This window comes from Oryx dammah, unplaced genomic scaffold (assembly GCF_014754425.2).
Source record: "Oryx dammah isolate SB20612 unplaced genomic scaffold, SCBI_Odam_1.1 HiC_scaffold_2, whole genome shotgun sequence".
Lineage (NCBI taxonomy): Eukaryota > Metazoa > Chordata > Mammalia > Artiodactyla > Bovidae > Oryx > Oryx dammah.
The window spans coordinates 166,522,441-166,665,321 of record NW_024070186.1 but is presented as its reverse complement, the minus strand read 5'-3'; the positions used below and the strand labels follow the sequence as shown (position 1 = coordinate 166,665,321).

Sequence of the window (142,881 nt, the reverse complement as noted above, 5' to 3'; positions counted from 1 at the left end):
GGGTATATTTCTCATTCATTCTCTCAGTGTTTAATCCTTTGGGGTTCAGCTCTCTTATGAATCTACTGTAAAATTCTCAATTGAGGGGTCCCCTAGACTATGTCTTGCCCTTTTACCCACTGCAACCTTTAAAGGTGAAGCTCAGGTTCTCTAGAGTTTGAAACAAACCCTCAGGAAAAAACTGGTCTTTAATGGATGCTCACCACCCAGTATCCCTAACTTCATGTCTCTGGGGACTTTGTGGATTTCTTACCTTAATGCTAGATCAGAAAAATGTTTAAAAGATGCATTCAAGCGTTTTATGCAGCATTTTAGCTATTTCCGTGGGTGGAATATTGGGGAATCTACTTCTTCATAGAGCCAGAATTAGGCGTCTCTCTATTAGTTTTTTTTTTTTTTTTTTTAATAATGACCTTTTACTATGAACTGAATGGTGTTCTTGATCCATAACACTTCAAAATATTTTTGCTGTTGTTTCTGGCCAGGCTGTGTGGCTTGTGGGATTTTTTTAGTTCCCTGACCCAGGAATGAACCCGGACCCTCAGCAGTGAGAGTAGAGAGTCCTAACCACTGGACCACCAGGGAATTCCCTCTGTTACTTCTAATACAAATGACTTCAAGACGTGTGAAGTTCCCTAGAATTTTTGTTCTCAGTCCTCTGCTTCTTTGAACAAAGTCTGTTGTTCTTCAAACTATAAACGTTTGGCATAACTTCTAGTGGTTGATAGAGCTACCATGGCTGCTCTAGTTCTTTATGGAACAAGTTATGACAAACTCGCATTAAATAAAAGCATTCCTGACACAGAGATAAAACTTCTTAACTAGGAGAGGGCACCTCGTCTTTCTACCCATGCTCAAAACCAAACCCACTGACTCTGAACTAAAAAACCGCTCTTCTGCCTTTGTCCCTGAGTCAGTGAACGATGCTCGCCCAACCCAGGCAGCCAGGTCCAAGACCTGGAGTCCACGTTCCTCCTGAACCACGTCCTTCCCTTACCTGCAGTCTGTTTCCGGGCCATTGGATGACAAGGCCAGTGTATTTCTGGAGTTTCTCATCTACCTTCATCCTTCATTTCTTGTTGTTGTTGTTCAGTTGCTAAGTCGCGTCCGATTCTTTGCGACCCATAGACTACAGCACACCAGACTTCCCTGTCCTCCACTGTCTCGTGGACTTTGCTCAAGTTCATGTCCTTCATCTCTATCCAGCCTAAATTATAACACTTAATATAACCATCATCTCTCATCATCTAGCCTCCAGTGTGGTCCTTATCTGATAGCAGATTCAGTTCAGTTCAGTTCAGTTCAGTCGCTCAGTCGTGTCTGACTCTTTGAGACCCCATGAATCACAGCACGCCAGGCCTCCCTGTCCATCACCAACTCCCGGAGTTCGCTCAGATTCACGTTCATCGAGTCAGTGATGCCATCCAGCCATCTCATCCTCTGTTGTCCCCTTCTCCTCCTGCCCCCAATCCCTCCCAGCATCAGAGTCTTTTCCAATGAGTCAACTCTTCGCATGAGGTGGCCAAAGTATTGGAGTTTCAGCTTCAGCATCAGTCCTTCCAAAGAAATCCCAGGGCTGATCTCCTTCAGAATGGACTGGTTGGATTTCCTTGCAGTCCAAGGGACTCTCAAGAGTCTTCTCCAACACCACAGTTCTAAAGCATCAATTCTTTGGCGCTCAGCTTTCTTCACAGTCCAACTCTCACATCCATACATGACTACTGGAAACACCATAGCCTTTACTGGACAGGCCTTTGTTGGCAAAGTACTGTCTCTGCTTTTGAATATGCTGTCTAGGTTGGTCATAACTTTTATTTGGCAATTAATCTTTCTGATAATCCTATGAGATGGGGACTGTTATATTTCCATTATACAGATGAAGAAGCTGAGGCTGGTAATGGTTAAGGAAGGATCCCAGGCTAGTCAGGGGTGGAGCCTGACTCTACACAGTGGCCTAATCTAGACCCATGTCTTAGCCACCACTCTCTAAATTTGTTTTCCTGGCCTAGTGCTTAGGACTCTGAACTTTCACTGCTGAGGGCCTGGGTTTAGTCCCTGGTCCGGGAACAAAGATCCTACAAGCCCCATGGTGTGGCCAAAAAAAAACCAAAAATTGCTTTCCTACCTTTAGCCTCACCACCACTAATTCACAACGGCAAGGGAGCCTTCTAAATTGCAACACTGATCATGTTCTGCCTCAGCTCAAAGCCCTCCAGTGGTTTCCCCACTTCCTTGGCATTAAGCATCAGCTCTTCAATAAGGCTCAGGAGTGCTGCCTCCTATGACGAAGAACAGTCCCGACCCCATCCCAGTCTGCAGCAGTCACATAGTGGCCCACTCACAGTATTTGAAGGGAAGCCATGCTCCTGCATCCTTCACTGACTTCTACTCACTCTATTCTCTAACTATACACACTTTCTACTCTTCTTCACTTGGTGAACTCCTACACACCCTTCAACACCCATCCCAAAAGTTACTTAGTGGAAGAACTTCCTGACCACTGCCAGGAAGAAACAGTCACTGTGTCCTTTGCCCTTTAGTAACTTCTCGGGAAACTTTTCACTTTTGAGGATCATTTGTACCATAAAAAGTAAAGTAAAAGCAAATTTAGTTAGAATGAAACTAAACTGTCATGGTAAATGTCAAGAGAAAAAGAAGAATTTGATTGAAATTCCACCTTTAGAAATGAAAACTAAATGAAACTAAAATTTACAGGCATTATTCTATCTTTAGTCAACAAAATTACAATTGTAATTCTGTACTAATTCTTAGACTAAATAGATGAAGTCAGGGCTGATATTTCTTTTTTCTTTTAGACATAATTTCCTGAAAAAAATCTTTTTGAAAGTGTGATATGACATCCTTTACTACAAGTTTCACACTGGATCATACAGAGAGTCATATTTGCAAAAATATTATTAGATGCTCTGAGTTTCCCAGAAGGCCTTTCTTAGTCTTTTCATAATGAAGTTGTTCTCTTTTCAAGCACCTGTTCTGTTTTCTTCTCATCATTTCCCCTTAAATCTTTAGTGGTGTCTTGGTCTAGGAATCTCATTGGCCAGATGCTCATTTGTCAATATCTTTGGCAATGCTTTGAATGGTTCTCTAGTGTCATTTAGATCAACTTCAGGAATTTTGTAACTTCGCAAGATGGGAATTTGATTTTGCCAGCAGTGGCAAACACTCAGACAGACTGACCAACACCCAAGAAAGAGGGTTATGGGCATGGCCAGTTGCTGCATTCAGTGGGCAGGGGGTCTGTAGTGAGGCTAATTCTATCAAGCCAATGTCAGTTTCCCGGGTCTGCTAATGCACTTTAGTTATGTGAGATGTTGCCCATGAGGGAAGCTGGGTGCAGGATACATCACACTGCTTAATATTATTTTTGCAACAATTTATGAATCTATAATTATTTCAGAATAAAAAGTTACTAATAGAAAAATAATTCACAGCCAAGAGGAAGCTTAAGGAAACACAGAGACTAAATGCATGAGAACTAAACTTATCAATTAAACTTATAAAGGACCAGGCACTTCATTAAAATTTTCTTGTGATGACTGCTTCTGTTTTCCTGAGCATCACCAGTTGGGGAGTAGGGATTTTCACTAAATACTTGGGTTTTCACTAACTTCTTTCATAAAATTATAATTATTTACTTAACTGTCTACCTTCTCCCATTGGTCTGTGAGCTCCTTCAAGGCTGAGAATGGATCTCAGTCATCTTTTTATTTCCAGGGTCCATCATAAGGGCTAGTATAAATTAAGCCTTTGATAAAAACCTAGTGAGTGAATTAATGACTGAAGACATGAACAAGGAGATTGGAAGACTGCGTTTCTAATTTGGTCCTGACATAGCTAAGCCCTGGGAAGGGCAGTGACATGTTGGTTTCTTCTAGAGGTGGTGCTTATTTAACTTATACGCAGAGTATATCATGTGAAATGCCAGGCTGGATGAAGCACAAACTGGAATCAAGATTGTCAGGAGAAATATCAATAACCTTGGATATGCAGATGCCACCACCCTTACGGCAGAAAGTGAAGAACTAAAGAGCCTCTAGATGAAAGTGAAAGAGGAGAGTTTAAAAGCTGGCTTAAAATTCAACATTCAGAAAACAAAAGTCATGGCATCCGGTCCCATCACTTTATGGCAAATAGATGGGGAAACAATGGAAACAGTGAGAGACTTTATTTTGGGGGGCTCCAAAATCACTGCAGATTGTGACTGCAGTCATGAAATTAAAAGATGCTTGCTCCTTGGAAGAAAAGTTATGACCAACCTAGACAGCATATTAAAAAGCAGAGACATTACTTTGCTGACAAAGGTCTGTCTAGTCAAAGCTATGGTTTTTCCAGTAGTCATGTTTGGAGAGAGTCATGTGAGAGTTGGACCATAAAGAAAGCTGAGCACTGAAGAACTGATGCTTTTGAACTATGATGTTGGAGAAGACTCTTGAGAGTCCCTTGGACTGCAAGGAGATCCAACGAGTCCATCCTAAAGGAAAGCAGTCCTGAATATTCATTGGAAGGACTGATGCTGAAGCTGAAGCTCTAATACTTTGGCCACCTAATGAGAAAAACTGACTCTGGAAAAGACCCTGATGCTGGGAAAGATTGAGGGCAGGAGGAGAAGGGGATGACAGAGGATGAGATGGTTGGATGGCATCACTGACTTAACGGATGTGAGTTTGAGTAAACTCCGAGAGTTGGTGATGGACAAGGAGGCCTGGCATCCTGCAGTCAATGGGGTCGCAAAGAGTCAGACACGACTGAATGACTGAACTGAACTGAGAAGTGGTTTGGTTGGAGTTTCGGATGTAACTATAGTTGCCACAGGTGATGGGAAGCCTGTTTGTAGGATTTACTCTGCTTGCTCTTAGTGATGCAAGCAGATGGTATTTGCTCACACACCTCTCCCACTGCCCTGATTAGTAAGGAGGGCTGGGGGAATTTCAGAAGTGGTATGTTTGGGAAAGGCTAGTTTGGGTAAAGCCATCTTCATTGCCCCTTGGAAAGTGCACTGTAGCTAAGAATCACCTCTTTCCCACACAGCTCAACCTCAGGTTTGGTAAGGAGGGGTGGTTAGGAATTTGTGTACTAGGATTTGTGTACTCCTGCAATGCAGGAGACCTGGGTTCAAACCCTGGGTACTAACCACTCCACCTGCAAAGTCAAGGATCAATTCCTACACTGTCTTTACTCCTTTCTTTTTCCTGCTCAGTTGCTCAGTCGTGTCCGACTCTTTGTGACACTCGGACTATAGCTCACCAGGCTCCTTTGTTCATGGAACTTTCCAGGCAAGAGTATCGGAGTGGGTTGCAAGGAGATCCAACCAGTATCTTCTGAAGGAGATCAACCCTGGGGTTTCTTTGGAAGGAATGATGCTAAAGCTGAAACTCCAGTACTTTGGCCACCTCATGCGAAGAGTTGACTCATTGGAAAAGACTTTGATGCTGGGAGGGATTGGGGGCAGGAGAAGAAGGGGACGACAGAGGATGAGATGGCTGGATGGCATCACTGACTCAATGGACGTGAGTCTGAATGAACTCCGGGAGTTGGTGGTGGACAGGGAGGCCTGGCTTGCTGTGATTCATGGGGTCGCAAAGAGTCGGACACGACTGAGCGACTGAACTGAACTGAACTGAACTGATCCATTTCCTCCTCCAGGGGATCTTCCCTTCCAAGGAATCAAACCTGAGTCTCTCATCTCCTGCACTGACAGGTGGATTCTTTACCACTGCACCACCTGGGAAGCCCTTTCTTTTCTCCGAAATGATAAAAAATAAATCCTGCTAGCCAGGCTTGTCCTTCTCCCAAGAGACAACAAGGGAGGTTTTCTAATATTACACCACACATACTGTTAAGCAGCTAGATTTTCAAAGTTTTCATTTAATGTATTTTGGATATTTTTCAATTTCCCTGCCTGCAAATCTCCTTCCTTTTTTTTTTTTTTTAAAAGATTTATCTTTATTTATTTATGGCTGTGCTGCATCTTTGTTGCTGATTTTCGTGAGCTTTTCTCTAGTTGCGGTGAGTGGGAGCTACTCTAGTTGCAGCGCGCAGGCGTCTCATTACAGCGGCTTCTCTTGTTGCAGAGCACGGGCTCTAGGCATGTAGGTTTCAGCAGTTGGTGGCTGACAGGCTTTAGAGCACTGGGTCACTAGTTGTGGGCATGGGCTTAGTTGCTCCTCAGCATGTGGGATCCTCTCCTATCAGGGATTTAACCCATGTCCCCTGCACTGGCAGGTGGATTCTTTACCACTGAGCCAGCAGGGAAGCCCTCTTTCCTTGTTTTTGATAGCGCTATAATATTGTACAAAACGGGTACATTGTTTCATTGTTGACCTAACCAGCTCTTCTTAAGAATGGAGAATGATGTAACTTTGATTTTCTTTACGTCCACACTGCAACACTCATAACACCTCTAAGTGCCTAGACACTGCTGGCAAGTGTCCATCTATCCTCCCAAAGGTTGAGCCTGCATTCACACTCTGTTACAGGGCAAGACCATAAAGCCGAGTCTTTTAAGAGAAAGAGGAAATCCTATTTTCTGTGATGATGATGCTTCCCATCCAGGTAAGAATGAACCTGACTTCACCAGGAGATCTCGTAGCTATTTTTGTCCTACTTTCCGTCTCCTAACAACCTCAATGATGTCTGGCATAGCTACTATAATTGTTATTGATTGTACAAAGGTTTAGTTAGTGCCAAGCCTGGGTGGGAGGCCGAGGCGCGGTGGGGCGGGGAGAGCACACTGGCTGGGAGAAGAGGTGGATTGTCGGAGTGGCGTCCCTGTTCTGCGCAGACCCTCCAGCTGAGCTATCTAGGAAGCCCTGGGCACTCAGGAAATGCTGTAGAATGCGTGAATGAGTGAAGCGTACCCAGGGCATGCCTGAAGAGGATGGGGGACCAGGAAGCCGCAGGTACGGAATGTTTCTAGGCTTATAAGAGTTGGACACCTATTCCTGGTAAAGAGTCTGCCTGCAATTCAGGAGACCCTGGTTTGATTCCTGGGCCAGGAAGATCCCCTAGAGAAGGGACAGGCTACCTACTCCAGTATTCTCGGGCTTCCCTGGTAGCTCAGACAGTAAAGAATCTGCCTGCAATGCATGAGACCTGGGTTCAATCCATGAGTTGAGAAGATCCCCTGGAGGAGGGCATGGCAACCCACTCCAGTATTCTTGCCTGGAGAACCCCCATGGACAGAAGAGCCTGGCAGGCTATATAGTCCATGGGGTCACAAAGAGTCAGACACAACTGAGTGACTTTCACTTCACTACTTCACACTTCTTTCATATAATCCTCATAACAGCCCTGAGAGATAGACAACTATTTAACCTGTTTTCAGATGATAAAACTGAAGTTTAGAGCTAAATGCTGGTCAGTGTACCCAGTACCTAGCAAGCCTTTGAGTAATACTAACACAGTTGCGGTTATAACATAATTAAAATGTCCTTCCATGTACTGTTTTAACCACACTCAATTCATCTCAGCCCTCTTGTTAGTAATCTCCAGTCAGAGACAATCTTCTTTCTCACCCATGCACAGGGCTGAGTAATTCCCCCTCCCTGCCTTTGCCCCTGCCAATCCACCCACCTGGAATTCCCTCACCCTTCTCTCTGCTTGTCAATAGTCATAATCTACTTCAAGACCTGATCATATCTGCTTCCTCCAGGAAGACCTCTCAGATTACCCCACTCACTACTCACCATTTCTGTGTTCTCTTCACCTCCACTCCCTGTCCCCTTGCAATCAGTGACAACATTGTTGCTGTTCAGTCACTCAGTGGTGTCCAACTCCTTGCGACCCCATGCGCTGCAGCCCGCCAGGCTCCTCTGTCCAGGGGATTTCCCAGGCAAGGATACTGGAGTGGGTTGCCATTTCCTTCTCCAGAGGATATTCCCAACCCAGGGATCCTCTCCTGCGTTGGTAGGTGGATTCTTTGCCACTGTGCCACCAGGGAAGCCAGGAAGCTATAGCATCAGTTCAGTTCAGTTCAGTCGCTCAGTAGTGTCTGACTCTTTGTGACCCCATGAATCGACAACATTGTAGCTTTGTTCAAAGCTTGACATTTTACAAGCATTTTCACACATTGACTAGCACACTGTTGGGGAGCCTGGTGAACCTCTCCCAAGCTGTGTGACTCTGGGCAAGGTGATTGACTTCTCTGAGATTCATCTGTTAATAGAAGTCAAAGTAAGTCCCTACCACTTGGAGCTGCCATGAGGCATGGTGAAAGAGACACCTGAGCCCAGCCCGGGGTGAGGGTCCAGCCCAGGTTAGGATTATTAGGATCTCAAAATGGCCCCAAATGTAGACACTTGGATCTCCATTTTACAGAAAAGGAAACCCAGGAGCACAGGGGTGGATGATCTGTGTAACTCCCAATAATGAACTGAAACCCAGCTTCCTGCCTTTCTGCTCCACCCCACCACATCTTTTTAGGGATGCGTTTCTGATACTTCACTTGATGCTCACTGGCATGTGTCTCATTCCGACTTTGAGTTTCCCCCAATAGAGATGACAATGCTCCAGTCTTCCTGGGCCTTCCTGACTTTTGAAGGTGCACTCACCTAGGCTTTCTCATTTCAGTCCCCCAGCAACCCCACAAGGCGGGTAAGGCACAACACTGAGGGCAGGAAAACAGGCTCAGAGAGGCAAAGCCCCTTGCTCGTGATCTCACAGCAAAAAGTGAAAAAGTCTTCATTGGAACTAGCCCAGAATTTGCCTTTCACATACATTGTCTCCCTTCTCCCCATCACCAAAATATTCTGCATTCACGGGCACTCAGTGTTTATCTGAAGCTTCCACCTTCGGAATGGGTGTTAATAAATGTACGTGATGGCCAGCTATGGAGACTCTGAGAAGGGCGGATGGGTGAGCTGCTGCTTAAACTCACACAACACTGGAAATTGCTCGTCCCCAAGCCAGGCTCAGTGGTGACCCTCCAGGCATCATCAGGGAAGGGAGTGGTAATTCTAAGTATCCAACATGTTTTTGGAGAAAGTGTTTCAAAAACAAGTTTTCGTTTGTTTTCATGGAACTTCCTCCCAAGATGGAGAAACCACAGGCGTGAGTTCTCCTTTCCAAATAAATGCATGATTCTGCTTCTTCAAATCTGACAGTGCAGTGGACAATGATCATCCCAATTTCAGCAACGTCTGGTTGCTCCCATCTAGGAAGAAATGTCCACCATTCTTCAATCAACAAGCATGTTGAATCATTCAGTATTTGTCTTTTTGTGACTGGCTTATTTCACTTAGCATCATGCTGCTAAAATTCATCCATGTTCTAGCATGGGTCAGAATTTCCTTCCTCTTTAAGACTGAATAATATTCTGTTGTAGGTATGTATCACATTTTGCTCATTTACTCACTCACTGGACACAGGTTGCCTCCAAGCTTCAGCTATTGTAAATAATGCTGCTATGAATCTGGGTGTACAAATGTCACTTTGAGACTTTGCTTTCTGTTCTTTTGGATGTATAACCAGAAGTGGGGTTGCTGGATCATGTGGTAGCTCTATTTTTAATTTTTAGAGGAACTGCTTTACCATTTTCCACAGTGGCTGTACCTCTTTGCATTCCTACCAACAGTTCACAAGGGTTCTAATTTCTCCACATCCTCAGCAACCATTTTTTTTTCTTTTTAAATAGTAGCCATCCAGTGAGTATAAAGCGACACTTTATTGTAGTCTTTTTTTCTTAAAGGATTTTTTTTGATGTGGACCATTTAAAAAATCTTAATTGAATTTGTTACAATATTACTTCTGTTTTATGTTTGTTTGTTTTGGCTGCGAGACATCTGGCATCTTACCTCCCCAAACATGGACTGAAGCCACCCACACCCCTTGCATCGGAAGGCAAGGTCTTAACCACTGGACCACCAGGGAGGTCCCTCTCACAGTCTTGATTTGCATTTCCTTAATGATCACTAATGCTGAGCTCCCTTTCATGCATTTATTGGCCTATACTCTTCGGAGAAATGACTGAGTTCTTTGCCCAGTTTGGATTGGGTTGTTTGGGTTTTTGGTTGTTGCGTTTTAGCAATTTTCTAAATAATCTGGATATTAATCCTTTATCAGTTACATGATTTGCCAATAATCTGGTTATTAATCCCTTATCAGATACGTGATTTGCAAATTGTCTTTCATTCTGTGGATTGCTTTCTACTCTGTTGATAGTGGCCTTTGGAGGCACAATTTACACTTTTCTCATTCGGATCAGTTTGTCTATCGTTTGGTGGTCATTGCCTGTGCCTTTGGTGTCATATCCAAGAAATGATTGCCAAATCCAGTGTTGTAAACCTTTGCCCTATGTTTTCTTCCAAGAGTTAAACCTTGTTCCAGGTCTTTGATACATTTTGAGTTAATTTATATAGAGTGTTAGGTAGAGGTCCAACTTTATTCTTTGGCAGGTGAACATTCAGGTTTTTCTTAGCACCCTTTGTGGAAAACACCGACTTTCCCCCATTGAATGGTCTTGGCACCCCTGTTGAAAACCTTTGACCAAATACGTGTGTGCGCGCTTAGTTGCTCAGTCATGTCTGACTCCTTGCGAGCCCATGGACTGTAGCCCGCCAGGCTCCTCTGTCCATGGGATTTCCCAGGCAAGGATGTTGAAGTGGGTTCCCATTTCCTTCTCCAGGGGCTCTTTCTGACCCAGGGATAGAACCTGGGTCTCCTGAGTTGCAGGTGGATTCTTGACTGTTGGAGCTACCAGGGAAGACCATATATGAGGGTTCAATTCTAGGTGCTTTATTCTATTCTATTGGTGTACATGTCTGTTTATGTCAGTAGCACACTTTTGATTACTGTAGCTTTGTAGGAAGTTTTGGAATCAGGATGTGTGAGTCCTCCAGCTTTGTTCTTTTTGAAGATTATCTTAGCTATTTGGGATCACTTGAGATTCCATATGTATGGATTTTTCTAATTCTGCAAAAAGGTCATGGAGGTTTTGATAGGGATTGCATTGACTCTGTGGATTAATTTGGGAAATAGTGACAGCTTAACAATATTGTCTTCCTGTCAATGAATATAGGATACATTGTATTTCCATTTATTTATGTCTTCTCTGATTTCTTTCAGCAACGTTTTGAAGTTTTGCTTGTACGAGTCTTTCACCTCCTTGGTCAAATTAATTCCCAAGTATTTTATTCCTTTTGATGCTATTGTATTCTTAATTCCCTTTCTGGATCATTCATTGTTAGTATATGGAAATGCAACTGACTTCCGTGTTGTTTTTATGTCCTGCTACTTTGCTAAGTTCATTTAATTCTAACAATTATTAGAATTATTGTTATTATTAAAATTATTGTTGTTCAATCACAAGTATTTAGAGTTTTCTAAGGACATGGCAACCCACTCCAGTACTCCTGCCTGGAAAATTCCATGGATGAGGAGTCTAGTATGCTACAGTCCATGGTGTTGTCACAAAGAGTCAGACACGACTTAGTGACTTCACTTTCACTTTCACATATCAGATCATATCATTTGTGAACAGAGATAATTTTACTTCTGCCTTTCCGATTTCTTTTCTTGCCTGATTGGTCTGGCTAGCACTCCATTTCTATTTTGCTGAGGTGGGAATCACCATCTATTATAGTTTTAACCCTCCAAAAATGCATGGATTTCTCGCACCCACTTTTACCTCCTCTTCCATGTCTTCCTTCCACTATTCTCTTCTTTAAAAAAATCCATTCCTGTATAAATTATACTGATGAAGCCTGTTCACAGAGACCTCTCTACAGAGAGAACAAGTAAAACGCCCATCTCTCTTATTTACCTGCTCAGGTTTCTCCTCCAGACAAACATCCGTTAACAAATTCAGGTGACCTAATTCCATGGACAAAGCCCTTCGCATCCTACAGTATCCTTCTTCCTTATTACAAGAGCATTGCTGAATAAAACTCATCCTCACCGCTTTAACTCGTGTCCCACTTTGTTGATTTTTGATGGAGGGAGCTCGGTCTCTCCATCTTCTGATCTCCCGCTGGGGTCCCGGATTGACCAGTGGAAGCTGGGGGGCTCAGAGCCTGCCTGCTGACACGGTCCTTCAGGGTCAGAGCCCTGTGCCGAGAGCAAGTGTGGGAGGTGATGAAGGCAGAAGGGTCCATGCAGAGGGCAACAGCAGGCACAGTCTGCCTGCTCTGGGGTCCTCTCACTGCAGCCTATCAGCAGTCATGTCATGGCTCTGCTTCAGCAACACTTGTCTTGAAACGACCCCCCTCCACCCCATTAACCTGCCCCAGCTCCTGGAGACTGTGCTCCAGGTAACAGACCCCCCTCCCATCCGCTGTGTGTCTCAGCCAGGCTAAGCCATCCCGGCTTTCCAGGGTGTCAAACAGAGGAAGATGCTCCATCCCTGCCCTCGGGCCACACGAGTTCTGGCTTTGAAGTTCCTGTGTCTGGCTTGCATCCAAATCCCGGAGGAGAAGTCACAGCTCAGAGCAGCCGCAGCTTTCGCAGCTTTCGGTTTCAGGCTGCGTGTGGTAAGTCGAAGCCAAGCTGAGATCAAGGAAACGTCTTCTGGTTCTGCAACTTTCAGGAAATCCCCTAAAAGTCCCAGAGGGCAGTTACCTTGGGGCTGGGGGTAGGGTGAGGGGAGAGGCCTGGGAGCTGCATGAATCCCCACTGCTAGCCTCCCTTGCTCCAGATTTGGGGGGATGTTAGCAGCCTGAGGTCACCAGCCTCCTTCCTGGGCTTTCTTGCCTCCTCTTGCAAGACCTGGAAACAGAATAAAGGATTCCTGAGAGTGAGGCACTCTGCTTCCTTCTCAAAGCTTATCTGGCTCTTCTCTGATGTACAGAGAAGGCAGTGATCTTACCTGGTGGGAGGGAGAGCAGGGAGAGAAGAGGACTCCTCTGTGCTGGAGGGAGTCAGGGAGTCCTGGTTATAAAGATGGGTCACCAGGGTGGAGGATATTTTACATCCAGAAGGGAACATGAACTTGTGCTATGAGAAGGCAAAACAGCGGTTCCCCTTGAGGGAGGGCACTGGGGGCTGGAAACAGCATGCATCTTGATTCTGGGCGCTGGTGGCATGGGCCTGCTCTGCTTGTGAAAACGCATGAAGTCGTACACTTATGATTTTGCACTTTTCTGTATGTATGTTATGTTCGACTTCCATTAAAAATTTTTTAATTAGTTTTTTTGGCCACGCCGTGAGGCATGTGGGTTCTTAATTCTGTGACCAAGGATCGAACCCACGCCCCCTGCATTGGAAGTGTGGACCACCAGAGAAGCCCCTTAAAAAAATTTTTTTTTAAATTCAATACGGCCTTGGAGAACAATCTGGTAGTTTCTCGAAAGATATCGAAAGATATATAAACCTAGAATTCCCACTCCTAGGTATGTAACCAATAGAATTGAAAAAAAAAAAGTCTATCCACACTAAAACGTATATAGAAATGTTCATATCAGCTTATTCAGAAGAGCCAAAAACTGGAAACCACCCAAATGGCTAAATCAAGTGTGATCTACCCACACAACAACAACAACAACTCCCATATAATGGAATATTATTTGCCCTTCAAAAGGAGTGAAGCATTGATATATGCTACAACATGAACAAACCTTGGAAACACCATGCTGAGTGAAAGTAGCCAGACAGGAAGGACAAAGCCAGACACCACATATTGTATGATTCCATTTTTATGAAATGTTCAAATAGGCAAATTCACAGAGACAAAATAGATTAGCAGGTATCTTGGGCTGGGGAGGAAGAAGATTTGGGGAGATAGTGAATTGTGTATATAGTGTAACTTGGACCACTGAAAATGTTCTAAGGTTGACTATGGTGATGGTTAGACATCTCAGTTCACATACTAAGAGCCGTTGAATTGTATATTTTCAGTAAATAAATAATACAGTATAGGAATAACATCTCAGTAAGTCTGGTCTAATAATTCAGCAGGGCATAGCATTAGAAAGAGTACCAGGCCATCAGAATGAACACCAGACAGGCACACCCACAGGGCTACACTGGTGCCTACCAGACGACCCCAGCTGTTGGGTGAACAGGAGTGTCTGTTGGTTTCTCAGGCCCTGGAAGACTTCAGATCACAAACTGGTTCCACTATCTTGAATGCAGGAAATGGAAACCAAAAGGGGCCCAACCAGTATGCTCCCCAGAAAGGAACCATGAAAAAAGGATATGGGTGGGAATGTTAATTTGGGAAGCTATCCCAGGGAGGAAAGGAAGTCCCACCTCATGGCGAGGGAACTGGGGTGTTTACCCTCCACCGCAGGGCTGCTCCTGGGGCAGGAGGAAGTCAGGAAAGGCCTGGTTGTTCCCAGCAGACATGATTATCTATTTCTTGTTGTTGCTGTTCAATCACTCAGTTGTGTCTGACTCTGCAACCCCATGGACTGCAACATGCCAGGCTTCCCTGTCCTTCACCATCTCCCGGAGTTTGCTCAAACTCATGTCCATTGAGTCAGTGATGCCATCTAGCCATCCCATCCTCTGTCGTCCCCTTCTCCTCCTGCCCTCAGTCTTTGCTACCATCAGGGTCTTTTCCAATGAGTCAGTTCTTTGCATCATGTGGCCAAAGTATTGAGCTTCAGCTTCAGCATCAGTCCTTCCAATGAATATTTAGTGTTGATTTCCTTTAGGATTGACTGATTTGATATCCTTGCAGTCCAAGGGACTCTCAAGAGTCTTCAACACCACAATTCAAAAGCATCAATTCTTTGGTGCTCAACTTTCTTTATAGTCCAACTCTCACATCTATACATGATCACTGGAATAGCCATAGCTTTGACTAGACAGACCTTTGTCGGCAAAGTGCTGTCTCTGCTTTTTAATCTGTCTCCCACAGGTCTTTATTCATGCAACCTCTGTTTACTGAGCATCTACTATGTTTCAGGCCCTAGTAGGGGACCCCAAGGAGGAAACAAATCCAACTTGACCCCAAGACTCTCACAATGAGTCTGCAGTGCCCACAAACCACATGGGAAAGTCCTTCTGTTAGAATCCTTACCAGAAAATGCTTCTGTTAGAATTGTGCCTGCCTAGGGGTGTGTGGGGCTGCCTATCTGTCATCAGCATGGGCTGCGTGAGCCCCAGGCTCCTGCTCTCCCCCCACACTGTCCAGCCGTGGCCCTGCCCCTCTCTTCTGACGTCCTTGTGGCTTGAGCAGACACCCATGGGCTTCTGTTCTCGATGGTAATGATTCCTTCCTCTAAGAGCAACAGGATGAGGTGTGGCTGGCTGGTGTGGAATATCATTCATGGTTCTTGGGGAACACTTAGACCAACTCATCCTGCTTGGGGCTGCAAGTGCTGCCTTCCTGGAACTCCCTCCATCCAGGAAAACTGGGGTGGGAGTATCACCTGAGAGCTCTGACCCTAGCTTGTTTCTCCACCACCTGCCCCCAACTAAACCAGTGCTTCTTAACCTTGGCTTCCCATTGGCATCACCTGGAGGACTTTTTAAAAAACGGCTGCTGGACTTCCCTGGTGGCTCAGTGGTAAAGAATCTGCCTGCCGATATGTGGGAGACATGGGTTCGATCCCTGATCTGGGAAGATCCCACATGGCGTGAAGCAAAGAAACCCATGCAGCCCAACTACTGAGCCTGTGCTCTGGAGCCCAGGAGCCACAATTCCTGAGCCCGTGTGCTGCAGCTCCAGAGCCTGTGCTCAGCAATAGGAGAAGCTGCGGCAGTGAGAAGCCCGCACGCCACAACTGGAGAGGAGCCCCCACTCACCGCAACTAGAGAAAAGCCCAGACATCAGTGAAGACCCGGTGCAACCAAAAATAAATAAAGAAAAAAGAAAAACAAAAAAAAAGACTAAGACAACGAGCTCATTTTTTAAAGAAAAATGCTGCTGGTCCTACTTCGGACCAGTCCATTCAGAGTCTCAGGGATGGGAGTGGGCCAGGGTCTTGTGAAAAAATCTCCAGGGGACTCTAAACATGCTGCTGGATTGAGAGCTCCAGGCCCTGAGAGGATGAGGCCAAGTTTAGCTGGGGATGGATACTGGTCTTCTAGATCAGGTGGGAGCTGAGAAGGAGTGAACAAGGGCCTGGCCAAGGTCGCTGACTCGTCCATTCATTCACCAGTTCTGGACTGAGGGCCTATTGTGGGTCAGGCTGAGATACAGGGTGGGGCAAAAAGGACAGTTAGGACGTGCTTTCATTCCAGAGGGGAACACAGAGAGTAAGCAGAGAGGTGACCTGAGTACTTTCTGATGACAATGTTCAATTGAGTGATGCGTTGATTACTGGGGTCTGTGGGGTGTGGAGCTACTCAGATATTGTCTTAGTTTCCTGGGCCTGCTGTAACAAGACCACCAATCTGTTGTTCAATAGCTAAGTTGTGTGGTATTCTTTGTGACCCCATAGATTGCAACACGCCAGGCTTCCCTGTCCTTCACTATCTCCTGGAGTTTGCTCAAAGTCATATCCGTTGAGTCGGTGATGCCATCCAATCATCTCATCCTTTGCGCCCCCTTCTCCTCCTGCCCTCAATCTTTCCAGCATCAGAAACCACCAATGGGTGGCTTAAAACAACAGGAATACATTCTCTCACAGTTCCAGAGGCCAGAAGTCTGAGATCAGGGTGTTGGCAGAATTGATTCCCTCTGGAGGGTCTAGGGAAGTGGTCCTCAACCTTTTAGGCATCAGGCACCGATTTCATGGAAGACAATTTTTTCCACGGACCGGGGTGGGGGGTTGGGAGGATGGTTTCGGGATGATTTGAGCCCTTTACGTTTTTTGTGCACTTTACTTGTAATCTAATGCTGTCACTGATCTGACAGGAGGTACTGGTACATGGTCTGGAGTCTGGAGACCCCTGCTCTAGGGGGTAATCTGCCCACACCTCTGTCCTAAGTTCTGGGGCTACTGATGTTCCTTGGCTTCCAGAGGCATCTTCCAGTCTCTGCCTCCATCCGCGCATGGCCTTCTCTGTGTCTGTGTTTGACACGGCTTTCTTCTCTGTGTGTGTGTGTTCTCGCCTCTTCTTCTAAGGACACCTGTCGCTGGATTTAGCACCTCCCGCCCCAGTGGTCCCCCATGGGTAATCCAGGAAAATGATCTGATTTCCAGATCCTTAATTACATCTGCAAAGACACTTATTCCAGATAAAGTCACATTCTTAGATTCCAGGGGTTAGAATATGGACAGATCTTTTCTGGGGCTGCAAGCCAACTTCCTACAGATATGATGGGCAAGGAAGGCCTTTGAGGGTGTGTCTGGGTGTGAAGTGTTCCAGAACCTGACCCCAAGGTGTGGGGGGAGTGGGGTGGGGTGGCAGGAAACGCTGCTGGGAGGCAGGGAAGAGAGACCTTGAGCAGCGGGAACCTGGGGCTCCATCCCACTGGGAACCCCAGGATGCCGCACCGAACGGAGTGTCAGAGACACCCATCCACCCAGGTAAGAGGGCACTGGGGCATTTAGACACCAGCTTCTGAAAGCCATTGGTGCTGGGAGCTCCTGAGGGTTCACTGCCCTACTGCTGGGCCTGGCAGCTTCTGGAAGACAGAGAAAGCTCCCAACAAAGAATGGAGGTGTTTGCAGGCATGGGAACCACGAGTGCCCAGAGGTGCAGGGTTGAGGGGGGCACCAACTGTGGCTGTTCCAGGAGGTGACATTTGAGGAGCCACCTGAAGGATGTGACATTGTTGGTCTGTGATGAGCAGGTCAGGACATGTTGGGGACATGTCAGGCATAGAAGAAAGAGCAACCCCCCCCCCCACCCCGAGGCAGAGCTGAGCTCCCTGAGCCCAGAGAGCAGCAAGGGTGGAAGTACAGCTGATGGAAGCTGCCTGGGGAGGGGGTGGGGGGCGGCAGGAGCCGGGTGGAGGCATCTCCTGGGGGCATCATGCAGAACCCAGAGCTGACATCGGATTATGTGGACGGGAAGCCTTCGGAGAGTCTGAAGCGGGAGTCCCACAAGATCCAGTTACAGTTTGACAACAGTCTCACCTTGAGTGAGGGCCAGAGGGTGCGTTGCAGGAGGGGCAGCACGAGAGGAAGTGGAGAGACTGAGCGGATCAGGGTCCGGCTCTTCCTTGCCCAGCAGCGAGGCCCACGCCAACGCCTTCTCTTCCCCGGGTGTGAGCTTCCCATCAGAAAAGTGAGGGCCACAAGCTGAGTCCCATTGGTTGCAGGATGTCTGGGGATGCGGTTGAGGTCCCGGGAGCAGAAGTGTCCTGAGCACAGCTGGGTGAGGACCTCCTGGCAGTGCTGGGGACAGAAGGGAGGCCTTGACACAGCCCCTCATGCAGAAGTGGTCAATCAGGTTCAAGGTGGGGCCTTTCTCAAGGTCTCTGCCCAGTAAAGGACACTGTGTCTTAGAGGCACGAAGACCAAGTGAGTCTGAGAAGTGAAGATTGCATCTTTGAGGTCCCTTGGCCACGTCCAGCCAGCCTGGGAGTTGGCCGCTCACCTCGTTCAGGGCTCTGAAAGGCACGAGCTAATACTGATTATTCTCTGAAACTGGCAATATGATGCTTATTCAATGTTTACACCTGAACGTGAGAAGTGTTGCGTTGAATTCTGAGGGAAGGTGAGTAATTTTAGACATTTGGGTTTCCCCAGAGGGAGTCCAAGTGTAGTCGTGTTGTAGTTAAAATCTCAATATGCCTGACCTCTCCTGCCTACCAGGAGGTCCAGCCTTGTCTAGCGTTTCTCTTCCCCAGTATGTCCAAGAACCTCAGTGGCCGCTACAGGTACCTGGTAATGCTGGATGCTCATTTATCAGGGGTTTACCCCAGGCACAGTGCTAAGCACTTTTGAGGGAGGGCTGTCATTTTCATTTTTCAGTCAAGAAGATGGGACCCCAGAGGCATTAACTCAACTTGGGGAAGATGCTGATAGATATCCATCAAAAGCTGTCTTCTCAATTCTCTATAAACATAGGATTCAAGAGGGAGAGGACATATGTACACTTCTGGCTAATTCATGTTGATGTATGGCAGAAATGTAAAGCAATTATCCTTCAATTAAAAAGAAATATCTTAAAAAACTTGATAACTTGAATTGAAAAAGAAAAAAGGAAGATTGTAGCCAAGCACACAGCTGGACCACATTTCCCAGCCTCCCTTGCATTTGTGTGTGGTCATGTGACCAAGTTCACGCCAGTGGCATCTCTGCCTCTTCTGGGTCCTTTAAGAGAGTGGGTTCTCTCCCCCATGTTCTCTTTCCCCTTCCATTTTTCTGGGTACGGAAGACAACGAGGTCCAAGGGCAATGGAGCCATGGGATAGAAAGAGCCTGTGTGTGTGCTGGTTGCTCAATCGTATCTGACTCTTTGCAACCCCATGGACTGTAGCCCGCCAGGCTCCTCTGTCCATGGAATCCTCCAGGAAAGAATATTAGAGTGGGTTGCCATTCCCTTCTGCAGGGGATCTTCCCCACCCAGGGATCGAACCTGGTTCTCCTGCATTGCAGGCAGATTCTTTACCATCTGAGCCACCAGGGGAGCCCAGAAATAGCTTGGATTTTTCGAAGTGGAGAACTATCCTGCCAGCCTGAACATCAACTCAGGGCTATTAAGTGAGCAAGAGAGAATTTCTATCATGTTAAGGCTCAGAAAAGGTAAGGTCTATTTGTTCAAACAGCCCAGCCCAGGCTAAGTTGCAATGCTCAGAGCTGTGGCGGAGCTGGGACAGGAACCAGAATGTCAGACTCCAGGGGTGTCAGCTGTGATGTGCTCTGGTGTGTGTGCTCTACGAGCCGCGACACCCCCACACACCAAGCTTCAGTTCGTTCTTCCATGTCTGCTGGCCTCAACCACCCTCAGCTGCTAGTAAGTGCAGTGTCGGAGGTGCAGAGAGTGGGATCAGGGCCATTTCACAGCTGCCACCATGAATCCATGGAGCTGCACAGGGCACAGACAGACCAGCTAGTGTTGTTGGTCAAGCTAGGATTTCTAGTTCAAACCTTGATGTTCTCAAAGGTCACAGCTGCCACCTGCCACCACGGCACAGTTCCTCCCTAGGGTCGATGTCTGTGAGCATCTCCCAGAGCACACTGCCACCTTCTTGGAGACATCTTCCCAGCACGTGATCCACAGCAAGACTGCCTGGACCCCCAGACACCTGCACACAAGCATCTTAAGTGTTCAGATGACTGGAGTGGGGATCACTTTTATCACCTTTGCACATGAACCAGAGCACCACTCCTGCCTGCCCCCTGCCTTCACTGCTGAATCAAATTCTCCACTCGAGGACCCCATTTCCTCATGAAAGTGAGAGTAGCTCAGTTGTGTCTGACTCTGTGTGACCCCATGGACTATAATCCTCCAAGCTCCTCCATCCTTGGGATTCTCCAGGCAAGAATACTGGAGTGGGTTGCCATTCCCTTCTCCGGGGTGTCTTCCCCACCCAGGGATCGAATCTGGGTCTCCTGCGTTGCACACATGTTCTTTACCATCTGAGCCACCAGGGAAGCCCATAGTTATCCTCATTTCTGGTGTCCCTTCCCGCTTTCCGAGTGGCTCAGAGGTAAAGAATCTGCCTGCAATACAGGAGACCCAGGTTTGATCCCTGGGTGGGGAAGACACCCCAGAGAAGGGAATGGCCACCCAACTCCAGTATTCTTGCCTGGAAAATTCCAAGGGCGGAGGAACCTAGTGGGCTAAGGTTCATGAGTTCGCAAAGAGTCAGACACGACTGAGCATCCACACTGCACTTCCTGCCTACAGATGCTACATTTCATGAGATGTGGTTTCCGAGCTGGGAGTCCCGTTTGTCCCAGGGCTCCTCAGCCCCTCTGTAGGTGAGGCTTGCAGGTATGAGGCCTCTGCACAGCCACATGCCACCTGTCCTTGAATACCAGCCGAGTCAGGGTACCCATGAATTGGGGGTGGGTGTGTATGGTCCACACCCAACCCGGCAGCTCCAGTCCAGCTAATGTGGCCTGTATAAGGAAAAAGGAAGACGCTGAGACACCACTCCACACCATGCACGTGGGTGGCAGATGTGGGCTGAAGGCTCTGTTTTCAGTGTATCCCATGGATGGTGGGGACAGCAGATGCTCACATCTTTCAGATCCCTTCCCACCTTCGTGCCCAGCAACCCCCTGTGAACTTTCACTCCCAACAGCACCACCAGCTCCTCTTTCCTGGAGAACAACCTTCCTGCTGCTGGAACCTGCTTTGCCTTTGTGTGGCCGGAGCTGCAAGTGCCCGGGAATTCCTGACCCTGATGGGGGCAGTCCTTATCCAGTGGCTGATGCGTGGCTGGGGAGTGGGGTCGGGGGCAGTGAAGTCACTCAGTCGAGTCCGACTCTTTGCGACCCCATGGACTGTAGCCTATCAGGCTCCTCCGTCCATGGGATTTTCCAGGCAAGAGTGCTGAAATGGATTGCCATTTCCTTCTCCAGGGGATCTTCCGGACCCAGGAATCGAACCCCCTTCTCCCGCATTGCAGGCAGACGCTTTACTGTCTCAGCCACCAGGGGTGGGTATAAATATTTCCACTCCTCCCCACCACGTGGAGACTCTGAGTGAGCCACAGTTACCTTCTGGGCTGCCTTGTTCCCCGCACCCCCCACATTCATATGTTAAAGTCCCAGCCCCTAGTCCCTCAGGCTGAGACCTTATTTGGAAGTAAAGTCATGGCCGATGTAAATATTTAAGATGAGGGGTAGGGTGGGCCTTCAATCCAGCATGACTGGTATCCCTCTAAAAAGGGGAAGCACGCACACAGGGAGAATACCATAAGGATGGAGTCATGCCGTCACAAGCCTAGGAACTACCAGCAGCCAGGAGAGGGGCCGGGACAGACCCTTCCCTGGTGCCTTCAGAGGGGGCCCAGCCCTATCGACAATCTTGACCTTGGACCTCTGGCTCCCAGACTGTGAGACGGAAAAAAAAATCTGTTGTTTAAGCCTCTCCATTTGTGATACTTCATTGTGGCAGCCCTAGGAAATTAACTAAATTAACGAAACTAAAAGACGCTTGCTCCTTGGAAGGAAAGCTATGATAAACCTAGGCAGCATATTAAAAAGCAGAGACAACACTTTGCCAACAAAGGTCTGTATAGTCAAAGCTATGGTTTTTCCAGTAGTCATGTATGGATGTGAGAGCTGGACCATAAAGAAGGCTGAGTGCGGAAGAATTCATTCTTTGGTGGTGCTGCAGAAGGCTCTTGAGAATTCCCTGGACTGCAAGGAGATCCAGCCAGTCCATCCTAAAGGAAATCAACCCTGAATATTCACTGGAAGGACTGATGCTGAAGGTGAAACTCCAATATTTGGCCACCTGATCCAAAGAACCGACTCATTGGAAAAGACCTTGATGCTGGGAAAGGTTGAGGACAGGAGAAGAAGGGGGCAACAGAGGATGAGATGGTTGGATGGCATCACCGACTCAATGGACATGAGTTTAAGCAAACTCCGGCAAATAGTGAAGGACAGGGAAGCCTGGCGTGCTGCAGTCCATGGGGTTGCAAAGAGTCAGACACGACTGAGCGACTGAACACCAGGAAGATAATACACCTTCTGTGGGACTTTACCTAATATCTCATGTCTGTCTGGTCTTCCTCCCTCTGCCCTAAAACCTCATATTCATATGAATCCTTGTCAGTGGGTAGGGTCTGCTTCTGGGGAGTCCCACCATAGACGGTGGATCTTTCGTTTGTTTGAGTTTCTGTTATGGTTGTTGCTTTGTGTTTTGTTTGGCTGCACTGAGCCTTTGTGGCTGTGCATGGGCTTCTTACTTCAGTGGCTTCTTTCGTTGCGGGGCACGGGCTCCAGGGCATGCAGGCTTCAGCGGTTGCAGCGTGCTGGCTTAGCATCCCATGGCATATGCGATCTTCCTGGACCAGGGATCAAACCCATGCCTGCTTCACTGGCAGGTGGATTCTTAACCACTGAACCACCAGGGAAGTTCCAAGACAGTGGGTTTTAAGTGGAAGCAAACTTATCGGGAACAGACAGCAAACAGAAATGAGCAAACTGTTTGCTGGGTCTAGGGGACCTCATCTAGAAGGGGAACAGCCCCAGCTCAGCTCTGCCATAGGGGATGGCAGGCTCCACAATGCCTGAGTGCCCAGTTTCTCAAGAGAAACCAGATATAAGGATTAAAAAAAAGGGGGGGACATCTGATTTTTAAATATTAGCAATTAATTTCATAGACTCCATCTGTTGGCTCTTTTTTCAGTGACACGGGTCTGACCCAAACATGCCTGGAGACCAAATTCAGCCCTCTGGCCAACGCCACGCAACCTTGGGTCAAGAGCTTGACTGCAGAGCCCAGCGTCACACGATGAGCAGAACTCTGATCAAGAGGCAGGAGACTTGAGATCTGTTCGGAGTCTTACCACGTGTTTGCTGTGCCCCTGCTCTAAAAACCCTCTCTGAGCCTCAGTCTCCCCATCATAGAATGGACACAGTCCAGCTTGTCTCCCGGCGTGGTCATAGGACAGACTGACATAATTTATTCAGCATACAGGAGAGGCCAGCAATGTTCTGAGCACATAGTAAAATATTAACTCTTTCACTCTCCCCGTCAGTCCTCAGAAGGAGATGCCACAATTATCCTCATTTACAGGCAAGAAAGCTGAGGCTGGGAGATTTAATAACTTGCCCAAGATCTCCTGGCTGATAAGCAGAGGAGCTGAGCTTCGAATCCGGTCAAGCTGCGAGTCCGTGTTCTCAGCCACCGCACTTGGCTGCCTCTCAGGACTCATTCAAATATCTTACAAACTGCTTTTTGTTGTTCTTTTGCAAGCGGGGAGGCAAGAATGGAGGCGTGGGGCCCCTTGGCTTTTTCTTAAGGCACTCTCTCAGCCGACAGCCGCTCCCAGGAGGAACTGAGCCGGGTTGATGCGGCGGTGCAGGCTTCCTGATCCCATCTGGACCGGAGCCAGCGCTGGGTCCAAACAACTCTCAGCCCTTTTCTTCTCATCAGAGCATTTCCCGTAAGTGGTGGCTTTCTGCCTGCTGGCTCTCTGACCTGCCAGGGCTGGCAGCCAGGCGGCACATGGGCTTCTCCTCCAGGAGACCCGTGCTTCTGAACTAAACCTTGGGCTACGTGGCCCCACTGCCCATCCCATTCCAATCTGTGTCCGTGATGCGTGCGTTTCTGGGAAAAAACTTGGATTCAGATCACACCCACCCAGCGGGAAGTGGAATCCAGGCTTCTGTTTGCCCTGACCCGAAGTATCTCTGCACAGTGGGCTGGCACATTCCCCAGAGTCTCTCAACTCTTCATCGTTTACTCACCAGACTCTGTTCCAACGCCCACAGTGTGCGTGACACTGTCCTCAGTGGACAGAAGGGGCATCTGTTTTTATTTTTTAAGCTTTTTTTTTTTTTTTTTTAAATGTGGACCATTTTTAAGGTCTTCATTGAATTTCTTACAATATTGCTTCTCTTTTATGTTTTGATTTTTTTCACCATGAGGCATGTGGGATCTTAGCTTCCTGACCAGGAACTGAACCTGCACCCCCTGCATTGGAAGGTGAAGTCTTAACCCCTGGACCACCAACTCAAGGTCACCTGTTCTTATAGAGATAATATTCGAGTGGTGGACAGGGGAGGAGAAAGATTGCCTAACTAATAAAAAACCAAGATAATTAGACATCATGGAAAGTGCTAGACAGAGGACAGAACATGTCTAGATTCCAGACCCTGGAAAGGGATTGAGCAATTGGGTGGAACATGGGCTGGGAATCAGTGAAGTCTTCTTGGAGAGAGACCTCATATTGTCAGTCCTAAGAAAATCTGGGGAGATAGGGCACTCCTGGAAGGGGAAACAGCAGGTGCAAAGGCCCTGAGGCAGGAAGGGGATTGGCGCTTCTGGAAATCTTAGACTCTGGCCCAGAGTTCCCAGAACATGATGGGTGGAGGAGGGTGAGGCAGAAAAGATCAGTAGGGCCCACCAGGCAGAGTCCGCTTGCGGCATCTTCTCTAATGCAGGCAGGACACAAACTGGACTTCCAGCTGCTGGGAGAGACCAGCACTGTGATCTTCCCAGCACTGCACCTGTGGGAGGGACCCGCCAAGCTCCCAGCACTCCAACAGGAGGCCAGAGCTCAAGATGAGTACCAACCACCACCTGCTCTCCCTGAAACAGCCCTGCCATAAACTTGACATTTCTGCCCTTGGCCCAGCCCTTGAGTGATAAGAGCCCTTCTCTGGCCTGTTTGCCGACTCCTCCACAGCCTGGAGAGATGTCAGATGGCTTGGGAGGCCAGGCCGGACACATCAAAGCTTGCCTGTCTCTTATGTCCCCTGCTTTGGAATTTCCCCTCTCCGGGGAGTGGCCTGCTGCCCTAGTGAAGGCCTCCCCCTCATTCCAGGTGACAGCAGAGACCAGAGCAAAGAGCAAGCTTCTGGCACAAGGAGGCAGCATCACTGGATTTGAGAGAAGAAGGCCTCCGCGTGGTTAAGCAGCCAGCAGCGCTCATGTGAAAGGACACGCAGTGACCCAGCTGCAGGAAGGAATGAAAGCATCCAGCTCTTTAGTTCTCATAGCTCCCCACCAGGCAGGGGCCCGAGTCATTAGGACACTACCATTGGCTAAACAGTCGCACAGCAGGTAAGTAACTCGCAGACCTCGCCAGGTCCTAAGCCTTGCAGGCTTTCTGCTCTTTATCTTGTGGGTCAAGGGTGGCTGGTACAGAGGGTTAAGCAGCGAGTAGAGGGTGTTTGATCAGACCCGGAGCTGGAAGAGGCCCTGAGCTGCCCCCACTCCCCATCAGGCGGGAGCAGGGGCAGGAAGCAGCAGCCCCATGCCTGTCTTTCCCAGGCTAGCAGCCCCATCTCACACTCAGCCTGGCACTCCTGCTGGATCGGCCTACCTGGCGCCTGACAGTGCCCCTGTACCCCCCTCCCAAACTGGGGCACCAGATCTAACAAGTAAGAATAAGGGAGCCTGGTGGAATTGAACTGGAGGTAAGCAACTTTTTAGGATAAGTATGTCCCATGCGACATTTGGGACATGAGAGTGACCGTGTTAGTCGCTCAGTCCTGTCCAGCTCTGCGACCCCATGGACTGTAGCCTGCCAGGCTCCTCTGTCCATGGGATTCTCCGGGCAAGAAGACTGGAGTGAGTAGCTGTTCTCTTCTCCAGGGGCTCTTCCTGACCCAGGGGTTAAACATGGGTCTCCCACATTTCGGGCAGATACTTGACTGTCTGAGCCACAAGGGAAGCCCATTCGAGACATATCTATACTAGAAAATTACTGGTTGTTTATCTCAACTTCAGGTTTACCTGGTGTCCTCTATTGCATCTGGGAACCCTATGACTCCAGGCCCCTGAAGCTGCCCACCTGTTCCCGTGCCTCTCACCTTCCTGCTACCCCACAGAAGCTGCGCCCACTTCACAGACCTCCTCCCCCCTGACCCGGGCCCTGTCCCTCTCCAGCCATGGCAGGTGCCCAGGAAGGCAGGGCCGAGAGCCGAGGAGGGGAGTGGGCTCCTCCCATGGGCTGCCCATGGGGCACCCACACACCTTCCTGACAGCAGATGGAACACAGAGTGGAGTCCTCGATTTCTATTCAGATGGACCTCAGCTGTGTCTGGGTCTCTATTTCCCCATCTGTGAGATGGGTAAGGAGAGAATCGCTGTCCTACACACTCCCAGAGCCTTCACTCACCTGCTCCTCCACTTCCTCTGGGTGTGAGTCTAGACACAGAGTCCTTCCCTCCCAGCGCTGAGATTCTAGTTCCAAGAGAATACGAATGACCAAACACAACAAGCAAGAGGGACAAGTTAGGGGGCACGTGAAAAGTCCCTCAAGAACTCAAAACAGAGACAGCAAAGGTGTAGAAATGGTAGCTGGGTCATTAGGCTGGGGGTCTGGAAGGGAGGCTTGGAGCCTCCTTGTCATCAGCACCGTGATAAATCAGTGTGTGCACGAGGGAGCACTAATGCAGAAAAACAAAACAAAACAGCCTGTGCAAAGGCCCTGAGGAAGGAAAGACCCACGTGGGTATGTTGTAATGACTGGTGGAATCTGGCCAGCATGCAGACGCAGAGTGAGCCTCTGAGCTGAAAGAGGGGAGCTTGTCCTGCCCTGCTAAGCCGTATGAACTAGGGTGGGAGTTTGGGGTCCACCTAATGGGAGGGGGAAGGTGGGAACCACTTACCTGAGGATGGAGACCCAAGTTTCCTGCTCCCATCTTTGTACAGGACAGGGTACAGCTCTGGCAGCAGAAATGGAAGGGGTGGAGGGCCCTGTGAAATCTGTGCAAAGTGGAAAGATAAGAGGGCCTGGGAGAAATCCTGTTTGCTGGGGACTCTGACGAGACTCCTGTAACAGTCTGTAGATAAGGCCTAGTCCTTGCTGTTTACCCGGCACCCAGGTTCTGTCACAGGCTTGCCTGGTGGCTCAGATGGTAAAGAATCTGCCTGCCAGTGCAGGAGACTGGGGTTCAATCCCTGGGTGGGGAAGATCCTCTGGAAAAGGGTATGGCAACCCATTCCAGCATTCTTGCCTAGAGAATTCCATGAACAAAGTAGTCTGGTGGGCTACAGTCCACGGGTTGCAAAGCTGTCGAACATGACCAAACCACACACTCCGTATGTTCTGACTGAACACACAGCACTGTGCCAGCCCCTACCTTGCAGTGGTATTTCTTTGGCAAGTCAGCTGCCACTGGGGGAGAGCTGGTGGGGTGCAATGCCCTACACAGCAGTCTGAGAATGTGGGGTCCCCTACCCCCTGGAAAGCCACAGGACACAGACCATGAGAAGATGCAAAAGACCAAGGGTCTGGGTCCTTCACAAACACATTGTACAAGAGGAGAGAGGAGAGGAACCTTCTGGTTTAGAGATCTATCTGTGTAAAGGACTTCCCTGGTGGCTCCGTGGTAGAGAATCCTCCTGCCAAGCAGGGGAGGCAGGTTCAATTCCTGGGTCAGGAAGATCCCCTGGAGGAGGAAAGGGCAACCCACTCTAGGATGCTGCTGCTAAGTCGCTTCAGTCGTGTCTGACTCTGTGCAACCCTGTAGACGGCAGTCCACCAGGCTCCCCCATCCCTGGGACTCTCCAGGCAAGAACACTGGAGTGGGTTGCCATTTCCTTCTCCAATGCATGGAAGTGAAAAGTGAAAGTGAAGTCGTTTAGTCATGTCCGACTCTTAGTAACCCCATGGACTGCAGCCTACCAGGCTCCTCCGTCCATGGGATTTTCCAGGCAAGAGTCCTGGAGTGGGGTGCCATTGCCTTCTCTGCCACTCCAGTATTCTTGTGTGGAAAACCCCATGGACAGAGGAGCCTGGAGGGCTACAGTCCATGGGGTCGCAGAGTCGGACATGATTTAGTGACTAACTAACAACCATCTGTGCATTACTCACCTGCATGGCGTGGCCCTGCTTGAGATGGGACTGGAAAAAACTATGGGAAATAAAAATATTTAAGAAACAATCAGGAAATGAACCCTGACAGGATTTTGGATAAGATCTCTAACACAAAAGATTATTATTCATCGTGTTAGGCATGATGATACGGAAGGTTTTTAAAATGGACATAAAATTTGAATACCGTACAATTCATCCTTTTAAAGTGTAACATGCAGTGAGTTTTAGGATATCATCACCACTCTCTAATTCAGGAACGTTTTCATCACCCACAAAAGAGACTTTGTAGTAACCAGCAGTCATCCCCTTGTTGTTAAATTACTCAGTCATGTCCGACTCATTGTGGCCCCATGGACTATAGCACACAAGGCTTCCTTGTGCTTCACCATCTCCTGGAGTTTGCTCAGATTCATGTCCATTGAGTCAGTGATGCCATCTAACCATCTCATCCTCTGTCGTCCCCTTCTCCTCCTGCCTTCAATCTTTCCCAGCATCAGGGTCTTTTCCAATGACTCAGCTCTACTCATCAGATGGCCAAAGTATTGGAGCTTCAGCTTCAGCATCAGTCCTTCCAATGAATATTCAGGGTTGATTTCCTTTAGGATTGACTGGTTTGATCTCCTTGCTGTCCAAGGGACTCTCAAGAGTCTTCTCCAGCATCACATTCTTAAAGCATCAATTCTTCAGCACTCAGCCTTCTTTACAGTCCAACTCTCACATCCATAGATGACTACTGGAAAAGCCATAGCTTTGGACTTTAGTCTGCAAAGTGATGATGTCTCTGCTTTTTAATATGCTGTCTAGGTTTATCATAGCTTTCCTTCCAAGGAGCAAGTGCCTTTTAATTTCATGTCTATAGTTACTGTCAGCAGTGATTCTGGAGCCCCAGGAAATAAAATCTGTCACTGCTTCCACTTTTCCCCTTCTATCTGTCATGAAGTGATGGGACTGGATGCCATGATTCCAGTTTTTTGAATGTTGAATTTTAAGCCAGCTTTTTCACTCTCCTCTTTCACCCTCATCAAGAAGCTCTTTAGTTCCTCTTCACTTTCTGCCATTAGAGTGGTATCATCTGCATATCTGAGGCTGTTGCTATTTCTCCCGGCAATGTCCCTTACCTCAATGAAGCTATGAGCCATGACATCAAGGCCACCCGAGACAAACAGGTTATAGTAGAGAGTTCTGATAAAATGTGGCCCACTGGAGGAGGCAATGGCAAACCACTCCAGGATTTTTGCCCTGAGAACTCCATGAACAGTATGAAAAGTCATCCTCTAGCCTTTGGCAAACACTAACCTGCTTTCTGTCTCTCTGGATTCGCCAATTCTGGACATTTCATATAAATAGAATCAGGTAACATGTGCATCCAGCCTCTTTCACTGAACATCATGTTTGCAAATTTCACTGAGGCTGTAGCAGGTATAGGTGCTTCACTCCGTTTTGTGTTTTTTGCAGCGCATGTAGGTTTCTCTAGTTGCGGTGCTGGGGTTTAGTTGCCCCACAGCATGTGGGATCTTAGTTCCCTGACCAGGGATCAAACCACATCCCCTGCATTGGAAGGCAGATTCTTAACCACTGGACCACCAGGGTAGTCTTCACTTCATTCCTTTTTATTGCAAAAGATTATTCATCATATGGATAGCATGAGTTTTGTTTAATCCTCATCAACTGACAGACATTTGGGCTGTTTCTATGCTTGGGCTACTAAGAATAATGCCTGTCTGAACATTCCTGTACAAGGTACTTTATAAACATGTTTTCAGTTCTCTTGGGGCTGTACTTAGGAGCGGGATTTTGTTTTTCCAAGAGTCCATTTTCAGAGCTATGTATCAAAGTGAAAGTGATAAGATTCTGGGGTTTGCTTCAAAATCATACAGAAGAAGGGGACTTTCTCTGCTGGTCTGGTGATAAAGAATCTGCCTTCCAATGTAGCGGACATGGGTTCAATTCCTGGTCACGGAACTAAGATCCCGCAAGCTGCAGGGCAACTAAGCCTGACTTCACGCTGAAACAAACACCCAGCACAACCAAGAAAAGAAAAAATCATACAGAAGAAGGAAATAGGGAATGGATCAATACAAAAGGAAGAGCTGTTTTGAGAATTTTGAACAAGGACAAGTACACAAGTGTTTATTATGCTGTTTATATTTGTTTCAACCTGGGCATAAAAATTCTTTTCAATGCTGAGGCTCAGTTCAGAGTGACTTCCCTGTCCTCCTTTTGAATTCCCAGACGATCACTCTCTAGAATAGAAAGGTAATGCGAGCCACATGCGTCATAGGAAATGTGCTCCTAGCCACATCTGAAAAAGTAAAATCAGGGCAAGTTGATTTCAATTGCACTTTAACCCAATACACAATTATTTCAGTATGGAAGAAGTTTAAAAATTATGAGAAGATATGTTACATCCTTTTTTTCTACTAATCCTTCAAACCCCGGTGTGTATCTGATGCTGACAGAACATCTCCATCCGGTCTTACCCCATTTCAACAGCTCCATAGTGCCTTCCCAGGTTGGACAGGGACATTTGTTTGGGGCATTGAGTGAACTTTTCAGACAACTTTTGTGACTTCTTTTTTTTTCTTTTAATTTGATTATTTTTATCCATCTACAGTTTTCCCCGGTGGCTCAGTGGTAAAGAATCCGCCTGGCAATGCAGGAGACAAGGGTTCGATCCCTGGGTAGGGAAGATGCCCTGGAGGAGGGCATGGCAACCCACTCCATTGTTCTTGCCTGGGAAACCCCATGGACAGAGAAGCCTGGCGGGCTGCAGTCCACGGGGTCGCAGAGTCAGACACGACTTAGAGACTAAAGAGCACACCATCCATCTACAACTGGAGTGTTGGCCCGAGAGGGCAAGCAGCTTATGTGTCTTGCCAAGTGCAATGGCCCTGTGTCCAGACCCGTGTATCAAGCACAGAGCAGGTGAGGGCTGAGCAAGTGAAGGACCCAGGAGTGTGCAGGGCGATGGATCTCTGCCCATTTCACAGATGGGGAGTCAGAGGCCCAGGCACAGCTGGGGCCCATATGGACAGAAATCCAGGGCTCACCCCAGGCACCACCCCTCTCGCCCCGGCAAGGTGGACGGAGATCCTGAGAGAAGCCCACAGGAGGGGCCCACCTCCTCCCTCAGCCCTCTGCCCTGCCTTCCCGGGCACCGGCTGTGTCTGGAGAAGGACAGGGCCCAGGTCAGGTGCGAGGAGGCCTGTGAAGTGGGCCTAGCTTCTGCGGGGAAGCAGAAAGGTCAGAGGCCCAGGGGCAGCTGGGCAGCCCCGGGTGGGAGACCCCGGCTTCATGGGCCTGGATGCACTCTGACCTGGAGCTACGGGGTGCCAGAGGCAATAGAGGACACCAGGTAAATTCGAAGTTGAGAAAATTGATAATTTTTTTAGTGTAAGTACATCCCCCAAATTGCATGGGACATACTTACACTAAAAAGTTATTTACCTCAAGTTCAATTTCACCAGGACTCTTATTTATTTATTTTTACTGAAACATAGCTGATTTACAATATTATGTTAGTTTCAGGTATACAGCAAAGTGATTCTGTTTCTGTCTTGTCAACAAGGTCATGGGTACTGGTTTTTCTTTTTTAGATTCCACTCATAAGTGATAACATGTGATATTTGTCTTGCTTACTTCCCTTAGTATGGTAATCTCTAGGTTCACCCACATTGGTATAGAATGCATTATTTCATTTGTTTTTATGATTGAGTAGTATATATATCACATCTTCTTTATTCATTCATCTGTCAATGGACACGTAAGTTGCTTCCATGTCTTGGCTATTGTAAATAGTGCTGCTATGAACATTGAGGTGCGTGTATCTTTTTAAATGGGAATTTCCTCCAGATATGTATGCCCAGGAGTGGGATCGCTGGATCATATGGAAACTCTATATTCAGTTTGTTAAGGAACTTCCATACTGTTCTCCACAGTGGCTGCACCAATTTATATTCCCATCAACAGTGTAGGAGGGTTCCCTTTTCTGCACACCCTCTCCAGCACTTATTATTTGTAGATGTTTTGGTGGTGGCCATTCTGACTGGTGTGAGGTGATGCCTTGTTGTAGTTTTGATTTGCATTTCTCTAGTAATTAGTGATATTGAACATCTTTCCATGCACCTGTTGGCCATCTGTATGTCTTCTCTGGAGAAATATCTATTTAGGTCTTCTGCCCATTTTTTGATTGGGCTGTTTGTTTATTTTTATTTTGAGCTGTATGAGCTGCTTCTTTATCTTGGAAACTAAACCCCTATCAGTTGCATCGTTTGCAAATATTTTCTCCCATTCTGGAGCTTGTTTCTTCTGTTTGTTTTCAGTTTCTTTTGCAGTGCAAAAGCTTATGAGTTTGATTAGAAATTTATTTTTGCTTTTATTTATATTGCTTTGGGAGACTGACCTAAGAAAACATTGATATGATTTATGTGAGACAGAGTTTCTCTGTGTTCTCTTGCAGGCCCCTGACTCTTACTTGCTAGATCTTGTAACCTGACATGGGGGAAAGCAGGACCTCTGCCAAGTGCCAGGGGGGCAGATCTCAGGAACCAGTGGGGATGCCAGGCCGAGAGGGTGAGAAGGGGCTGCTGGCCCAGGAATGGCAGGCCTGGGGGCTGCCGCTCCCCCTGCCTGAGAAGGGATGAGGGCAGTTCAGCACCTTTGCCAGCCCCAGGCCTGATCACACACACCCTCCCCACACTCACTTCTTAACCCTCTGTGCCACCCACCTTTCTCCTGCAGAATAAAGAGCAGAAAGTCTGTGTGGCTCAGAGCTCAGCATGGTCCACTCAGGCTGACCTCTCCCAGCCAGGCTCTGGACTCCCACGTTTGGCTGTATCAATCCAACCCAAGGCTTTGCTTTCTGGTCCAGGCCTGTGGGGTCCTGTCTCAGGCAGAGGGCCATGCAAGGTACCCTGTTCTGGCTGCAATTTGTCCCAGGCACACACAGATGGGGAATGGAAGCCCTGTGGGCTGGGCAGCACACATAGGGCCTGAGCCTTAGGCCAGAGTCATTCCTTCTGCTGAGGGATATCCACCTTAATGGGGGGACCAAAAGCTGCACATATAGCTATCCAGCCCACAGGGGTTCCTTGGGCCCCAAGTTCCTCTCCTGATGACCACAGGCAGTGTTACCAGGGCCACTACTTCCTGAATCCCTACCCTGAGCAAAGCACTCAACATGTGTTTTCTCTAGTCCTTGCATCATCCCAGCCAGGTGAGGGGAAGTGTGGTCCCATTTTACAGATGTGGAGACTGAGGCCAGAGAATTGAAGCCTCCTGCCCCAGGCCACCCAGCCAGGGAGTGGTGAAACCACATTCCCAGCTGGGTTGCCTGACTCTATAGGTCCACCTCCAAGGACCATCCAGAGGCCAGTGCCTGCCTGAGCCTGGAGCCCCTTCCCTTCAGTTGTTCTGGCTTCAGTGCTGGAAGCCACACTGCAGGGACCAGAGCTGGGGGCTGTTTCTCAAAGCTCTGTTCCCCAAGCCTCTCCTGGGCCAAGACCAGCAGAGGTGACTCGAGGCAGGATTCAATAGTCATATTCAGTGATGCTGGTGTGAGGGGAGACGGTCAGTGTTTCCTAGAAGTCTCTGAACCCAAGGATTCCCTACTGTTCTTATTAAAAGCAGATTCCCGGGACTGGCCCTGGAGCTTCAGGGGCCCTGGAATCTGCATTTAACCTGCAGCCCCAGGTTACTCCACCTGCAATGCAGGAAACATGGGTTTGATTCCTGGGTCAGGAAGATCTCCTGGAGAGGGAAATGGCAACCCACTCCAGTTTTTTGCCTGGAGAATCCTATGGACAGAGGAGCCTGGCTGGCTACAGTCCATGGGGTCACAAAGAGTCAGACATGATTGAGCATGCAGACCCTGGTTAAACCACTGCAGCTGGTTTCAAAGCCAATGATGAATTTCCTGCAGAATCCTCGGGCTCTCTGCCCACTCTGAAACTCCACAGGCTGACTCTGCAGAGGATCATCCAGGTGTGGGAGGAAGAGAGGGAGGGCGCCTTCCCCAGAGCCCCTAGTTCTGGCCCCCACTTCTGCACTCTCAGCCGGCGGCCCCCTGAGGACAGCTCAGGAGCACGTGGCTTCCACGTGGTGGGGGCTGAGACTCTTCTCCAGGTACCCCCAACCTGAGGACTGAGAATGACAGTTTGACCCCAAATGGGGCTTCCAAGGGGGCTTTCCTACCTCCTCACCCCCTTGAGGACTCTCTGAGCCCCAACTTAACAGACACCAACAGCTGGTGATTCTCTGAATCAGAGGAAAAGCCCCTAAATGTTCTGTAACGGCTTCTCACCCTCACCTGCCCTCTGCTGTGGCCCTTTGTCTCCCCTCCACCCTCCCACCCTCGCCCCGTTATTCCTCCCAGGCAGTTGCAGTGACACTCTCCTTTGCCTGGAGCAGGCTTTGGGCTGGAAGATCCAACAGGCTTTTCTAGAAAGCCAGGCTTTGGTGGTGGTTTGGTTGCTAAGTCATGTCCAACTCTTGGGACTCCATGGACTATATAGCCCGCCAGGCTCCTCTGTCCATGGGATTTCCCAGGCAAGAATACTGGAATGGGTTGTCATATCCTTCTCCGGGATCTTCCTGATCCAGGGATCAAACCAGCATCTCCTGCATTGCAGGGATTCTTTACTGCTGAGCCACCAAGGAAGCTCTCTGGTGGTTGAGATCTTTACAATTCAAAGGGTGGTCCAGAGGCCTGCAACATTAGCATCACGGGGGTGCTGTTATCAATGCAGGCTCCCAGACCCCCTGACTCCCAAGAGGGTACATTCCGGGAGAAAGTACCCTCCCTCCACACACACCTGGCAGACCCTTCGTGGGATCAGTTTAGGTAATGCCTGCCCAAGGCTCAGAGCTTAGGTACCTTCTGGCACCTCTGCTCCCTACCCCTCCCTCCTGGCAGCCACTCACCCCTGTGGGGATCAGCAGGGAGTGAATTGTGTTGGGACCTTGGAAACCACCAGCGCTTTTCTGAGTCACCAGGGATGGAAGACAGGTCCCTACTGCCCATGGCGGGAGGGCAAAAGGCAGGACGAGGGGCCTTGGCATCGAGATTCTTTGACCTCTGCTCCTATGTAGGTGGCCAGGAGGGGGCAAGGGCAGAAAGCAGAGGGAAGTGACCCTGTCCCAGGCCAGGAAAAACTATCTGGTGACAAAGCCTTCCTTTGTGGGAGATAACTGGGAAGGCTTTTATATCCATTTGTTGTTGTTATTGTTCAGTCGCTAAATCGTGTCTGACTCTATGGGACCCCATGGACTGTAGCCAGCCAGGCTCCTCTGTCCATGGGATTTTTGGGGCAACAATGCTCCAGTGGGTTGTCATTTCCTTCTCCAGGTGACCTTCCTGGACCAGGGATTGAACCTGCATTGTCTGCATTGGCAGGCAGATTCTTTACTTCTGAGCCACCAGGGAAGCAGAAACACTACTATTACTGCTAATAATAGTTACTTTGTCCACAGTGTGTGTCTGGCACCAGGATGAAGGCAACGTCCCGGTGGGCGGCCGTGGGACCCACGCCACAGCTGCAGCAGATTCACCTGTTAAAAGGCAGAATCCGGAACTCCACTCCAGGCCTTGTGAATCTCCCCGGTTGGCCTGGGAAATTGTTTTTAATTAAGGCCCTAGGGAATTTGGGGGGGGGGTCGAGTGTTTGGGGAAACACCGGCCTTCTCCAGCCTTGAGAGAGGCTGCCCAGCACTGACATTCATTCTTGCACTCGCTTCCTCCCTCGGTCGACATCTATCGAACATCCACCTGGTTCACTGATCCACTCGCTCTACTCCTCCAGGATCACCGATCTGGGTTCCCCAGTCCGCCTCTGAGCCCGAAACGTCCCCTCCCTGCCGCCGCTCGGTCTTCACCCTCCATCCTTGCATTGGGCATCAGCTCTCTCTCCTAGACGGTGTTCCCAGAGAGCCCGGGCAGAGGGACCCTCCCAAGCCCCGCCCCCGCCCGGGCAGTCGAGCCCACCTCCCCCGCCGGCGACTGCGCTCTGGGGCCCTCGCGCCCCGCCCCCACGGAGACAGTGAGGAGGCTGCAGCCGGGGCTCGGGCTCCGACCCCCTACCCCACCCCACCCACCCACCCACCCCGCCCCCGCGCCCACCGCCGCTGCTCTTCAGGCGTCCCAGCCCTTCCGCAGCGAGAGGTGCACCCGGAGGCTGGGTTGTGGCCTCCAGGTGGGCTCTGGGAAGGATGAAGCAGGTAGGGCCGCGGGGATGCCGGAGATGGGAGGGTGGTGGCAAGGATGCTGGGAGCCTTCCGGAGGGCTAGGAGAAGCTGGAGGGAGAGAAGGAGGAGAGGGAGGGATGCGGGAGCCGGGGCTTGGGCCTGCGCTGGACCCCAAGTGGGCGGGAGGGTGAAGAAGGGTAGGGGCCCCGCCCGCAGTGAAGGTCGTGGCCAGAGGGCCTGTGCACCGCTGGGAAGGGCCTGTGACTCGCCATTGATGTCCCCAGGCCCTGGTGGATGATACTGAGGATGTGTCCTTGGACTTTGGCAACGAGGAGGAGCTGGCGTTTCGGAAAGCCAAGATCAGGTGCGTTCTGACCCGGTAGCTGGGCAGGCACACTCAGTGCTGCAGATTTATTCATTCAGGTTCATTCATTCAGGATGTACTGAGTACCTGGTGTGTGCCAGACGTCGGGCTCCCAACACGCCCAGGACAGATCAGACAAGGTCCTGCCCTCCTAGTCTGTGGTTTTGGGGGGAGGGGACTAACAGGTGAATAAAGATGTTAAGATAAGTAGTGTGAGAAGAGTTGGGAAGAAAACAGGGTGATGAAAGAGAAAATCACTGGGGAGGCTAGCAGCCTTGTGCTTTTAATTGTGATGCTGGAGAAGACTCTTGAGAGCCCCTTGAACTGCAAGGAAATCACACCAGTCAATCCTAAAGGAAATCAGTCCTGAATATTCATTCATTGGAAGGATTGATGCTGAAGCTCAAATACTTTGGCTGCTTGATGCAAAGAGCCCACTCATTGGAAAGGACCCTGATGCTGGGAAAGGTTGAGGGCAAAAGGAGAAGGGGGCAGCAGAGGATGAGATGGTTGGATGGCATCACTGACTCAATAGACATGAGTTGAGCAAACTCTGGGAGATAGTGAAGGACAAGGAAGCCTGGCGTGCTGCAGTCCGTGGGGTTGCAAAGAGTCGGATACAACTGAATAACTGAACTGAACTGAGTGATGAGAGGCAGCCAGTCATGGGAGGCTCTGACCAAAACCTTCCTTGAAGAAGGAAAAGCAGGTTTAAGGGCCCGGGGTTGTGTTTGGAAGGTCAAAGGAAAGCCACTGTGTCTGGTGGGTAGTGGGGGAGAAGACAGGGGTTGGCAGGAGGCTGGAGAGGTGGACAAGGGCTTGAATTTTTATTCTTGTTCCTCTTTCAACTCTAGCCAGTAAGATATCGTTGTTGTTTTAGTGGCTCAGTCGTATCTGACTCTTTTGTGACCCCACGGACCTTGGCCCACCAGGCTCCTCTGTCCACAGGATTTCCTAGGCAAGAATACTGCAGTGGGTTGCCTTTTCCTCCTCCAGGGGATCTTTCTGACCCAGAAATTGAACCCACGTCTCCTGCATTGACAGCCAGATTCTTTACTGTCTGAGCCACCTGGGAGCCCCCAGCCAGATGTAGTGCTGGCTTAAAACAACAGAGATTTATTCTTTCATAGTTCTGAAGTCCAAAATCAGTTTCCCTGGGCTGAAGCTAAAGTGTCCACAGGACACACTCCCTCTGGAGGTTCTAGGGGAAAAATCCGTTTCTTGCCTTTTCTAGCTTCCAGTGGTTTGCTGGCTGAGGACTCCTTCCTCTGGCTCTCAAGACGGGCATTGTAGCACCTTCCAGCCTCACTTTTATTTCACATCGCTTTTTCCTCTGTATCAGTCTCCCTCTGCCTTCCTCTTACTGGCTTACTTGTGGTTGCATTTTCAGACCCACTTGGATAATGCAGGGTAAGCTTCCCACCTGAAGATCTTTAATTTGATCACACCCACAGAGGCCCCTTTGCCAGAGCAACTTGGTGACATTCACAGTTTCCAGGGTTCAGGGCCCTGGATGGAGGGATTGTTCAACCTACCGTAGTGACCAATGGGTGTCTTTAAGGAAAGATACTGTGAGAGAACTGGAATCCTGGGATATCTTCTAGATCATCTAAACTCATTATGTGTTCAGTGTTGTTGTTGTTTTTTAATTTAATTGCTTTACATCGTGCTAGTTTTTGTTGTACAGCTACATGACTCAGCTGCCAGAATGGATATATCCCCTCCCATTCGGACCACCCTCCTTTTGCCCCAGCCCTCTAGGTCATCACAGAGCACTAGGCTGAGCTCCCTGTGTTCTATAGTAGTTTCTTTCTAGCTGTCTGTTTTACACATGGTAGTGTATGTAAGTCAATGCACTCTCTCAATTTGTCCCACCCTCTCCTTCCCCCACTGTGTGCATAAGTCCGTTCTCTACGGCTTATGTCTCTATTTCTGCCCTGCAAATAGGTTCATCAGTACCATTTTCTAGATTCCATATATATGTGTTCATATATGATATTTGTCTTTCTCTTTCTGACTTAACTTCACTCTGCATAACAGACTCTAGGTTCATTGACCTCAATACAGCTGACTCAGTCTTCATTGAGCTCCTCCTGTATGCCCACGTCTGGGCTGGTGGCTGGGGACACGTGGTGTACTGGACACACCCCCTACCTCTATGGCGTGGTCTGGTCTGGAGCAGGGATGGTCAGCCTCGATACTGCTGACATTTGGGGCCAGGTTCCTCTTGGTGGTGAGGATGTCCTGTGCCTTTAGGATATTTAGCAGCATCTCTGGCTTCCGTTCACCACATGCCAGGAGCATCCCACCAATGAGGTCTGCAGACAGTGCTAAGTGTTCCCTGGGAGGCAAACTTTCCTGGGTTGGAAACCACTGGTGTCGGGGTGTAGGGTATAGGCATGCCCATGGCTGTTATGATTCAGTGTTTTAAATGCTGCGATTTCAGAGGAGGAAGGAGAGGGTGGGATGAATTGAGAGAGTAGTATTGACACATATACTTTATCAAATGTAAAATTAGATAACCCGTGGAAATCTGCTGTGTGACACAAGGAACTCAAACTGGGGCTCTGTGACGACCTCGAGGGCTGGGATGAAGTGGGAAGTGGGAGGGAGGTCCAAGAGGGAGGGGACATATGTATACTTGTGGCTGATTCATGTTGATGTATGGCAGAAGCCAACACAGTATTGTAAAGCAGTTATCCTCCAAATAAGAATAAATACATTTAAATATATTAAAATGCTGTGATTGGCAAAAGCTTGGGCCTTTATGCTGGCCAGGGGAGAAAGTGACAGCTAAGCTGAGACCAAAGAATGGGTAGGAGTTAACTAAGAGACGTGGAGTGAGCACACACAAAGGCTTAGAGGGGAGAGCAAGAGCTTAAGGAGTTCACACTGGTTTACTGGAAAGTAGTTTGAGCAGAGGCTCAAGGGCAGAAGGAATCACGAAACAGAAGCTGGGAGCTTGGGCCAGGGTGCTGGCAGGGCTGGTGGAGGGAAGTGGAGGGGCACAGAGGAGGCAGAATCGGCCAGGCTTGGTGGTGATCAAGATGTGAGTGCAGATGGGGATAGTCAAAGGTGATGCCCAGCCTTCTGGCCTTGGGACCCAGGTGGAAGGGCACTTATGTAGGAAAGGTGTTGAGTCCAGGGTTGTCTTTGTTGGCTTGTGGTGGAATGCTCTAATGGCCAGGTTTGATTGGCTGCAGGGCAGAGAGGCTGGATCTGATTGGGCAGGGGGTAGGTCACATGGCCTGCGTTCAGCTATCTGGGAGGTAGCAGGTCATGGACCTGTGTGTGCCTGAGAGCTTCCAATCCCATAATCCTCTGGGGTGCCTAATGCACGTTTCTGGTCCAGCCCTGGACACTCTACAGCATCTCTAGTTGATTCTGATGCTCAAGAATATACAGATGATGTCATTTATATGTGGAATCTAACAAAAGGGGAGGTACAAACAAATGTATCTACAAAACAGAAATAGAGTAACAGATGTAGAAAACAAACATGGTTACCAGGGGTAAGAGAGTAGGAATAAATTGGAAAATTGGGATTGACATATATGTACTACATATATAAATATAAATACCGGTGGCTCAGATGGTAAAGAAGCTGCCTGCAATGTGGGAGACCTGGGTTCAAACCCTGAGTTGGGAAGATGCCTGGGAGAAGAAAACAGCAACCCACTCCAGTGTGCTTGCCTTGAGGATTCCATGGACAGAGGAGCCTGGCAGGCTACAGTCCACGGAGTCACAAAGAGTCAGACACAACTGAGTGACTTTCACTCACTCATATATATAATAGATAACAAATAAGGACCTATGCTATAGCACAGGGAACTCTACTGAATTCTCTGTAATGGCTTAATGCAATGGGAAAAGAATCTAAAGAAGAGTGGATATATGTATAACTGATTCACTTTGATGTACACTTGAAGCTAACACAACATTGTAAATCAACTATCGGTTCAGTTCAGTCACTCAGTCATGTCCGACTCTTTGCGACCCTATGGACTGAGGCATACCAGGCTTCCCTGTCCATCACCAACTTCTGGACTTGCTCAAACTCATGTCCATTGAGTTGGTGATACCATGCAACCATCTCATCCTCTGTCATCCCCTTCTTCTCCTGCCTTCAGTCTTTTCCAGCATGAGGATCTTTTCCAATGAGTTAGTTCTTTGCATCATGTGGCCAAAGTATTGGAGCTTCAGCTTCAATATCAGTCCTTCCAATGAATATTCAGGACTGATTTCCTTTAGGATTGACTAAAACTCAACTATAACTAAAAAAATATATATTTAGAGAGAGCTCTAAATCCTGAGCATAAATGAAGTCACCCAGATAGCAGGATGGAGAAGGGGGTTCTTAACTGGAACCTGAAGCTGGGTCCAGGAACCCTCTGGAAACTATTATCTAAGTTTCACAAGTGTGTTGCTTTAAGAAAATGACTCAGACTTTAATTATATTATCAAATGGGCCCATAATCCAAACAAGTTAAGGCTCTCTGGTATCAGGTGGGAGAAGGTGATGGCACCCCACTCCAGTGCTCTTGCCTGGAAAATCCCATGGACAGAGGACCCCCTGCAGTCCATGGGGTCTTGACAAGTCAGACACGACTGATCGACGTCACTTTCACTTTTCACTTTCATGCATTGGAGAAGGGAATGGCAACCTGCTCCAGTCTTCTTGCCTGGAGAATCCCAGGGACGGCAGAGCCTGCTGGGCTGCCATCTATGGGGTCGCATAGAGTTGGACACAACTGAAGCGACTTAGCAGCAGCAGCAGTATCAGGTGAGAATTGTTATTTGTAAATTCCATGTTGAAATGGATTCCAGGTTGACTTTGAAGGGAGGTGAGATTATGGAAGGGGTCCTGTAGCAGGAGTCTGGGATTTCAGGGCTGTGTCTGCCTTTACTGCTTGCTGGCTTTGTGATTCTGAACGGTGTTCATCTTGCCTTGTTAAGCCGCCATTGACCCATCTGTGAAAAAAGGGTACCTGTACCAACCTGACCTCCCCACGTGATTGCTATATACAGTTTGTTCAGTACATGTTTATCCAGCATCTGTGTACAGGTGCTGGCTAAGCCCTGGGGATAGAGACTTGCCCCTTCCTTTCTTGTCCCTGGTTCCGGGTCAGTGAAGTGCAGTGTGCTGGGGAGAGCACCTTGCTGAATCAATGAAGGATATGACTCTGTAGCACACCTGGGCAGGTAGAGGAAATGTTATTAATAGTGATGCTGTGTGTGGTTTTCCCCAGTGGGCTGCTTTTTTTTTCTTTTCTTTTTTACTTTTTTTAGTGTGGAAAAAAAAACCACAACATAAAATTTACCATTTTTGAATGTTCAGTACTGTTAAATATATTTATGTTGTCGTAAAACGAATCTCCCGGAGTTTTTCATCTACAAATCTGAGACTCTTTCCCCTTCAATACCAACTCTCTATTCCCTCCTCCCCCCAAACCCTTCTTTCTGTCTTTCTGAATTTGACAGCTTAATTTTTTTGCTTTTTGGCTATGCCTCTCAGTGTGAGAGATCTTAGCTCCCCTGCCAGGGATTGAACCCACACCCTCTACCGTGGAAGCATGGAGTTTTTTTTTTTTTTTTTAGTATTTATTTATTTGGCTGCTCTGGGTCTTAGTTGTGGCATGCAGAGTCTTTAGTTGCAGCAAGCGAACCCTCAGTTGTGTCATGTGAGATCAAGTTCACTGAGTAGGGATCCATCCCAGGCGCCCTGCGTTGGTAGCACAGAATCTTAGCCATTGGACCACCAGGAAAGTCCCTGAATTTAACAACTTTAGATACTTCATGTAAATAGAATCATAGAGAATATGTCTTTTTGTGCTGGCTTATTTCATTTACCATAATGTCCTCAGTGTTCACCATGTTCTATCATATGTCAATTTCCTTCCTTTTAAAGGCTGAAGAATATTTCATTGAGTGTACAGACCACACTTTGTTCATCCATTCATCTGTCAGTGGACACTTTGGTTGCTTCCATGTTTTAGCTCTTGTAAATATTACTGCAATGAACATGGATGTACAGATATCTTTTTAAGACCCTGTTTTCAATTCTTGATAGATACCCAGAAGTGGGCTTGTTGGGCCATATGGTAATTCTGGTTTTAATTTTTTGAGGAACTTTCATACTATTTTCCATAACACTTGTAGCATTTTACAATCCCACCAGCAATGCACAAGTTTCCAGTTTCTCTACATCCTCCCCAGCAACTGTTTTTTTTTTTTTTTTTTTTTCCCAGAGTATCCATCCTGATGGATGTGAGCTGGTGTCTTATTATAGATTTGACTGCCTTTCCCTAATGGTTAGTGACGTTGAGCTGCTTCTTGTGTGCCTGTTTGCCACTGGCACATCATGTTTGGAGAAATGTCCGTCCAAAGCCCTTTCCCTGTTCTTTAATGGGTTATTGGATTTTTTGTTGTTGTTCAGTTGTTGGCATTTTTTAAATATATTCTGGATATTAAGGTCTTATGAAACGTATGATTTGCAAATGTTTTCTCCCATTTCACTGGTTACCTTTCCAATCTATTGATGGTGTCCTTCAGTGAACAAAAGTTTTTAAATTTTACATAGTTCCGTTTATGATATTTACTTTTGCTGTCTTTGCTTCTCGTATCATGTTGTGTGTGTGGTATAGGTTTTTACTGAAATGTTCACATATCATAAACTCACAGTTTATACAATTCAGTGTGGTTTTTAGTATATCCACAAGGTTGTGCAGTCATCCTCACTGTCTTTTCCCAGGATTTTTCATCACCCTGGATGGGAGTCCTGGACCCTTCAAGCAGTCAGTTCCCATTTCTCCCCTCCCCCAGCCCCTGGAAACCACTAATCTACTTTCCATCCCTTTGAATTTGCTCACTTTGGACACTTCAAGTAAATGGGATCATACAGTGTGTGGCCTTTTATCTGGCTTCTTTCACTGAGCATAATGTTTTCAAGGTTCATCCGTGTTTTGGCATGTCCTTCACTACTTTTTGTGGCTGAATCATATTTCATTGTCTGGCTGGAGTACATTTTCTGTATCCTTCATCCGTTGATGAGCACTTGAGTTCCTTCTGCTCTCTCGGTTCTTATGAATAACGCTGTGAACATTCACGTGGGGGCCTCCCGGGTGGCTCAGAAGTAAAGCATCCACCTGCCAATACGAGCCCCTGGTCAGGAAGATCCCCTGGAGGAGGAAATGGCAACCCACTCCAGTATTCTTGCCTGGAGAATCGCGTGGACAGAGGAGTCTGGAAGGTCACCGTTCAGGGGGTTGTAAAGAGTTGGACACGACTGAGCGGCTGAGCGTGCACACATGCACGCACGCTAGCACACACGTATGAACATTCAGGTACAAGTTTATGTTTGAATATATGTTTTCAATTCTCTGGCTTGGCCAAATGGTAACTATGTTTTAGCCATGCTGTGTTGCAGACCAATTTTTAGTGAGTTTTCTGGGCTTTCAGCAGCCTTGAGGAGCAGGAAGAGCCTGGACTCAAGTTCAGACAGTCCCAGGATTGGGTCCTGGCTCCACCGTTCCCCAGCCAACTAACTGTGGTCATGGGTTTGACTTGGCAGACGGCCTCACAAGATGCAAATAGGCTTTCATATATGGTGGCGAAGTGATAAAGAATTCGCCTGCCAGTGCGGGAGATGCAAGAGACATGGGTTGGATCCTTGTGTCAAGAAAATCCCCTGAAGTAGGAAATGGCCCACTCCAGTATTCTTGCCTGGAAAATTCCATGGACAGAGGAGCCTGGACAGCTACAGTCCATGGGGTCACAAAGAATCTGACACAACTGAGCTTACACACACACACACACACCTGCTTAGTTGGTTCTCTAGAAGGAAACAAGTCAGAGACATAGTATCTTCATCTCACTGTGGGACTCTGCAGCTCCCTTCTCTATTTTCTCATCTGTAAAATGGAGATGAGGTTAGCTCTATCACAGGTTTTGTGAGGAGGACTCCATTGGGTGAAGAAAGTATAATATGTAATGAGGCCAGCGGGACCACTGACACCTTGTGTTTGCTTCATAAAGGGTACCTATTCTCTGATCATAAGTGTGACTTTGGTGTCCTGACTCTGGGCAGAGCTGGGGTGGAGCCTCAGTTGCAACAGGATGTCACACTGGGATTGTCCCTGGAGTTGGGGACTGTCCCTCGGATGGAAAGTTTGGTTTATGCTTTCAAAGCACTGTCTTCACAAAATTCATTTGGACCCACACGTGATTTCCAGTGGATTCCCATCTGAAGTGGGATGATGTCCTCTTGCTCCAGGCAGAGTTATTGGATCTGAGGATGGTCTCAGTTGTCAGGGCTGGTTTGCTGGTGGGGTTTGGTCAGTGTTCTGTGGTTGGTCCTAGTTCAGCCCAATGGGGCTTAAATAGAGGGGACTGCTACCCTCTGGTTTCAGGCACCACCGGAAGTCCCCTGTTGGTGGGGCCAGGACCCAGGGCAGAAATCACGTGGAATCAAAATCCGCGCCTAGCCTGTCAAATAGGATAATGTTTTGTCTTTCAAGAAGTGTCCCACTGTCCGTTCATCTTTCCATGATAGGCACGCAAAGCTGTTCCTCAAAATGAGCTCCAGATGAAATTCTTGGCTGCTTTTAAGGGGAAGTTAGATTGAGTGAAAAATAATAGCAAACACTTACTATACGCGGGCACGTCTATGTTACTCATAATATTCATTTAAACTGTACTACAAACCTATGAGGGCTTCCCTGGTGGCTGAGATGGTAAAGAATCTGTCTGCAATGCAGGAGACCCAGGTTCAATCCCTGGGTGGGGAAAATCCTCTGGAGAAGGGCATGGCAACCCACTCCAGTATTCTTGGCTGGAGAATTCCATGACAGAGGAGCCTGGTGGGCTACAGTCCATAGGGGTTGCAGAGTTGGATACGAATGAGCAACTTTCACTTTTTCACAAACCTATGAAGTCAATACTGTGATTAAAACAATAATAATAATTTCAAGATGAAAGAAATTGAAGGAAAGAGTTGAGGGATTGGCCCGAGCTGAGGTCACACAGCTGTGCAGTTGCAAGGTGGGGATTTGAACCATTAGATCTGGCTCTGGACTGGCATCTTAGGTTAGACTGTGCTTCGGGGAGTAGGTGTTCATGCAGGTGGGGATCCTTGGGGACAGGCACTGCCCTGGGATCAGCATTTTCAGGCCTTCCATCATCTGCTTCCTCCAGGGAGTCCTTCATATTTTCCTTGTGTAGGGAAGAGTGTGGAATTGCCCCTCATTTGCAGAGCAGGCTTTCTCAGCCCTCGGCACTGATACATCTGTGTGCTCTGTCACTCAACCGCGTCTTGCAACCCTGTGGACTGTAGCCTGCAGGCTTCTCTGTCCATGGGATTTTCCTGGCAAGAACACTGGAGTGGATACTTGGGACTGGCTAGTTCTTTGTGGGGGCTCTCCTGTGTGTTGCAGGATTTTAGCAGCCTCCCTGGACTCCACCCACTTGATGCCAGTAACGCTGCCCCCTTCCCCCAGTTGTGACAACCAAAGGTGACTCCAGACTCTGCCAAGTGATGTGCCCTTGGGGCAGAATTGCCCCTGGTTGAGAACGCTGTTTAGATTATTCTCTTGCTCTCTCTGGGGTTTGGATTTAGAGAAATTAAATTTGTATTTAAGGGGACTCAGAGCATGCTTGAGACCTCTGTGTTTGACGTTGACCCCTGAGAAGCTGATGGTGTGGCGGGGCAAAGAAGGAAGGGGGCAGGTGATGGTACAGATATGCCTCAGTGGCTGTCCATTATTCCCAGAAATCAAAACAGGTACGTCTCTGATTGTTCCACACACATTGTGCTACAACACACAGATGAGAAGAATAATTTTGTTTTTTCTTTGTTGTTAGAAAGTCTGATTGCCTCAATAAGTGAGGATCCCTCACCCAGACCCCTGTCCCCATGACTTTGTGCAACAAATCACGCTGCCCCTGTCCCCACTCTAAAATCTATTTTTAAAAATATAGAAATAGTGACACATAAGCAGGTCTCACAAAAGGCTGATTGTTTAATTTTAAGGAAGGTTCACGATTACCAAGGAAAATAACCCGCAGAATCAAGGAACTAGACAAATTTCAGTTCTCTTTGATTAGGACACAGAATTACATGTTTTGAAATTAACCCCCTTACGCCTCCATCTCCTTTAGTTCCCCTTCTTTATGTTTGTTTCTTGTTAACATGAAATTGATTACATAAACAATGCCAACAATATCCAAGGGACATTTCTCCTGAACCATAACTCACACAATTGAGGAAGGCATCAGGGACCAGAAGGAGGTGGTGGTCGGATGTTGGTTCCTGTATGTTCCAAACTTGACCATGTGGACCAGGAGTGTTTAACGCGTCACTCACTTATTCCAAGGTTGACACTATTGACATTTGGGGCTGGACATTGTTTCTTGCAGGGACTGTCCTGTGCATGCAAGGATGTTTAGCAGCATCTCTGGCCTCTACCCACTAAATTCCAGAAGCAGTCCCCTAGTTGCAGCAACCAAAAACATTTCCAGACGCTGCTGGCAAGGGACCCCAAATCACCTCTCATTTGAGAGCCACTGATTTATTCTTTCACTCACTCATTTATTCATTAAGTCAAGAACACCTTTCAAGGACCTTTGTGTGCCTAGCACTGTTTGAAGGACCGCAGAGAAAACTAGATGGGCATGGTCTGTGTCCTCGTGAACGTTTTAATCGAGAAGAGACAGTGAACGAATCAGCAAATATCTAAACAAAGTAGCATCAGAGGGTGGTAAGTGCCATGAGAAAGGGGGCCAGGTCCAGGCGGCCCGTTTAGATTCTAGAGGGCGCAGAGAAGGCCTGAAGAGGTGTATTTGGACTGGGACCCAAATGTGGAGGAGGAGCCAGGCATGGGAAGATGACAGGAAGAGACTTCTGGCAGAGGGAACCGCAGTGCAAAGCCCAGGGGTGGGAGTATAGTCTAGGGGTTGTTGGAACCAGGCCAGCGTGTAGCAAGTGGGGAAGTGGGAGGAGGAGGCAGTTGGAGATTTGTTAGGGAAGAGCTGCGGGGGCTTTGAAAATTCTGATGGGAAATTGGAATGGGCAGTCTTTGGAGGGATTTGAGCAGGGGAGAGGCATGATCTGACTGACCCTTGAGAATGCTCCCAGTGACTGTTAAGTGGCCTGTAGGGCAAGAACAGTAGCAGAGAGATGTTAGGAGGCTGGTGAAGGGGCCAGGGTGAAAGATGCTGGCGGCCTGGACTGGCTGGACTCCAGGGACACACATGGAACTTGGCTTAAATTGACCTTTGTCCCAATTCTGCCCCCTTCTGGGACTTCTGAGATTGGACAGGGAAGGGTGAAGGCAGCAGGTCCCAGACGCATGTCACTGGGCCTGCATTCCCAAGGGATCTCAGCTCTTATCAGCATCCCCAGTGAACTCAGCAAACAAAGGACCAAAACTTCAGGGCCTCCATTCCCAAAGATGCTGAGTCAGTAGGTGTTGAGATGGGTGTGACAGGCTTCTGCAATGTGATTCTGCTCTGAGCGACTTGGCATATTTTTCTAGGTTGTCTATTTCTGGATTAAGTAGGGAGTGGTGTGTGTGTGCGCATGCGTATGTGTTCACCTTCATTAGAGTATGGGTAGGTATTGATAATGGGCTTCCCTGGTGGCTTAGCGCTAAAGAATCCACCTGCGATGTGGGTTCAATCGCTGGGTTGAGAAGATCCCTTGGAGACGGAAATGGCCACCCACTGCAGTACTGTTGCCTGGGAAATCCCAGGGACAGAGGAGCCTGGCAGGCTACACAGTCCATGGGGTTGCGACAGAGTTGGACACGACTGAGCGACTAAACGGCAATAGCAGGTGTTGATGCAAGGCTCAGCCGTATATTCTGGCAAGTGATGCTGATGACATCTCTTTAATCAAGACTGGCTCAATAACTTCGGGTTGGAATCCAAGGGGAATGGCCTGAGGCTGGTCCTACTCCAGCCTGAAGGAAATTCTCTTCACAAAAAAAAAAGAAATTCTCTTCACACAGGGGCTCAGCCTTGGGTGTTCCATGGCCGATGACTCACTCCTCACTCATTACGGGAGTAAGGAGGCTTTCAGAATGACTCAGAAACAGCCACAGATGGTGTTAATGGATCCTCACATTTTCCCTAGCATTGCAATACAGACGTCTCTCTCCTCAGGATAGTAAAATACTTTACAAAGTGCAAAGGAACAGTCAGCCAACTGACTCCAAGCCTCTGACATACTCTCTGGGACCAGGGATAATGATGAAGAGACGCTCAGTTGTGACCAACTCTTTGCAACCCCAGGGAGTGTAGCCCGCCAGGCTCCTCTGTCCATGAAGATTCTCCAGGCCAGAATTCTGGAGTGGGTAGCCATGCCCTCCTCCAGGGGACCTTCCCAACCCAGGGATGGAACCCAGGTCTCCCCCATTGCAGGTGGATTCTTTACCAGCTAAGCCACAAGGGAAGACCAAGAATACTGGAGTGGGTAGCTTATCCCTTCTCCAGGGGATCTTCCTGATTCAGGAATCGGACTGGGATCTCCTGCATTGCAGGCGGATTCTTTACCAGCTGAGCTGCGAGTTCTTCCATCAGGGGCTTCTAATGCCTGGTTGTCCTCAGTAGCTGCTTGTGAATGAATGTGTTGGGGGCTGTAGTGTGGTGATATTCTAAGCACACTATCATTCCATCTCCATCTGTGAGCTGAAGTAATCTAGAAAGAGAAACTCCCCCTCTTCAAATAAATTGCAGGATATACTCATAATAAATGCTCCATGCTTGCCCTTCATTTTTCCATTTTCCAAGCAATAAGTTTTGTTCCCCAGCATGCCCTATAAGTGACCACTGAGGGTTTTGCATAAGTATCACATGACTCATGGATTCAGACATTCTTATTGCTGTTCAGGTTCTCACATCTTTGGCCAATGGGAGTGTCTACCCGTTGGCCTCTGAGTGTTTTGACCTGGTGCTCAGAGAGTCTTTGACAGCTTCCTTGTGATCTGGGATGTTCTGATCCTGTATTCATTTCTTATCATATTCATTTCTCCATCTGTGCCTGGAGGCCTCACTTCTCGAGGGAGCTCTGGCTCCTTTGGAGAATGGAGTTTAGAAGCCACAGTCTGGGTTTGTGTCCTGCGCCAGCTCTCTGGCTCTGTGACCAGGGAGTGCATCAGGCAGGGCTGATATTAATAGCATCTCTTAGGGGGTGTATTTTGGGGAGTCACTATTGTCACCAAGCATGTGTCCCCTTTCAGTTGCTCTGTGGGTCTCTGCGAGACAGCTGACAGGTGGACAGTGATGAAACTCTGGGCGGATTCTGCCCCTCAGAGCAGCTGCTAGCCTGTAGGGCACCTTTGTGCAAATCAGAAGAGATGACCCTTCCACCCTTCCTTGGGTAGATGGTTCCTCCAAGGCCTGCAGAGAAGAGCTGAGCATGTGTAGATTTGCACCAGCATCACCTGCACAACTGCTTCTTTGCTCCAGGCCAGGGGCAGTTTGCTTCAAGACTCCCTGAGCTGCTGACCCCTCAACTGCAGAGTGGCTCTCTGTCCCTTTCCAGCCTCGCTTATGTTCTCTGGGCTTATTTATTCCCAGGCAGGTGTTGTGGGTTGACTTATATCCTTCCCAACAGATATATGTGGATGTCCTCACCTCCAGGGCCTCAAAATGTGACCTCACTTGGCAATAGGGTCTTTGCAGATGTGATTAGCTAAGATGAGGGCATCCTGGAGTAGGCTGGGGCCCTAGTCCCATATGATTAGTGTCCTTGAAAGAAGGCAGTTGTGTGAAGACAGACACGAGAAGGAGGCCACACAACAACGCAGGCAGAGGCTGAAGTGATGGAGATACAAGCCAAGGAATCCCAAGGGTGCCGGCTGACGTCAGAAGATAGGAGAGGGGGCCTGGGATGGGTTTTTCCCTAGAGTCTCCAGCAGGAACCAAGCCTGCAGACACAGAGATTTTGGTGTTTGTTTTGCCTTTTTTTTTTTTTTTTTTTTGAGCACAATGAAATGATGGATTTTAAGACAACATGATCTTGTTGTTATCCAGTTTGCTGTGTTTGGTTTTAGCAGCCCTGGGAAGCAAATACCGCACTTTCCTATATTCCCTGCCACTCTGAGGGTGGTCCATGGTCCAGCAGCAGCAGCATCACCTGGGTGCTCATTAAAATGCAGACTCTTGGGCCCACCCAGACCTCCTGAATCAGAGTCTGCATTTAACAAGCGAGCCAGGTGGTGGCGGCCCAGTGACCAAGATGATGTGCTTTCACTGCTGAGGGCCCGGGCTCAGTCCCTGGTCGGGGAACTAAGATCCCACAAGCCTTAAAATGGAAAAAAAAAAAAAGCAAGAGAGCCAGGTGGTGTGTATGTGCAAAAGCACTGCGTCATACAATAGTATAACAGGAATGATTAGCCACCAGGGCAAATGCACAGTTATTTCTGATAGGAGCGGGTATTGAACTCATTATTGAACCGGGCAGTATACTGAGTCCTTCTTTGCCTGTGATTCTCACATAATCTTCCTGGCAGCTCCGTGCAGTTGGTACTTCTTACTCCAGAGGACACGATTCACCCTAACAATGATTGAACGACGTCTCCTAGTGTTGTGCAATTCAGTATTCTTGACTCTTATCCCGTCTTACAGATGAGGAAACTGGGACACACAGAGAGGTTAAGTCACTTACTCAAGGTCACACAGGTCCTCAGGGGTGGAGCTGAGATTTGAATCTATGAATTTGTCTCTGAACTTGTACCCAGGACCCTCTCTACTCACCTCTCCTGCCCCCAGCAAAGGAGAGCCGATGAAGGCAGAGCCTCTCTCTTCCTCCCCACCCCAATGTCTTCTCCCTTTTAAATTGTAAAATAACACATAACATCAAATTGACCATTTTGACCATTTGGGAGTGAACGATTCGGGGCTTCCCTGGTGGTCCAGTGGCTGAATCGGAGCTCCCAGTGTAGGAGGCCCGAGTTCCATCCCTGGTCAGGGAACTAGATCCCACAATCTACAACTAAGACTTGATTCGGGGCTTCCCTGGTGGTCCAGTGGCTGAGTCAGAGCTCCCAGTGTAGGAGGCCCGAGTTCCATCCCTGGTCAGGGAACTAGATCCCACAATCTACAACTAAGACTTGGCACAGCCAAATAAATAAATATTTTAAAAAAGTAATGATTCGGTGGCATTTAGGATGTTGACAGTACTATGGAGCCAGCCTAACTGTCTCATTCTGGAATAATTTCATCACCCCCAAAGGCAACCCCATAGCCATGAAGCAGTCACTCTCTGTTCCCCACAGTGCCCCCAGCCTCCGATAACCGCTGACCTGCTTTCCGTCTCTGTGAGCTGGCCTATTCTGGACTTTTCCCAAGAATGGAAGCCTACAATGTGGGATCTGTCATGTCTGACTTCTTTCACTTAGTATGTTTTCCAGGTTCCTCTGTGTGGTTGCATGCATCCATAGTACTCCAATAATTTTTTCATGTTTTGTTTTTTTCTCAGTTGTTAAACATGCATGACAAAAAAACCCTACCATTTTAAGCATCTCAAGTCGGTGGCAGTAAGTCCGTTCAGACTGGTGTGTCACTGTGACCACCATCCGCCTCTAGAACCCCTTCAGCTCCCCACACGGAGATCTCGTATCCGTGAAGCAATCACCTCCCATTTCCTCCTCCTCCAGCCACCGGGACCCTATATTCTGCTTTCTGTCTCTGTGAATTTGCCTCTTCCGGCAGCTTCTGTGAGTGAAATCTTACAGTGTCTGTGTGTTTGCGTCTGGCCCCTTTCACTGAGCCTAAGGTTGTCGGGTCACAAAGAGTCGGACACAACTGAGCGACTGAACTGAACTGGCTGAACTGAAGGTTGTCGAGGTTCGCCCACACTGGAGCAGGTTTCGGTGCTTCATTCCTTTTCATGGCTGAGTGACACCCCATCACACAGACAGTCCATTGATGGACTTTTGGGCTGTTTCCGCCTCGTGGTGACTATGAACGTTGCCTCCGTGGAACTTCGTGTGCAAGGTTTTGTTTGAAGGCCTGTTTTTGGCTCTTCCGCTTTCCCATTGCATTTGAAAACGCTGGGTCTTTAAGGAATCTGGCCCATGGTTTGCGCAGCAGCAGCGGTGGGGAGTGGGCAGGAGCTAGGGTCTGTGGGGAGGAACCAGCCCCAGTGCCCCTCGAGGAGAAGCTCGGGTCCCCGCAGAGGGCCCAGCCAGGGCTGAGCATCCGGGGGCCCGCTGACCCATCTCTGGGGGTTCTCTTCGCCCAGCATTTGGCAGCTGCGCATACCCAGCTGATTGGAGAAGGGCATGGCAACCCACTCCAGTCTTCTTGCCTGGAGGATCCCATGGACAGAGAAGCCTGGAGGGCTACAGTCCATGGGGTCACAAAGAGTTGGAGATGACTTAGCGACTCAACCACTATACCAAGCTGATAAAGATGGGATGTCTCTTTAAAAAGAAATAAAGAACAGAAACTAGAGGGGAAAACTGTGGCGGCCAGAGGGAAGTCTGTTCTTTTATTCACTTCCACACTCAGACCTCTGTCGTGCTGACCTTTGAATCAAAGCTCTGAGCGCTTAGCAACCAGCATCTGTTGAGACATCCCAGCACCCCCAGACCTGCCTTCCTGGCCCAGATGTTGGGCGAGGATGAGGATGTGCTGTTATCTGAAACAAGAAGTTGGAGTCTGAAGGGTGATGGCGCTAACGTTGCATCTGGAGCATTCTAGAAAAGTCCGTCTAGCCCCCAGGGCTCACCCGCTGGGTTAGCAAGGCTTTTTTAAGTGTGGGTTCCTTCCTCCCTCTTTGTCCTCATGACTGAGTTTACCTTGAAAATGGAGCAAAGGAGGACTCCTGGATGGCAACGAGCATGCAGATCTCGTTAAAATGAAGATTTGGGCTCCGGAGGCCTGGGGTTGGCCACTGATCCTGCCTTGCTAACAAGCTCCAGGGCACGAGGGGAAGGGAGCAGGTGGATGTGGTCTTAGTCGTCACTCTCTGGGGTCCCCTTCCCTGCCACATCTTCCTGGGGACACACTGCTCTTAGCGTGAGAGCCACCTGACCCTAAGTCGGTGTCAGGGCTGAAGAAATACAGAGTAGCATCCCACTTCTTTTCAACAATGAGGACAAAGCATCCAATGGAAAGCATCTAAAAAGGTCATCACCAGCCAAGGCTTTTTCTCACTTTCTCCCATTCTCAAAAATTTTGACCATGAATATGTAGAGTGATAGTAACAACATGCCCCATTCTGGTCTGGCATCGTAGGTGTTTTTCCTTCTAGAAGCTTTGGCCATCGGAGGTTAAATGCTATTTTCCCATTTTACAGATGAGTAAACCGAGGCTCTGAGTGGTTTAGTGCCCTGTCCAGAACCACGTACACAGCAAGGATGGAGCGTGAGTGTGGATCAAGGTTTTCTGTCTTTCCCTGTACTGACTGTCCACTTTGGAGGTGGGTGGGCATTTTTACTCTATAGAGAGGGGTGGCCTTTCTGTTTTGCAGAGGAATTGGTAAGCCCAGAAGAAAGGACCTACTTTCTGGAATTTTCCTTATGCATCTAGCTGTAGCAGCCAGTTATTCAACTGGGGATTTTTAGGTCTGAATTTTTTTTTTTTTGACCACAGGTGGCCCCCAGAATAGCAACCTATAGACCTTTTATTCTTTTTCTTCTGAAATGTGCCTTGCCTTGATGCAAAGTCGAGTCTACCTCTGATGATTTCTTTATTTTTCTATTTTTTTAATTCAGATTTACATAAAAGTACAGAGAACAATGCCCCTGGTGTTCCTATTGCTCAGCTTCAGTCATGATCAACACATGGCCAGACTATTTCATCTTTACCCACACCCACTCCCTGCCCCCGGATTATTTTGAAGCAAATTCTAGACATCATCTCAGGTGCTATTTTTGTAGCAAAGTAAAGGAAGGAGAAAAGATACTGTCTTTCCTCAGACCTTTGCCACAGTGAAAAGCAGAAGGCTTTTCAGAGTATTTGAAAGATGATAGGAGTATTTAAAATAGGATATTTGATAAGGAATTAGTTTTTGAAGTATTTTAAACCAATAAAGAGCAACTTTTAAAGAGACTCTTAAATCGCTGCGGAATGGAGAATTAAATCAAACTTTTGCCCCCAATTTGAATGTGCTATATAAGTTTGTAGGGGGACTTCCCTGGCAGTCCAGTGGTTAAGACTTCACCTTCCATTGCAGGGGGTATGGGTTCGATTCCTGGTTGGGAAGCTGAGATCCCACACGCCTCTCAGGCAAAAAACCAAAGCATGAAACAAGCAGTATTGTAACAGATTCAATAAAGACTTAAAAAATGGCCCATATTAAAAAAAAAATCTTAAAAAAAAGGAAGATTGCTGGGAAGGGGATGTGTGTGCCTGGGGTCCATGGTCCTCTCCAACCCCACCCCTGACTTTACTCTGGCTAGACAGAGCACCACCCCCAACCTGTGACCATTTTTAAGAGTGGTTTTAGGTTTACTGAAAAACTGAGCAAAAAGTACAGAGTTCCCCTAAGCCCCTCCCCATCCCAAAGTTCCCCCTATGGTTAACGTCTTACGTTAGTGTCATACATTTGATGAACCAGCGCGTTGTTAGCTAAAGTCCATAGTTTCCATCAGGGTTCATCCTTGGTGTTGTACCTTCCATTGTTGCTGTTTAGTTGCTCAGTGTGTCTGACTCTCTGCGATCCCATGCACTGCAGCGCGCCAGGCTTCCTTGTCCTTCACAACCTCCCAGAGTTTGCTCAAACTCATGTTCATTGAGTCGGTGATGCCTTCTATAGGCTTTGACAAACGTATAATGGCATGTATCCACCATGATAGTATCATACAGACCAGTTTCACTGCCCTAAACATCCCCTGGGCTCCAACTATTCATCCTCCTCGTCTCTCAACGCTGGCAACCATTGATCTTTTTCCTGTCTCCGTAGCTGAGGCTTTTCCAAAATGTCATAGAGTTAGGTCCGTACAGTATGCAGTCTTTTCAGCCTGGCTTCTTTCACTGTGTGGTGTGCACTAAGGTTCCTCCATGTCTTTTCATGGCTTGAGAGCTCATTTCTTTCTTGTGCTGAAAATAAAATATTCCTTTGTGTGGATGTGCTATGATGTATCCGTTCACTTATTGAAGGACATCTTGGTGCTTCCAACTGGGGGCAGTTATGACTAAAGGGCTTCCCAGGTGGCGATAAACCTGCCTGCCAGTGAAGGAGATGTAAGAGACACAGCTTTGATCCCTGGGTTGGGTAGACCCCCTGGAGGAGGCCATGGCAACCCTCTCCAGCATTCTTGTCCAGTTAGAGGAGCCTGATAGGCTACGGTCCATGGGGCTGAGTGACTAAGCAGCGGCAGCAGCGCACAGATAGTAAATCGCATTCATCCTAAATGTACAGGTGGATGAATTTTTATATAGATCAAGATATGGGACATCTCCAGCATCACAAGCCCTCTTGTGTGTCAGTCACTGCCCCTCTTACCTTCACTGCTCTGACTTCTAGCGCAATCCATTGTTTCTGCCAGTTGGGCAGCTCCTGCCCTACAGCTTTGGAAGTAGGCGGTGAAGTAAGGGGGAGAGGTCATTACTGGCAGTTTGATTCATTTTGGTTTGTCTTGAATGGAGCCTAATTTCATCATCAAATTCTTCCTGCCTGTCTAGAGCAGGGATTGGCATGAGTCCTGGTTAGATATTTTCAGCTCTGCCAGAGAATGAGTGAGCATGGCTGCGTTCAAATTAAACTTTATTTACAGAAACAGGAAGTGGGCCAGGTTTGGCCCTTGGACGGGAGTTTGTGAATCCCGGATGTTCTCAGTCCCTAAGTCATGTCTGACTCTTTGCCACCCCATGGACTGTAGCCCACCAGGCTCCTCTGTCCATGGAATTCTCCAGGCAAGAATATTGGAGTGGGTTGCCATTTCCTACTCCAGGGAATCTTCCCAACCCAGGGATTGAACCCACGTCTCCAGTGTCCCCTGCATTGGCAGGTAGATTCTTTACCAATGAGCCACCAGGGAAGCCCCCAAACCAGGATAGAGCAGTGATTTTCCTTTGTAAAGTTCATGTCCAGTTGTTGTTGTTCAGTTGCCAAGTTGTGTCCGACTCTGTGACCCAATGGACCACAGCACACCAAGCTTCCATGTCCCTCACCATCTCCTGGAATTTGCCTAAGTTCATGTTCACTGAATCGGTGATGGCATCCAACTATCTCATCCTCTGTCACCCTCTTCTCCTGCCTTCAACCTTTCCCAGCATCAGGGTCTTTTCCAGTGAGTCGGTTCTTTGTATCAGGTGGCCAAAGTACTGGAGCATCAGCTTCAGCATCAGTCCTTCCAATGAATATTTAGGGTTGATTTCCTTTAAGACTGACTGGTTGGATTTCCTTGCAGTGCAAGGGACTCTCAAGAGTCTTCTCTAGCACCACAACCTGAAAGCATCATGTCCAGGCCCCACTCCAAATCTAAACCCACATGTCATGGGACCAGGGCAGCCTTGTGAGCATTTTAAGGCCTCCTCAAGGTAACTTTCAAGCACATACCATGCAAACCGACTGGGTTTCCCTCCACAGGGGGAGACAAGATGTGTGCTGGGCCCAGAACTGTGAAAGTGGCTTTGAATTTAAACAAAAGCCCAGCTAGACCCTCCCGACCTTGACTTAGTCAATGTCATTTCTCTTTTCACCACCTATCATTCTCTCCTCTTCCTCCTCTTGAGATAACAGGCTTCTGTCCTGGGGTGGAGGGGGCAGGATGGATACTGATCAGAAAATACTTCTGTAAAAGCAGTAAAGAACCCACCTGCCAATGCAGGAGATGCACATTTGATCCCTGGGTTGGGAAGATCCCCTGGAAGAGGGCATGGCAACCCACTCCAGTATGCTTGCTGGAAAACCACATGGGCAGAGGAGCCTGATGGATTATGGTCCATGGGGTCACAAAGAGTCGAACCAACTGAGCACACACACTTGAGGATGAGGAAGTTTCCTTAGTGAAAGCGGAGGGGCTGGGGCATCATGGGGGAGATCAGGAGTCTTGGGGGATCCCTGCAGAGATGAAAAGTCAGCCTCTGGGGAATGAGAGAGAGAGAGTGTGGTCAGAGGGGGAATTTTACAGTTTGGCTCCTTGGACGGGTAACGGTTTTGAGTGCGTGTGAGATTGTCAGCTGTTCGCAACGACTGAGCATGGTGTGTGTTTCAGGCACTGTATACCTGCCACCTGCACTTGATCTTTTAAAGTGAATAATCTCGGCAGGGGCTCCCATGGGCCCTCCCATTTTACAGAAGTGGAGACTGAGGCAATGAGATGTTCTGTAGCTTAGGGACGGCTGCAGAGCTACTCAGAGGTTGGAGCCAGGACTTGGACCCTGGCAGTCGGGCACCTCTGTACTGTTTGCCTCTCAAGGTGTGGGCACCAAGTGGGTGCCTGGGATAAGGGAGTTGGAAGCTGGTGGCATTGAGAGGTGGAGGTGACTGTTGGCTCACGTGTGCTCTGAGGCTGTAGAGGTGGCCAGAGAGAAAGCTGAGGGCACAGGGGATCCCATATCAGGGAAGGGTGGGTAGGCTCAAACCATGGCCTTCCAAACTCTCAGAATTAGAAAGCTGATCTCTGAGCTCACATTTGTGTTAGCGGAGGGAGAGGGGTGAGCCGGGGCCCAGGCTAGGCTGCAGGGAGAGGGGTAAGGGTTTGGAGGGCTGTCCAGAGAACAGCCTATGTAAAACAGGATTAAAGCAGTATTTGAAAGTACAATAGGCGTCCTTTTCTGCTTGCTTTGGATACTTAAAACAATAGCAGCAACAACAATAATGATACCATCCATTCAAGTTAAGGAAACAGTCAGTTAACCAGGACTCAATTAAAGCAGAACCTTCCAACAAGTGGAATTTTTTCTGCATTTTATTTCAGGAAACCACAGTCAGAAAAAGAAAAATAGTGGGTGGGCAGGGGATTTATTTGAAGGCATAACTTCCAGGTTTCACCCTGGATTAGTGAACACTTGGGCCTCTGTATACCTTTTAAGTCTGTATTGTTCTACAAAAAAGACAGATGTTCCCAGTAAGCCCAAAGGGACTGGATTACAAGGTTCAACACAACAAATATTTGCTGAGAATCTTAAAGTCAGGTGCTCTTGGGGATATAAAAATGGTCTCTGCCCTCAAAGGACATTGGAAAAGGATTCATTTATCTTTGGGTGAAGGGCTTCCCAGGTGGCTCAGCGGTAAAGAATCTGCCTCCAAGCAGGAGACTCGGGTTTGATCCCTGGGTTGGGAAGATCCCCTGGAGGAGGAAATGGCAACCCACTCCAGCATTTTTTTTTTTTTTAATAATTTTATCTATTTATGGCTGGGCTGGGTCTTTGTTGGTGCACGAGGGCTTTCTCTAGTTGCAGAGAGTGGGGGCTACTCTTTGTCGCAGGCCCTAAAGCACGTGGATTTCAGTAGTTGTGGCACATGAGCTTAGTTGCTCCGCAGCATGTGGAATCTTCCTGGACCAGGGATGGAACCCGTGTCCTCTGCACTGGCAGGCATTTTCTTATCCACTGCACCACCTGGGAAGTCCCCACTCTAGCATTCTTGCCTGGGAAATTCCATGGACAGAGGAGCTTGGCAGGCTACAGTCCATGGAGTTGCAAAGAGTTGGACACGATTTAGCAACTAAGTATGCAACATGTGCATCTTTGGGTGAAGGGGGTGAAATTATGTTAAGACAATTAAATCCTCAATAATGCATAAGGCAAAAAGAAGTATCAGAGGGGGATCTCCCTGACGGTCTAGTGGTTAAGACTCTGCGTTTCCACTGCAGGGGGCACGGATTTGATCCCAGTTCAGGGAACCAAGGTCCCACATGCGTGGCGTGATCAAAAGAAAACAGTGTAAGAGATTCCCAGAGTCTTGTTTTCTGGAACAGTCAGGTTCGGAAGTGCCATGCGATCACATCTAATTCTTAAATGCCTCTGGTTCGGTCAGATGCCAGGAGAGCTTGGCATCTGAAAGGCACAGGTGAGGACCTTCTGGAGAACAGCTGGTCTTGGGCATAGCCCCTTCTTCCTTTGCAAGAGGAGGAGTAAGTGCCGAGGTCATCACACACCCTGCATCTGAATCTTAGCTGACATCCCCTTGGGAGGCAGGAGCCCACCGTGCTACAGGGGCCTCCAGGGTGCTCACCCTGACCGCCTTCCTTCTCGGAGATCAAGCAGGCTCGTCCCCCAAAGGCCTGCTGGCTGCCTTTAGACGTGGCAGGTTGGAGGCTTCCAGGCCCTGTGAAACACAGCCTGCGGCATTTTGTTGACATAATTAGTGGCTGTCATTTAAAACTCAGATTTCCCACAAAAGGTCTAGGTTTCTAGCTTCCTGCAAAGATATCTGGCAATACTGGGTTAGTTTGCTGGTGTCAAGTTGCCTGCCCTCTCTCCCCAGCAATGAATTGCTACCTGTCATGGGGCGGAAAACTAAGATCATAGCATCTGGTCCCATCACTTCATGGCAAATAGGTGGGGAAACAGTGAAAACAGTGGCTGACTTTATTTTGGGGGGGCTCCAAAATCACTGCAGGTGGTGACTGCAGCCATGAAATTAAAAGACGCCTACTCCTTGGGAGAAAAGTTATGACCAACCTAGAAAGTGAAAGTGAAGTCGCTCAGTCGTGTCCGACTCTTTGCGACTCCATGGACAGGTTCCTCTGTCCATGGGATTCTCCAGGGAAGCATACTGGAGTGGGTTGCTATTTCCTTCTCTAGGGGATCTTCCCGACCCAGGAATCAAACCCGGGTCTCCTGCATTGCAGGCAGACACTTTACCCTCTGAGCCGCCAACCTAGACAGCCTATTAAAAGGCAGAGACATTACTTTGTCAACAAAGGTCCGAGGAATTGAGCACCGAGGAATTGATGCTTTTGAACTGTGGTGTTGGAGAAGACTCTTGAGAGTCCCTTGGACTGCAAGGAGATCCAACCAGTCCATCCTAAAGGAGATCAGTCCTGAGTGTTCATTGGAAGGACTGATGCTGAAGCTGGAACTCCAATACTTTGGCCACCTGATGCGAAGAGCTGACTCATTTGAAAACACCCTGATGCTGGGAAACATTGAGGGCAGGAGGAGAAGGGGACAACAGAGGATGAGATGATTGGATGGCATCACCAACTCAATGGACATAAACTTCGGGAGTTGGTGATGGACAGGGAGGCCTGGCGTGCTGTGGTCCATGGGGTCACAAAGAGTCGGACACAACTGAGCGACTGAACTGAATGGGGCTTGCAGGATCAATTTCTTTTTGTTTTAATTTATTTTATTGAAGTAGAGTTGATTTACAATATTGTGTTAGTTTCTGCTGTACAGCAAAATGATTCAGCAGTGATACATGTATGTACATTCTTCATCATATTCTTTTCGATGAGGTTTATTACAGGATATTGACTGTAGTTCCCTGTATACAGGAGGACCTTGCTGTTGATCCATCCTCTATATATAATACTTTGCATCGGCTAATGCATCCCTCAGTCCACCTCTCCCCTACCCCTTGCCCTTGCACACAGCCTGCTTTCTGGCTCCAGGGTTAAAATGCTGCTCATCACCATCATTCCTTGGAGAAGGAAATGGCAACCCATTCCTGTACTCTTGCCAGGAAAACTCCATGGACAGAGAAGCCTTGTAGGCTACAGTCCACAGGGTCACAAAGAGTCGGACACGACTGAGCGACTTCGCTTCATCACCAGCACCAGTGGTTTGGACCTGGACATGCCCACGTGGCCCCCGCTGATGTGAGGCTTCTGAACACATGGGCTGCATGTGACCAAGCAGCTCAGTTACTGACGGAATAACCCAACATTTCCCTTTGGGGAACTGGTCACTGTTGCTGCTAGGCAGGAAGGCAGTGATCAGTGTCACGATACATTTGAAAAGTGACCCAGTTTCGAAGAGGGCAAGTGATATTTGGAGTCAGATTATGGGAAAGTACTGGATTCTTCGAGGGTGGGAAAAATGTTGGTGTGATGAGGACTGTTTTGAGTCTTCTAGGCGAGTGATGCTTTCTCGGAGCTGTGCCCTGGTGGAGTTTGGGCTGAAACGCACAGGCAACATGTGGGGCCTGGAAACCACAGAGCACGTTTGGCCGCTGTCCTTGGGGCCCTGGTCTGAGCGGGCTTCTGGGTTCTTTCCTAGGCACCCGGTGGCCACGTTTTTCCACCTGTTTTTCCGCGTGAGTGCCATCGTCACCTACGTGGGCTGTGACTGGTTCAGCAAGAGCTTCGTGGGCTGTTTTGTCACTGTGCTTCTCCTCCTGTCCTTTGACTTCTGGTCTGTGAAGGTAAGCCCTGGCCCCCCGCAACCTGTGACTCCCTCTCTCCCGAAACACGGGGCTGCATTTCCAGCCGCTCTTTGACCCCTATGCGGGCTTAAGAATACTGAGCCGACATCACTGAGAATCAGAGGGAAAAAGTACATTATATAGTTGAATAAATGGCTTCTGGGGGGCCACTGTCATGCTTTCAGACACGTACTATGTGAGGGAGACAGCTCCATAGGGAGTTGTAAATTTCACACATCATATTGTAAATAATGTATTTTAAAATTCTATAAATAGAAATATATATATGACATATATATGTGTATGTATGTCTAGGGAGTCTGTCTTTTTTGTGAATGGAACTTAAATTTAAAAAGTTTTTATTGGAATATAGTTGATTTACAATGTTGTGTTAGTTTCCAGCATACAGCAAAGTGAATTAGTTATATATACATCTGCTTTTGTTAGATTCTTTTCCCATGTAGGTCATTAGAGCATTGAGTAAAGTTCCCTGAGCTATACTGTAGGTACTTATTAGTTATCTATTTTATATATGGGCCCCCCTGATAGCTCAGTTGGTAAAGAATATGCCTACAATGCAGAAGACCCCGGTTCCATCCCTAAGTCAGGAAAACCTACTGGAGAAGGGATAAAATGTATCTATTTTACATATAGTAGTATGTATATGTCAATCCCAATCCCCTAATTTATCACTCCCCCACTTCCCACCCCACAATAACCCTAAGATTATTTTTTGTATCTATAACTCTAATTCTGTTTTGTAAATAAGTTTATTTGCATAATTTTTTAGATTCCATGTATAAGCCACATCCTATCTGTCCTTCTCTGTCTGGCTTGCTTCACTCAGTGTGATAATCTCTGGGTCCATCCCTGTTGCTGCCATGGCATTATTTCATTCCTTTTTATGGCTGAGTAATATGCCATTTTATATATCTGCCATATCTTCCTTATCCCTTCCTTTGTTGATGGACAGGTAAGTTGCTTTTTAAGGTAAGCTTAGTTAAGAATTACAGACCTCAAAACTGATTTTGAGAAAGCCCCACTGTTCATCCCCCTCTCTCCAGGCTCAACATGAATTGGTCACTTTTATTCATCCAGGAAAAGATGAGGCCTCTCTCATGACCTGTGATCTGCTTATGAGCATTCTGTCCACTTTTCTCAGAATGTAACCGGACGACTCATGGTAGGCCTTCGCTGGTGGAACCAGATTGATGAAGACGGGAAAAGCCACTGGATTTTTGAAGCCAGAAAGGTATCTTCCAATACTTGTCAAGCTAGAGCCGAGAAAACGGCCGTGGAAAGTCCCTATGGGTTCCTTTTGAGCTCTGCATGATCTGATCCCTGCCGGACACAAGGCCCATGGCGGCTGGTGCCCGTTCAGAGCCTCCACTGGCAGAAGCCCGTGTGATATTAATGAAAATCAGAGCACGCTCCTTTGGGACTGTTTCTGTGAGTTGTGCAGCCGAATCTCTTTCTTGCCACAGGTCTCTCCAGACGTGGTGGCTGCCACGGAGGCGGAAGCGCGGGTCTTCTGGCTCGGCCTCATCGTCTGTCCCATGATTTGGATCGTGTTCTTTTTTAGCTCCTTATTTTCCTTGAAGCTAAAGTGGCTGGTAAGGCAACACTCGCTCAGATGTCTGTACAGAACTGGCCGTTGCAGAAGTGGGTTTTTGTTCTTGATTGAGCGACCGATGGATTGAAACAGCTTTATTGAGAAAGAATTCACATACCAGGCGGTGCGCCCATTTCGTGTGTATGATCCAGGCGCTTCCCAGGTGGCTCAGTGGTAAAGAATCCACCTGCCAAGCAGGAGACAGGTTTGATTCTTGGGTCAGGAAGATCCCCTGGAGAAGGAAAGGGCAGCCCACTCCAGTATTCTTGCCAGGGAAATCCCATGGACAGAGAAGCCTCGAGGGCTACCTCAGCGAAAAAGCGACTGTCGTGTCTGATTCTTTGCGGCCCTGTGGGCTGTATAGTGGGGTCGCAAAGAGTTGGACACGACTGAGTGACTGAACAACAGCAACAAGTCTGTTCTCAAGGTTGTGCAGCCAGCACTACAGTCAGTTTTAGGAAATTTTTATCACCCCAGGAGATCCTGAGCCCTTTAGCCATGACCCTCCCTGTGCCTCTGTTCCCCTAGCCCCAGTTTGTGAAAGTGTTAGTCGCTCAGTCATGACCAACTCTTTGTGATCCCATGGACTGTAGCCTGCCAGGCTCCTCTGTCCATGGAATTCTCCAGGCAAGAATACTGGAGTGGGTAGCTGTTCCCTTCTCCAGAGGATCTTCCCAACCTAGGAATCAAACCAGGGTCTCCTGCATTGCAGGCAGATTCTTTACCAGCTGAGCTACCAGGGAAACCCCACACCGCCCCTGTTCCCCGCCCCTCTCCATCCCAGCCCCCTGCCACTCACGAATTTATGTTTCTGTAGATTTGGCTCTCTGGACATTTTCTATAAAAGAACCATACATGGTCTTGTATGACTCGGTTCTTTGACTTAACAGTGTTTTCAGGGTTCATCCCTGTTGTAGCAGCTATCAGTACTGCTTTCCTTTTTATGACTGAATACTGTTCCCTAATCTGGATGGACCACGTTTTATCTGTTCGTCCACTGATGGACATTTGGTCGTTTCCACCTTCTGGCCCATATGAATGCTGCTGCTAAGAGGTATTTCTTGAAAAAGTGGGTGAGATTCGAGCTTGGGTAGGTAGGAAACTTGCCTCAGTAAGAATAAGCCAGCCTCAGGATTCTGGAGTTTTATTTCTGAGCTATGACACTGCTTTGCCATGATCTGGCTCATTCCATGAGGGGATAAAATATCCACAGACAGTATGAGCCACAGCATAGTTGAGTGTGGGCTCTGGAGTCTGGATCCTGGCTCAGTTTCATTCCAGCTCTGGGACCTCAGGCAACTTGAGCTTCCCTGGACTTCCATGTCCTCCCTGCAAAGTGGGACGACAGTGGCCTCAGCCTCTCCTGTTTCTGGCGTTTAAAAGGTGTCCTTGAGTATCTGTATTATTATGATTATGTTAGTTGCTCAGTCGTGTCTGACTCTTTGCAACCCCATGGACTGAAGCCCACCAGGCTCCTCTGTCCATGGGATCCTCCAGGCAAGAATACTGGAGTGGGTTGCCATTCCCTTCTCCAGGGGATCTTCCCAACCCTGGATCAAACCCAGGTCTCCTGCATTTCACCAGATTCTTTACCACCTGAACCACCAGGGAAGCTCTCCATAAAGGTTGGCAAACACTGGTGGGTGTGGGCCGGAACCACTCCTGCTTGGTTTGGGAGGAACATTTCAATCCGTGCTCTCAGGAGAGTGACCTCTGTTTTGTTTATGTGCAGGCCCTCGTGATAGCTGGGATCTCTCTCCAAGCCGCCAACCTATATGGCTACGTCCTGTGTAAGATGGGAGGCGAGAGCGACGTCAGCAAAATCACAGCCAGTTTTCTATCCCAGACGGTGTTCCAGACGGTGAGTTACTCAAGTCTGACTCCTGGACCCCTGATCTCCAGACACTTGCAAGTCCCAGAGGCCTGCTGGCAGTGGCAGTTTATGATGTTTTGCTCTATCAGCCAGGCTGCCAGTGTTAGCTGGGTTTTTGTGTTTGTGGTTAAAATGTGTACAACAAAATTTACCCTTTTAGTCATTTTTAAGTGTGCAGTTCAGTATACCCACATCATCATGCTGCCACAATTCTTTCATCCAAGCAAACTCTGTACCCACTAAACATTTGACTCATTCTCCACCCTCCCCAACCCCAGTAAACTCCAGGAAACCACCTACTTTCTACCCGCATGAATCTGACTAATCTAGGGACCTCACGTAAGTGGAATCACACAGCGCTTGTCCTTTTGTGATTGCCATTGTTGGTTTAGAGTGATTTCTTTAAACTATAGAGGGCTTCCTTGGTGACTCAGATGGTGAAGAGTTTGCCTGCAATGGAGGAGACCTGGGTTCGATCCCTGGGTTGGGAAGCTCCTTTGGAGAAGGGAATGGCAACCCACTCGAGTATTCTTGCCTGGAGAATCACATGGACAGGGCCTGGCAGGCTAGTCTACAGGGTCACAAAGTGTCAGATACGACTGACGTGACTAACTCTACTACTATTACTACTACTACCCAGGTGGCTCAGTGGTAAGGAATCTGCCTGCCAATGCAGAAGACGTGGGTTCGATCCCTGGGTGGGAAGGATCCCCTGGAGAAGGAAATGGCAACCCACTCCGGTATTCTTGCCTGGAGAATTCCATGGACAAAGGAGCCTGATGGGCTACAGTCCACAGGGTTGCAGAGAGTCTGACGTGACCGAAAGACTAAACAACAATAGAATTAAGAGCCGTAACAATTTTTTTACACCCGGCCTGAGTTCTAGAAGCAACAAACAGATCGTCTAAATGTGACCAGGCTCTTCCTGAAATGGTTCGCGCTATCTTAAGTGTGAACAGTGCAGCTTTAAGCCAAGACTTCGAGCAAGCAACCCTGTAGGCTTTCGGTTCACCGTGGGCTTGATCTGGCCTTGATTCGGCAGTGAGGCCATGCACACGTGGGACAGAAAGCCAGGGCTGTCTCTTCCCCTTGCAGGCCTGTCCCAGAGACTTTCAGAAGCCTGGCCTCGAGGGGCTGGAGATTCACAAGCATTAGGTAAGCGGTGGGATCGAGACGGTGGCCTGGACGGTGCGGGGCTAGGGGCTCTCGTGGAAGCGTGGCTCCCCTAGGCTCAGCTGGGCTTGTGGTCTGGATGGGTGTCCCAGGGGACCCGAGCAGCCTGTGTGCACAGTGGGGGGTTGGGGGGGACCAACCTGTGTGCTGGGCCTTCCTGGGCTGGGTGGCCTCACGGCCCTTTAGAGAGGTCCCACCTGCCTCCCCTTGAACAGGTGCAGATTTGACCCTGGGCAGGCGAGGGGGGCAGGTGACGAGAGGAGTGGGAAAGAACAGGGGGATGTGGGCCCCTCCCACTTCCGTGCCTGGAGTCAGAGGGGAAACGGGAATTTCCTCTTCCCTGAGCTGCTCTCAGTTCCTGTGAGTCTTTCCAACAGTGAGTGTCACAGGGCAATAAGGCTCTCTTACACTGCATCTCTCCTTTCATGCAACTTTAAAAACCCTGTAAATTGCCGTGTCTGGCACTGGAAATCATTAGATACACATGCTCTGCTAAGTCAGTTGTGTCTGACTCTTTGTGACCCCATGGACTGTAGCCTGCAGGCTCCTCTGTCCATGAGGATTCTCCAGGCAAGAATACTGGAGTGGGTTGCTATGCCCTCTTCCAGGGATGTTCCTGATCCAGGGCTCAAACCTGGGTCTCCTGCATTGCAGGGGGATTCTTTACCAGCTGAGCCACCAGGGAAGCCCACTGCCAGATTCAGTAAACACGTAATTCCAGTATGGCGTGTCGGCACTGACCCCCAGTTCTGTTCATGCGGGTGATTCGCAGGTTTTTGACTGTGCCTGGCCGCATCCTGTGCACTGAGCTCGGCCCAAGCCCCAGTGGGAGGCTCTGTTGCTATTTGAATTTTTCCTCTATCTGAGAACAGTGTCTGCGCTACACTCTCAGTGGTAAAGAATCCGCCTGCCAATGCAGGAGACTCGGGTTTGACCCCTGGGTCTCCAGTATCCTTGCCTGGAGAATTCAATGGACAGAGGAGCCTGGTGGGCTACAGTCCATGGGGGCTGCAAAGACTCGGACATGACTTAGTGACTAAACCACAAGAACGATGCTACAGCGAAGTCACACGTTCCTCCCTTTACCCCGTTCGTTCTTTTTCAGGCTTATTTTCCGAGGCAGCAAAGGCACAAGTGAGACGTTCTGTGACGGGACAGCTTCCAACAGAGAAGAGAATTCCATGGCCCCCGAGCTGCTGGGTTTTCACGAGAAGCAGGCCTCGGGGCAGAGGTTGGAGGAGCTGTTTTTATTTTTCGAATGGCTCATCTGTAAAGAACGTCCGTTACATACGTTCTAAAGGAAGGTGTACAAATGCTAGATGATTAAAGTGTCTCTGAAAAAGTGATGTCACGCCACGCCCGGGGCTGGTCCCTTTCTGCCTGTGACCCACGTGCTGTCCCCATGCTGGCCAGGCGTGATGGGACGGGTCGTGATGCTTCCGTTCTTCATGGCCTCCTGTCTCAGGAGCCGACGAGGTTATCTCCTTCTGGCAGACGCTGACTACAGAACTCCTGGATTCCTGGAAAACAGGACGGCAGGCGCAGAAGCACTGGGGGCTCTCAGTGGCCCTGTCCTGTGCTGGTAAGGCCACGTCTGAATAGGGCGGAGTCCCCAGGTGGCTTAATTCACCCCAGAGTCCCATCTCAGCTGATGCCCTGAATCTCTGCAAGTGAGCCCAGTACTGCTGGCTGCCCGTCCATGGTTACAACCACGGCTGGAGGCCTCCTGGCCTGGTCTCCAGATCAAGGATCCCGGAAATGTTGTTTACCTTGGACACCATTTCACTAGGCCAGCAGGGCTCAGCCGCAAGCCAGGAGCCTGGAGCTTTAACTACTGACACATCTGCCTCAACTTCAAGGCCCCTGACAGCTGCCCGTTGACTGAATCAGGCCTGCATCTGGGTCTGGTTTGGCTCACTGTGCTTTTTTTTTTCCCCTTCTTAATTTCTTTTTACAGTTTTACTGAGGTATAACATTAATATTTCCTATACTGTAAACTTCACCCTCGCCGTGTTTTTAAGCTATGACTTAGTTCATAACACTGATGGACTGGAAGATTTTCCCAGACTCCTGGCTTCCTGGGCTGAGGGGGTCATCCCAGACGCCACCAAACCCACGTCCCTGTGGAGGCTGCATGGCCATTCACGACCCCGAATGGGATCTTCTCACTCCCAAGCCCACTCTGCTCACTTGCGTCACTTCCTGGCCCCATGGCCCTCTGGATTCACAGGTCCCCTTAAGCACTTACTCTGAATTATACTTCTGTAGGTAACAGTGGCTGGTGAATCTGGCGCTTCCACCAAAAAAGACTGTCCTTTGTCACAACTCTTACCTTAAAGAAAGCAAGGAAAATTAAAACCCACAAGAAAACACACTGGCTCCTTCTGTGCCAGTGACACGGAAGATCTTGGGCCCACCTCCCTCGTAATAAGATCAAAGCTGAGACAGGACATCAGGGTCTCTGGGACCTTGCCTGCCTCCCCTCCACCCAGCAGCAAGCCTGGCTGGCATTGCCTCATGGCTCTGACCTGTGCCTGGGCAATGCTGGGGGTAGGGTGGGGGTGTGTGTGGTGGTGTGTGTGTCTGACTCTGGGTGAAATGTGGCAAATGCAGGTTCCAGGGCCCCGTAAAGAACAGATTTAGCAGCTCCTGGGTGGGCCTGGGAACCTGCATTTTAAAAAGATCGATTCATTCTCCAGTAAGAAGATAATGAAGGCTCAGAGTGAAAGAGTACAGAGGACAGAAGGTTATACCGTGAAGAATGAGTTCAAGGGAAGCTACTGGGGTGTCAGCTGTCTTTCTAGAAATAATATATGCATGTAAGTGTGGCGTATGCATACATATACATACTCAAGTATTTTTTTAAAAAATGCTTGTGAGCATACACATATTCCGCCCGTTGATTTCTCCCTCTGTAACTGTATCTTGAAAGTCACTCCACCTTGGCATCAACCCATCCAGGTGGGCATGGGGGGTCCTGGGCCGGGGGGGATCTCCTCTCCTGTCTGGTCCTGAGTAGACCCTGCCCCCACCCCCCCCGGCCCCCGGCCCTGCTGGAGAAGCTGGATCAGTGGTCCCACAACCCACAGCTGCTCCCCAGCCTCTAGGGGGACCCTGGCCGGGCCAACTGTGGAGCAATTGTCTCCCCAGTGCGTTGCTGGGTGGGACAAGGACACTCGGGGCTTTGGGGGTGTGGAGAGCGGCCCCACGCACCGGCCTGGGCACTGTGGGTAGAAGCATCTAGGGAAGCCTCCGAGTTCCTGCTCGCAGACCAGGTCTGGGAGGTCACGGGTCCCACAGAGGGCTCGTGGGGCCACTTCCTCCCGATGTTCACCCGGCGTCCTCGCTCCTCGTCCTCCCCTCCCCAGGAGACCTGCCAGAACCCTCACAACTCGCTCTGGTCAGCTCCCCACCTCCACAGACCTCCACTCTCCCTGCCCTGTCCGAGACCACCCCCCTCGCGTATGCCCGCACCCGTGCAGCCCCCACGGTGGCTGCATCACATAATAGGTGAGCCTGAGGCTCAGAGCCCCACAAGGACCCGCCCGAGTGCAGAGTGGGGGTGGCGGGGGCGTCCAGGCCTGGGGTGAGGGCCCGGAAGGCTGGGATCCCGACACCAGAGCCTGGCAGCTCCCTTGCTGCGTGTTTGCACAGGGGCTGCGCACGGCCTCCCATTTCTCCAGTGACGGGGCGGCTCCCTCACTGCACAAAGTGGCTCTGGGGGCCTTGGCGGCCTCACTGGGCCCTGTCCACCTCGCCTCAGCCTGTGGCAGTGTTCACCCCCATCCCTTCCCATGCTCGCTGCCCCCGGCTCCGTAGATTCAACTGGAGGTGAGGTTTGGGGAGGTGCGCCCTGTCACACAGGAGTGTGCCCACTGGATGGCACCACGTCCTCGCAGCTCAGGACTGAGCCCTGAGGCCGCCGTCCAGCCACCTCTCCTACCAGTACCTCTGAGGACTGAGGCCACCACAGCCTGCAGCTGGCGGGAGTGGCCACTCAGGCCCACCGCCCACCCGGCCCCACACACTCGCGCGGCCAGCCTGACTCCAGGGGCTTTGAGGGGCGGTACCTCCTCCTACGAGCCCAAGGGATATGCTGGTCAATGCGAAGACGACACTTGGGAAGGCTGGAAAAGCAGCCAGAGTTGTTTCCCGGGGGGAACCAGGTACCCCAAGTGCTGCTGGACGTGGGCACCGTCGAGGGGGCTCCAGGAGCCACCCTGCTGGGTGCCCAGGCACTCTGGGGTCTTCGCATCCCCCTCCTCGGGGCAGGCCTCCTCCACACTGTGCTCTCGGCCCCCTCTACGCCGTCCCCCCATCGTGGACACGGCCCCCTCTGCTCCCGACCTCTCACCAGCTGACAGGCTAAGGCCCTGCCCGCTCCACACAGTGCCAGCAGGGAGCCGGCTCTCCTGTGCTTGCTGGCTCTGGGGGGCATCCCCAGCTCCCCGGGGGTCACACTGGGCAGCATGGACGTCGGGGACCCCTCCTCCTCCTCACCTGCCCCAGCCTGTCACTTCCCCTCTCTGTGTCCCTTCCTCTCCACGCTGATGCCCGGCTCGGTCCGGCCCTAACCGCCTCCCAACCAGTGCAAGTGGCCCATGGCCTCAGCCTCTAAGCACACACAGCGCCCACCCTCCCGGTCTCATTTCCTGGCAGCTGGGGTCCAAACCGCGAGGCTTGGCTGCAGAGCCATCCACACCGACTCCCCGAGAGGCTCCCTTGGCCCCCTTAGGCCTCGTCTGCAAAACCTCACTGCCCCACTTCCTCGTCACAGACACATCTAATTTCAGCAAGCCCGACTGTTATGGTGGGGAAAGAAAGTCGGTGGTGGGTGTCACTGAAAGAGGGGGTGGCTGTCCCCCTACTCCATGCAGCAAGCTGATGTCCTGGAGTGAGTGTGGCGTGGAGATGGGGGCCCCGAGGACTCTGGTACCCAGAGAGGAGCGTGATCTGTGAAGGCAGGCCAGCAACATGCCCTCCTGCTCACCCATCTGGGCATCAGGAGGGCTGTGCCGGGCTTCTCTGCAGACAGGACAAGGTGGGGTACCCTTCCTCGGGGTTCTCAAGGCTAATGCTGCCGATGACTTTCATGCCAGGACCTAATTCCTGTGTGAGACAGGACTCGAATACATGCCTTCGCCTCCTCCCCCTGGTCACCCCCGCCTGGCCCCTCTTCTTGCTGACTTCCTCTCCTCCCGCCCCCTGCACCAGGCGCCTCCATGACCAGTCTCTCCTCCACCCTTGTGGGCCCTTCCCACCTCCCCGAGGCCCTCTTGCTCCCTCACCACACGCCCGCATGTTTCCTGCTGCTCTCAGCTGGAGGGCACACAGGCCCCACGTGGAAGGGAGGCACCCACCTATGCGTGGATCCAGAGGCACTTTGCCAAGCAGCGGGATCTTCAGGTCCTGGCACATGGCCTCTGCACCCCCCGTTGTTGGTGGGAATATCTGAGACTCTTTCTGAAAGGCAATGTGAAAGGGGGAGGAATCCTGAGTTTGTGTCAGAATCGTATGAATGGACCACACTTTAAACAAACTTTAAATTTAAAAAAGGCTCTTCTGAGTGTGAAAAGAATTCCCATTAAATCGGCAACAGAGGGTTTTTTGGTTTTTTGTTTTAATTATTCCAGTTCCCAAATGATGGGGAAAGCAGAAACGGTTTCCCAGACACCTGACCCCACCATCTCCCCAAGTGTGGAGGCCGGGACCTTGGCGGGAACATGTTCTCACCTGGCATTTGGGGCAGATGAAGCCGCTCATGTTCTCCACCACCCCGATGATGGGCAGCTTCACCTTGTGGCAGAAGCTGATCTCTTTCCGGACATCCTGGAGCGACACTTCCTGTTAAGGTTCCAGAAGACTGGTTATTTCAGAGTCTGGGCACAAAGAGGGAACGATCGCATGGTGGAGGGACAGCTGCAGGGCTTCGGCGTCACTGCCGTGAAGCTTTAGAGACTCTGTATGTGAGGGCTTCCCTGGTGGCTCAACGGTAAAGAACCTACCTGCCAATGCAGAACTGCAGAGTCAGAGATGACTTAGCAACCCAACAACCATTCCATAAGTGTTTCCTGCAACCATGCGGGAGCCCTGTTTTAGGCAGGGGGCAGCCTGCAGGCTCGCCTGGCTGCCTGCTTTCGTAGGTCGAGTTCTTCTGGAGCACAGCCTGCCCGCCACGTTACCTCTGGCCACTTTCATCCCATAATGGTACCACTGGGGAGACGGGACAGGGACCCTGTGACCCACAAAGCCTGAAACAGTCCCTCTCTGGCCCTTAACAGAAAGTCTGCCAACCTCTGACCTCGGTTATCATGACCACAGCTTTATGGACCAAAAGAAAATAAGGAATATTACCCGGTTTGGAGCCCTGCAAATTCACTTCTGGACCCTGTGTGCCTTACAGCGTGAGGAGTGTGGGTAATCAGAGCTTAGTACCCTCCCCAATCCATCTATAATTCTATTGCAGACACACGTCTAAGTGTCGTGTGCTGTCAAGTATAGCTCTAACAGTCATGGGTCCCCAGTGGACCCGGGCTTTGAGTCTATTCTCCTGAGGCCCACATTTGCCCCTTGAGCCCTTGGAGGCTGGGGTGCAGACAAAAGGACTTGGCTAGAAAGTAAGCCTGCTGGTACTAAGCATCTCCTTAGGGGCCCTCTGGTTCTCTCCCTAGTGTCCTCTAAAAGCCCTGCTTTCTCAAAAATGACCCCCCCAGAAAGCCAGCTGCTGGATGTGCAAGGCTCCGAGGAAGTGGGTGTGCCCAGCCTGAAGTCCTGTTTTCTAGACAAGTGACACACACAGGAGCACAGACATAGTGTGTCCTCGCCGGCTTCCTGAACAGCCACTGCCCTCCTCCTGAACCTAAGGGGTCTCTGTTTCCTTTCACAGTAAATGTGGTATTGGAGAGGCCACTCCTGTGTCAACTTGATTGCTGCTGTTACTTTTGACCATTTTTAGAGTGGTTTTCGGCTCACAGAAAGCACACAGTCCCCACGTGGGAAGCCTTGCCCGCTGTTAGCACCCGCCATTGGGGTGGATGTCCCAGCTCCACTGTCCCTGAAGGTCACTTCTTTGGGACTTGCTCTCGAGAGCCCGGCTGGTCTAAGGGCTTAAGGGTGCAGGGCTGGTCGCCCAGCTCTGTTAAATATCCATCAGGAAACATTTCTAATGAAGCATCCGTCTTCTTTCCACCGCCATCCTCGGGCCAGGCCCCCTTCCACCCTTGCTCTAGGCAGCCCCCACCCCAGCCACCTCATGCCTCCCCGTCCACTGACAACAGCTGAACTGGAGATAAACATAAGGTTTCTGCTGATCCCAGCCAGGGTGTCGGGGAGTGCAGGGTCTCGGGCCGTGGGAGAAAGAGCGCCCCTGGTGTGGTGCAGCGTGGACCCCGCTCCGCCCAGCCCTCGCCCACCTGTGGCGTGGTGATGATCACCGCCCCGTCAATGTGCGCCGCAGCCAGGTACTGCACCACCGAGAGGTGCTCGTCCGACGTCCCAGGTGGGGTGTCCACGATGAGGTAGTCCACCTCGCCCCAGTCCACATCGCGGAGGAACTGCTTGATCATGCCTGCGGGGGAGGCCACGGTGATGCATGCTGGCTCTGTCCTCTGACCCTACAAAAGCACAGCTCCTGACCCTTACGCACAGCTCGTCTATGCGCTCCATCGGTGGGGTCTCGCAGTGCCTGGGGCCTTGTCCAAAACTAGGGAGGCTCTTCTACTCGCCTCCAGGGTGGCGAGGCCAGGGAACTGCTAACACCCTGTGATGCGGAGGACTGTCCACCCCCCAACCTCCCCAACAAGGGACTGTCTGGCTCGGAACATCACAGCACTGAGGCTGAGGAGCCTTGCCCAGGTTGGCACTTCTGTATCTGCAGCCTGGACACCCTGTCAAACCAGTATTGACTTCACCCCACACCCTCCTCTCTCTGACACAAACAAGAGCACAAACCACCAGAGGGATCATTTCAGGATTAGGTGGGTTTTCAGGAGAGAAAAACCCATCAGAGATACAAAAATTTGTAACGTTGCATTTATTACGTAAAACTATTATTTCTATGGGCTCTCTTCAACCAGTGAAGAAAGAGGCCACCAGAGACACAGGCTGTCCTGACGGGACGGGATTCGCTTCTGCCCCTGGAAGGACATGACGAGAGACAGAAAGCAGAGTGACAAACCGTTTTTCTTGGGTCCTCTCCAGATGACGGCATCGTCGGGGCTGCTGAGCAAGAAACCCACCGACATCACCCCCAAGTTGTCTTCCAGGAACTGGAAAGGATGATGCAAGAGACATTTTACTTCAAACCACAATGCCAGGCACTTCCCTATGTCTTGTGTCTGAGGGCTAGCGGAAGAAACTGAGGGGGCAAAGTTACTATGTGATGTGAGTATATATTCACTTTTTGAATCCTTAAATCTCTCCCACTCCCCCCGCCAAAAAAAATCATTAAAAAAAAAAGGTTACCATATTTGGGGGGATTGAAAGAGCCACCATATGGCCCTAGGTGGCAATGACAATGAACTCAGCTGAAATAGATGCTGCCTCCTCTGAAGGAGGTCACAGAGGATGAGATGGTTGGATGTATCAGGACTCAGTGGACATGAGTTTGAGCAAACTTTGGGAGACAGTGAAGGACAGGGAAGCCTGGTGTGCTACAGTCCATGAGGTCGCAAAGAGTCGGACATGACAGAGTGACTAAAAAAATCAAACTTGCTGTTTTAATCTGGCTGGCCCCGCTTCTGGTTTCGTACATAAAGTTTTATTGGGAAAAGGGCCACAGTCATTCATTTGCATATCACTACTTTCCATCTAGGATGGTGGCAACTGTTTGGCCCACAAACTGGAAAGAGCTACTCTCTGAGCCAATCTCTGGTCGTAACTGGATCCCCCAGGCCCAGGAAAGTGCCTCAATGACTGCCTGTTGACTAATAAATAGTCACCAATTGACTGCCCACCACTATCCGTTATGTACACACCACCCGGAAGGGAAGGCCTGGGGTGGGCACTCACCACTGGAGACCAGCCCGAGCCGCTCTGGTGAACCTGCGGGAACAGGAACCTGTCTCATTTGTGAGAAATTACACACCCTGGTCATGCTTTACACGCAAAGCTTATGGAGTAGGAGGGCAGTTTTATAAATTACGATTCGTCGTCTTAAAGGCTGCCACTGAGTTCTTAACAGAGTGAACATCAGGGGGTCAGGGTTAGGCGGTACAGGCCCATGCTCAGTTGCTCCGTCGTGTCCGACTCTTCGCGACCCGATGGACCACAGCCCACCACACTCCTCTGTCCATGGGATTTTCCAGGCAAGAATACTGCAGTGGGTGGGTTGCCGTGCCCTCCTCCAGGGGATCTTCCCAACCCAGGGATCGAACCTGTGTCTCATGTCTCCGCCACCTGGGAAGCCAGAGATACAGACAATAGAGTGCATACGCTTTCCCCTCCCAGGTTGGGTGATCTGGAAACTCTGCTTAAATATCTGGTCAGGGAACCAATGTTCATCAGAGTCCAGTATGATCTGGGGGATTTTAAAAGCATGACAGAAACCGGTTGAGCATTGCTGCAAAGATGCAGGTGAATATGGACCAGCGAGGCAGCCTCCAAAGGAGTGGAGGGACGACTTTGAGTGACGCAGCGGACACAGAGCCCTCCCGCTGGTGACCTGAGCTGCTGCCCCCGGGGACAAGGCCTGGAAAAGGGGTGTCGGCGGGAAGTGGGGGCTATTGCAAGACCCAGACGCTTTCCAGTTAGGTGTTTACTAACTGCCAGGCTGAGGGCTTCCCTGGTTGCTCAGTGGTAAAGAATCCGCCTGTCAAGGGAAGAGACTCAGGTTCCATCCCTGGGTCGGGAAGCTCCCCTGGAGAAGAAAATAGCAACCCCCTCCAGTATTCTTGCCTGGAGAATCCTATGGACAGAGAAACCTGGCAGGCCTTAGTCCCTGGGGTCAAAGGACAGTTGGACCCGACTTAGCGACTAAGCAACAACAAACTGCCAGGGCTGAAGTCCTCTCCAACGCTTTCCTGTGAAACTGGAACTTATGCAATGTCTAACTGCACATCAGCCTTAGAATTTATGCTTCGGGCAATGTTGGAGCCAAAAGAGAAGGCCCAGTTTTCCAGACATCTTACTTTTTTAAACAGTTGACTCAGATATAATTCATATACCACACAGCTCACCCAGTTAAAGTGTACACTTAAATGGCTTCAGGATAGTCACAGAATTGCACGTCCATTACCACAATCAGCGTTAGAACATTCTGGTTACTCTAAGAAGATACCCTGCGCCCCTCAAGTGTCACCCCCAACCACCACACTTCCCCCCACTCCTAGGTGACCATGGGTCTACTGTGTCTACAGAGGTGCCTGTCCCCAACATTCGACAGAAATGCAATTCAGGTAATATGTGACTCTGTCACTGGCTTTGAAGTCATACTTCAAATTAAAAAAAACCAAACCCATTAATTCCTATTAATACTCTAAGTCACTGGTCTTGAAAGAGGGGGTAAACCCGATGATCCAACAGCGTAGGAGAAGAAAAGGCTGGAATTTCTCACCATCTACAATGTTCAGTTTTTATAAACGACATGTGCGCTGGCTCGGTAAGGAGCATCTGTGTGTGACTGATGATGAAGGGAGACCCATGCTTCAGAGCCTGCTGCCCGCGGGTACGCAGTCAGAGCCATGGTCCCTCTACTCTGCCCTGACCCCGCATGGTATCAGCACCTCTCAGCATGTGGGAAGCAAGTGCCAAGCGCTGAGCAGAGTCCCCAGGGGCTGGCCCCATCTGCCTGAGCTACTCTCTGCCACCCTGAGGGCCACTCTGCCTGGCCCCACAGGCTACTGGGTAGGAGGACACTCCCCCAGCCCAGCATGCCTTCCTCCTGGCTCTCTGAGCAGGATGCCCTTGACCACCTCCTTCCAGAGAGCAGCTCCCCGGGTCCCTCTCCCTGCCATCTGTCCCATCCCCTCGCTTCATAGATTCCTATTGTCACCCATCCTTCCCATGAAGACAGGGTCTTTATCTGCCTTGTTCACCTCTGAACCGCAGCACCCAGTGCTTCAGTAAAGAACGAACCCACCCCGACCCATCCCGACAGCCCCGGACAAGGCTGGTCCTCCAGGCTGGCTTCAAAACACACCCCCCTGGGGAGCCCCTTCCTGGCCGGCTCTGCGTACCAAGGTGGGAGGAGGCAGCGGCACCTATCTCAGCTGCACCCCCCACCAATCCCACGTCACCCGCCTGCCTCGCGGTCTCACTTCCCCTCACTTCCCCAGTGACCACAGGGGCAGAAATATTCCCTTGCTTCCAGCCTACAGAGCCCTTGCCAGCCCTGCTCAAGCTTTCCCAGACAGGACCAAGTTTTCGTGTCTGACTTCTGCATTTGACTTGCTCTTTCCCTTCCCCTCTAAGATGGCATCGAAACGAACACTTCTCAGATGGCTTGGATGAACTTACAGATGGGTCACCCCCCCCGCCAACACACCCCAAACTCACAGCTGTTTTAAAAGTAGACCGTCGACTGAACCGTCCCTGCTGTGGTCACATCCAGGTAAAAACACACATGCTCCACTGACCCCTTGGCTTAGGGTGCGCAGTTCAGGGCTCAGGTTCATTACCAGAAAATATTTCCCAGCGTTTTTTAAATTTTGCTCTTACCTGTTCTCCTTCCAATCCCATGATCTTGGGAATTGACGGCCCGCATATATCGATGTCTAGAAGAGCAACCTGGGGAACAAGAGACCAGGGCAGTGACGCAACGCAGGTCCAATCCTCTGGATGTGCACGATAGGGAGGGGACCGAGTTCGAGCAAAAGGAGGGAAGGGAGAGGACACAGAGGAACGGATGGAACGTGGACTGAGTGGAGTCTCAGAGCTACCACATTCCCCCTGGGCCTTGGAGACACAGTCAAGACTCCCACCAACTGCAAAGTACATCAACCCCCATGCTCCCCCCAACCCCTGCCACCCTCAATACGGCCTATTATCAAGGTGAGCTTATGAACCAGGATGTCAGGTTGTTCGCAGATTCAGGTCCAGCCACTGTTTACCTGATCTTTACCACATCCTGTTGGGGGGTGGTGTGTGTGTGTGTGTGTCCTGGGGGGGTGTGTGTGTCCTGGGGTGTGTGTGTGTGATCATTATAACTGCTTTACCAAAGAAGAAACTGCAGTTCAGTCTGGGGTGTGTGCGCGCACGCGCGTATGTGTGTGTGTGTGATCATTATAACTCTGCTTTGCCAAAGAAGACACTGCAGTTCAGAGATGCCCAGAGACTGGTTCAATGAGCAAGGAAGAGAGCTGGGACTTAAACCAAGGTCTCTGGACTCCAACACCAGGGTTCCTCCCATGGTTCCGGGGGCCTGGTGAGGAGGGCCAGAGTGGGCCCTCCAGCTGAGTTCTGAGCAAGCCTTGTTTTCCTGTGATGCTGAAGGTTAACAGTGGCATAAGTTCAACTTCTAAAGGAGAAAGTAAGAATAAGGAAACACACAGAAGTTCTTTGCTAGTGATATGTCCAGCCCAGGAGGACTCTTTCCACCCCAAATGCCCTGCTTTCCCCATGTGATACGTGAAAAGGTCTGAGACAGCTCTTAGAGACTCTCTAAAGAGCAGAGCTATTCATCCTGAAAGCTCTTATGTCTTAGATCCAAAGTGCAGCACCTCTGGGTAACTTTTTAACTTGCCCCAAATTCGTTTCTTGCTTCCCTCTTCCATTCTCTCAACAATCCCCTGTGATCTCCTCCTGTGATCTCCTCCTGTGATCCTCACATGACCTCACACTGGGGTCAGCAAAGGGGTTCATACTCTGGATCACCATCTGCCTCATGCACCCTCTGCTGGACCTCAAGAAGAATGCAACAGAACTCACCCTAAAGACCATTCTTGAGGCTTCAGGCTGGTATGTGTTTAATGGCCCAGAGATTTTACATCAGAGCCTGGGGACCTGGGAAATGACACCATCCCTACAATCCTAATGGGAGACTTCTGTCAATACTCTCGAGTTTCTAGCCTCTTGGTCTAGAATGTCTGACTCTCTTTTGGGAACAGTTTAACCAGTTTCCTTTTGAGGAAGTATTAATACATCCCCTCCACCCCCAACAGAAGGGGTATCTTGAGTGAAAGATGCAGAAAAGATATCCCGTGCACTCATTCCCGTGGTGGTCTTCACCCCCTCCATACTCCACGTAGTGGAATGAAGAAATAAGAATGATGACTATCAGGGACACTGATTGAGCACTTCCTATGCATCAAGTGTCGTGTTAAGCATTTTACAGTTACATGTATCATCTCACTCAGGACTGAGTCCCATTTTACAGATGAGAACACGGAGGCAGAGAGTCTGATAACCTGCCCACAGTTACAGCAGTGGTGTGGGCAGTGCTGGGAGGTGATGGTGGGCAGACCGACTCTAGAGCCTGTGTTCTTGGCCACCACACTAGACCTCGCCCCCCTCTGGCCCCACAGGTTCAGCTGGACTTCGGACCTTCCCTCTTCTCCAGCAGTTAAGACGCCCTGCTACTCCATCTCCCCAGCTTCGCTCTCATTTCCTGCTGCTGGTTCTGGCCACCGCCCCAGCTGTGACCTGTGGCCCCTCATGGAGACAAGACGTTTCCTGCTGCTTCACCATCACCCTCTGACAGCACACTCGACTACTGCTGTAGTAACGCTCAGACCACCCTCTTTCCCACGGGAACGTCTTCTTTGGGCGTTAAAGCCTCCTGGGCTGGCCCAGCCCCATTCTTGGCTCCTCTACTGTGGCAGCAGCAGCAGCGGCAGCCCTGCCCTGCCCACCTGTCCCGTCTGCCCCGGTGGTTCCGGCTCTGCGTCTCTGCCTATACCTCCTCCCACCACCTTCCACCAGCTGCCATCAGAGCCCAGAGCACGCCTTCTCCAACCTGCTGCCCAGCTGGCCCCGGGCAGTCCCTTCTCCCTTTCACTAGATCCTTCGAGCACACCTTAGGTAACAGATACCAGACTCCAGAGAAGCCCACATCAGTCAGGCAGGCCAACGGGAGTGGGTCCACACATCATAAAACGATCAGAAGAGAAATGAGTTACAAGCGGAATTCAGAGCCACAGTCAATGAGAGAAACCCCGGAGCCCCTAGTCCCACCTCGGCACTGTCTCCAGAAGGCTACGGCCTCCCCAGCATTTCAGTGCTCTTGCAACAGAGTTCTTCTCCAGCCAGCATCGGCACAGCTGGGCTACAAACCAAGCCAGCGGCTGGCGAGCTGCAACCCAGGGGCCAAACCCAGAATGCCACCTATTTTTGTACAGACCACAGCTAAGAATGGCTATTATATTTTTAGAGTAGGGGGGAAAAAAATCAAAAGAATATTTCTATTTCATGACGTGAAAATTATGAAATTCAAAGTTTTATTAGAACACAGCCACAGTCACTTGTTCACAGGCTGCTTTTGTGTTAAAGGGGCAGAACTGGGAGTTGCTACAGAAACTGTATAACCTACAAAACCTAAAATAATTACCATCTGGCACTTTATATAAAAAGTCTGCTGACCTCCAAAGTCAACTCTTTTTTAACCCAATGATTTAAAAAATATATATATATTCCTGGAGTCCTCAGTGAGGTATTAAAGAGGTCATTGTGCATTTGTGTATCTGTGTGTGTGTACACACACACTGAGGGCAGGCTGGAATGGTGGGCTTCATTCCCCTGCCCGCAGTGGCTGCCTTTACTGGTTTTTTTTTTTTCGTGCAGGAAATTTAGCTGTTATTTTATTAAGAACTTAGGATGCTATTTCATACTGGAATAGAATGGTTTATCTCACAGAAGTAGAAAGTACTGGCATTTATCCAGTTTTTAGTTTTAAAAAAATAACTGGCAATATAGCACAGTTTTGAAATGTTAATATTAAATTAAAAGTACTCTACAGTCCCTGCCAGTACTATCTTAATAAAAAAAGCCAAATAAAAGGGAAAGGCCATTAGTCAGTTATAAGACAAATATGAAAAGTTAGCCTTTATACATATAAAATAAATTTCAACATTCAAAATGAAAAAAGAGAAAACTAATTTTCAAAAATGCATCAATGTATGCAAGAAGGCACACACCAAGGCAGTGGAAAGAACTGAAAATGGTCTGTAAAGGCTTTCAACACGAACGTAATAAAACTGTTTCTATGTTACACTGAACTCTCCTGCAGGCCCCAAACAGTCCTCTAGTGGAAAAACAGCTGGCAATCTATGCAGAGTTTTGGCAAAACCAAAAAGGTAGAATGCATTCTGTGTAAAAACAAAAACAAAAACAAAAACAGTATTCATGGTTTCATCAGGTATAACACTATCAGTTCAGTTCAGTTCAGTTGCTCAGTCGTGTCTTACTCTTTGTGACCCCATGAATTGCAGCACGCCAGGCCTCCCTGTCCATCACCAACTCCTGGAGTTTACTCAGACTCACGTCCATTGAGTCAGTGTTGCCATCCAGCCATCTCATCCTCTGTCGCCCCCTTCTCCTCCTGCCCCAAATCTCTCCCAGCATCAGGGTCTTTTCCAATGAGTCAACTCTTTGCACGAGGTGGCCAAAGTATTGGAGTTTCAGCTTTAGCATCAGTCCCTCCAATGAACACCCAGGGCTGATCTCCTTTAGGATGGACTGGTTGGATCGCCTTGCAGTCCAAGGGACTCTCAAGAATCTTCTCCAACACCATAGTTCTAAAGCATTAATTCTTCGGCGCTCAGCTTTCTTCACAGTCCACCTCTCACATCCATACACGACCACTGGAAAAACCATAGCCTTGACTAGACAGACCTTTGTTGGCAAAGTAATATCTCTGCTTTTTAATATGCTGTCTAGGTTGGTCATAACTTTCCTTCCAAGGAGTAAGCGTCTTTTAATTTCATGGCTGCAGTCACCATTTGCAGTGATTTTGGAGCCCCCCAAAATAAAGTCTGACTGTTTCCACTGTTTCCCCATCTATTTGCCATGAAGTGATCAAAGTGAATACTGGGGTCATGTTCTATGATCAAAGCAAAACTGTATGAGGCCCAATGAATAACCTGTATTTTCTTTTTTTTTTTAATATCACAGGGACTGCAAATTTCCAGTTGATCTTTTCAGTAAAAAGTTTTCTCTTCCTCTCCCTCTCAAACCTCTTATTAAAGCTGAAATCCTGAGAACAGCCCCGGGGAATCTGAATTTTCCTGCTCCTCTGTGTACGTGGGTGTGAGTGAATGGGAGGTCAGGGGTGAGCAAATGTTTTCTTCAAGGGCCAAATGGAAAGTGTTTTAGGCTTTGTGGGCAAAATCCAGGATGATACATAGGTTCTAATGTAACATTGTAAAAACAACCATTTATAAACGTAAAAACTGCCCAGAGCTCACAGGCCATAAGAAGACAGGCTCTTGTTGGCAGACCCCTGGCTAGAAAAGACAGAAAGAGGGTTTCATAAAGATCCATAAGGAGAAAGAAGCTTGAACTGAACATAATAAATAGGCAAGCCCCCAAAAATGTACACCTGGTATCCATGTTCATGGCTAGAGAATTCCATTAAATATTCATTTCATTGCTCAACTCCCTTGCATTTCCTTGTTCCCTCTGCAGGGATATAAATTCCAAAGAGGCCAATTCAACTGTTGCTAAGAGTCAGCCCCCTGCCAGCCATCATGAGCTCTGAGAATGACGGAGCCTCTCCCAGTTTTCCCCAAGGTCCCACCTGCGTGTTTTCATCCTCTGCTAGGCCGTGGGCCAGGTGGGCGCTAAACGTGCTTTTCCCAACGCCGCCTTTCCCAGACAACACCAAGATCTTGTGTTTCACGGTCTTCATTTTTTCTTTGATTTCCTCTATGGCTGCAAAGAAAGCAAGTCAGGTGACCAAGCTCCTGACTCAATCTTTCAGTTTTTAAATTTTCACTGCAGTAGAGGTGATTTACAATGTTATGTTAGTTTCTGCTGAGTGAGTCAGTTAAAGTGAGTCAGTTATATCTGTACATATATCTACTTTTTTTTAAGATTCTTTTCCCATATAGGTCATTACAGAGTACTGATCAGAGTTTCCTGTTGTATACAGTAGGCCCTTATTAGTTACCTATTTTATATATAGTAGTGTGTATATGTCCATCTCAATCTCCCAATTTATCACCCCCCTGTCCCACCCCAGTACCATAAGTTTGTTTCTACATCTCTGACACTATTTCTGTCTTGTATATAAGTTCATTTGTACCACTCTTTTAGATTCTACATATTAACAATATCATATGATATTTGTCTTTCTTGGAATGTCACTCTTCCAATGGGCTGGAAGGAGGTAGGTAAGTCCTCGACTATTTCAAGAGATCGTGAGTGAAACAGTACCTCACCAATGGTAGTAATAAGAGCTACAAAATATCCAAAAAAGTCCCCAAAACAAACCCACAAAGCTACTAGCACATCTGAGAGTTCCTTCTTGGTTTACTCACATGTCTCCTCTACTAGAACATAAAGCATGAAGCAGGGAACTCAGCAGTGTTCATACTGTATTCCCAAGTCCAGAACACAGCTCTGAGTGCAGCAGCGATTCCCAACCTGGGGGCAAACCCCACCAGGATGCATCTGGCAGTGTCTTGGGATATTTTTGGTTGCCACAGGAAGGAGTGCTGCCCACATGTAGTGAGTAGAGGCCAGGAATGCTGCTAAATATCCTATGAGGTTCAGGGCAGAGACACACTCACAACCAAGAATTATCCAGCCCTGACTGTCAGGAGTGCTGGGAGTGAGATACTGACAAATACTGCAGGCACTTAGTACCTGTCACCGATAACCATCATTATTACACATTTATAATACTATGCCTTCAGTATTTCCTCCTAGTTCAAATCCTTAAAACACTGTAACTGTTTTCCCCCAGTTTGATGCAGAAACGGAGGGTCAGAGAGGTTAAGGCTTAAAAATGAGACAGATGACCTCATCTGTCTCCACCACCGCTGTGTACCCAGCACAGAACACTGTGCCTTCAAGTGATTAATTCATACTTCTGTTGAATTCATGAGAGAAACGCTCCTCAAAAAGGAAGGAAATTTTGTCCAAAGAAAACGGCTGTCAGAGCTAGGATTTAAGCCCAAGCTCCCTGACTTCAAAGTTTATATCCTATTCAGGCTGGTGCCACCCTCCTTCCGACCAATTCCATTTGCTGTCACTCAAACTTTCCGCCCCACCCCCTCACCCTGCCCACCTTCACCCCTGCCCCGCCCCTCCTGAGACCTCTTTGGACTCCACGTCAGTCACTGATTCAGGCTCCGCCCCGACCCCGCCAATTTTTTCCACGTTCTTCTCCGGGCTCCGCTTCTGTCACTCATTCCTCAAGCCCCGCCCCTTACTTGCAGACGTTTCCCCACGCCCGCCTCCTCTGGGCCCCGACCCTGTCACTCATCTCTACCCCCTCCCACTCCATCCACGCCCCGCCTCTTCCGGAATAGCGCTTTTCACTTCCCGTTCAAGCCTTGCCCCTTTCTCACCCGGGTCCGCGGCAGCACCAGCTCCAGAAGCGCAGAGCCGCTGGTTGGGGCACCCCTGACATGAGGCCCCTCGACCTGCCTGGGCACTGTCGGCCCCTGGACAGTCTGCGCGGAGACAAGATCACAGTTAGAATGGCTCCTCTCCTTTCAGCTCCCCCTACCCGAGCCCCCTCCGCGCGCTCACCGTGAGGCACCTCCTCCATTCTGCTGCTCTGGACGCTTACGCGGTCACCGGAAACCGCGGTTGCATATTTCCGTCTCGTGGTGCTCAATCTGATCCTCCAGCTGCGCGAAATAAGTCTCCGAAAGAGGACTCTGCGCACGCGCAAACCCTGTGTGGCAGGTGCTTAGGGCGGTTTTCTGTTCCTTTTAAAACTGAGCCTCGGTTATCCATCATAAATACTTCAGCGTGTCTGCTAGAAACAAAGGGGTTGCCCTCCATCAATACCATTTTCATACCCAAGAGATCTGATTGACGCAAAGCTGTTAGCTTATATACACTTTTATTTTCAAGTTAAGGAGGAGCCTGCCATCCTCGCTCCCCCAACCCCCTTGATTAAATTCAGGTTAAAGTTTTTAGCAGAATGCACTTGAAGTTGTAGCACAACAGGAAGCGCATGATACCAGTTGGTCCCATTATTGGTGATATTCGGGCTTGATCACTTAATAAAGATGCTGTGTACTCAAACAGAAACATGTCAGGGAATGGTACCATTTTCCATTTGTAATTAATACGGACTTTGTGGGTGACATGTTGAGGTCATGTGAATATCTTGTTCTCAACCTTTCACCCAGTGGTTTTAGCCTCATTCTTTGCACGGTGGCAAAGCGTCTACTATTCTCTAACCTTCCCCTCCCTACTGCTCACAAGGCTGTAAGAATGACGGTGAAGTAAAACAAAATCAAACAGAGCTTCTCTCAGCGTTGTGCCAGGTCTCCTCCTCTCCCAGCCAAACGCCTCTGCTTCACCTGGGATGGGAGTTTCCACCTGTTGTGTTTGAGAGCAGAAGGTTGGAAGCCAGGCGGCAAAGCAGATTCCCCGGGCCCATCCCTGACCTACTTAATCAACGACTAGAGGGATGGGCCTGGGAATCGGCATCTTCACATGCTCACCAGATGGTAATAATATCCAGTGAAGTCTGAAAACCGCTTCTTACCACGAGCACTCCTCAAGACTCTTTTCTTGGGCCACTTTTAGTGGAACTTTCCACATCCTCTGATATCCCATATGAAACATTCCCCAGTCTCCAGCCCCTATTTCTCACTAAGTTCAAACCCATGTATCTCAATTGATGCCTATTGGATTTTACTGCATGGATGTCCTGTGAGCATGACAAACATGTCCACAGCTTTCTCAAACTAGTTCCTGTCTCTGGAGCTCTCATCTCAGAGACTGATGCTACCCCTGCAGAAGCACTCAAGTCATCAGCCTGAACACCAGCCTCGTTTAGTTCTTTCTGTCTCCCCTGTATTGGTTAGCAATTGCTGCATAACAAATTATCCAGATACCTAGTGGTTAAGACAACAGTCGTTTCTTATTTCTCATGACTCCTCTGGTTTTATTTGGGCTCACTCATGTAGCTTCATTCAGGCAGGGGCTGACTAGAAGATCCAAGACTCTCTTGTATCCCTCTGGATTCCCCACCACATGGCATCTCTCCACATGTGGCCTCTCATCACTCAGTGGTCCAGCCTGATCACCTTTCCATGGCCTCTGGGCAAGGCTGGGATCTTGCACAGTCTCACGCTATCACATTCTGTTGGTCAAAGCAAGTCATAAGGGCAGCCCAGGTTCACAAGGTGGGGAATCAGACACCACGTCCTGATGGGTGCAGTGGCAGGCAGGCACAGGGATGGGGGTAAACATTGGTACTCACCGTTGGAGACGTCTGTGGTATCTCCCCTGACAGTCACTCAGACATCAAGTCCTTTGGCTCCCCCCTGGGGGATGTGGTGGCCTGGCTGTGCAAGTGGCCTGATTCGTCACCCTCCTTTTTATCTGTGTCCTTTGCTATCTGACTTTGCAGTGCATTCTGATCTGTCATTGACTCTGGGCTCAGGCATGTGAGTTACTTAGCTAATGAGATGTTAGCAAATGGGACCTAAGAAAAACCTCACTTCCCTCTCATGTCCCTCTGCCATGACAGTTAGGCCATCTTTGGGCTAAACCATGGAAGGTTATTCGTGGAGCTAAGCCAAGTCACTTCAGGGTCCCAGCCAAGGCCATTCCAAAGCAGTGACCCTGAGACATGCAGGACCAAGTGCTGCAGATGCACAGATATGATAGATGTACGAGTGAGTCCAGCCGAGCTGCCCAACCCACCCAGTAAACACTGTTTTAACCGTTGTGTTTGGGGTGGTGACAGACACGTCCCAGGCCTCCACTTCCATCATTGCTACTGCCTAGGCTCAGGGCCCGTCCTGGGTCTGCGATAGTTTCTGTATCTGCTGGTCCAGGCTACGCTGCCAGAACTAACATCCCCCAGGCTGCACAGGCTCAAGGCAGCAATGTTTATTTTTGGCTCCAGCTTCATTGGTGGAGGCCCCGGGGCACAGTCGCTCAGGGATGCAGACAGAGGTGCCATCATGTGGCGCTGCCACCATCTGAACACAAGCCTTCAAAGGTGGAGAGTGTGAATTGTGAGTGAATTTAAGCTTCTGTTGAAATGCATCTCCCCAGACATGAAGCCTGTCTGCTCACTTTCCACTGGTGAGATTCAGTCCCATGGTCGCCCCCAGAGAGCCACAGGGAATGGAGTTCTAGACGCCTGGGGGAAGAGACCTAGAGAGTGGTGGGCCCTGGACTGTCCCCCATAGATCCTCATGAGGTTTCTCTACTAAAGATCTATTGGGGTTTCCCCCGTACAAATCTCATGGTGTCACTCGTCTGCTCTTAAATCTTCAATGGCTCCCTATGGCCCACAGGCTAGTACCCAATCTTCACATAGCTCTCAGTGGCCTCTATGACCCAACTGACCTGTCCAGCCTCATTTCTTGTCCTGGGCCGGGGTAAAGGCTGGCCCCTAACCACTGAACAGCTGGCGTTTCCCCAGGGACCCCAGCCCATTACTCTCACTCACAGAGGTCCTTCTGCAGGGACCCCCCTACCCCCCAGACCCTTGCCTGTCCATCCATCACCCAGTCCCCCCAAGAGATCTCTCAGCATCTTCTCACAGGTACCGTTCCTGGTCTGTGAAATTTGTGAAACTGACTGCTCCCCCTTTCCCGAATTCAGTGGGTTCCAAAGGTCCGAGCCCAGTTTTCTCCTTTAGGAACTTTTGAAGCATGAGCTAACTTACAAAAATCGGAATTTGGCATTTACAAGGTGACATTTCCTTTACATTTATTTAGTTTCATGAGTTTGAAATAAGACTTTAAAATTTTCATTTCAGTCCTCCTGACTGTAGATGGCCATGATGACTAAAACAACAAGTTTTAGTTGTTTAGTTGTTTAGTTTAGGGGGTTCCTAAACTTTGATTCTAGTGGTTAGCATTCTGGGTTTTTATTGCCATGGTGCAGATTCAATCCGTGGTTGGGAAACTGAGATTCTGCAAGCCCTACAGCATGGCTCAAAAAAGAACAAAAAAAAAAAAAAAGAGAGAGAGAGAGAGAGCTGCTACTGCTGCTAAGTCACTTCAGTCGTGTCTGACTCTGTGTGACCCCATAGACGGCAGCCCACCAGGCTCCCCCATCCCTGGGATTCTCCAGGCAAGAACACTGGAGTGGGTTGCCATTTCCTTCTCCAATGCATGAAAGTGAAAAGTGAAAGGGAAGTCGCTCAATCGTGTCGGACTCTTCGTGCACCCTACCAGCCTCCTCTGTCCATGGGATTTTCCAGGCAAGAGTACTGGAGTGGGGTGCCATCACCTTCTCCAAAGAGAGAGAGAGAAAAAAAACAAGAGAAATAACAGAATTAAAGTTTAAAACGTTGTAGATTTAAATTGCTAAATGTTTAAATGATTTTAGAAATAAGTTTGTAAAACTATAGACAGTGAAAAGATTAGTGGTTGCCAGGGGTTGGAGAAGGGTAAAGAGAGAGTGATGAAAAACTTAGGGGTCTTTAGGACAGTGTCAACTTAAAAAAAAAAAAAAGGACAACGTGAGAGTTGCAAGTTAAGTTTTATCTGGGGCAAAATGAGGGCTGCAGCCTGGGAGCCACTACCTCAGATAGCTCTGAGAAACTACTCCAAAGAGGTAAGAGAAAGGTCAGTATATATGTGATTCTGGTGAAGAGGGAGTATGTGCAATCAAGCATGTATTTTTTAAAATCTAAATTTATTTTAATAGGAGGCTAATTACTTTACAATATTGTATTGGTTTTGCCATACATCAACATGAATCCACCACGGGTGTTCACATGTTCCCCATCCTGAACCCCCCTCCCACCTCCCTCCCCATACCACCCCTCTGGGTCATCCCAGTGCATCTGCCCCAAGCATCCTGTATCCTGCATCGAACCTGAACTGGCGATTCGTTTCTTATATGATATTATACATGTTTCAGTGCCATTCTCCCAAGTCATCCCACCCTTGCCCTCTCCCACAGAGTCCAAAAGACTTCTATACATCTGTGTCTCTTTGCTGTCTTGCATACAGGGTTATCGTTACCATCTTTTTAAATTCCATATATATGTGTTAGTATACTGTATTGGTGTTTTTCTTTCTGGCTTACTTCACTCTGTATAATAGGCTCCAGTTTCATCCACCTTATTAGAACTGATTCAAATGTATTCTTTTTAATGGCTGAGTAATACTCCATTGTGTATATGTACCATAGCTTTCTTATCTATTCTTCTGCTGATGGGCATCTAGGTTGCTTCCATGTCCTGGCTATTATAAAAAGCAAGCACGTATTTTTTGCCAAAGGTTCCTGCTGGTCATGAAAAGTCATCATGAAGGATTTTAATGCTTTTCTAGATACGAGGAGATGCAAGAATTGGGCTCATAAAATCAGCTTCTAAAAATATCTATCTGAAGACCTGTCCTGCCAGTTTCCCACAGCACAGAGCGCCTCATTTCTGCTCTCCACCCTGCACTCCTTTCAGGGGGTGTTGAAGGTCAGCAGCTGCAGCAGCACCTGACTTGATCCTTGTCGAGGTAGATGTCCATGAGTGCATGCATGCTCAGTCATGTCTGACTGTGCGACCCATGGACTGTAGCCCATCAGGCTCCTTTGTCCATGGAATTTTCCAGGCAGTAATGCTGGAGTGGGTTGTCATGCCCTTCTCCAGGGGATCTTCCCAACCCAGGGACTGAACCCAAGTCTCTTTCGTCTCCTGCATTGGCAGGCAGATTCTTTACCACTGCACCACGTGGGAATCAGCAGAGGAAGATGGTAAATGCCTATTTGTAGCTGACAGCACTGAAGCTCTTCTGTGTGAACTGCCATGGTGGCCACAGGCCATCGTGCATTTATCAAAGCTCACAGAAGATACATTAAGAGTGAAACCTAACATAAACTATGGACTTTAATAATGATGTATCAATACTGGTTTACCAATGACCACAAATGTCCCACACCAATGCTAGATGTTAATAATTAATAATGCAGGCAACGGGGTGGGGGAATATATGGAAACGCTTTGAACTTTCATAAAGTTGTTTTTTCTGCACACTTAAAACTGCTCTGAAAGCAAGACTTGTTTATACTTCTGAAATTATTAGAGCTTAAATCTGCACTAAGACTGGATATACTGGGGCCCTGGATATATAGTAATACTTTCTACAGCAGAGTTTCTCCACCTGCAATGCAGGAGACCCCAGTTGTACTCCTGGGTCAGCAAGATCCCCTGAAGAAGGGATAGGCTACCCACTCCAGTATTCTTTGGCTTCCCTGGTGGCTCAGACAGTAAAGAATCCGCCTGCAATGTGGGAGACCAGGGTTCGATCCCTGGGTGGGAAAGATCCCTTGGAGAAGGGAATGGCAACCCACTCCAGTATTCTTGCCTGGAAAATCCCATGGACAGAGGAGCCTGGCGGGCTACAATAGGGTCACAAAGAGTCGGACACAACTGAGCGACTAAGAACAGCTCGACACAGTACAATCACCTGAGGTATTTTATGCAGGGGCCCTTCTCCCCCACACCAGTTAAGTCACAATCTTGTGGGTGGGGCCTGGGCTGGTAAAGAGGTTCTGAACACAGTTTCTAATGTGGGAGGTAGGTGTGTGTGTTTGGGGGGGCGGGTTGCCCATACCATTGAAAAATGCCCTGGACACCAGCTGGGTAGATTATACTTCAACAACTTCGACACTACTGGAGTTAGCATCAGAGTTTCAGAGCTCACAGTTTAAGGGTTCAGTCTCACAAGGGGATGACAGAGGATGAGATGGTTGGATGGCATTACAGACTCAATGGACGTGAGTTTGAGCAAGCTCCGGGAGCTGGTGGTGGACAGGGAGGCCTGGCGTGCTGAGGTCCATGGGAAAAGAGTGGGACACGACTGAGCGACTGAACTGAACTTACAAGACTGCCCTCCTCCCCAAGATGCCAGTTGCAAACCTGTGCTTCAGACTGACTGGTTATAACTCAGAGGTTTCCATGACCTCCTCGCCCCCCTCTTCTTTTTTTGACTTGGACCATTTGTAAAGTCTTTATTGAATGTGTTACACTATTGCTTCTGTTGTTTTTATGTTTTAGCTTTTTGGCCATGAGGCACACGGGATCCTAGATCCCCAGGCAGAGATCCCCAGCGTTGGAAGGTGAAGTCTTAACCACTGCACCACTGGAGAAGTCCCTTCCTTTTGGATTTGATTAATTCGCTAGAGCAGCTCACAGAAATCGGAGAAACATTTTACTTCCTAGATTTAAGTAAGTTTACCCTAAAAAGTTTAAGTAAGTTTAATCCGGTTTATCCTAAAAGCTCAGGAACAGCTGGATGGAAGAGATACACAAGGAACGGCAGCAGGAAAGGGCGCCGGAAGTCCAAGCTCTATCCAGATGTACCTCTCTCCCCAAACCTCTGAGTTTTCTTCAATCTGGAAGCGCTCCAAACCCTGTCCTCTAATGGAGGTTTCATTATCAATCATCAGCAATCGGTTCAAGTTCCAGCTCTATTCCGCTCCCGGAGGTGGGACCGAAAGCGCAAACCTGCCAATCACCTGGATGGTTCCCCTGGCAACCAGCCCCCACCCCCAAGAGAGGGCCGCAGTCGCCTAATTAACATAACAATAGACACGTTTATCTCCCTCAGTCCTTAGGAAATTCGAAGGATTTTAGGAGCTCTCTGCCAGAAATGGGGACGAAGACCAAATATACGTTTCTTACTATAAATCATAATATCACAGCACGTTTTTAAAAACTCCTCCAGAGTTTCTAGCAAAGGCACTACAGACTTCCATGGTTGGGGTGGGTAAGATGGGTGAAGGCACAAGACGGGTGTTTACAGTTCCTGCTCTGAGGTCAGACAACGTGTGTTCAAATCCAGACTCTAATGAGCTGAATAACACTGGGCTCCGGGAGTTGGTGATGGACAGGGAGGCCTGGCGTGCTGCGATTCATGGGGTCGCAAAGAGTCGGACACGACTGAGCGACTGAACTGAACTGAACTGAGTCCCTTCGTGTCTCCAACCTCAGCCTGCTCATCTGTAAAACGGGGATAAGAGCAGTTGCTCCACGATGTTGCTGTGGGAATAAAATCATTTGATTCATGCAAAGCAGCAAGCACAGAGCAAAGATCCAACATACGTTTCTGTTTGAGTTGATGTTGTAGGAGAGAGTTGCAATGGTGAGATCCTCATCCTTGTTTACAGACAGGGAAACTGAAGCCTAGACAGGGAAAGTTACCCCTAATTCACACAGCAGGTTAGCAGATGAAACAAGACTGGCACCAGTGTCAAACTGGTTACAAATTCAGATGCTAATTCAGCCGAGCCTAAAATACGCTGCAGGTGGTGAAAACACTACCCTTTGAAATGCACGGGAGGTGCATGCAGTTCCCAGTGTTACCACTAGGTGACGTTCTTACCCTATCTATGACCAAAAGTGAAGTGAAGTCGCTCAGTCGTGTCCGATTCTTTGCGACCCCATGGAGTGTAGCCTATCAGGCTCCTCCGTCCTTGGGATTTTCCAGGCAAGAGTGCTGGAGTGGATTGCCATTTTAGTCAGGAAATGGACAAAAATTTTAAGTACAAGAGTAGAGAATTTCCTACCTCTTTCCTGTGCGTGCCTGCTAAGTTGCTTCAGTCATGTCCAACTCTGTGCGACGCTATGGACTGTAGGCCTCCAGGTTCCTTTGTCCGTGGGATTCTCCAAGCAAGAATACTGGAGTGGGCTGCTGTGCCCTCCTCCAGGGGATCTTTCCGACCCAGGGATCAAACCCACATCTCTTCAGTCTGCTGCATTGGCAGGTGGGTTCTTTACCCCTAACGCCACCTGGGAAGCCCACTTCTTCCCTAGGATCCAGCAAAAATATTTAACAAACGATTTTGTATACTGTAGGCACTTAATATATAACTGAGTCAAAAAATAAGGTTCAGATCCATTATCTACGGAATTGACTCCTGTGTTGGTTAAGAACATAGATTTTTGAATGTCTGAGTTCAAATTCCAGCTCCCTATTTATCAGCTTTCAAATCTTTTCTTCATAGTTTCCTTAGTTTCTTCCTCTGTAAAATGACGATAATATTGACTACCTCGGAGGGTTAAATAAGTTAACGGGAGTAAAACAAGTTTTAAAAAAAATGCCTCATACATTTGAGTGGTATATGGGTGTTAGCAATTGTTAATTTATTTCTCAAACAGCATTATTGAGGGACGACTGATAGAAAACAGACTGCATATATTTAAAGCATACAGTTGATAAGTTTTGATTTATATATACTGTCTGGAGAAGGAAATGGCAACCCACTCCAGTATTCTTGCCTGGAGGATCCCATGGACAGAGAAGCCTGGCGGGTTATAGTCCATGGGGTTGCAAAGAGTCAACACAAACTTATCGACTAGACCACCACCACCATACTGTACCTGTGAAACCTCACCACAATCAAGATAGTGAACTGTCAACTGAAAAATTTAGTCCCAGCCTGAAAGTAGAGAGTTGTTTTATTTGGTGGGAATTCTTAGGACTTCAAGCCCTGGAGGCAGCATCTCCAGTGGCCCCGAGCGAACTGCTCCAAGGAGCTTGGGGGAAGGAGTCAGGTTATATAGAAGTTTGCTACAATGGGCAGGTAGTCTGAAGGTCAGAGAGGATTGTTGATTAAGGAAAACCAGATATCTCAAGTTAAGGCATTTAGCGTTCGTCTGTATATGGGAAGATGCAAGCATCTGGGCTCCCTGGAATCATTCCATTCATATGAGTCTCAGTTATCTGGGGCTGGTGTCCTGCTTCTTGACTTTATTACATCCTTAGTTCCCATAGGGGCTTCCCTGGCGGCTCAGATGGTAAAGAGCCTGTCCGCAATGTGGGACACCTGGCTTTGATTCCTGGGTTGGGAAGATGCCTTGGAGAAGGAAATGATAACCCACTCCAGTGTTCTTGCCTGGAGAATTCCATGGACGGAGGAGCCTGGTGGGCTGTGGTCCATGGGGTTGCAAAGAGTCGGACATGACTGAGTGACTAACACTTTCTTTCACTTTAATTAGTGATGGGGGCGGGGGTGCTATTGCATCATGGACAGGTTTGCCAAAGGTCATGAGGAAATTTGAGGGGGATGATATGTGTGTTCTGTGAAATAGAATGCTGCTACTGCTGCAGAGTCTGGTAGGCTGCAGTCCACGGGGTCACTGAGAGTCGGACACGACTGAGCGACTTCACTTTCACTTTTCACTTTCATGCATTGGAGAAGGAAATGGCAACCCACTCCAGTGTTCTTGCCTGGAGGGTCCTGGGGCCGGGGGAGCCTGGTGGGCTGCCGTCTATGGGGTCGCACAGAGTAGGACACGACTGAAGCGACTTAGCAGCAGCAGTAGCAGCATTCTATTTCACAGAACACACATATCATCCCCCCCAAATTTCCTCATGACCTTTTGCAGACCTGTCCATGATGCAATATCACCCCCTCCAATCACTAATCTCCATCGATTAATGTGGATTTTCTAGAATTTTCTATCAGTGGAATCATATAGTGTGTGCTCCTTTTCCTCTGGCTTCTTCCTTTTTCCAATTTTTCTCTATTTCCGTATTTTTGGCTGCCCTGGGTCTTCACTGCTACATATGGACTTTTCTCTAGTGGTGGTGAGGGAGTTACTCTGTAGTTGGGGTGCCTGGCTTCTCACTGAGGTGGCTTTTGTCATTGCGGAGCAGGACTGTAGAGTGAGTGGGCTCAGTAGTCCTGGAGCATAGATTTTTTTTTTCTCCAGTGTTTTTTTTTAATTGGCACCAACCCAGTAGAACAACGAGTTCTCCTGCATAGCACCTGTCCTCTGCACTAAGCTTGGACAAATGTTAAGCTTAACCAAATGCCCACCTTGGATAGTCAGCTCAATTATACCCTTAAAAACACCTTGGTGTGAGCAGTGTTACTTTCTAGAATACCTTCCAAATAATCTTTTTTGAAATGAACGTACATCCAAATGTGACAGAACGCCTCTGGTTGCTCTAAAGTGCATAAACGTTCAGGGACTTCCGAGGCCAGTTAGAGTAGCTGGCCCCTGGGTCCCTCTTCCGACAGTCAGTTAGTTGCCCGAGGCGTGTGGGATCTTCCCAAACCAGGGATCGAACCCGGGTCCCCTGCATTGGCAGGTGGATTCTTAACCCCTGAACCAAACCAGGGAAGTCCGTGGCTTCTTTCAGTGTGTTTCTTTCAGGTTCATTCAGGTTGCCGAGTGGGTGAAGTTGATTTCCTCTGGCTGGCATTGGGTGATCACAGCACAGTTAATCCACATACCTGTGGATGCACACGTGGGCTGCTTCCAGCCGGGGGATGTTACAGATGAAGCTGCTGTGAGCACTGTCGTATGAGTCTCCATAGTGACGCACATCTTCATTTCTCTGGAGTAAACACCTACGAGTGGGATGGGAGGAAACTGCCAAAGTGGTTCAGAGACATTGTCCATCCCTACCCGCAGCGTCTGAGGATTATAGTGGCCCCATACTATTGCCCACAACGAGGGTAACCAGCCTTTTGGGGTTTTGACACTCTAATAGGTCTGTAGTGGTATCTTTGTTGTTATTTAGTTGCCTTGTTCAGCCGCTCAGTTGTGTCTGACTCTTTGTGACCTCATGGACCGCAGCATGCCAGGCCTCCCCGTCCATCACCATCTCTCGGAGTTTGCCCAAGTTCGCGTCCATTGAGTCGGTGAGAGCATCCAACCATCTCATCCTCTGCCATTCTCCTCTCCTTCTGCCTTCAATCTTTCCCAGCATCAGGGTTTAGGTTTAGTTGTTTATTGTGGTTTTAATTGGCATTTCCCTAGTGAAAAATTATGTTACCATCTTTGCTGGTGTTTACTTGCCATCAGCATATCTTTTCTGCCAAAATGTTCAGATTTTAAGCTCATTAAAAATTTTTTTCGGCTGCTTACGTGTTGAGTTTTGCGAACACTATATGCATTCTGGATACAAGTTCCTTGTCAGTTATAGGTTTGGCCGAGTTTTCTCCTAGTCTGTGGCTTGAGAATGGAAATTCTCTTATGAATGTCTTCTGAAGAGCTGTTGTTAATTTTGATGAGGTCACGGGGCGGGGGGCAGTGTCCTCATGACAGGATTAGTGTCTTTATAAGAGGAGACACTTCGCTTGCTACCTCTCTGCACAGGAAACGCCTTGTGGGGACACAGTGAGTGAGAAGGCGGCTGCCTGCAAGTCAGGTAGAGAAACGACACCAGAACCAGACCGTGCTGGTGCCCTGATCTCAGACTTCCAGAACAGTGAGAAATCCATTTCCAGTGTTTATGGTGTTGTGTGTCACCCTGCGGTACTTCGTAGGGCAGCCTCTGTTGACCAAGTGAAAGTGAAAAGTATTAGTTGTGTCTGACTTTTCGCGACCCCAGGGACTGTAGCCCACCAGGCTCCTCTGTCCATGGGATTTTCCAGACAAGAAGACTGGAGTGGGTTGCCATTTCCTTCTCCAGAGGAATCTTCCCGATCCAGAGATCCAACCTGGGTCTCCCGAATTGCAGGCAGATTCTTTACTGTCTGAGCCAGCAGGCAAGCCCATTGACTAAAACATAATAATCTCATCCTGTGCATTTTTCATCTCAGACATTGTAGTTTTCATCTCTAGAAGTTCAACTCAGGTTTTTGTTTTTTAAATATCTTCCACGTCTCCACTTAATGTGCCATTTTTTTTCCCTCTGGCTTCTTGAACACATAGAATGTGGTTATAATAGCTTTTAAAATGTCCTTGTCTACGAACTCTGTTATCCATGTCATTTCTGGTTTGGGTTTAATTGATTGATTCTCCCCTGTCCCCCTTGTGGATCCTAGTTTCCTACCTCTTTGCATGCCTGTTAATTTTTTTTTTTTTTAATTGCAGCAGTCTCCAACATTTCTGGCACCAGGGTTTTGTGGAAGACATTTTTTCCATGGACTGGAGTGGGGGTGGGGAAGGTTTCAGGATGATTCAAGCACATTACATTTATTGCACATTTTATTTCTATTGTTATTACATCAGTTCCATCTTAGATCATCAGGCATGAGATCCTGGAGGTTGGGAACCCCTGTTTTATTAGATATTGTGAATTTTACCTTATTTTGTGCTGAAAATTTCTTGTATTTTACTTACGTTCTTCCCCCCCCTTTTTTTTTTTTTTCTGCACAGGGAATGGACTGGAAACATTTTAATCTCTGGGGTCCTGCTTTTAAACTTTGTTAGGCAGGACCAGAGTGGTATTGAGTCTAGGGCTTGCTGTTTTTTGGTCGCTAAGTTGTGTCTGACTCTTTGCGACACCATGGACTGCAACATGACAGACTTCCCTGTCCTTCACTATCTCCTGGAGTTTGCCCAAACTCACTGGGCTTCCCTGGTGGTTCAGATGGTAAAGAATCCATCTGCAATGCAGGAGACTTGGGTTTGATCCCTGAGTTGGGAAGATCCCCTGGAGGAGAGTATGACAACCCACTCCAGTATTCTTGCCTGGAGAATCCCCATGGATAGAGGAGCCTGGCAAGCTACAGTCCATGGGGTCGCAAAGAGTCAGACATGACTGAGCGACTAAGCGCATGTCAATCAAGTTGGTGATGCCATCCAACCATCTCATCCTCTGCCATCCCCTTCTCCTCCAGCCTTCAGTCTTTCCCAGCAACAGGGTCTTTTCCACTCAGTCGGCTCTTCACATCAGGTGGCCAAAGTATTGGAGCTTCAGCTTCAGTATCAGTCCTTCCAGTGAAGATTCAGGATTCATTTAGGATTGACTGGTTTGATCTCCTTGCTGTCCAAGGGACATTCAAGAGTTTTCTGCAACACCATAGTTCAAAAGCATCAATTCTTCAGCACTCAGCCTTCTTTGTGGTCCAACTTTCACATCCACACATGACTACTGGAAAAACTATAGCTTGGACTATCTGGACCTTTTTCAGCAAAGTGAGTCTGAGGCTAATTTTGCCCTAATCCTGAGGCAAAAGCCTCTGGCTATTTGACCTGATATCACACAAATGATGAAATCTGCTGAGTGTGGTGTGATGGGGAACGATTCCCAGCCTGGGGGTGGGGCTCTGGGGATGGCTCCCTCTGATGCTCTTGAGTGGTCCTTCCCCAGCCCGGGGTCATTTCCTCACAAGTGTGCACTGATCTTGCTCACCTGGAGACCCTCAGACAGTCTCTCTGGGCAGCGTCCTCCTCTTCAGAGCTCTGCCCTTCAGACTCTGCACACCCTGGCGTCCCACCTCCCAGCTCCTTAACTGGAGACATTCTCCCTGCACCAGGGCCTGGAAACTCCCCGTCCAGGCAGTGAGCTTCAATGACAGGGGAACTCACCTCATTTGTTTTCCATCAGAGAGGACCGTCCTTCATGCCTGATGTCCCGTGTCTTGAAAATCATTGTACCATATATTCTGGGTGTTTTTTGAGTAGTTTCAGATGGGAGGGTACAGTCAATCTGCATTATCCAAGCTTAGCCAGAAGCTGATGCCCTATTAGGTTACATATATGAATATATTACATATAATACATAGTATACTATTTATGTACTGGGGGCTTCCCTGGTGGCTCATACAGTAGAGAATCCACCTGCCATGCAGGAGACCCGTGTTTGATCTCTGGATGGGGAAGATCCCCATGGAGAAGGGAATGGCTACCCACTCCAGTATTCTTGCCTGGAGAGTGCAAATATTATATAGATACTAAAATAAAATTACAATGATCCTTGAACAACATAGGTTTAACTGCACATGTCCAGTTATTCCTGGATTGATTTTCAGTACTAAATATTACAGTACTACACAATCTACAGTTGGTTAAACCCAAGGATATGGAATGGTGGATAACTAGGGCTGACTATCAATTATACTTGGGTTTTCAGCTGGGTTGAGGACTGGTGCCCCTAACTCCCCTACACTGTTCTAGGGTCGACCCTGTATGTATACCAGTTTGGAAGGTTTAATAAAAAAAAAAAAATTATCCCCATGTGTGTTCATTCCAGTCCTGTCCCTGCCCAAGATAATCATTCTGACTCATGTGTATCTTTCCAGAAATGTTTGTCATTATACAATTATCTAAATATCTGCTTGTCTGTGCGTGCTCAGTTATGTCTGACTCTTTGTGTCTCCGTGGACTATAGCTGGCCAAGTTCCTCTGTCCATGGGATTCTCCAGGCAAGAACAGTGGTGTGGCTTGCTGGGCCCTCTTCCAGGGGATCTTCCTAACCCAGGTATCGAACCCATGTCTCCTGCGTCTCTGCATTGCAGGCAGGTTCTTTACCCACTGAGCCACCTGGGAAGCCTATATATCTGCTTAAGTGGTACCCTATCGTATGCATTGTTCTATATCTTTCTTTCTTCACTTATATCTTAAAAATCTTTTCCTATCGGCAAATACAAGCCTAACCTTTTTTTCTTTTCTTTTTTTTTTAAATGCTGCAGAGTTCTTCATAGGTGTTTTACATTTCATTCAGCTATCCTGTACCGAAGGCCATTTGGTTTTTTTCCCTGTTACAGTTAATGTGGCAGTGAGCGTGTGTAGACATATGTTTTAGCACACATGTATGTGTGTGTCTGAAGGGAGATTTCCAGAAAGACTGCCAGGTCGTTGGATACCAGCCAGGACCAGTGCGCTAAGCACCGAAAAGACACCTTTTGAAATTCAAAGTGAAAAAAAAAAATCAAAAAACTACATTGTAAAATATAAATCTCATTTTTGAACGATACAAACTGACAAGGATGCTGAATTGAAAGCAGCTTCTTCCTGGACTTTTCTCTCTTTCCTGTGTTTGCCCTTATTATGCGGGGTTTTCTAAGCACTGCTTGGAGCCACCAACTGTGAGATTTTGGCTTCGGGGAAGGACAAGTGGCAGATTCTACCTACCTGCAGGGGGCACCCAAGGAACGCTTGCTGACTTGCTGCGTTGATTTGCTCGCGGCCGAAAGCACTCCTCCAGCCGTCACCTAAGACAATCTCCAGGCCTTCTGTAGGCAGATGGGTTTCACATCAATTTCACACAGGCGGCGCTGTCCCTTCACTGGCTGGGGAAGTCAGATAGTTATCTCAATGCGGTAGCTGCAGAGAGAGACGGAAATAAAACAGAGTCGGTGGGGTGCTGGCCGGGAGGGAGGTTCCTGATGCAGCGGAGGCTTGGGCACACCACTCAGGTAGTGAGTCAGGTCTCCCATTCCCCATACTCCAGCCTCTCCTAGTCCACTTCCCCCAGACGATTCAGAAAGTGAATGAGTTTTCCATCGGCCAGAGAGAGATTGAAAAAAAAAAAAAAGTTTTAGTGGTGGATGTGGAATCTCTGGGCTGGTGCTAGTGGTAAAGAACCTGCCTGCCAGTGCAGGTAGATGTAAGAGACTTGGGTTCGATCCCTGTGTTGGGAAGATCCCCTGGAGGAGGGCATGGCAACCCACTCCAGTACTGTTGCCTGGAGAATCCCATGGACAGAGAAGTCTGGCAGGTTGCAGTCCATGGGGTTGCAAAGAGTTCAACACCACTGAAGTGGCTTAGCCCGCATGTAAGAGGGATTTCTAAGCAGTGGTTTATCTAATGTATCTGACACCCAGAGTAGACAGTGATTTTAACACTTTTCTCCTCTACACAACTGTATTCTCAATAATAATTATATTCCTGGTTAGCATCTTGGTTTTGCTTTAGTTGAAAGATATAAAGATTACATTTCAATTTTTTATATTTTTTGGCTGCGGTGCATGTGGGATCTTAGTTTCCCAACCACGGAATGAACCTGAACGAACCCCGTGTGTGAAAGGCAAAGTCTTTAATCACTGGACCACCAGGGAGATACTCAGTCCAGTAAAAGACTTTGTGCATGAACTAAAACGCCACGTTCCAAACAAAAATATCATACCTGGAGGGTCACACTCTGATTCACTGTTTTGAATTCTAGACATAAGAACTCCCAGTGGTCACACAGGAAGACAGACGGAAGCAGCCCCTGTTCTGGTTTCTTGGTTTTCCTATCACGGCTCACCTTGTGTGTGTTGAGTCTACTGTCTGGATGCAGGGGGCAAAACACCCCAAGGGTTTGGAGACACGAACTGAGCCCAGAGAGAGAAAGACAACAATTCCCAGGTGACAGGAACTTATTGTTTAAAGCAACATGTGTGATCTACCCTGAGTGTGAGGGGGCTGACTGTGTTGCTGGAAGTTCCCTGAGTTAACTTCTATGGATAACACAATATTTATTAAAAACCAAGTAATAAAAAGTGCTGATTTGCAACTTGTTGTTGTTGTTCAGTCGCTCAGTTGTGTCCAACTCTTTGTGACCCCATTGACTACAGCACGTCAGGTTCCCCTGTCTCCCAGAGTTTGCTCACATTCATGTCCATTGAGTTGGTGATGTTATCTAACCATCTCATCCTCCTTTGCCCACTTCTCCTTTTGCCTTCAGTCTTTCCCAGCATCAGGATCTTTTCCAATGAGTCAGTTCTTTGGAGCTTCAATGCCAACTCTTCCAGTGAATATTCAGGGTTGATTTCCTTTAGGATTGACTAGTTTGATCTCCTTGCAGTCCAAGGACTCTCAAGAGTCTTCTCCAGCACCACAATTTGAAAGCATCAATTCTTCAGTGCTCAGGCTTCTTTTATGGTCCAATTCTCACATCTGTACATGGCTACTGGAAAAACCATAGCTTTGACTACACAGACCTTTTATTAAAACTCAACAGTAACCAAAACAGAATTACCACATGACCCAGTAATTCCACGTTTAGGTATCTATTCAAGAAAATTGAAAACTTACATCCACACAAAAACTATAGAAATGTTCAGAGCAACATTATTCATACCAGCCAAAAAGCAGAAGCAGCCCGAATGTCCATCAATGGATGAATGGTAAACAAAATGTGATGTAGCCATGCAACGAGATAGTATTCAGCCATGAAAAGGAATGAAGTACTGACACCCACTGCACTGTGGATGAACCCAAAACACCCCGCTGCCCATCCTTTAGGAGACGGGCACTGTCCAGAAGTTCCCCAGCTGGCACACTCAACGTATTTGAGGATTTTTTTCTTTCTAAACTTTTAAAAGTTGATTCCTTGGGCCTTTCAGACTGAGTTATCACATTTTACTATTCCTTTTTGCTGAGTTTTGGTTGAACCATGGCCAACTTTTTGAATTTACCTTTCTCATTTAATGGCATTTGAAATGCTGTCACTTCATCCATTCATCCATCTGCCCACCTGAGGCAGGAGATAAATGCCCCCCCCCACCCCCGCCGAGGTCAAAAGGGGAGTAATGCTACGTGATGCTAACTCTCCATAGGCCTCTTTGGTAGAATCCATCTTAGCTGAGAGATGCGTCCGCACACCTGGGAGGACCCTGAGATATACCAAATACGGACTCAGAACAGGCAAATCAAAATGATTGCCCAAAGGACACCCGGAAGAAATGCCCCATAAAAATGATTCAAACGACCACGAGGGTACAACTCTCTCTCTGAGCCCACTCGAGTGTCTATACACACATGCTATATTCTTTTTCCCCCTAAAAACACTTTACTTGTCACACTACTTTCCAACTTTGTGGGAGTTCTTTTCTGCAAAGCCTGAGGGTTGGGGCCTTGTCACTGACCCCGGGTCTAGTGGGTAGGATTTGGTGCTCTCACCACCACGGCCAGACCTCAATCTCAGGCCGGGAACTGAAGCCCCGCTTCAAGTGGCTGCAGGATGAGGCCACCCTAGATGGGGGTGAGGTGGGGCCACAAGCCAAAGTATGCAGGCAGACCCTGGAAGCTGGACATGGCGAGGAATCTGATTCTCCCTGGAGCTTCCAGAAGACACCAGCCCTCTTCACACCTTGATTTGAGCACCTTGAGCCTCATTTTGGAATTCTGACCTCCAGAGCTATTAATAGTTTAGCTCCCTCCCCAGTTCAGAAACAAAGAGGCTTGAAGGTCACCAAACCAGGAAGTGGAGAAACCAGACTCCACGTTCATGTTTTCTGACATCATACTGATTATCTAGAGAAATGGTAGGATTGTCATGATGATCAACAGGCATTCTCTTGCATTTGGAATCACGTGGATTGTTAACTAGACATTGGGATGACTTGGTAGTGGAGACAAATTTACTTTGTGTGGTGTCAGGCCACTAACTTTGTGGTGATTTGTGACAGCAGCCTAGGAAATGAACACAGCTCTCACTCATGGCATGAAGCCAGTTTTGTTTTGTGTGTTTTTTTTTTTTTTTTAGAAAAAAAAATGGGTACTTAACACTGTATTAGCTTCAGGTGTACCACATATTAATTCAATGTTCGTCTACACTACAAAGTGGTCACGATGTCTAGTTACCATCCACATGATTCCAAATGTAACGGAATGCCTTTGATTATCATACCTACCCTACCATTTCTCTAGATAATCAGTGCGACTTCAGAAAACGTGGACACGGAGTTTGGTTTTTCCACTTCCTGGTGAACTTCAAGCCTTGTTTGTGAAATGGGGTGGAGGGTGGGCTAAATCACAGGTTTCTCACCCTGCTCTGTGGCGCTCTAGGGACTCACATGGAAGGGGCCCCAGCTCCCTCCAGCCAGAGTTATGTGCCCTACTTCTGTGAAAGAGTTTGTTTGAAGATAACCTTCCATTTTAGACAAAATGAGGCTCAAGGGGCTCAAATCAAGGTGTGAGGAGGGCTGCTTTCTTCCTGGGTCAGGAAGATCCCCTAGAGGAGGGCATGGCAACCCACTTCAGTATTCTTGTCTGGAGAATCCCATGGACAGAGGAGCCTCGCGAGTTACAGTCCATGGGGTGGCAAAGAGTCAGACAGGACTGAAGTGACTTAGCCTGCACGCATAGCCAGTTAACCATGTGAGAGTTTCAGGTGGACAGCAGAGCAACTCAGCTACACATATACGTGTATCCATTCTCCCCCAGCTGCCCGCCCATCCAGGCTGTCACATGACATTGAGCAGAGTTCGATGTGCGATATAACAGGTCCTTGTTAAAACCGCTGCATTAAAAAAATTGTTTATAATAGGGAATTCCCTGGCAGTCCGGTGGTTAGGATTCCATGCTTTCGCTGCCAAGGGCAAGGCTTTAATCCCTGGTCGGGGAACTAAGATCTCATGTAGAATGGCCAAAAAAAAAATTGTTTACAGTAAAATGGGGGACCAATAGAAACCCAATATCGCTGAAATGTTCTCTGAGCTCCTGCTCAGCCTCACTATAGGCACATTTAGGGTTTTTAGCTGACTCTCCTCCCTACCCCCCACCTTGAGGGAAACAGAGGACATTACCTGAGCCATTTCTGAAGACTAGCTGTGCGCCCTTCGGTAAATAAATGCAACTCTCAGTTTGCCCCCTGTAAAATGAGGGCAGGAATAATGGCATGATCAAAAGGATTAATGCAATGATGTGGCGAAGCATAGTATAATAATAATAGTAATGTCAACTGTTGATCACCCACCATGCTGAGTACCTTGCTAGGCCTTTACTTGATTCTCACACCTTCCATCCACAAGGAATGATTCCCAGCATTTTTCCAGGCTGGGAGAGGGGGCTGGGATTCCACTTCAGTCGGGATAGCACTGAGCGGATTCCCCTGCATGAAATTTCCTGGCCACATAGCCCCTCAACCGCTGTCACTGACTCAGCAGCCGACGTTTTATAAGAAGGTTGGAGTGGAGGCCAGTACAGTGATCTATGGATCTGAAAACACGATTCATTGAGATCAGCCTCTCCCCTACTCTCCACCCCTGTGAGTGCAAGCTTGTGTGCCTGATGCACAGGGCGGCCAAACAAACCGAAATGTTGGAGTCTGGAGCAGAGAAAGGTTGATTGCATGGACAGGCAAAGAAAAAGATAGATGGCTTAGGCCCCCAAACACTGCCAGCTCAGCTTTTGGCAAAGAGTTTTTAAAAAGTCAGGTGATGGAGTTCTCAGGGTATGTGATCAGCTCATGCACAAGTTTCTGATTGGCTGATGGTGAGGAGTCACGTGGATTAACAATAGACTCCAGGAGGCCTGGGGCTGTAGCATCTGGTCATTACATAGTTACCATCTTCCTTTTGTTGGAGGGAGGTAGGGGTTTTAGAAACTTGCATCCAAGAGGAGCTAAGGCCGGGGAGATGGAGAAGTCCTGGTCGGTTACACCCTTGCATAGATTCTTCTCTCTCTTTACAGCAGAGAAAAAATGAACTTGGGTCATATAGATACTGTGTATATTACAGACGAAGTTCTGTATCAGGATTTTGAGCTGAATTCTTTTCTACAGGGAGCCCCACCTTGCCTAGGAAAAAGGCAGGCGGGTCAGTTTCTCTGATGACAGTTTCACTTTGTGCATTTTCTTGAGGTTTGTCTGGAACGTCTCCCCAGAGCTTTCAAGCAAGCAACCTGGAACCCAGGTGAGGGGACCCCAAACAGACCCCAGCCTACGGCGAGCTGTCTAGCCTCTCTGGGTTTCTCTAGGTTCCCGCCCCTTCTTCCCCAGCAGTCCTGTAAGCGGCGTCAGGTTGGAGGCTGTGGTGTTTGTGTCTGGTCCCCCACATGTACAGCACCAGGCTCCTGGCCAAGGGAAACAGGCAGGAACTGCCACCTCTGAAAGTCTAAATTAGAAGCCATCGCCCCGGAGCCCCATGGGTGGGGAAATATTCAGGACAATAAACAGGCATATAAATAATATATAGAAAGTATATACCCAGAGGCCAAAGGCAGAAAGCCTTCAAGATAATATATATTCATGGTAAAAAAAAATGCATGCTTTTCTATCCTGTAACTTCTTCTGGAAGTTATGCTCAGACATGCCCAGAAATGTATGTGCAAGGATGCTCATCGCTTTTAGGCAGAACTAAAGAGGGACGTCCCTGGTGGCCCCGTGACTGGGACTCTGTTCTCCCAACGCAGGGTGCTTGGGTTTGATCCCTAGTTAGGGAACTAGAACCCATATGCTGCACCTAAAGACTTGATGCAGCCAAATAAATAAATTTAAAAAAAAGGAAAAGAACTACTAAGGGAAAGAGTTCGAGCTTAAAGGACTGTATTCTACACGATTCTGTTTAGATGGCATTCTGTGGGGCTACCTGGGTGGCTCAGAGGTCAACAAACGGCCTGCAGTGCAGGAGATGGGGGTTTGATCCCCGGGTCTGGAAGATCCCCTGGAGAAGGAAATGACAACCCACTCCAGTATTTTTGCCTGGGAAATATGGACAGAGGAGCCTGGCAGGCTATGGGGTTGCAAAGGGTCAGACAAGACCGAGCGCGCATTCACACACGAACTGTAGGGACAGAGGACACATTGGTGGTTGCCGAGGTAGGAGCAGAAGGAAGAGCTCAACGATCTTCCTGGGTGGTGGGGACAACTCCATCCCGGTGGTGACCGCGGGCCTGCGTACCTTCAATAGCCTGCATGCGCCAGGTGAATTCCACTGTGTGGAAATTGTACCTCCGCAAACCTGACTTAAAGAAATGCGAATGGCACTGCTATATTTTAAATGGATAACCAACAAGGACCTACTGTACGGCACAGGGAACTCTGCTCAAGGTTATGCGGCAGCCTGGATGTGACGAGAGTTTAGGGGAGAGTGGGTATATAGGGCTGAGTCCTTCACTGTCCACCTGGAGCTATCACAACATATTCAACTGGCTATACTCCAATAAGAAGTAAAAAGGTTTTCTTTAAAAAAAAAAGAAATGCAAGAGGTAAGACATTTATTGCAGCAATGTTTAGAGGAAATACCTTTAAATGCCCCATTGTAGAGAACAATCAAATAAATCATAACACCTCCATATAATGGAGGGATGTGCAGCTACTAAACGGTAGAAAGAGAGGTTTACGGACTGAAATGAGATGATCTCCAAGAGTTACAATTATGTGGAAAACAGTGGGTATGGTGTTTATCATCTATGTAAAAAAGATATAGATTGATATAAGCTTGTATGTGCGTAGGCTATCTCTAGAAAAATTCAAAGATCTGATAACTGGATTTTATCTGAAAAAACTGAAAGTAGCTGAGTGGTGAGAAAATCTAAACTTTACACTCTTAGATATTGCTTACATTAATTTTTATTTATTTATTTTTATTGAAGTATGGTTGATTTACAATGTCATGCTGGTTTCAGATGTACAGCAACATGATTCAGTTTTGGGTATATATATATACACACATATGAAAGTGTTAGTCTCTCAGTCTCGTCCGACTCTCTGAGACCCCATGGACTGTAGCTCGCCAGGCTCCTTGCCCGTGAAATTCTCTAGCAAGAGCACTAGAGTGGGTAGCCACTCCCTTCTCCAGCGGATCTTCCCGACTAGAGTTTGAACCTGGGTTTCCTGAACTGCAGGCAGATTTTTTACTGTCTGAGCCACCAGGGAAGCCCATATAGGTTCTTTTTTGAGATTCTTTTCCATTTTTAGATTTTTTTCCATTATGGATTATTATGAGATCCTGAATATAGTTCCCTGTGCTATCCAGTAGGGCCTTGTTGTTTATATTTTTTATTTATAGTCATGTATACCGGTTAATGCCAAATGCCTAATTTATCTTTCTCCCCACCTTCTTTCCCCTTTGATAACTATAAGTTTGTTTTCTATGAGTCTATTTCTATTTTGTAAATGATTTCATCTGTGTCATATTTTAGATTCTACATATAAGTGATATCATATGATATTTTCCATCCTAAAGGAAATCAGTCCTGAATATTCATTGGAAGGACTGATGCTGAAGCTGAAACTCCAATACTTTGGCCCCCTGATGCGAAGAGCTGACTCATTTGAAAAGACTCTGATGCTGGGAAAGATTGAGGGCAGGAGGAGAAGGGGACAACAGAGGATGAGATGGTTGGATGGCATTACTGACTCAATGGACATAGGTTTGGGTGGACTCTGGGAGTTGGTGATGGACAGGGAGGCCTGGTGTGCTGCAGTTCACGGGGTCGAAAATAGTCGGACACGACTGAGCGACTGAATTGAACTGAACTGAACTGATGTGATAGTTGTCTTTCTCTGACTCACTTCACTTGGTGTGATCATCTCCAGGTCCATCCATGTTGTTGCAAATGGTATTATTTCATTCTTTTTAATGGCTGACTAATCTTCCATTATATATATGTATAATGTATATATATGTTTTTAGATATGTGATCACATTAATATTATTGCCATTAACATTTAGTGCTTTATAAATACCCTGAGTCTTTCTGGACTATTTCTTGGAATTCTTCGATATACAAACACTTCCTGGGTGGGATGTCCCATCTCTAATGATCCTGCAAGGTAAGCACTCTAGGTCCAGATGGGGCCCAAAGCCCACCCTATAAGATGGGAATCTCAAGCTTTCTTACAGTCTCACTGTGGAAATGAAATAAATGAGTTTATGTAAAGCCCTATGTATACTGCTGCTAAGTCACTTCAGTCGTGTCCGACTCTGTGTGACCCCATAGACGGTAGCCAACCAGGCTCCCCCGTCCCTGGGATTCTCCAGGCAAGAACACTGGAGTGGGTTGCTATTTCCTTCTCCAGTGTATACAGAGGTGCTTAATACATTTCTCTCTGCCTTAGTCGACTAGTACCCACTACGTTTTGCAGTCCAGGTTTTAGGTGACTGGGGAGAAAATCCACGGTAACCATCACACTCCACTAACAAGGACCATTTGAGGGCTGACTGTATTGTCTTTCTCATTTCAAAAGAGGGAAGAATAGAAGCGGTAGAATAGGGTTATGTGTGTGTGTGCTAAGTCGCTTCAGTTGTGTCAGACTCTCTGCAACCCCGTGGACTGCAGCCCGCCAGGCTCCTCTGTCCATGGAATTTCCCAGGCAAGAATACTGGAGAGGGTTGCCATGCCCTCCTCCAGGGGATCTTCCCAACCCGGGGATTGAACCCACATCTCTTACATCTCCTGAATTGGCAGGGGGGTCCTTTACCACTGGCACCCCCTGGGAAGCCCTCAAAAGGGAGAAGGGAGACCACAAATCAAGCACCCCTCTTGCTGAATACCTTGAGACTTTATAGCAGCTCCCACCAACCAAGGAGGGGAGGAAGTTTCTTGATGCAATAAAAGTATTGGTATAGAATGGAAGGTTGAACGCTTTTTCTGGAATAATGAAACCCTCAGCCTAGACTCCCATTCATCCATTTAGTCCTGTGTCGGGTGCTGTGAGTTAACGGTGAAGCCAACCAGACGTGGCAGAGCCCTGCCAATGAGCTCACAACCCCTCCCCCTCTTCCTTATTAAGTTCAGGTTTGCTGAAGTATAATTTACATACAGTAAAAACCACCCTTTTTTTGTTGCTCAGTTGCTCAGTTGTGTCTGACTCTTTGTGACCCCATGGACTGCAGACCCCAGGCTGTCCTTCACTATCTCCCAGAGTCTGCTCAAACTCATGTCTATTGAATCGGTGATGCCACCCAACCATCTCATCCTCTGTTGTCCCTTTGTCCTCCTGCCTTCAATCTTTCCCAGCATCAGGGTCTTTTTCCAGTGAGTCAGTTTTTCGCATCAGGTGGCCAAAGTATTGGAGCTTCACCCTTTCTAGTTGGTGGTTCTATGGGTTTTGACAGATAGTTGCACAACCCCCATCACCATCAAGATACAGAACAGTGCTGTCATCATTCCCAAATTTTCTCCCTCCCCTTCTGGTCAATCTCCCTCTCACCGCCAGCCCCATCGATCTGTCTTCTGTCCATATGGATCTACCTTTTCCAGAATGTCATGTAGATGGAATCACACAGGATGTGAGTCTAGCTGCTTCCACTGAGCTTAATCCTGCTCTTTTGTGTGCCAAGAGCTCATTCTGTTTTCTTACCCCTGAGTGGTATCCCATGGTGTGCATGGACCACTCTGGTGCCATCCTGGGGACAAAGAGAGAAGGGAAACAACTAGCCTTGACCACCTTGACCCTGAGTTGATTGGATGTACTGGAGTGGACCACATTCTCCCATAGGCAGAGTTAAGGCAGATTTGACTATTTATTGAAAATATACAAATGCCATCTCTCACACCTCCAACTCTTGTCGACTGAAAAACTCATTCATGCTGTTGGCTGTCTTGTCTGTGTTTCGCTTGGGGATGCCATGGCCCCAGCAGGGGGTAAGTGAGCCATGGGGTGGGAGGCTATGTGGCCCCAGGAGGGCACCACTCCCCCAGGCTTTATGACAACAGTGCCAGAGTCATAGAGGCCCTGCCCATCCCTAAGAGAAGCCCCTTCCCCTTCCTGTGGGGCCCTGGCCTCCCCAGGGTAGACTTTTGCCCTAGCGGGGCTGATGGGGGAAGATGGAGCTTCTTGGAACGACTCAGACCGCCACTTACTGTGGCCCCAAGAAACCCTGTGGCGGGAGCACACTGCCCCCGGTGGCGTCCGGCCTGACCGTCCAGGAGTGCTACCAGCCCTACTACTTGCCAGGGTACCGCTACCTCAACGCTTGGAGACCCAGCCTCTTCTACAAGGTGGCCAACGCCCAGACCTGCCTGGACGAGGGGGCCACCTGCCGCAGTGCCCTGCAGCCGCCCACCATCCTGCCGGCCAGCCGCTCCGCCCTCTTCTGTCGCTACAGCCCCCAGGACTGGGACCAGTCCAACCGGCTGCAGTTATGTGGGGCCGAGGCCTCGCGGCTCTGGGCCGGCCGGATGACGGGCGACTCCATGCGGCTCATGCAGGACAAGGATCAGCTGACGCGCCAGATGCAGGAGGGGACCTGCCGGAACCTGGGCCAGAGGCTGTCGGACATCGGCTTCTGGAAGTCGGAGCTGAACTACGAGCTGGAGAGGCTTCTGAACGAGAACCACAGCTTGGATGCCATTAAGAGGCGGCTGGAGTGTGCGGCTGAGGAGCTGAGGTGTCCATTGCAGGTGAGCGAGGGGCAGGGAGGGGATCCTGGGGTTGCCTGTGATGTCAGCCCTGCAGTACAGTCCCACACCCGCCCCCTTGATTGAAGGTCAAGGTGACAGGCATCTTGCAGCTCAGTTTGAGCTGCATCACCATCTATCAGTTCAGTTCAGTTGCTCAGTCATGTCCAACTCTTGGTGACCCCATGGACTGCGGCACGCCAGGCCTCCCTGTCCATCACCAACTCCCAGAGTTTACTCAAACTCATGTCCATTGAGTCAGTGATGCCATCCAACTATCTCATCCTCTGTCGTCCCCTTCTCCTCTCACCTTCAATCTTTCCCAGCATCAGGGTGGGAAACTCATTTTCCAATGAGTCAGTTCTTCACATCAGGTGGCCAAAGTATGGGAGTTTCAGCTTCAACATCAGTCCTTTCAATGAACATTCAGGACTGATTTCCCTTAGGATGGACTGGCTGGATCTCCTTGCTGTCCAAGGGACTCTCAAAAATCTTCTCCAACACCACAGTTCAAAAACATCATTTCTTCGGTGCTCAGCTTTCTTTATAGTCAAACTCTCACATCCATACATGACTACTGGAAAAATCATAGCTTTGACTAGACGGACCTTTGCTGGCAAAGTAATGTTTCTGCTTTTTAATATGCTGTCTAGGTTGGTCATAGCTTTTCTTCCAAGGAGCAAGTGTCTTTTAATTTCATGGCTGTAATCACCATCTGCAGTGATTTTGGAGCCCCCCAAAATAAGGTCGCTCACTGTTTCCCCGTCTATTTAGTGATGAGACCAGATGCTGTGATCTTAGTTTTCTGAATGTTGAGTTTTAAGCCAACTTTTTCACTCTCCTCTTTCACTTTCATAAAGAGGCTCTTTAGTTCTTCTTTGCTTTCTGCCATAAGGATGGTGTCATCTGCATATCCAAGGTTATTTATATTTCTCCTGGCAATCTTGATTCCAGCTTGCACTTCATCTAGCCCAGCATTTCTCATGATAAGTTAACTCATGATAAGTTAATTCTGCATATAAGTTAAATAAACAGGGTGACAATATACAGCTTTGACGTACTCCTTTCCTGATTTGGAACCAGTCTGTTGTTCCATGTCCAGTTCTAACTGTTGCTACCTGACCTGCATACAGATTTCTCAGGAGGCAGGTCAGGTGGTCTGGTATTCCTATCTCTTTAAGATTTTTCCACAGTTTGTTGTGATCCACACAGTCAAAGGCTTTGTCATAGTCAATATTGCAGAACTAGATGTTTTTCTGTAACTCTCTTGCTTTTTCGATGATCCAATGGATGTTGGCAATTTGATCTCTGGTTCCTCTGCTTTTTCTAAGTCCAGCTTGAACATCTGGAAGTTCAAAGCCTACCTTGGAGAATTCTGAGCATTACTTTAACCAGCATGTGAGATGAGTGCAATTGTGTGGTAGTTTGAGCTTTCTTTGGCATTGTCTTTCTTAGGGGTTGGAATGAAAATTGACCTTTTGCAGTCCTGTGGCCACTGCTGGGTTTTCCAAATTTGCTGGTATATTGAGTGCAGCACTTTCACAGCATCATCTTTTGAAATAGGATTTGAAATAGCTTAACTGGGATTCCATCACCTCCACTAGCTTTGTTCATAGTGATGTTTCCTAAGGCTCACTTGACTTTGCGTTCCAGAATGTCTGGCTCTAGGTGAGTGACCACACCATCGTGATTATCTGGGTCATGAAGATAGTTTGCATAGGTCTTCTGTGTATTCTTGCCCCCTCTTCTTCATATCTTCTGCTTCTGTTAGGTCCATACCATTTCTGTCCTTTATTGTGTACATCTTTGCATGAAATGTTCCCTTGGTATCTCTAATTTTCTTGAAGAGATCTCTAGTCTTTCCCATTCTATTGTTTTCCTCTATTTCTTTGCATTGATCGCTGAGGAAGGCTTATCTCTCTTCGCTATTCAAATGGGTATACCTTTCCTTTTCTCCTCTGACTTTTGCTTCTCTTCTTTTCACAGCTATTTGTAAGGCCTCCTTAGACAACCATTTTGCCTTTTTGCATTTCTTTTTCTTGGGGAAGGTCTTGATCCCTGCCTCCTGTACAACGTCACGAACCTCCGTCCATAGTTCTTCAGGCACTCTGTCTGTCAAATCTAATCCCTTGAATCTGTTTCTCACTTCCATTGTATAATCATAAGGGATTTGATTTAGGTCATACCTGAATGGTCTAGTGGTTTTCCCTACTTTCTTCAGTTTAAGTCTGAATTTGGCAATAAGGAGTTCATGATCTGAGCCACAGTCAGCTTCTGGTCTTGTTTTTGCTGACTGTATAGAGCTTCTCCATCTTTGGCTGCAAAGAATATAATCAATCTGATTTTGGTGTTGACCATCTAGTGATGTCCATGTGCAGAGTCTTCTCTTGTGTTGTTGGAAGAGGGTGTTTGCTATGACCAGTACATTCTCTTGGCAAACTCTATTAGCCTTTGCCCTGCTTCATTCTGTACTCCAAGGCCAAATTTGCTTGTTATTCCAGGTATTTTTTGACTTCCTATTTTTACATTCCAGTCCCCTATAATGAAAAGGACATCTTTTTTGGGTGTTAGTTGTAAAAGGTCTTATCTGTTTTCATAGAACTGTTCAACTTCAGCTTCTTCAGCATTACTGGTTGGGGCATAGACTTGGATTACTCTGATATTGAATGGTTTGCCTTGGAAATGAACAGAGATCATTCTGTCATTTTTGAGATTGCATCCAAGTACTGCATTTCAGACTCATTTGTTGACTATGATGGCTACATTTCTTCTAAGGGATTCCGGCCCACAGTAGTAGATATAATGGTCATCTGAGTTAAACTCACCCATTCTAGTCCATTTTAGAAAGCTGATTCTGATTCTTATCATTGTTTATAGTCAGCTTTAAGTTAAATATATATATGTGTATATATATATTTACATATGTATGTGTGTGTGTGTGCATGCACTTAGTCACTCAGTCATGTCCAACTCTTTGTGACCCCAAGGACTGCAGCCTGCCAGGCTCCTCTGTCCATGGGATTCTCCAGGCAAGAATACTGGAGTGGGTTACCATGCCCTCCTCCAAGGGATCTTCCCAACTCAGGAATCGAACCCAGGTCTCCCACATTGCAGGCAGATTCTTTACTGTCTCAGCCACCAGGGAAGCCTATGAGTACTGGAGTGGGAAGCCAATCCCTTCTCCAGGGGATCTTCCTGACCCAGGAATTGAACTGGAGTCTTCTGCATTGCAGGCGGATTCTTAACCACTAATCTATGAGGGAAGCCCATTTATACATATGCATATATACATAACATATATTGTTGTGTATATATATTATGTATGCATACATATATTATGTGTATATATATGCATATTATACACATATAAGTTATATATAACTTAGTCAGTTGACAGTAATCCCAGTGCAATCAGGGTTCCTCAGACTGAATGGAATTTCCTTTCTCCTGAGGTTACAGCAGAATCACAGGTGCTTCATAAAGACATCACAAGCACACATGTATGCTTGTTTTTAGAAGACGTGTTTCAATTAACTGCTTTATTTTTCTCCGTAGCCCTTAAGACCCTGCTAACATACTAGACAATTTATGTTTTTTACTTATTTATAGTTTTGCTCCATGCACTAGAATATAGGCTCCTTGAGGGCAGGGATTTCTGTCTGCTTTTCCAGCAAGGACTGCTGTTCAGCTGCGAGGGACCAGTATGTCTATGAAAAGTGAAATGAAAGTGTTATGTCCCACTCTTTGCAACCCCATGGACTGCAGAATGTCAGGCTTCCCCGTCCTTCACCATCTCCTGGAGTTTAGTCCATTTGCTAGAACTCTTATAGGCTCCCTGGCTGCAGAGGAGTCTGCAGAATTTGTCACTGGGTCCTGGCCTGGACATTTTGGGGGGAGAGACTGGCATTATCCACCTTGGGCTGTGGAAGATTATCATGGCCACATGAGACAATGTCTTGCTGCTTCCTAGAGCACCTGAGGACACAGACATCCTGCCTGCCGACCTCCTGCATCTGTGTCTGCTCTTTGTCAGGCATGGGGACTCCGGTAGGAGGGGCCCTGCCTCCAGATCCCTTGGAGACATGGAACAGGTTCTGACCACTATGGGGTGGTGGGGGTCCCAGCTGTTTCCCTGCACCCGCAGGTTGCCCACCTGGAAGGACAGTGCGCAAGGACTGCTGCTCAGAGATCCAGGGCAGCAGTTGAAATCCAGTGCTCCCCCCACTGCCTCCAACCCTCCTCACTCGTCGAGCCTGTCTGGAAAGCACAGCTCTGCTTCGTCATGTATGCCCCCCTGTGACAGCCACATGGGAGCACAGGGACTGGAGACATATCACTTCTGTGCACTTGTTTCCAACTTCAAGCTGACCACCTCAGTCCAGCTGCTTCTCAGTGAACCGTGACGACAGCCTCCTTCCTGGCCTCCTGACTTCTGCTCCCTTCAACCCATTTTCCAGACAGTAGCCAGAGGGATGGTTTTAAACATTAAACTAGATCTCTGCACCTGCCCACTAAAACCCCCTCAATGGTTTCCTAATGCATCGGAGGGGTTAACATCCGAGTTTCTTGTCACAGCCCCAGTGCTTCCTGTCTGCTGCACCTCCTACCCCAGGGCCTTTGCACCAGCTGTTCCTGCTTCCTGGCAGGGTATCCCCATTCATTTCTGCTGCTTCTCATAATTCAGGTCACGGCCTGCCACCTCCTTAGGGAAGTCCTCCCTAACCACCCGGTCGTCCCTTCCCCACCCACTCACAGTCCCTTATTTTCATCCCAGCCCACATCACAGTCAGAAATGACTGAGTTCCTTCCTGTGTTCATGTGTGTTTGTGTTCTTGCTCTTCTGTTCAAACTCCACATGAGCAAGGGCTGTCTGTTTAGTTCACTGCAGTGTCCCCAGTACCTTGATGGGCTGTGACACAGAGAGGAGGGGGCAGTCAATTCTCCCAGAATCAAGGGCTCCCCCTCCTTCCTGAGTTCCCAGATGCTTTTGCATCCCAAAGCCAGATGTCCTGCTATGCTCCCTGACCCTTTCTCCTCCCACGCTCTTTGTGACACCACAAGCCCGTGGCCTGTGACCATTCTTTCTCATTCTGATGCTGCAGGAGCTGCTCTGAGCATCTGCTCCCCTGACTTCTATTCCGTTCTGCTCATGTCCCGATGACGCTCGTAAGGGCCATGTGGCGGGGTTGCCTGGGTCTCACTTGGCCTCAGCCACTTTCCAAAGCTCTCCCCCCATTTAGAGATCTCCAAAGAGGGGTTTTCACATATTCGTATTCATTGGTGATACTTACAGACAGTATTTTAAGTGCTTTATACTTGTCGAGCTGACTTAACCAGCATGACCTACTTGAGGTGTGCACTAATTTTGCACTCGTGTACCATCTCAGCATCCCACAGCCCCCCTCCTTTTGTATCCCACAGCCCCCATCTCCCTCAGCATCTCGAAGCCCCCACTGATGGAGAAGGGGAGGCAGAAGCCCAGCCAAACCCACAGTAATGGGGCCCCGTGAAACATCCAGGTTTCCCAGGAATGAAACAGATCGTGGCAAAGGTATAAGCGAGTCACTTCCGCTCAGGGTCTACAAACAGCTGCAGGGAGAACACACGATTTTTCATCACTCCCTACAGGTGGCCCTGGAGTGTCTGTACCAGCGAGAGAAAAGGATCGGGATTGATTTGGTCCATGACAACGTGGAGAAAAATCTTATCCGGGTAAAGTGCCCCCTGGGTCTCGCCAGCTCCCTAAGGGAAGTGGAAGATCAACTGGTCAGAGAGGTTTCTGAGCTGCCTGTCGAGAGTAGAAGCCACCCGTGTCCCCAACCCCCCGCCATGCAAAGTTAGGACTCAGAAAGTGTGGCAGGGGTTAGGTTGCAATTTAGAAATAGTGAAAGATGAGGCCATTTGACCCTCAGTCTTTTCATCTCCACAACGGGCATTATAATAGTGTGTGCTGGAGTGTTACTTCAGTCGTGTCCGACTCTTTGGGACCTGGTAGCCCACCAGGCTCCTCTGTCCATGGGATTCTCCAGGCAAGAATAGTGGAGAGGGTTGCCATGCCCTCCTCCAGGGGATCTTCCTGACCCAGGAATCAAACCTGAGTCTCTTGCATCTCCGGCATTGGCAAGTGGGTTCTTTGCCACTAGCACCACCTATCATGATAGCAATACCAATAAATACCAGCAGTATTAGGCAGTGTTTATTGAGTACCTATTACATGTCACACACTGTCACATATCATTTCATATGCATTATTTAATTCAATGATAAGATGTTCTATGCATGGACCCGTGACACATAGTAGGTGCTGCATTTTCTTTTATTCTGAAGGTATATAAAAGAAAGGGCAGGAGGGACGTAGAATGTACAGCTTCCACAATCAACTGTCAGTTGTCTGGCCAGGGGATCATGTGCATTGAGGCTGGAAATGGACTCCACCCTGACATTTCACCCCATGGGATGGAGAGTGGGCAGTGAGAGGTGAGGGGTGGGGCACTGCCCTGGGAGACAGGGTGCTGTGTTTCTGAGCTCTTTCTGACATCTTTCATTGCAGGAAGTAGATATGATAAAATGTTGCCAAGAACAGATGAGAAAACTAGCTCAAAGGATTGATATCCAGATGCGGTAAGAGCTGTTTTCTCTTCTTCCTCTTGGAGTTTTTGGTGTCCCAGGTTTCTAGGGGGCAAGATGGATGGGTCCCCCATCTCCAGGTGGTTCTTTTGATCAGTGGTGTGTTGGTAAGAGTTTAACAATCAGCTCTCCCCAGGAAAAGAAAGAAACCCTGATTTATCACATTCGTCAATTTCAGGGATGTAAATCCTACCTCCATGGCTGATCTCAGTCTACCGATAGGATGCTACTGATTGATTTTCATGAGTCAGCACATCACTGATGGTTCTTGTTGGCAGTGAGTCCCTTGGCAAAAGAAATTAGGCTCCCTGAGGCTCCTCTTAGCCTGTGGCTTCCCCGTGTGAGTCGTGAACTTTGGGATACATCCAAGAGTGAATGGCATTGGCCATCAAGGTGAGGGCCTGGGAATCTCCAGAAAGGAGCTGATGGAGGCCTTGAGCCATCATTCCTTTGAGTCTTCAAAGGAATCAGCTTTTTGTTCTTGGAAGATTATGTACCTGGTATCATGACAAGCCAGGAACCACCACCCCCGCCTGCCCATCCCCCCACCCCCGATAATTGAAGGGGAGGCTTGAGTTTTACAGATCTTGTGAGACTCATAGCTGAGCCCTCGGCACTCAGATCACCTGGAGGTAGCAGACTGGCTCTTGAGCTGGGCACTTGCAGGGCAGGCTGTTCTACTGGTTTCTCCATTCTTCATTTAGATGGGCTGACAACCTTGCCAGGACTGCCCCTTCCTGCTCTGTAGGGCAAGTGGGCAGCCTGTGTGGGATGCTAAGGGGTCTGGGAGCTTGTACTTAGGCTCTGGGAGCTTGGTGCCCTGGTCTGCTGTATCCCCAGAAACAGCAGTCACCCACACCTGATACACACAGTAGCTCTCTGACCCCACTGAGGCTGTAACAAAGGGTGGCAGGGTTGGAGAGAATTGTCCAGGATAAAATGTCATCCAGGACAATGTTGAAAAGCTACCTGCAGATCTAAGGGTGCAGTCAGGGACAGAGGAGTTGGAAAGACTCAGGGAGACCTCAGAGGTGGAGAAACGTCAAAATGAGATGCAAATACAGCAGTGACTGAGGTGGCAGTTGAATGGATGAAAGGAGAGTTGAATTCCATATTTGTGCCTCTGTCCTAATTTGTGGCAGTTCACCTACTGCTTGGACTAAATTTGCCCAATATTTGTCTATAAATTAACTTTTAAAAAAGGCTTCAGTAGTTGTATTTAGAACAGGAAAGTTTTAACAAAGAGAATTCTTTGGGCAGCAAATGTCTTTATTGCATTTTTCTTACCTTTATGTTTGTTGATGTTGTTGTTGAGTTGCTACGTTGTATCTGACTCTTATGAGATCCCACTGGACTGTAGCCCATCAGGCTCCTCTGTCCATGGGATTTCCCAGGTAAGAATTCTGGAGTGGGTTGCCATTTCCTTCTCCAGGGGATCTTCCTGACCCAGGGATCGAACCCAAGTCTTATACATGTCTTGCATTGGCAGGAAGATTCTTTACCACAGAGTCACCTGGGAAGCCCCGCCCTTATGTTTATGATCACCTTTTTTTTTTTTTTTCCAGCAAAGGAGCATGGTTTTGCATTTGTGGTTGTCTTGGGGCTGTGACAAAATTCTGTGTCGGAGTGACAGGAGGCCTCTAGTTTGGGAAATGGGACAGTCTGAGCTGAAAAAGTGAACAAAATCCCAGACTTGAAATTGGGGAACTGGACCCCGGAAGAGAAATCTTGAAACTGGAGTGAGCAGAAGGCTGCTTGTGCAGGAAAACTAGAATGACCAGGGTGGTCTCCTTGACTGGGAGACAGAGAAAGAGAGACACAGAGTGAGCGCTGGTGTCAGAGGGAGAGAGACAGAGAGAGAAAGACACGAAGCTGTAAAAGAGAGAGATGAGGAGCAGAGAGATGGAAGGCCAGAGAGGAACATAGACACGCCAGACAAAAGAAAAATCAAGACTGAGAGAGCTGGAAAAGACAGACACGCAGAAAGAGGAAAAGAGAACAGGAGAGGCTGGGAGGGAAGCTGTCGAGGCAGCACAAGTCGCAGGGAGATGAGAGTGGGTGGACGGGACTCTCCTTTTTGCCAGGATCAGAGGTCCGCTCGCCCTGGAGAGAGGCCCTTTGACCTTGGGCAGTGGCCCGCGTGTCAGAGGATGCCTGTTATCTTGGAGGGCAGCCCGGTTAACCAAGAACTGGCTGCAGCCTCATCAGAGGGTCAGAATTCAGTGTGCCCTGACTCCGTGGGAAGGCTCTATCGCTGACCCACCTGGGGGCCACCCTGGCCCTGAGCAGGTGCTGGGCTGTGGACTCATGGTTTTCTAAGCGAGGGCTGAGGCCTGCATCTGGGCAGGGTTGAGTCCTCACCTTGCCAGATGCCCCAGCAAAGCAGAAAAGGCTTTCCTGACTGGGCAGGAGCCAAGTTCAGGCTTTTCCTTGTGTGACGATTGTAGGGCAAGCTTTGGCACTGGCCAGAATCTCCTACTGGGGGTGATGGGCTGCCCCCTCCTTCGCTGGGCCTCATTAGCTGGGGCCAGGAGCTGGACTGACTAACCCGTGAGTCTGAGGCCCCAGGTCCTCCTCTGATGCTCTGGTATGTGTCTCTCCTACATTCTGGTCTTTTGTTTTTGTTTTTTTTTAATCTTTTGGCCTTGCCATGTGGCATTAAAGTGAAAGGGGCTTCTCTTGTGACGCAGATGGTAAAGAATCTGCCCATAATGCAGGAGACCTGGGTTCAATCCCTGGGTTGGGAAGATCCCCTGGAGAAGGGAATGGCTACCAACTCCAGTATTCCTGCCTGGCAAATTCCATGGACAGAGGAGCCTGGTGGGCTATAGTCCATGGGGTCACAAAAGTGCATGTGGGATCTTATTTCCCAGACTGAGGATCGAACCCATGCCTTCTGCAGTGCAAGTATGGGTTTTACCACTGGACCACCAAAGAAGGATCCCATTCTGGTCTGTCTTCACATTCTGGTTCATAGGGTAGGATGGGGCCCCATTTCTCCATGGCTTTGCCAATTCTAGTGGCCCCAAGGGCCCCAGTAGGGCTCTTCCTGCCCCAACATGACCCTCTGTGCATCCTGATGGGTGGGGACCCAGCATGAGGATTTAATTTCTTTGCTCCTGACCTGTTTTGGAAGCCTTTTCCCAGCTTTTAGTATCCATAGCAGAAAAAGAACGTGGCAGAAAGATAGAGACAGGCAGGAAGAGGTGGAGAGAGACACACCAAGGCCTCAAATCAGAGAGAAACCAAGCAAGATGGGACAGAAAGATATAAAGATGAGAAAGACAGATAGAGGGAGGGAGGGAGAGAAAGAAGGAGGAAATGAGAAGACGCAGGAGGGGGAAGAGACGGATCCATGTGAGATTTGCACCGATCCCTTGGCCTGACCACCCCTCACCCTGGGTAATGGCTTCATCCTCTGTGTTGCTGTGTATCCTTTTCAAACCTGCAGTGTTGCCCTTATTCTTTATTTTTACAGTACTTATTTACACACATCTGTGAGCAACTTGAAGGTAATGACTGGGTCTTACTCATGTCTTTTCCCGCTGGGCCTGGCATAGGGTCAGACACAATGATTTGTGATTCGATTTAAATTGAAACCTGACTTTGTCCAAAGTGCAAATTTGTATCTTTTATATTAGGTCAGCAAACTATAGTCGGAGGGCTGGAACTGGCCCACCATCTGTTTTTGTAAATAAAGTTTTATTGGAACACAGCCATGACCATTCATTTACAGATTATCTATGACTATTTTCCTACGTAGTTGAGCGGTTAGTTGCAACAGAGACCACATGACTCGCAAAACCTAAAATATATAGTATTTGACCCTTTACAATAAATGTTTATTCTCTCCTGTTCTAAGTGACAATAGGTCTCTTTGGACCAGGGTGGGGGGCGGTGGGAGGAGGCCCTGGGTGTGTGGTGGGGCCTCAAGGTGGGAAGAGAACTGGAAGCTACTGGGGGTGGAGAGAACATCCTCCTGGGGTCCAGAGACTCGGTTTCCAGCGGTGGCTCTGCACTGACCTCCCCTGTGACCCTGGGTGAGGGACTGTGGGTGGAAGCACAATCTAGGGACACATTCTTGCCTCCTAGTGATAACCGAGATGCTCAGCATGCCCTGGAGAGGGACCTCGAGGACAAAAACTCGGCCGAGTTCATTGATGAGAAGTGCCTTAACCTACGGAACACATCAGACTGCATCAGCTTCTTCCACGGGGTGGAGAAAATTGATGGCACGTAAGTACCGGGCTCTCGGTCCCCACCTGGCTATGCCCAAGGGGAGCCATGAGGCGGGCTCTGGGTCCACTCCTGGCAAGGAACAGAAAAGGGGCATCAGGCCCCAGTCAAGTCCGGAGCTGTGGGTTGAATAGGTCTTGGGTTGAATTCAGTTGCCTGCCACAGAATCCGATTCTGGCTAAGCTATGATGGAATTTACTGGAAGGCTGTTGGGGAGCCTGAGGCTCCAGGGGAAGGCTGGAGGGGGAGGTTCTGGAAGCCCGAACGAGCTAATCAGCTTTGGTGTTGGAGCACCACTGTCTGGCCCACTTCACCAAGATCCAAGTTCCAGGAAGGGAGCACAGGTGATTGGCTTGTGAGGGTCCCACAGCCGCTGCTCTTGGGGCACCTGGATTGGCAGGGGCACTGAACAAATTGCAAGACAAGGTGGCTTCAACCAGGAGGCGGAGGAACAGAGCTTTGTTGGGAGAGCCAACTGATGCCTGCCCACTCTGCTTAAGTGTGGGTTCTGGGAGTTCCAGGGGCTAAAACCCCATGCTTTCAATTCAGGGAGTGCGGGTTCAGTCTCTGGATGGGGAACTAATATCCCACATGCCTCACTCACGGTGTAGCCAAAAATAATATAAAAAGCTTAAAAAAAAGAGTGGATTCTTGAGCCAGGTTGCCTGGTTTCAGATCCAGGCTTCAATTAACCCTCAGGACAAAGGACTTAATCTCTCTGGGCTCCATTTCCCCGCCTCTACCACTGGAATAAAAATAACATAGAGTTGCTGCGAGAGTGGAAAGGTGGGTGTCTGAGGCGCTGAGCACAGATCCTTGCATCGGGAATGATGATGGCTAACATTTATTGAGCGCTTGCTGTGTGACCTGATTTTCTCATTACAACAACCATAAAATAGGTGCTTCCTGTATGCCTGGTACTGCTGTGGGCATGTCCCAGCATCACGGAACTGCTTGAAAATGAAAGCATGCTTCCCCCATTTGTAGTTTGAGGTCTGGGGTAACGACGGCTGGAGAGAGATGCTCTGGGTACACACAGAGGGTGGGGTCTCTCTTGGATCCCCTTCAAGAAAAAAACCCTCTAGCACATAGAATTGTGCTTTTCACATAGTAAGTGTGCAATAAATGTCTGTTGACTGAGAAAATGAATGAAAGGGAGGAGGGAAGGAGAGGAGAGAAGATAGGGAAGGTCTCCTTGGCTCATGCTGGGGTCGCTTTCTGGATTGTATTAAGCATGCGGCTATTGAAAGAACCCTTTGGGGTTTCCTGCAATGACAACTTCCAGGGGCCCTTCTCCTTGTCTGGACAAATTTGACTTGCCCATGGCGGTGGCAAGGTGAACAAGGCCTTGAGAGCGGGGCCCAGTCCCCTCAGCCACAGCTGCCCATTTGGACAGGGAATCTGGAAGGTTCCCTTCCCAAACAGATGCCTTCCTGGAAGCTGGGAGGCCAAGCTGGTTGGTGGAGACTGATTTCCATGCCCACGAGGGGTCTGCTATTTCAAGGAGTCTGCTATTCCAGTGACTCCAGCTGGAAAGCCAGAGCTGCCATTTGGGGTGACTAACTGCTCCCTAGATGTGCTAACTCGAGGCTTTGTATGCGGGTTTTTTTTTTTTTTTGGCGCACCTGGCTGCATGTGGGATCCTAGTTCCCCAACCAGGGATTGAACCTGGCCCCCTGTATTGGTAGCACGGAGTCTTAACCACTGGATCACCAGGGAAGTCCCTGTGGGGTTTTTTAAGGCGAGGCCATGTCTTGGTAGGTCACAGCACGTTTGGAGTTTGCATTGCGGTAACTGTTCATGGAATTTCTCATCCCCTCGGATGATGTGGATGAAGAGGCTAGCCATTGCCTTTTACCCGCTGTTTGCTATAGGCTGGGCACTGTGCTGAGCCCCTCCAGAGCATCTCATGAAAAATAAACATTTATTAAGCGCTTTCTATTGTCAGGTGCCATGATAAGGGTCTCACATTTAGTCAGTCAGCAGCCTCTAGGGAAGGCACCATTTTTACCCCCATTTCACAAAGAGGAGCCTGAGACTCAGAGAGGTGTAGTGACTGGTCCAAGCTCAGACAGCAAGTGGCAGAGCCTGTCTGAGTCATGTGGGACACTGGGACCCTGTTTTACCACTGCGCCTTCCTGCCTTCCCAGCGAAGCTTGCGGTGTCCTCCTGTTTTTAGAGGACACAGGCTCCAGAAAGCATGTCCCCCGCCTCCTGAGGCACGCCACCCATGAGGAGACAGGCTGCCGCGGCAACCCCCCCAAGGAGAGGGTGAGTAAATGGGCTATTTTCCCTCTGGAGCTCAGCTGTCTGCTCCTGGAGAGGGGCAGCTGCTGCCCTTGACTTTGATAGCATCCCACTGAGCAGCAGCAGGTACCCTCAGAGTCCATCTGTGGGTGTTCTCTGCTCTCTTTGGTGTCTCCTCCTTCCTTGATTGATGGTGAGTAGCTGTGTGACCTTGGGGAAGACACTTTACCTCTCTGAGCCTCAAGTCTTTGTTGGATGAAAGCTCTGTATCAGACTTAGTGCCCCCTCGCATCTCTAGAAGCCGAGACCTCTCCAGAAGTTTGATTTTAACTCCTGCAAAAGCCAGACAGAACAAGCACATGTTGTATGCTTTTTAAAATATTTCTAGTCACCATGCAGTCTAAGTGCTTTAAAATGTCCTGAAAGAGCCTTCTATTTCAGATGATTGAATCTCTTTTTTCCTGCTGTCTGAGAATAAAAATCTGCTTTATTTTAAGAACTGGAGACTTCCCAGCTAGAAAAGACCTCAAAAATGTATCTAATCTGGTTTACCCGGGGACTGAAGTCAGCTCAAAGGAACATGTGTATGTGTCTCTCTTTCTCAAAGGCTTCCCGGAGAAAACTCTTATTGCATGGATTTACATACTCAACCAGGAAGAACTTTCTCTTCCCTAAACTGAATCCCTTATGTGTCACCGCCTCCAAGAAGCCTTCCCAGACTGCCCTTTCTAATGTAGCCTGAGCTCTATTCATCCTTCCAGATCCATTCTCTAGCTGCCCTGGTGTGAGTCCGATAAAGGAGTTTGCCTCTACAAACTGCCTTTCCTGGGTCTTTCCCATCTGGTTCCCAGCAGGGTTCAGCCAAATAAGAGGGTCACCAGCAGGAGATGAAGGAGAAGGATGTTGAGGATTTATTCTCCATGGCTTCCTCTCTTTTCCTTTCACAGCTGGGGTTGTGACAACTTTGTGCACTCGCTAATCTATGAGCCCCTCAGTGTTCTCTGAGTATAAATTCCATCTATTTCCTTTTATGACCTTGACTGACACATAATGACCCACTCCACTTGTCTCTCTTCCTCATTCTGCTTCTAAATTCCTTCCCAGAACGTAACACCAGGTGTAAACATCTTATTAATTTATTGTCTATCTCCCTCCCCTGGAAATTCATCACCATGAGGACGAGGATGTCACCCGCTGTATCCCAAGTGACTAGAAAAAGTCTTGGCATGTGGTAGGTGTTCAGAGAACATTTGCTGAGTGAATAAGTCAGTGCAAGTAGTGTGGCCACAGGCTCATCACTGAATGGAAGGGGCCCTGCAGCCAGCAACATGCCTGATGTCCCCTTCTTGAATCTGTGTTTTTGGTGGAAAGGAGGGAAGGTTAAAGAAAAGAACCCGTCCAAGGGATCTCTCCCCTCTTGCAATTCACCAAGTGCCCTTTGGGGAAGCCAGCCAGGCTGCAGTTGCCTTATCTGTAAATGAGGGGTTTGGATCAGCTCAGTGGCTCAGCTAGGGGTCATTGTCCCCCCTCCTCCAAGGAATATTTGGTAGTGTCTAGAGACATTTTTGACTGTCACAAGGAGAGATGCACTACTCCCGGCATCTATCTGGTGGTTAGAGGCCAGGGATGCCATTAAGCATCCTATAGGGCAGAATACAGCCCATCATCCCCACCCCAACAAAGAATTGCCTGCGTGTGTACTAAGTCGCTGTATCCAACTCTGCATGACCCTATGAACCGTAGCCTGCCAGGCTGCTCTGTCCATGGGATTCTTCAGGCAAAGATACTGGATTGGATTGCCATGCCCTCCTCCAGGGGATCTTCCCGACCCAGGGATCGAACCCGAGTCTCTTACATCTACATGCACTGGCGGGTGGGTTCTTTACCACTAGCGCCACCAGGGAAGCCCCAACAGAGAATTGTCCTGACCCAAACGCCAGAAGCGCCAAGGCTGAGAAACCCCAGGTGCAGAGGTCTCCAAGCCTGCCGCAGACCCCCCAGTCCTCCTCTCCTGGTAAATTCTCTCTCCTGCCTCTCCTAGGATCTCCGTACCCGAGACATGGGCCAAGTTCAGTAACGACAACATCCGGCACTCGCAGAACATGCGGGCCAACTCCATCCGGCTGCGGGAGGAGGCACAGAACCTCTTCGATGTGTTGGCAGACCAGCTGTGGAGGCAGTTCACCAACACCAACCTGGCCTTCAGCGCTCGCATTGCGGAGGAGACGGAGGTGAAAAACAAGCTACAGATGCAGTTGGCTAAGGTAAGCGAGATGCCCTGGAGGACCGTCGTCCACGCTGCCAGGACCTCACCACGTGCCTCCCCTCCCCCGCTCCTGGGTCTCAGAGGCTTCTGGTTGCTGGTGCAATGGTCCACGGTTTATGAGCGTGTTCACCCAAAAGGGGGCGGAGGCTGTGAGCTTCCTGGGGAGACTCCAGCATCCTGTGGGTAAATCTTCCTTGCTCACTAGATGATGGAGCTTGGCCTGGCTGTCACAGCAGCACCCAAAGAGGTTGCTGATGGTCCCTAGGGTCCTTCAGTCTACCTGAGGGCCACGTGGCTGAGCGTGACCAGTGAGAATGGTTGTCAATGCCAGATCCCCAGGAAACAGGTCTGAGCCGATCTTAAGATCTTAAGAAATGTCACATCAACATCTTAAGAAATGTAACCTCTTCACCTTCAAAGCCTTCAAGGGCACCCCTGTGGAGGGGTGGGGTGCTTTTTGAGTTGGAGGAGCCACAAGGATAGCCTCATCCTGCCACAATCCTCTGCTATTCCCTCACCGACATGCCCCTTTCCCTACTCCTGCATCTGAACCATCATGCTGTTTCCCAGCCCTGGGGAAGCTCTGCTGCATGGAATCTAGCCTCTCTGCTCAATTTAGAGCACCTACTGGGTACCAAATGCTGTGCTAGGGACTGGAATGAGAAGAGGAGCCACACGAACAGTCCCCTGGTACCCATCTTCAGGGGGCTTATGGTAGCTGTGGTGGGAAGCAGTGATGGCTGCCAAATTTATACACAGTAAGGGCTTAGGGATGACAATCTGGTTGAAGAGGGGGAGGCAGGGGACTAGCATTGAACCTGAACTTGCAAACAGTACCCCTTTTTATTGTATATATGCTTGGTGAGGTTTAGTGGGCTGCAGGCAGGGTTTAATGGATATTATGGGGGCACTCTAAGCCCACCCACATAGGCCACCTTTTGGCGTGGGGTATGGAGTGCTATGCTTAGCCACTAAATCATGTCTGACTCTTTGTGACCCCATGGACTGTAGCCGGCCAGGTTCCTCCATCCATGGAATTCTCCAGGCAAGAATACTGGAGTGGGTTGTCATGCCCTCCTCCAGGGGATCAAACCCAGGACTCCTGAATTGCATGGATTCTTTACTGTCTGAGCCACCAGGGAAAGCCCAAACATTCTGGACTGGATAGTCTATCCCTTCTCCAAGGGATCGTCCCGACCCAGGAATCGGACCAGGTTCTCCTGCCTTGCAGGCAGAGTCTTTACCAGCTGAGCTGACAGGAAAGCCCAGTGTTAGTCGCTCAGTCGTATCTGACTCTTTGTGACCCCATGGACTGCAGCCCGCCAGGCTCCTCTATCCATGGGATTCTCCAGACAAGAATACTGGCGTGGGTAGCCATTCCCTTCTCCAGGGAATCTTCCTGACCCAAGGATCAAACCCAGGTCTCTGGCATTGGAGGCAGATTCTTTACAGTTTGAGTCACCAGGGAAGCCCATAAAACAGAAGTTTCTCTAAATAATTGCAAGGTTGTAATAAGTGTTAGTGAGAGAAGAAGCAAGGAGATTTGCCAGAGATCTCCTGGGGTCCTTACTTCAGGTAGATCAGACAGGCAGTTGTCGCAATTACATCAAGAGCAGGCGGATAAGGAGTTAGGCAGTTGAAGGATGGGGGTGAGTGTTCCCAAGATGATGGAGGTGGGATGAGTTTGGAGAGAGGGGAAGACAGAGGAGGTCATGCGGATTCTTTCTTTCCTCCTTCCTTCGTTCCTTGAAAAATCAGTCTATTATTGTGATGAAATATACATAACAAAGCATTTGCCGTTGTCTTAGTTGCTTTGCGCTGCTATAATAAAAATACCATAGCCTAGGTGACTTGTAAACAACAGAAATTTATTTCTCAGCCTTCTGAGGGTTGAGAAGTCCAGGATCGAGGCCCCGGAAGGGGTGTTATCTGCTGGGAACCTGCTTCTTGGTTCTTGGATACTGTGTCCTCACATGGCAGAGAGGTGTGGAGCTCCCTGACCTCTTTCAGAAGGACCCTACTCCCATTCATGAGGCTGCTGCTGACCGAATCACTTCCCACAGACTACTCCACTTCCCAATAGTGTCACCATGGGGGTTAGGTGTCAACATCTGAATCCGGACATTCGGTTCATAGCAACCATTATTAAGTGTATAGTTTCGTCATGTTGGGCTTTCCTGGTGGCTCAGATGGTAAAGAATCTGCCTGCCATGCAGGAGACCCGGGTTCAATCCCTGGGTCAGGAAGATTCCCTGGAGGAGGGCATGACAACCCACTCCAGTATTCTTGCCTGGAGAATCCCCATGGACAGAGAAGCCTGGTGGGCTACAGTCCATAGAGTTGGAGAGTCAGACGCGACTGAGCGACTAATGCTTTCCGTCATATTACATATCTTCACATGATGCAAACATCGCCACTATCCATCTCTAGAATATTTGTCATCTTCCCAAAGTATAAAGAACCCTGTGTTTAAACTCTGTGTCCATTAAACGATGACTCTCCATCCCCCTCCCTTTCCCCTGGCGACCACCAGTTTCACTTTCCATCTCTATGAACTGACTAGGTACTTAGAGTCGTGCGGTATTTGTCCTTTTGTGTCTGGCTTATTTCACTTAGCACAATGTCTTTAAGGTTCATCCGTGCTGTAGATTGCATCAGAATATCCTTCATAAAGCTGAATGATATTGCATGGATGTATATATGATTCATCCCTCAATGGATGCTCGGATGGCTTCTACTTTTGGGCCATTTGTGCAAGCGATTTCTTTAATTTGGCATTTCCTGTAGCGGATCAAATACAGTTCATCGCCACGTTTTACCACATGAGTCTGAGGCCTGGAGGTGACTTGGGATTAAGTTGGGTCATGGTGGCTGGTTTCTCACTTGTGAAACTGGGAGTCAGGATTCCTGTCTGATGCCGACAGTGTGAGGATTAGTGAGTTGATCTTTATGGAGCCCTTAGAACGTGCTTGGTAGACAGTAAACACTCAGTAGAGGTGTTTATTAATCTATTTAATTAATAAAATAAATATTATTGATAAAAAAGGGATCTTTTGGGTGAGGGTAAGGAGCAAACATTTCCCCTTTCCATGTATCTCCAGGGAAGTTTTCAGTGATTACTAACAGCCTCATTACTGCTGATCAGTTTTTGCCACCAAGTGGATTTTTATTAATCATCATTATTTAATTACCAGTTGCTTTGCAAACAAGCCAGTACTCATTCTTGTCTGGTGGGCTACAGTCCATGGGGCTGCAAAGAGTCTCGGACATGACTGAGCGACTCGGCACACAACTATCTTTTTCTGTGCTGCAAAGCAATTATTGACCAGGTGGTCATAGGAATTCACTTTGAAAGACCAGGTCTACACAGTTCCCTAAGCAGATTTTGAATGTCCCAGTGGTTCAGGGCTGTGTAGACAGCCTTAGCTGTCTACCATGATCATGGGAGGTCTAACCCCAATGCCGCACCCCAAGCCTTGTAACTTATCCTGGGTCCTCACACTTTGGGGCCTTGGGATGTCACCCAATCATACTGACCACCGCGTAAAGAATGGCGGGTGACCTCTTTGAGCTGAAGCAGTTGATGGTCACAGAGTGAGTTACTGCCTTTGAGAACTGATAGCTCCTGAAAACCAGGCTCCCAGTGGGGGGCGTGGCCAGGGGAGGGGCGTGGCCAGAGCAGGGGCTTGTCCCCAGATTACCCAGTCCAAGGTGCCCTTTAGAGTGAGACTCAACGTGGGGGGAAAGATACAAGGACCTGAGAGGAGGGAGGCGTGGGGGGAGGGAGGCATGGGGGAGGGAGGCATGGGGTCCCACCGCGCTTGTTCTGCAGTTGTGGGCGTGAGGTCCCGGCAGGGGAAATGACTGGGTGTGTTTGCAAGGACGCAGCATTAATAGCATGCAATCACAGAGCGAGAAGGTGTTTCCTCCTTAACATTTTGGCTGTGCTGGATTTTCACTGCAGCATGTGGCTCTTCACCGGGGTGCACAGGCTTCTCTAGTTGCGGCACGGGCTTTGTTGCTCTGCCTCGGCACGTGGGATCTTAGTTCCCAGACCAGGGATGGAACCCATGTCCCCTCCACTGGAAGGCAGATTCCTAACCACTGGACCATCAGTGAAGTCCCCTGCAACCCTTGTGATGCTCTCGAGAGGAAAGTCTCGATTGGATGCTAGAATGCCTTCCTCAGCTCTTTAACTCCAACTGATCTCCCTTTGAAGCAGAGGGTGTGGACCTCAGGTTGAGACATTTGGGCTGGCAGCTGTACCCAGAGTTTAAATTACACGCTTTTACTCTCATCTTGTTCGTGCATTTTAATGGTTATTTCCGTTAGGGCAAACGATGCCGATTTTCCATTGATAAGTGATATAACGTTTTATTTTTAAACAAATACATTTAAAAAAATTTTAAGACAATTGATTTTAAAAGATTATTAACCATGTTACAAATGGTGTGAGGGGATATGCCTGTAGTGGTAAAGATGGTGGGTGAAAGCCTGACTCTTGTGCGCATAAGTCCCTTCAGCTGTGTCCAACTCTTTGCAACCCCATAGATTGTAGCCCACCAGACTCCTCTGTCCATGGGGTTTTCCAGGCAAGAATACTGGAGTGGGCTGCCTTGCTCTCCTCCAGGGGATCTTCCCGACCCAGGGATCGAACCCTTGTCTCTTGTGTCTCCTGTGTTGGCAGGCGGGTTCTTTACCACTAGTGCTCCGTGTGCAGCCCCTGACTCTTGGAGAACAGCAAAGTAGACTTGCGTCTCAACTATTATTTTCTGTGCTGTAATCACCCATGTTCCCTGGGGGTTGCATCGAAATGCAGATCCTGACCGAGAAGGTCTGGAGTTGAGTCTGAGAATCTGCACTGTGAACAACCTCCGGGGTCCCCAGTGCTGCTGGTGAGAAGCAGGCAAGAGTGCAGGTTGCAGAGCAAGTTGATCTTGACAATTTTAAGCTGTTTGCTTCTCTTCTCTCACTCCTTCCTCCTCCCTCTCTCTTCCAGACTCAAAAATATTGGGGGAACCAAATCTTTCCAAGAGGCAAGGCGCAGTCATCCCATTCTAATCAGATTTTCTCTAATTGCATTTTACTTCCAAGCTTCCGAGCCAAGCCCAGCCGTTCCTTCCTGGAGGGATCCGGCCGGCTCAGGCCGGCTCAGCCTGCCACACAGATCTTCCCGGATTTATGCAGATGTATATGTCCCTCTGGGGCTTCTGCCGCCCCTCCGAGATGCATGCCCTTGAATCAAAATCTCATTTTCCATCTTGATTACTAATGTGGTGGGAGCGAATGACGTTAGGAGCTGGGGAGTCAGGATAAGGCAGAAGCCTAGCTTTGACTAGATGTCAGAGAGAGGAATCAGATTTCTCTGCTTCTGCTCAGCAGCCTCCCCCTCTACCTCCATTCCCCCCACCCTCACGGCACCCCTCCCCTCACCCCCCTGGCTGAAGGCTTTCCTGTAGCAAACAGAATGAGCCAGCTTTCAAGCTGGGAACTTTCCTGTTCACTCTCCTTCACCTGGAGCCCCTTCCCCCATCTCAGTTGGTAGCTCTCACTTCTAGATGCTTCCAGAAGCTTCCAGGGCTCAATCCTGAATCTCAGAATCCACCTGGATGCCGCTCTTTCTCTCCCACGCCCCCATCCTCTCCATCAGTAAATCCTATTGGTTCAAATTTCAGAAGCTCGTCACTCCTCCCTCCTCCTCTGCTTCCACTCTGACCTGAGCCTCCGTCGTTTCTTGCCTGGACTATTGCTGAGGCCTTCTAAGTGCTCTGCTTGCTTTTGATGTTGCCTTTTGAGAGGGCATTCCATCCTTCAATAGGACGACTAGATTTACAGAGAGGAAAAGTTCAATTGCTTTAGATTCTGCAGGAAACCTTGAGAGTCTAACTGGAGAATACAGGTGACAGGCTCTGCCACCATCTTCACCTTGGCCAGGCCTCTCTGCACCACTGCTGTCATGGGAATTTCTCACGATGCCTTTGCAACCTCAGTGCCTCCCAAAATGCACGGTGCCTGATGAAGTCTAAGTAAATGCGGGTGGAGTGGTTTTTCTTTTTTTTTTTTAAGATTTTTTTTTTTTTAATGTAGACCATTTTAAAAGTCTTCACTGAATGTGTTACAATATTGCTTCTGTTTTACCTTTTGATTTTTTGACCATGAGGCATGTGGAATCTTAGCTCCCTGACCAAGGATTGAACCCTCATCCCCTGCAAGAGAAAGTGAAATCTTAACCACTGGACTACCAGGGAAGTCCCTGGAGGGGATTTAAAATCCGAGGATAAATACTTGTAGTCCAGGGGTTAAACCTGGCCCACATATTATTTGGATCCTCATGTTTTTCTTTTAACAGCTCTATTTTTACTTGACATGTAATTAACTTATATTTCAAGTGTAGAATCTAAGAAGCTTTGACATACATATGTCATGAAGCTGCTATCTCAAGCAAGGTAGTGAACATAAAAAAAGATTTCCTTGTGTCCCTTGTCATCTCTCCTTCCTGACCCCACCCCCCATTCCCAACACAACACCCCCCATTCCCAACACAACCACTGATCCGCTTTCTGTCACTACAGATTAGTTTGCATTTTCCAGAATAATTACATAAAGGGCACCATACCCTATCCACTCTTTTTTCATTAGGCCTTTTTCCATTCAGCATAGTTGAGATCCCTAGTTTGTTCCTTCTTATTCCTGAGTCTTATATGTCTTGAATGGATACTGTATTGTATTGATAGGTACTACCCTTGGTAGGTATCATATTGATATACTACAACAACCCTAATATTCATCAACAGCTCTCTTCTCCTGTTGCCCTCAATCTTCCCTGGCATCAGGCTCTTTTCCACTGAGTAGGCTCTTCGCCTCAGGTGGCCAAAGTACTGGAGCTGCAGCTTCAGCGTGAGTCTTTCAAATGAATATTCAGGGTTGATTTCCTTTAGGATTGATTGGTTTGATCTCCTTGCTGTCCAAGGGACTCTCAAGAATCTTCTTCAACACCACACTTCCAAAGCATTAATTCTTTAGCGCTCAGCCTTTCTTATGGTCCAATTCTCACATCCATACACGACTACTGGGAAAACCATTGCTTTGACCATACAGACTTTTGTTGGCAAAGTGATGTCTCTGCTTTTTAATATGCCGTCTAGGTTGGTCATAACTTTTCTTCCAAGTAGCAAGCGTCTTTTAATTTCATGGCTGCAGTCACTGTCTGAAGTGATTTTGGAGCCCAAGAAAATAAAATCTGCAACTCTTTCCATTTTTTCCCCATCTTTTTCCACATCTGCTCTGTACATTGGAGGAAATGCAAGAAAGCAGCCAAGCCTGGAAAGGACTGTAGAGAACACAGGGGCTCTGAGTTTTCACCTTGAAAGGTTTCTGCTTTCACTCTGAAATTTCTTTGGGGTTTTGACTTCCAATTGGTCATTAACACCAGCAGAACCTCTCCTCCCCCAGGGAGGGTGGGGGGCAGTAGAGTGTGTACTGTCTACGGGGGTGAGGGCCTGTAGTCACCGTCTGAGGGCCCCAGTGCCTGCTGCCAGCCCCTCTGTTTGTCCAACGAGGCTTGGACCCCACGGTGGAGTGGGAAACGCTTTTGTGCTTCGCAAGCAGTCTGATCCCTTCCAGCACCAGAGCCAGCAGCCAAGCTCCTGACAGCTCATTTCCATAACCAGCCGAGCACAAGTGCTGGGGAGCTGGCCTGCCTGCCCCTGTGCCTCGGTGGATAGGCTGGTGAGAAGTGGATGCGCCAGGCCTTAAAGACCATCGTGTCTACTGAGAACGTTCTTGTTTCAGGTTCCCTCCATCAGTCCTTCCAATAGTGTTGAGCAATGAGGCCTGATGTGACCCTAGTCTGTCTTTGCCATCTCTCTTTTGTTTGGGAATCTCCTTTTCCAGGCAGACTTCAAGTCTCAGGCTGCACTGACCCTTTGAAATTAAGGTCTTTTCCCAGCCTCTCTACCACGATGGGACCCTCTGTCTATGGCAGGAGATACTCGTTTTCTACATATGTGAAAATTGCTCAGCTGTGTCTGACTCTGGGTGACCCCATGGACTATAGAGTCTATGGACTTCTCCAGGCCACAGTACTGGACTTGGGTAGCCATTCCTTCCTCCGTGGAATCTTCCCAACCCAGGGATTGAACCCAGGTCTCCCTCATTGTAGGCAGTTTCTTTATCAGCTGAGCCACCGGGAAGCCCAAGAATACTGGAGTGGGTAGCCTATCCCTTCTGCAGTGAATCTTCCTGACCCAGGAAACGAACCAGGGTCTCCTGCATTGTAGGTGAATTCTTTACCAGCTGAGTTACCAAGGAATCCCTTTCTACATATGGCAATACTATAAAGGTGCCATTTCACATACATTTGTTCAAGGCTGAAAAGGGCATTGATCTGAAGAAATAGATTAAATAACTAGGGGTTTTCCAGGTGGTGCAGTGGTAAAGAATTCACCTGCCAATGCAAGAAACACAAGAGATGCAGGTTGGATCCCTGGGTCGGGAAGATCCCCTGAAGGAGGGAATGACAACCCATTCCATTATTCTTGCCTGGAGAATCCCCTGGACAGAGGAGCCTGGTGGGCTACAGTCCATGGGGTGGCACAGGGTCGGACATACTGAGCCATCGAGCCCTTGTGGGTATGTAGATATGGCGAGGTAGCCGTCAGGAAAGCCCCGTGTGCAGTTGGTCTCTGCCTGATGCTCGCCTTAGTACCAGCAGGAATCAGCGGTTCCCTGGTGTCATGTGGGCTCAGGTCTCATCACTGTTTTTTGCAGGGTTGGGGGGAGGTGTGCCTGGGGACACCCAGCATGAGGGGGTCCATGAGAGCTCAGATATAGGCAGCTCTGAGGGCCGTGCCAAATGGTGAGGTGATGGAGGGGGTGCCATGTCCACCAGTTATCTGTTCACGGTGACACTGTGCCAAGTGAGAGAGATGCTGCTGGAATCAGGAAAACAGAGCCAAGGTCCAGAACTGGGAAGGCAGCCAACAAATGCCGAAAGCTGGAGGGACCAGACAGGAGAGTAGGGAGAAAATGAGCAAGGTCAGCACGGCCAGGGCTGGAGCTGGGGATGGTACTAATGAGGGTGTTTTGAGCTCACTTTGTGAACCACTGATGCTCAGGGAAGCTAGGACTGCACATTGCAGTTGGTATTAGCCAATCATATGCTTTGACTGGAAGCCATGGGCGGAGCAATCCCTGGGATTGGCTTCTGCTGAGACAAGAAGACAGTAAGATGCAGCCCGGAGGAGGCAGAGGGCTGCCTGGGCGCCTCCTGAGTACGGTTGTGTGCCAACAGTCTCCAAGTTTCTTCCAAGTTGTGGCATCTCCCTCTCTGGGTCCTCAGCTCCTTGCCTTCTTGAGACCCGCTGCCCAGCCTCACCTCCACTCCTGGCTTGCACATGGGTTTGCCTCCTGGTCCAGTCTCCCCTTCCATCTCCACATGCTTCTCCCACATGTGAGCCCCCACAGTGCAGTGAAGGTGGCTGGGTTCACTTCTGGCTCCAGCACTTCCTAACTACATGGCCAAGGTCAGATTGTCCTACCTCTCTGTGTCTCAGTCAAATGGGAGCAATAATGGTTGGCAAATGTTTGCTCTGGGAATAAGAGCATCCGCACTGGTCACTTCGTAAGTGCTCAATGACTATTAACTGTAAAAATGGTAAAACCAACCAACCAACCTGTGGTCTGATTTATAACCTGTGCTGACAGGGAGGGACAAGCAAACTGAAAGGATATGGCCTCTGGGATCTAAAGACCAGAGTTTCAACTGGTAAACTAACTAACTCCTATGAGTCTCAGTTTCCTAATCTCTGAGAGAGGAATAATCTTGTGAGGATGAAAAGAAAATATTGCTGTTGTTCAGTTGCTAAGTCGTGTCCAGCTCTTTGCGACCCCATGGACTGCAGCACACCAGGCTTCCCTGTCCCTCACTGTCTCCCCGAGTTTGCCCAGGAAAAGATACAGCTGAGCAATTCTCAACACTCGCACATTGGAATCACCCACATCTCTGGGATTGTGACTTGATCGATTGGGATGTAGCCTGGGCATCCAACCTTTTAAACTCCCCAGCCAAGGTTGAGAATGAAAGGATCAGCATTCAGACCAGTGGTTCTCAAGACGCGGTCCTGAACCAACTGCATCAGTATCATCTGGGAACTTGTTAGAAGGAAGTGCACATCCTTGGGTCCCATCCTGGACATCCTGACTCAGAAACTCTGGGGTCCAGACATCCAAGTTTTCACCAGTCCTCCAAGTGTGCCTGCCAGGTGCAAATGTGCAATAAGTGTTTGCTAATCCAATCCTCTCTCCCTGAGAAGTATTGGTTTAGCCAAAAAAGTTCGTTAGCATCTTGCAGAAAATCCCAGACAAACTCTTTGGCTAACCCAGTATTTACTAAAAGCACATCCAGTGTGCTAGACTCTGAGTTAGGAGCATGGGGTCCAAGGGGCCCTGCCTATGGGCTTATGTTCTAGTTTGTTGTTTAGTCACTAAGTTGTGTCCGACTCTTTAGCTACCCCAGAAAGTGTAGCCTGCTGGGCTCCTCTATCCATGGAATTTCCCAGGCAAGAATACTGGTATAAGTTGTCATTTCCTTCTCCAGGGGAATCTTCCAGACCTAGGGATTGAACCCGTGTCTCCTGAATTTCCTGCATTGGCAAGTGGATTCTTTACCACTGTCCCACCAGTGAAGCCCTATGTTCCAGTGGGACAGACCTTATTTTTTTTAAAGTAGGAATTTTCACGGTGATCCAGTGGCTAAGACTCTGGGTTCCCAATGCAGGGGGCCTGAGTTCACTCCGGGAACTAGATCCCACGTGCCAAAACTAAGAATTTGAGTACTGCAACTAAGACACAGTGAAGCCAAATAAATAGATAAATATGTTTTTAAAATAAGTAAAAACCTCATTAATAAAAATTGTGATAAGCTTTAAGAAGATGGTTGAGGGCCTGAGATACTGGATGCCCATGAATTTTCAGAGAATCGTACAAGTGTCCTCTGTAGCAGGGAGCCTCCGCCCCTCCAGGACTTTCAGGACACCTGACCCCAGATGACCTCTGAGCAGCTGGTATGTGTACTGGTCTGGCATTGTCTGAAGGCAGCCTCTGGATGGAAACAACTGTGAGTAGGGTTGACTCAACGTCTCTCCTCAGAGTAGTAATTCTCACCCTGGCTGAATTTACTCCCCAGTGGCATTTGCCAACGTCTGGAGACATTTTGGTTGTTACAGCTTGCCATGTGGAGTGGGAAGGGGGCAGGGTGCTCCTAACAGACACAAATAGTGGGTGAGATCCAGGGATGCTGCTAAACACGTCAATGCACAAGACAGTCCACCCTTCCAACAACGAAGCTGTGGCCCCAGACATCAAGTGGGCCGAGCTTGAGACTCGCCGCTCTGGCTCTTTCACGACTTGCATTTCTGGCCAAGTCCCTCTGGAGCCCTCCTCCACTAGCTCTTGCCCCTGGGCTCAGCTGCAGTTGAAAGTCTTCCACCATTTGACCAGAAAAAGGATTCCAAGCTGCTTTCTGCCTTCCGAAGCTGGGGAAACTGCCCTGAGTCAGGCATCTCCTTGGAAACCCCTTGGCTGCACGCAATTTGGAAAATAATAAACTTGCAAGGTTGCACAAAGCATGCAGAAGCCCAAAGCTGGCTGGAACTGCTAAATCCCCCTTTTTCCCTTCACATCAAAAAAGATTTCCCGGCCCTGGAGGCTTTGTCTGCTGTCACAAGACGCAGGCAGATATTTTGAAAGGACCAACAGCACTGCCAAAAGCGTCCCCCCTTTCAAAGCCCTTGGGTGGATTTCTGTTCCAGCCAGGAACATCAGAGCACTTTTCCACTGAGCTGAGGTTGGTTTTGTCCTAGGCACGCCTAGCAAGGATGTACCTTGCCATTTGGGGCCAAAGACCATTTCCAGCCAGGACTTAATCATTTCCCCAAGCCTGGGACTGGGGCTTGCCGTCAGCTGGTCTCTCACAAGGTCTGAATGTGGAGGATCATCATCTTGTTTGTCATCCTGTTGCAAGAAGAAGGTGAAAGAAAAAACTCTCCATCACAAGAGGCATATTAACCTCACTCCGTGCAGCTAGAGTTTTAAGTGCTTTTCTAACGTTAACTCATTTTCCCTCCTACAACCCTGTGTGTGTGTGTGTGTGTGTGTGGTGTGCACGCTCAGTCACGTCTGGCTCTTTGCAACCCCATGGACTGGAGCACACCAGGCTCCCCTGTCCATGAAATTTCCCAGACCAGAATACTGGAGTGGGTTGCCAACAACCCTGTGAAGAAGGGATTACTTTTAGGGATTATTTTTACAGATGAGGAACAGGACAGATGTTTTCCTAAAGCCCTGACCTCAGACATGCAGATGACACCACCCTTATGGCAGAAAGTGAAGAGGAGCTAAAAAGCCTCTTGATGAAAGTGAAAGAGGAGAGTGAAAAAGTTGGCTTAAAGCTCAACATTCAGAAAACGAAGATCATGGCATCCGTTCCCATCACTTCATGGGAAATAGTGTCAGATTTTATTTTTGGGGCTCCAAAATCACTGCAGATGGTGACTGCAGCCTTGAAATTAAAAGAGGCTTACTCCTTGGAAGAAAAGTTATGACCAACCTAGATGGTATATTCAAAAGCAGAGACAGTAATTACTTTGCCGACTAAGGTCTGTCTAGTCAAGGCTATGGTCTTCCTGTGGTCATGTATGGATGTGAGAGTTGGACTGTGAAGAAAGCTGAGCGCTGAAGAATTGATGCTTTTGAACTGTGGTGTTAGAGAAGACTCTTGAGAGTCCCTTGGACTGCAAGGAGATCCAACCAGTTCATTCTAAAGGAGATCAGTCCTGGATGTTCTTTGGAAGGAATGATGCTGAAGCTGAAACTCCAGTACTTTGGCCACCTCATGCGAAGAGTTGACTCATTGGAAAAGACTCTGATGCTGGGAGGGATTGGGGGCAGGAGAAGAAGGGGACGACCGAGGATGAGATGGCTGGATGGCATCACTGACTCAGTGGACGTGAGTCTGAGTGAACTCCAGGAGCTGGTGATGAACAGGGAGGCCTGGCGTGCTGCAGTTCATGGGGTCGCAGAGAGTTGGACACAACTGAGTGACTGAACTGAACTGAGGGCCCTTACCACTGCAGCTAGTAAATGGCAGAGTCAGGATTTGAATCTAGGTGTTCTGCTCCAGAGTTTATTCTTTAAGTCAGTGTGAGTATCTCCCCTGCTCCCACCAACACAGCCTAACAACAACGATAATATCTAGATCAGTGCCCTCCAATGGGACGATTTTATACCAGGGAGCATCTGACAATGTTTGGAGACATTTTTGGTCGTTACGACTTGGGAGGGGCTGCTATTGGCGCCCAGTGGGTAGAGACCAGGAATGCAGTTAAACCCCCTACAGTGCAGAATAACAGAATAACCCTGTCCCAAATATCAATAGCGCGAAGACTTGGTCTCCTGGCATTAAGGTTTGACTTTTTTAAAAGAAAGGGAATTCCCTTGTGGTCCAGTGGCTAAGACTCTGTGCTCCCAATGCAGGGGGCCTGGTTTGATCCCTAGTGAGGGAACCAGATCCCACATGCTGTGTGCCACAAATAAGATCCGGTGCAGCCAAATAAATAAATATTTTTTAAAAGAAAGGATAAAATGTAGAAGATAAGTAGACATGGATGGATACATGGATGGATAGGTACGTAGGTGGATATATGGATGGATGGATGGATGGATACGTAGGTGTATATATGGATGGATAGGTGGATGGATGGATGGGTGGATGGATGGATGGGTATGTAGGTGGATATATGGATGGATGGATAGATGGATGGATGGATAGGTACAAAGATGGATATATGGATGGATGGATGGATGGATGGATGGATGGGTACATAGGTGGATATATGGATGGATGGGTGGATGGATGGATAGGTACAAAGGTGGATATATGGATGGATGGGTGGATGGATGGATGGATGGGTATGCAGGTGGATATATGGATGGATGGATAGATAGATGGATGGATGGATAGGTACAAAGGTGGATATATGGATGGATGGATGGGTACATAGGTGGATATATGGATGGATGGATGGGTACATAGGTGGATACATGGATGAATGGGTGGATGGATAGAAAGTGCTGAGGTCTACAGAGTGCTTGTTAGTGCAGCCATTGTGCTTAGCATGGGATACCTGAATTAATCCTCACAGTTACCCTCTGAGGTAGATATTGTTATTTTCTCCATTATACAGATGGGGAAACTGAGGCCCAGAGAAGTTTGGCCATTTGCCAAGCCCATGTGCTTAGTGGTGTGGTGCTGGCCTTTAAACAGCAGCCTTCTGATTTTAGGGGCTGGCGCTTCCTCCCTCGGCACACTCCAACCATTACAGCGTGCCACATTTTGCCCTTCGTATCCTCTTGTGACCTTGTTCCCTCTGTGTCTCTCCATCTGGACTCAGTGTGGGCCCTCCTGCCTCTCAGTTCCTCACTGGCCATCTTCTTCCCAGCTTTGTGCCCTCTGCCCACCCTCCTAATGGCAGCCGGAGAGATCTGCTTCAAACAACAAACCCGACCATGTCCTTCTGCTTTAAAACTTTACCGTGCGTGTGGTCGCCTCAGCATTTTGTTAAAATGTGCAGCACCTTGGGAGGTCTGGGGTGGGGCCCGAGACTCTGCATGTATGACAAGCACTCAGAGTCCCGCCATGCTGGTCCCCAGACCACCGCTTGAGTAGCAAAGCTGTTGGAGAAATTACGCTCTGAACGTGGGAGGCCTGGGAGGAGCAGCAGCCTTGTGTGTGATGGGAGGCTTAGAGGGATCAGGTCTTCCTCTGTGATGAGATACGGCCTGCGTGCATGCTCCGTCGTGTCCGACTCTTTGAGACCCCCATTGGTCTGTAGCCCGCCAGGCTCCTTGTCCATGGGATTCTCCAGGCAAGAACACTGGAGTGGGTTGCCATTCCCTTCTCCAGGGGATCTTCCTGACCCAAGGATCGATCATGCATCTCTTGCATTGGCAGGTGGATTCTTTACCCACTGAGCCACCTGGGAAGCCCATCAAACTACCAGCCCTGGGGCCAAATCTGCCCCTCCCCTGACTGTTTTTGTAAATAAAGTTTTATTGGAACACAGATTCCCCCATACATTTCTGTGTTGTCTGGGGTTAATTGTGCACTGCCTTGGCTGAGTTGAGCTCAGAAACTCAGAAACTATATGTGACAGAAACTATACGTCCCCTAAAATGGAAAATATCTACCACCCAGATCTTCAGAGAAAAATGTGTCCACTGTCTATAGCATCTTCAAGGTGCTCCAGAAGGCTATGTACTGGGACTCCCAGACATCTGAGGGGGGTTGACTCAAAGACTTAAAAACAAAATCACAGACACACACCTGCACATACATACATGTGCACACATGCAGCCACACCTGCAGCTATTAACAACAGCTCTCAGGCTGGATCTCAGAGGACGTGGCTCCGGGCATGTGGAGGTGATGGGTGATGGATTAGAGCTTGAACTTGGTCCAGGAGCACTTACAGTGCCCTAACTGGTGAGGGAGACAGGTCTTGAGTCCCCATTTGCTGGATAAGGAAATTGAGGCCCCCACAGCCCAGGGCTCTGAGTGAGGTGTGAGTTCCACAGCTGGTTTGTGTTAGGGCTTGGATGGGACCCCAGTCTCCTGACTTCCTGCCCAGGACTCTTACCTCCAAGACACACTGCAAGGAGGCCCCCGTGGCTGGGAATCTGCCTGGAGCTGGGGCGGGGGGGCGGGGGGGGAGGAGAGTGGGGCATTGGGGAGGTAGAGGGGTGTTGTGAACAAAAAGCTCTTTGGTTCCTCAGGCGGGGCTGGGGGGCTGGGGGCTGGAGGACTGACCCACCTTCTACCTTGAGCCGACCCTCCCTGAGCTGCATTCTAGAAGCCGAGAAAGAGGACACTCCTCCTCCACTGCACAGGCAACCCCTGCCCTGACCCCTTACACCCTAATAAGTGGATTGATGGAAGTTGAGCCCTGGACTGGACGT

The 142,881-nt window shown here is 48.6% G+C and overlaps 3 protein-coding genes across 5 annotated transcripts in view; 2 read left to right on the top strand and 1 right to left on the bottom strand.

The window, feature by feature from the left end:
* Positions 1–35,786: 35,786 nt before the first annotated feature.
* TVP23A (trans-golgi network vesicle protein 23 homolog A) lies at positions 35,787–68,070 on the top strand. 2 transcript variants are annotated; one of them, XM_040230345.1, is made up of 8 exons: positions 35,787–36,468; positions 36,720–36,799; positions 61,922–62,066; positions 63,229–63,318; positions 63,551–63,679; positions 65,411–65,539; positions 66,647–66,706; positions 67,830–68,070. In XM_040230345.1, the coding sequence occupies exons 1-7, from the start codon at positions 36,460–36,462 to the stop codon at positions 66,704–66,706; spliced, it is 642 nt and encodes a 213-aa protein (XP_040086279.1). In that variant the 5' UTR covers positions 35,787–36,459; the 3' UTR covers positions 67,830–68,070. The 2 variants fall into 2 exon arrangements, 1 of the variants encoding a protein (XP_040086279.1); XR_005719295.1 differs by having other exon boundaries at positions 36,397–36,468; positions 65,411–66,706.
* NUBP1 (nucleotide binding protein 1) lies at positions 67,957–85,440 on the bottom strand. Of its 2 annotated transcripts, none has more exons than XM_040230318.1 (11): positions 85,355–85,440; positions 85,171–85,275; positions 83,394–83,527; positions 78,380–78,448; positions 75,734–75,766; positions 74,901–74,991; positions 74,137–74,291; positions 72,458–72,568; positions 72,085–72,187; positions 68,973–69,056; positions 67,957–68,244 (listed from the first exon to the last, which is right to left on the bottom strand). In XM_040230318.1, the coding sequence occupies exons 1-11, from the start codon at positions 85,371–85,373 to the stop codon at positions 68,186–68,188; spliced, it is 963 nt and encodes a 320-aa protein (XP_040086252.1). In that variant the 5' UTR covers positions 85,374–85,440; the 3' UTR covers positions 67,957–68,185. The 2 variants fall into 2 exon arrangements, with proteins under 2 accessions (XP_040086252.1, XP_040086260.1); XM_040230326.1 differs by lacking the exon at positions 67,957–68,244 and adding an exon at positions 68,753–68,802.
* Positions 85,441–110,918: 25,478 nt separating this feature from the next.
* Positions 110,919–142,881, top strand: part of TEKT5 (tektin 5) — a 53,890-nt gene continuing 21,927 nt past the window's right edge. The window contains exons 1-5 of the mRNA XM_040230305.1: positions 110,919–111,494; positions 117,120–117,203; positions 118,042–118,112; positions 122,211–122,354; positions 126,643–126,865. Of these exons, the coding sequence (XP_040086239.1) occupies positions 110,919–111,494; positions 117,120–117,203; positions 118,042–118,112; positions 122,211–122,354; positions 126,643–126,865 (1,098 nt within the window). The remainder of the gene's footprint in view (positions 111,495–117,119; positions 117,204–118,041; positions 118,113–122,210; positions 122,355–126,642; positions 126,866–142,881) is intronic.

Bases quoted from the DNA above. Each gene is read 5' to 3' on its own strand.
- TVP23A (XM_040230345.1), top strand. The intron at 36,800-61,921 runs GTGCGTTCTGAC...GTTCTTTCCTAG, and splicing joins TTTCGGAAAGCCAAGATCAG to GCACCCGGTGGCCACGTTTT. The intron at 62,067-63,228 runs GTAAGCCCTGGC...CACTTTTCTCAG, and splicing joins TTGACTTCTGGTCTGTGAAG to AATGTAACCGGACGACTCAT.
- NUBP1 (XM_040230318.1), bottom strand. The intron at 74,292-74,900 runs GTTTGTCACTCT...CCTCCCCCGCAG, and splicing joins GAGAGGACCCAAGAAAAACG to GCATGATCAAGCAGTTCCTC. The intron at 72,569-74,136 runs GTGGGCGAGGGC...GAACCTTAACAG, and splicing joins TGATCATCACCACGCCACAG to GAAGTGTCGCTCCAGGATGT.